The sequence below is a fragment of the Hyperoodon ampullatus genome, assembly GCF_949752795.1.
Source record: "Hyperoodon ampullatus genome assembly, chromosome: 2".
Classification (NCBI taxonomy): domain Eukaryota; kingdom Metazoa; phylum Chordata; class Mammalia; order Artiodactyla; family Ziphiidae; genus Hyperoodon; species Hyperoodon ampullatus.
In genome coordinates, this window is record NC_136915.1 from 180,286,762 (window position 1) to 180,404,075 (window position 117,314).

The window sequence follows — 117,314 nt, forward strand, 5'->3', positions numbered from 1 at the left end:
CTTGGCACCCCCCCTTTTAGTTCTTTTAAAGAGTTTCATTTCTCTGGTGACATTTCCCATCTAATTATTGATTTTGGGTATTTTCCTTTAGATACTTAAACATAATTATCATAGTTATTTTACAGTTTTGGGTGCTAGTTCCAGAACTGTGCCATATCTGGGCTTGTTTGTATTAAACGTTATTTCTCCTGGTTATGATTCATGTTTTCCTGTTCTTCATATGTAAGTAGTATTTTTTTATTGTAAGAGGAACACTGTAGATACTCCAATGGGTTTTTCTGTCTTCTAAGAGTGTTAAGTTTTGTTCTAGCAGACAGTTAACTGGTGGTTCAGCTTAATCCTGTTGAATCCTAGTTTTACTCTGTATGAGACAAGATGAAGAGCAGCCTTGACTCTCGGACTTCCCTAAGGTGTAGTCATATTATCTCACCTAAATAACCAGAATATGTAGTGAGGTCTCTCCACCCTGGCTAATTAGAATTCAGATGTCTCCCCAGCACTGTGAAATCCCCAGAATCTTCAGTCAGCTTCATGGAGTCTCTCCATCCATGTGTGCAGCTTAGTGTTTGGCCAAAGATTCAGGAGGACTCCTTTGCTGATATCTGAGTCTCCTACTCTGTGCCCCTTCCCTCTCCCTAGTACCTGACCCACAGATTGCAGCTGTCTTATTGTCCGTGAGTCCCAATTTCTGTTTCTCCTCGCTCTGGCTTCATTTCCATGTGCCACCTTTATAGAGAGCCTTCAGGTAGAAAACAAAGGTGAATGTGATGGTTACTTTATGTGTTTCCGTTCTCTTAAGAAGCTTAGCCCTGCAGTGTTCAATGTTTAATAACTGAAAAGTTACTTCATATATCTTGCCCAGTTTTACAGTTGTTTGCTGTAGGAGGGTGAGTCTATACCAGCTACTTCATTAAAGCTGGAACTAAAAGTCAGATTGACTGAATTAATTAATTAATATTTTTTAAAATTTTATTTTATTGGCCGCACTGCACGGCTTGTGGGATTTTAGTCCCACGACCAGGGTTAAGCACTGGACCATCACTTTAAAAGGGACAATTTTTATGGTGTTACTGATTCTGCCCACCCTCACCCCCTGTATTTAGTGATCAGTATAGTAAAAAGTGGGGAGTTTTAACTGAGAGTGTGTAATATACGTAAAAACTTAACAGCATAACTGCTGGTAAGATTGATTTCTCACTATAAAGTAAGGCATGAGTCAAAGAAGATGTTTTTGCTCTGGATTAATTCAGTGCAGATTTGGATTTCTATTTTGACAGGCTCCCCGGAGTCTTCACATACTAGCTTTAGAAAACTGATTCCCAACTTAGGAATGGAGAGAAGATTCTGCCAGAATAGATACATATAGAGGAACCTCAATTCACCTGGTTGGTAACAAAAAGGTAGAAACTGAAAGTATTTGAATCCTGGTCATGGTCCAATTTGGTCAGGACCAGAGAAGTCATTTTACGTACTCAGTACTTCCCTTTCTTCTCTGGTGAAAATCAAGAGGCAGACAGGGTGTTTATGGCAGTGATGGCTATCTTCTTTTTATACTGAGGGGGTAAAAGTATATAGTTTGAGCATGAGAGAACAAAACACAAGAACAAACTTCTTGATTCTAAAGAAGAGATTCTCATAGGATCAAGGCGGGGAAGAAGCAGTAACATTTGGTTTGAAAATTTTGAACAATTTATCACCATTGTTCGAAATATTAGATGCATACGATAGATGATAGATAGATAGATAGATAGACGATAGAAGTATTGCTTTATTTTTCTCTTTAGGGTGTGTGTGTGTGTGTGTGTGTGTGTGTGTGTGTGTGAAAAGAGAGAAAAATAAAACAGATATGGAAAAATGTTAATCGGCAAATTTAAGTGAAGGATATATATGGGTATTTCTTTTAGTAATCTGTAATTTTTCTGTATATTAGAAATTTTTCAATTAAAAATGTCATCATGATTAATAAAGGTGAAGCTCTGTATTTTTAAAATATTATATGTGTCTATCCAGGGAGTTTGTAGAAGCTTCATTTAACAATCCCCTGCATTCCTCTCCCCAAGATTCTATCTTTCTACACACTTAGAAAACCTAAGAATCTCTGCTGTTGGGACATGCCCAAACCCTCCCCTCTCCCCACTCCTCCCAGACATCAAGCCAGTCCAACTAAGAGCCACCGCTCTGGGGGTTGGGACACCAAAGCAGGTTATGTACCATCATTCTCCTGGAGAGATTTACATGCTTTGAAGTTTTAGATGTAATCTTCCTCAGAGACAGATGGTTGAACCGGATAAGCCTCCCAAGGTCCTTTGGATTGCAAACGTGTCTGACTGCTGAGGGGTAAGGGTTTAGAGTCTCTGGAGGAAGTATCACAACTGTTTATTTTCCCCTGTGGTCTGACTACTCAGATTTTTGAAGCTGGCACACAGTTTTGCTTTGCTCTGTTTGCTTTTCCGTCTCCTGAAGGAGCTAAGATCCAGTGTCTGCTGGGCAAAGTTGCCAGTGGCAACATATTCCCAGAAGCTCCCACCTCCAGATGATGTCAGACCTCACATGACCCAACCACCATACGTGGGGATGCGTGACATCATTCCAGGATATGATTCCTTCTAATGCAGAGCTTGCTGTCACTGTGCTACTGTTGCTGCTGCCACTGCTAGAAACAGCAAGCCATAACCTCAGGCAGAGTCAGCTTTGCACAGGTCAGCAGTCAAGGCTAAGTAGACAAGAGACTCACCTGAAGGTCACATTGCCCCCACCAAAAGGCAGGGACTTTGGGGGCAGGCCACGCAACACATTAAACATGCATAAAGCATTCCCCGACCGCAGATCAGAAATGAAAGAAAGGTGCTTTTTTCCTGCCAAGATGTGGTAGCACGTGGTTTATGCTTTGTAATTAAGTCAGGCATTTTGGTCTGTCAGGCTGGGGTTACGTGAGTAAATGTTGGGGTGAATCATCACTGTTCCTTGGTGGAAAGAGATTGAGTATAAAACTCACATATGAACAGTAACGGGACAAGAAACCTTTAGAGGGGCATTAAAAGAAGACAAGGCGTACTTTAAAGACACTTGTAATTCATAATCACCTCAAAATAATTATAGATGCAAAACCTGGGGGTGGAGGGAGAAGATGAACAGTCAATACCCGTCTCTAGGATAGTTATAAATAAAGCACTAGAAATAATAGCAACTGTTTATTGACCTCTGACCACGTGCCAGGTGCTGTGTCAAGCAAGCTCGTGGCCTTGTTAACAGCATGACCAGGTAAGTAGGAGACAGGCTGGGTGGGGCCTGGGACCTGGGACCCTTTGCTGCAGTGCTTGCACCTGGAAAAATATCTCCTGGAGCAACAGAATAGAGAAACTGTAAGGGACTAAAAATAACTGCTTGCATGTGCAGTTGGAGCAAATTATAAACAACAAGAGACAAAAAGGCCAAACCCAAACTGCCACTTCTGAGATGCCAGGAGCAAAAGCAGGGGACCGCACAGGATCTCTGCACACAGCACCACCAAGGGGGTGGGCAGACCACCTCAGCCACGCCTCGGGCCCAACTCACTGATGTGCCCTCACCCTCACTCCATTTAAGGCACCAGCTCTACCCACTTCAGGGAGCGAGCAAGTGCACCTGTTGCTTGTTCTCGCTCCCTCGGGCTGTGGCGTGGGTCCCAATAAAGCCTTTCCTGAATTCCTCGTCTGGCCTGTTTTCAATTTCTATTGATTAAAGAGTCCAAGAACCCAGGTCAATAACAAGCAGGCCACCCTTTGCCTTAGAGTATAGTCTTAACCTTGTGCCCCAAGGGGTTCCCATCATGGTCCAATCGACCATTGCTCCCACCTCCCACCTCAGTGACACTGAGCTCCAGTGCATCAGCCTCTTGCCATCTGGAGCAATTCAGACACATCTGCTTTTGGATCACCTTGAGGGATTCCCGGAGACAAGCTCAGGCCCAGGAAGGATGGCCTCAGTCATGTGGATCTAAGCAGCCCTGCAGACATTCAGCCACCTTGTCAGGCCTGAGGAGAGTGGGGAACCATTAGTCCCACTCCAATTCATCAGGAGCTTCAATCAAAATGACTTCATCTCTATTTATCTCTTCTGAGCACTAAGCCTTTGGTTTCCTTGCTGTCTACACAGCCTCAGGTAACACCCACCTCATGTAGAGCCTTGTCTTGGATCTATCCCTGTCTCTTATCTATAAGCTCTTCCCCAAAACTTCCTCCTTTCCCTTCCCTAGCCTTCTCCCATTTGTACTATAACTCTGTTTTTAGTTTGTTTGTTTGAATTTCAACAGCTTTTTGAAAAATTGAAGTATAGTTGATTTACAATATTGTGTTAGTTTCAGGTGTACAGCAAAGTGGTTCAGTAATATTTTTTTCTGATTATATTCCATTATAAGTTATTATAAGATATTGAATATATTTTGCTATGCTATACAGTGAATCCCTGTTGTTTATCTATTTTATGTATAGTAGTTTGTATCTATTAATGCTATACTCCGAATTTGTCCCTCCCTCCCTCCCTCCGTCTCCCCTTAGGTAACCTTAAATTTGTTTTCTATGTCTGTGAGTCTGTTTCTGTTTTGTATATAGATTCGTCTTATTTTTCAGATTCCACATATAAGTGACACCATATAGTATTTGTCTTTCTCTGTCTGACTTACTTCACTAAGTATAATATTCTCTAGGTCCATCCGTATTGCTACAAATGGCAATATTTCATTCCTTTTTATGGTTGAGTAGATATATATATATATATATATATATATATATATGAACACTGGGGTGCGTGTATCGTTTCAAATTAGAGTTTTCATTTTTTCTGGATATAGACACAGGAGTGGGATTGCTGGATCATGTGATAGCTACTTTTTGTTTTTTAAAGAACCTCCATACTGTTTTCCACAGTGGCTGCACCAAGTTACATTCCCACCAACAGTGTAGGAAGGTTCCCTTTTCTCCACATCCTCTCCAGTGCTTATTATTCGTAGACATTTTGATGATAGTCATTCTGACTGGTGTGAGGTTGTACCTAATTATGGTTTTGATTTGCATTTCTCTAAAAATTAATGATGTTGAGCATCTTTTTACGTGTCTGTTGGTCATCTGTATGTCTTTTTTGGAACAATGCCTATTTAGGTCTTTGCCCATTTTTTTTTATTGGGTTGTTCGTCTGATGTTGAGCTATATGCGTTGTTCATATATTTTGAATATTAAGCCCTTTTCGGTTGCATAGTTTGCAAATATTTTCTCCCAGTGTGTAGGTTGTCTTTCTTTTTTGTTGGTTTCCTTTGTCTTATATTTAGGTCTGTAAACCATCTTGAGCCTATTTTTGTATATGGTTTGAGGGAGTGTTCTAATTTCATTGCTTTACATGTAGCTGTCCAGCTTTCCCAACACCACTTGCTGAAGAAACTGTCTTTTCTCCATTGTATATTCTTGCCTCCTTTGTCATAGAATAATTGACTGTAGGTGTGTGAGTTTACTTCTGGAATCCCTACTCTGTTCCACTGAAGTATATGTCTGCTTTTGTGCCAATACCATGTTGTTTTGATTACTGTAGCTTTGTAGTATAGTCTGAAGTCTGGAGTCTTTGTCTCCTGCTTCGTTCTTTTTCCTCAGGATTGCTTTGGCAATTCTGAGCCTTTTGTGGTCCCATATAAATATTTAGATTATTTGTTCTAGTTCTGTGAAAAATGTCATGGATATTTTGATAGGGATTGCATTAAATTTGTAGATTGCTTTGGATAGTATGGTCATTTTAACAATATTAATTCTTCCAATCTGAGACCATGGGCTATCTTCCCATTCCTTTGAATAATCTTCAATTTCCTTTATCAATGTTTTATTGTCTTCAGTGTACAGGTCTTTCACCTCCCTGGTTAAGCTTATTCCTAGGTATTTTATTTTATTTTTTGACATGATTTTAAACAGGATTTTTTTTTTACTTTCTCTTTCTGATATTTTATTATTAGTGTAAAGAAATGCAACAGATTTCTGAATATAAATCTTGTACCCTGCTACCTTGTTGAATTCATTTATTAGTTCTAATAGTTTTTGTGTGGAGACTTTAGCATTCTCTATATAGAGTATCATGTCAACTGCAAATAGTGACAGTTTTACCTCTTCCCTTTCAGTTAACTCTCTTTTTAAAAACTAGATCTGGAGTGCAGGAAGCATTTGCTTCCCCACTTACTCACCAGTTGTGTTCACCCTCCTTGCTCTCCCAGTGAGCTGAGACCCCCTTGATCACTGCCTGCTGCTTCAGCCTCAGTCTCCTAGCAACATCCAGCTCTTCACAGTTTGGGAAGTAGAGGTGTCAAAGGGACCCTGGGTGGCAGAGATGAGAGCACGAGGAAAGCTCTTTGCTCTCAGGTCCTGAAGTAAAGAATTGCTGCTTCACAATCATTAATATTACAGAAGAAGGGATTTGCTTTCCCTGGCATATTTAGGACTCAGCCTTAGGGTAGGAAATCATGTGCCAAAGAGGGCAGGGCTGTACTTTGGTGCCAGAAGCAGAGAGTTCTGTTTGAAAGATCCTTAATGATTCCTTATCTAGCTTGCCCTAAGGACTGATGAAGAGACAGTTAAGTTAAATGTTTATCTTTTTGGTACAAGAGCAGTTAGACTGACTTGCCATTCACAAAGGATGTGCTTCAGTTGTTCTTTGAGAATAATGTCATTTTAGAGTCCAATGATATCTTAGGATCATGTCACCCAAGTATCCTATCTTTTGTAACCTGGTAAACTGAGGGCCCAGGAAGTTAAATGACTCTTGGAGTCTCCCAATAAGGAAAGGTGAAGTTGGAACTAGAACGCGACCACTCAAGGCTCAATCTTATCCTCCTTCTATTACGCCATGCTCCTTCCAGAGTCATTGTAGACATGCACTGACCCATGCTGGTATACATCATGGTCAAGGTCATGGGTTGCAAAACAATTGGCTGTTTTTAGGGGTAAGGCCTATGTTGTAGATAGAGCAGAAGTAACTGAAAAACATGACCTGTGCTCTTGGCTTCACTAGCAGCATGTTCTTCTTGGTTGAGCTAACCAGGACAGACAACAGTGAGGAAATAGCAAAAACAACAGCTAATCACTACTCACCCATGAGTCTGGTATTTGAAAGATGTACTCTTGGCTTGACCCTTTGTTTATGGTCAGAAGAAAGGTGATATCACCCTATAGAACTGTCTCTGTACTCATCAAAATTCTTTTTTGTGACAAAAATCTAACTCAGGGCTTCCCTGGTGGCTCAGTGGTTAAGATTCCACCTGCCAATTCAGGGGACATGGGCTCGAGCTCTGGTCTGGGAAGATCCCACATACAACGGAGCAACTAAGCCCATGCACCAAAACTACTAAGCCTGCGCTCTAGAACCCTCGAGCCACAAGTACTGAGCCCACATGCTACAACTACTGGAGCCCACATACCTAGAGCCCATGCTCCGCAACAAGAGAAGCCACCGCAATGAGAAGCCTGCGCACGGCAACGAAGAGCAGCCCCTGCTCACCGCAACTAGAGAAAGCCACACACAGCAACAAAGACCCAATGCAGCCAAAAATTAAAAAATAAAATAAATAAATGAAAAAAAATCTAACTCAAACTATCTTTAAACAACAAGGATGTCCCTAGTGATGCAGTGGTTAAGAATCAGCCTGCTAATGCAGGGGACATGGGTTTGATCCCTGGTCCTGGAAGATCCCACATGCCGCAAAGCAAATAAGCCTGTGCACCACAACTACTGAGCCTGTGCTCTAGAGCCCGTGAGCCACAACTACTGAGCCCACGTGCCACAAATACTGAAGCCCACGTGCCTAGAGCCCGTGCTCCACAACAAGAGAAGCCACCACAATGAGAAGCATGCGTTCCACAGCGAAGAGTAACCCCTGCTCTCTGCAACTAGAGAAAGCCCGCACGCAGAAATGAAGACCCAATGCAGCCAAAAATAAATAAATAAAATAATAATAATAATAATTAAATTTTAAATATTTTTAATTTTTTTAATTAAAAAAAACAAAAAAGGAATTGATCTTAGCTCACGTAGCTAAGTATAACAACTAGGGAAACTCAAAGAACACAAGAACCTGAGGAGCCAGGGCTGAGGACAGGAACTGGGATTCAATTCTCCATCTGGCTTTATCTCTGGGCCTGTGATTAGCTCTCATATATCCTCCAGTAGCAAGTCTTCTCCATTTAGTTCAAAAGAGGACCACAGTCATCTAACTTCATATCCTTTTGGTACCATAACCCCTGAGACAAGACAGTTGTTCCTCCAATTTCAAACTCAGAAATTCCAGGCAAGGACTTTGATAGGCCCAGCTGGATATCATATCTTCCCCTGAACCATCACTGTGTCCGGAGGAACAGGAAGTTATGATTAGCCAGAACTGTGCTACTGGCCCACACCTCTGAGGGTAGAGGAGGGGAGAGGCAGGATATTTACAAGAATAAGGGATCGGGACTTCCCTGGTGGTGCAGTGGTTGAGAGTCCGCCTGCCAATGCAGGGGACACGGGTTCGTGCCCCGGTCCGGGAGGATCCCACATGCCGCAGAGCGGCTGGGCCCGTGAGCCATGGCCGCTGAGCCTGCGTGTCCGGAGCCTGTGCTCCACAACGGGAGAGGCCACAACAGTGAGAGGCCTGCGTACCGCAAAAAAAAAAAAAAAAAAAAAAAGGGATAAAGGAAAGCTTGTTTGTATAACAGAAAAACCATAGCTACTGTAAGTGTTGGCATTCAGCACAACTGCCATTACCTCATGCTACTCCTCCCTCCAACCCACACGTATAGATATGGACTATTAATCAATAAACTTGGATGATGACATTGGTGGTCCAAGGATTTCTTAGCAAGTTAAGCAGCCTTGCCTAAATCGATCCATATCAGTGGACCTTGCAAGAATCCTCCAAGGACTGGAGGGCAGGAGAGAGTGTATAGAAATGAAGAGTGCTAGGAGAGGAAGCAAGAGGTGTGGGGTTTGTTACTAACCAGCCCCGTGACCTTAGGCAAATCCTTTCATCTCTCCATTTGTTTATGAAATGGGAGAAGTTGGCCCATGAGATCACTAAGCTCCATCTAAACCTAATGTCCTACAGGTACAATGCAGGTGCAGCAACAGAACGTGTGTGTCACTGCCCCCTCTAGTGGTTAATTTAAAGTAGGAAAAGCGTGCAAGAGTATTTCAAATTTGAAATGAAGAGAGGAACAACTTTCTCTACAGAGCCTGACAAGAGCATTTCCACTGAACAAAGTTAAAAGGCAAAGTTCTGGGGGCAGAAGGACACCATTGCTTTGTCAATGGAAGCCCTGGAGAAGTGCCAAGAGAGACCTTGCTCCTGCACAGGAATGCAGCAGCCACCCTTGACACCATGATTCACCAAGTCACCATGTGTCTAACCTAGGTAGTGAAAATTAGAAACTGAGCATAGAGTCAGAAACCTTGTAGAAGAGTGTGAACAGCTCTGCAGACAGTAGAGGATGAGAGGGAGAGAGAGGTGAGTCTCACAAAAGCTGTTGATCAAAACTCATTTATTCCAAAATGTTTATTGAGCATCTACTATGTCCTAGGCACTGATTGTGATTTATAGCACTGAGGATAATGGAATTCACAGTTCCAGCCCTCTCTGGAGTTTATATTCTAATATTGGACCTAAACATTACATAACTATAAGGATAGTAAGTGCCAGAACGTGAAAATGTAGGGTGACCTCTGAGCTCATAACAGGTGGCCCAGCCCCTGACTTTGGTATCAGAGAAGGTCTCCCTGAGGAAGTGACCTTTAAACTCAGTTTTGAGAGTGCTAGCAGTGTGATATTGTTCAAACATATGTTATATATATATGGTAGGTCTCTGTCCCCGGTTCCTGACACAGAGTTCCTGAAACCTTTGTAATTTCCTGGGTGATAGGAGTGTCTTTTGTCCTAATGAGATGACTCTAGGTGGGCTCCCGAATGAGGGCTTGTCACCAGAAAGACCAAGCCATGATTAGAAACTTGGAATTTTTACCCTACTTGCCCCCATTCTCTTGAGAAGGGAAAAGAGCTGAAGATGGAATTAATGACCAACCACGCCTGTGTGTTGAAGCTCCATAGAATCCCAATAATATGGGCTTTGGAGAATTTCCAGGTGGCTAAACACTTCCACACCAGGAGGGTGATGCACCCCAACTCCATGGGGTCAGAGCTCCTGAGCTATGGACCCTCCAGACCTTGCCATATGTATCTCTTCATCTGGCTGTTCATCTGTTTCCTTTATCATATCTTTTAAGAAACTGGTAAACGGAAGTAAGTGTTTCCCTGATTCCTATGAGATGCTCTAGCAAATAAATTGAACCCAAGGAGGGGATTGTTGGAAACTCTGATCTATAGCCGGTTGGTCAGAAGCACAGGTGGTAACCTGGACTTGTAACTGACAACTGAAGTGTGTGCAGGGGAGATGAGGGGAAGGGGGGACAGTGATGTGTGACTGAGCTCTTAACCTGTGGGATCTGACACTATCTCCGGGAAGATAGTGTCAGAATTGAGTTAAATTGTAGGACTCCCAGCTGGTGTCACAGGATTGCTTGATATGGGGAAATAACACACATGGTGAGCAGAAGTGAGGTGTGCGGTGTGAAGACTAAAGGGACTCACAGGGAAGAAAGAGGTAAGAAGAAAGAACTGGGTTTTTCCCTCACAGGAGGAGGAAAACTGAGGTTTTCCCTTTTCAAGCTGGTACCAGGTCAGTTGTAGAGGGATAGGGAGTAAACAGCAAACAGCATGCAAATTTTTTTGTGAGAAAAATTGAACAAAGTTCAATAGTAGTACTTGAACTCAACCTTATGATTCTCCAGCTTTAGAGCAAGCTCTCACTCTAGCGAGACTACACCATCTTACGCATTTGTATAAGGCTTGGCAAGAGGAACAAGAATTAAGAAATGTGCAGAAAAGGATCAGTTTTACATAAAAAAATAAATGTCAGGTGATCATGAAAGTCTGTTTGAGACATTTTTAAAAAGTTCCTGTATTAAGAAAACACAATAAGTTAAAAATCTATTTTTTTATATTGAAAAGAAGATGCCAGGGTCGAAGGACGTGCACTCACTCCCTCTTGCAAGAGCACTGGAATCACTGCTAACTGCTGAACAATCATTGACAGGAAGACACTGGAACTCACCAAAAAATATAACCCACATCCAAAGACAAAGGAGAAGCTACAATGAGATGGTAGGAGGGGCGCAATTACAATAAAATTCAATCCCATAACTGCTGGGTGGGTGACTCACAGAATGGAGAACACTTATACCACAGAAGTCCACCCACTGGAGTGAAGGTTCTGAGCCCCACGCCAGGCTTCCCAACCTGGGGGTCCGGCAATGGAAGGAGGAATTCCTAGAGAATCAGACTTTGAAGGCTAGCGGGATCTGATTGCAGGACTTCAACAGGACTGGGGGAAACAGAGACTCCACTCTTGGCGGGCACACACAAAGGACTGTGCGCATCGGGACCCAGGGGAAGGAGCACTGACCCCATAGGAGACTGAACCAGACCTACCTGCTAGTGTTGGAGGGTCTCCTGCAGAGGTGGGGGTGGCTGTGGCTCAGCATGAGGACAAGGACACTGGCAGCAGAAGTTCTGGGACATACACCTTGGTGTGAGCCCTTCCAGAGTCCACCATTAGCCCCACCAAAGAGCCAGGTAGGCTCCAGGGTTCAATGGCCTCAGGCCAAACAACCAACAGGGAGGGAACCCAGCCCCACCCATCAGCAGAAAAGTGGATTAAAGTTTTACTGAGCTCTGACCACCAGAGCAACAGCCAGCTCTACCCACCACCAGTCCCTCCCATCAGGAAACTTGCACAAGCCTCTTAGATAGCCTCATCCACCAGAGGGCAGACAGCAGAAGCAAGAAGAACTACAGTCCTGTGGAACAAAAACCACTTTCACAGAAAGATAGACAAGATGAAAAGGCACAGGGCTACATAGCAGATGAAGGAACAAGATAAAAACCCAGAAAAACAACTAAATGAAGTGGAGATAGGCAACCTTCCAGAAAAAGAATTCAGAATAATAATAGTGAAGATGATCCAAGACCTCGTAAAAAGAATGGAGGCAAAGATCGAAAAGATGCAAAAAATGTTTAAAAAAGACCTAGAAGAATTAAAGAACAAACACCTAGAAAAATTAAAGAACAAACAGAGAAGAACAATACAACAACTGAAATGAAAAATATACTAGAAGGAATCAATAGCAGAATAACTGAGGCAGAAGAACGGATAAGTGACCTGGAAGACAGAATGGTCGAATTCACTGCTGCAGAGCAGCATAAAGAAAAAAGAATGAAAAGAGATGAAGACAGCCTAAGAGGCCTCTGGGACAACATGAAGCACAACAACATTCACATTATAGGGGTCCCAGAGGGAGAAGAGAGAGAGAAAGGACCCGAGAATATATTTGAAGAGATTATAGTTGAAAACTTCCCTAACATGGGAAACGAATTAGCCACCCGAGTCCAGGAAGAGCAGAGACTCCCTGGCAGGATAAACCCAAAGAGAAAGAGGTCGAGACACATAGTAATCAAATTGACAAAAATTAAAGACAATGAAAAATTATTGAAAGCAACAAGGGAAAAAAGACAAATAACATAAAAGGGAACTCCCATAAGGTTAACAGCTGATTTCTCAGCAGAAACTCTACAAGCCAGAAGGGAGTGGCATGATATATTTAAGGTGATGAAAGGGAAGAACCTACAACCAAGATTACTCTACCCAGCAAGGATCTCATTCAGATTTGATGGAGAAATCAAAAGCTTTACAGACAAGCAAAAGCTAAGAGAATTCTGCACCACCAAACCAGCTTTACAACAAATGCTAAAGGAACTTCTCTAAGTGGGAAACACAAGAGAAGAAAAGAACCTACAAAAACAGACCCATAACAATTAAGAAAATGGTAATAGGAACATACATATCAATAATTACCTTAAATGTGAATGGATTAAATGCTCCAACCAAAGGACACAGCCTCGTTGAATGGATACAAAAACAAGACCCATATATATACTGTCTACAAGAGACCCACTTCAGACCTAGGGAAGCATACAGACTGAAAGTGAGGGGATGGAAAAAGATATTCCATGCAAATGGAAATAAAAAGAAAGCTGGAGTAGCAATACTCATATCAGATAAAATAGACTTTAAAATAAAGAATGTTACAAGAGACAAGGAAGGGCAATACATAATGATGAAGGGATCAATCCAAGAAGAACATATAACAAATATAAATATATATGCACACAACATAGGAGCACCTCAATATATAAGGCAACTGCTAACAGCTATAAAAGAGGAAATTGACAGTAACACAATAATAGCAGGGGACTTTAACACCTCGCACCAATGGACAGATCATCCAGACAGAAAATTAATAAGGAAATACAAGCTTTAAATGACACAATAGACCAGATAGATTTAATTGATATTTATAGGACATTCCATCCAGAAACATCAGGTTACACTTTCTACTCAAGTGCACATGGAACATTCTCCAGAATAGATCACATCTTGGGTCACAAATCAAGCCTCAGTAAATTTAAGAAAATTGAAATCGTATCAAGCATCTTTCCTGACCACGATGCTATGAGATTAGAATTCAATTACAGGGAAAAAAAACACAAAAAACACAAACATATGGAGGCTAAACAGTACATTACTAACTAACAAAGAGATCACTAAAGAAATCAAAGAGGAAATCAAAAAATACCTAGAGACAAATTACAATGAAAACATGATGATCCAAAATCTATGGGATGCAGGAGAAACAGCTCTAAGATGGAAGTTTATACCAATACAAGCCTACCTCGAGAAACAAGAAAAATCTCAAATAAACAATCTAACCTTACACCTAAAGGAAACAGGGAAAGAAGAACAAACAAAACCCAGAGTTAGTAGAAGGAAAGAAATCATAAAGATCAGAGCAGAAATAAATGAAATAGAAACAAAAAAACCATAGCAAAGATCAATAAAACTAAAAGCTGATTCTTTGAGAAGATAAACAAAATTGATAAACCATTAGCCAGACTCATCAAGAAAAAGAGGGAGAGGACTCAAGTCAATAAAATTAGAAATGAAAAAGGAGAAGTTACAACAGACACCGCAGAAATACAAAGCATCCTAAGAGACTACTACAAGCAACTCTATGACAATAAAATGGACAACCTGGAAGAAATGGACAAATTCTTAGAGGGGTACAAGCTTCCAAGACTGAACCAGGAAGATATAGAAAATATGAACAGATGAATCACAGGTAATGAAATTGAAACTGTGATTAAAAATCTTCCAACAAATAAAACTTCAGGAGCACATGGATTCACAGGTGAATTCTATCAAACATTTAGAGAAGAGCTAACACCTATCCTTCTCAAACTCTTCCAAAAAATTTCAGAGGAAGGAACACTCCCAAACTCATTCTATGAGGCCACCATCACCCTGATACCAAAACCAGACAAAGATGTCACAAAGAAAAAACTACAGGCCAATATCACTGATGAACATAGATGCAAAAATCCTCAGCAAAATACTAGCAAACAGAATCCAATAGCACATTAAAAGGATCATATACCATGATCAAGTGAGGTTTACCCCAGGAATGTCAGGATTCTTCAATATACGCAAATCAATCAATGTGATACACCATATTAACATACTGAAGGAGAAAAACCATGTGATCATCTCAGTAGGTGCAGCAAAAGCTTTTGACAAAATTCAACACCCATTTATGATAAAAGCCCTGCAGAAAGTAGTCATAGAGGGAACTTACCTCAACATAATAAAGGCTATATATGACAAACCATTTGCAAACAGCAGAAGATGCCCTGGTAACCATAATTTTGTCATGTTTTTGGTTCCTACTTACTACCTAAGAATAGTTCACACAAGTCATTATCTGCCCTGCTATCCTATAAAAATATAGGCAGCTTTAACACGGATCAAAAATTTAACTCAGGGCTTCCCTGGTGGCACAGTGGTTGGGAGTCCGCCTGCCGATGCAGGGGACACGGGTTCGTGCCCCGGTCCGGGAAGATCCCACATGCCGCAGAGCGGCTGGGCCCGTGAGCCATGGCCGCTGAGCCTGCGCGTCTGGAGCCTGTGCTCCGCAATGGGAGAGGCCACAACAGTGAGAGGCCCGCATACTGCAAAATAAATAAATAAATAAAAATAAGAATAAATAAATTTAAAAAAAGAGCTATTAGACAACATAGTGGTGGTTGCTGGGGGTGGGGGGTGGAGGGGATGGGGAAAAAGGATGAAGGGAGTCAAAGGATAAAACTTCCTAGTCGTAAAATAAATAAATCACAGTGGATGTAATGTACAGCATGAGGACTATAGTTAATAACAGTGTAATAACACTGTATCTTAATATTTGTAAGTTTCTAAGAGAGTAGATCTTAAAAGTTCTCATCACAAGAAAAAAAATGTAACTATGTATTGTGGTGGAGTTTAACTGGACTTACTGAGATGACCATTTCACAATATATACATATTGAATCATTATGTTGTACACCGGAAACTAATATAATGTTATATGTCAATTATGTCTCAAAAAAAGTAATCAATAGCACACACACACAAAAGAAGATGGAGACTTAAAAGCACTATAGCACTTCGATTTTTTAGCTGAGTATGTTACTATCTTCCTTTCTTATGCTATTATAAAGTACATTTTGGCCCACTATAAATATTGGAAGATATTGAAAATATATATTTTCTTGTGTTCAAAAAAGCAATAAATGTTGCTTTTGTTAAGTGAAGTTAGTTTTTTCATGATTGGTAAATGTCAGCAAAACAAACTCTTCTTTTTCTTTCTAAAATGTTTCTCCTTAAGCCAGAGTTAAAGACAAAGATTGCCATAGCTAGCCTCTGTGGCTGTTAGAAAAAGAATCTACTACTGAAGAGAGGTTACAAATTTTCTGCCAAGGAAACAGAGTTTGGCTCATCTGTAAGTCGGATAATCACTTGTGACTTCCTCCTTACTAAATGCAATCATCTCTTCTCAGCCTTCATTGCCCTTAAATTCTTTATTGAATTCAACCCCTGTTCATGAAATTTTCTTTTCCTTCCCTTGGCCTCTGTGACATGGTGCTACTATGTGTGGTTTATTTCTTTGACTGCTTCTTTCCAATCTCCTTTTCTAGAGCTTCTTCCTCCATGCACCCCTAAAAATGTAATCCTCCCATCTTGTTTCCAGGACCCAGTCCTTCTCTTACCCCATGTAGAGTCCAGTGACACTTTCCTCCCCACCCTTCAATATAACTCCTGTGGATGGCCTCTCTAATCCCACATTTCTAACTTCTGTTTATAAAAATCATGTTTGTTTGTTTGTTTTAACCTAGATCTTCCATAGACACTTCGAGTTCAACAACTCCAATACTGAATTCAGCCTACTCCTATCTGCACCCAAATCCATTCCCCCTTTTGCCTTCTCCCTCTTGGTTGCTGACATGCCACTGCCATCTCTCCAGTTCTTTAGACAGAACACTTCAACATCATCTTGAGTCTCATCTTCCCTCCCCACCATCCATATCTAATCATATACCAAAAATCCATTGGTTCCGGCTCCAGAATCATTTTCATTGCCATTACTTTTCATGTAGAATAATGTTATGTTATCTTGAGATGTCTCTCTGCTGTCAGTCATGCCATGTACTGCTACCCATCATGTCCTACCTCTTCTTAAAAAACTCTTCAATTGGCTTCACCTTGCACAGAGAATAAAGTTCAGATTCTAGTATTTGGACTTTGAAGTTCTCTCTAATCTGGAACCAATCTGTGTATCGCCTTTCATACCTCTTTCCCCACTACTCCCTTTCCACAGGACAAGCCTAGGAATCAAAATGAATCTCCCCCTTATTTCTCCCACAGAACTTTATAGCACTGAAAGTCACCCATGGTACTCATCCCACTCTGCTTTTTAGAGCTATTTGTGCTCGTCTGTTTCCCTGGTTAGGTAGTGAGTCTCTGGAGGACTCATTCTTATCACCTCACTGTGCTCACAACAGTATCTTTAGTGTAGTAAGATAGATGTTATCCTCCGTGGATGTTTGCTGAAGGAAAACGAGTTGTGTACAGCCTTTGCTTCCACTCACAGAATTCAGAGTTCAATTCAAGGATGACCCTCAGCACAGCTATGACATAAGGCTTCAGTGCTTCAAGATATTCCCTTTTTCCGCTCTCCTTTATTTCACTTACAGATGCTCAGTGCCCTCTTGTTCACTCCTGCCCACCCAGGCCCCTCACTAGGGTGTCTACATAGACCTGTCCTTTTGAGCAACTCCAATGCCGAGAACCTTTCCTTCCCATTTTCTTACCAACACCTACACGTCCCTGAGATGGGCTTCAGACTCCATTCTTCTCATTTCGTAGCTCAAGGGACTAAGGCCCAGCAAGGTGATATGAATTGCCCAAGTTCATGTGACCTATTAGGAGGCCTAGCTGAGATAGAATCAGGTCTCTTGACTCCAAGTCCATTGCTCTGTTTTTCACACTTTGCTGCCCACCCTGTCTCTCAACACCTTCAGCCTCTGGCTGCTGTTAAGGACTGGCAAGGCCAAGCCTCTAATGCTCAGTGAGTATCTCTCTTTTAAAGACAGTTATCCATGCTCTAACTCACAATAACAGATATTGGAGAGAGTTCACATTAGTCCCCTCTTGCGATTGTTTGGTCACAGTCTCTTCCTAGCTTCTGAAGTCAAACCTTAGACAGGCACTGTCTAGGCTGGGATATGGAAAGCCTGCACATTTTCTGCAATGTGCTTTCTTATGGCTGTGTGGTTAGTGATATTCACTGTGTAACACAATCCTCCCACGCTCCACAGAAACCATGGCAGCAGAACTCCAGAGGCATCCCCCTGCAGCTTTAGAACTTCCCCGGGTGGAAGAGTTCAGTTCATGAATATGAGGTAATTTCTGTGAAGTGTATTTAAAGTCCTTAAAAACATTCATGAATGAGTCTTTTCAGTACTACTTGGAAGGAAGTCAGGGACTTCACCATTGAAACCGAGCAGTAATGAAATTCAATGTCCGCCACACAAGAGATATGAATGCCTCAGGGCAGAATAAAGACCAGCTGAATCAGCCAAGGGCAGTTACTTCCACAAAATGCATTTACCTGAATAGGAACTTGAAGGGTTTTCAAGGAATGACACTGCGTCGTTTCCAAATGTATCATGTGTTCTTTAGTCATCATGTATTCTTTAGTCATCATGTAAAACTAAGAATCTAAATTTAAATTTTATTCTAGTTTGGTCTTGGTGCCATATTTTACAGTTTAATCATCAGGGCTGGATGATCTGAGGAAGCATTGCATTTTTTTCAGATGGAAAAAGGAAGCAGTGAAAGCTTGCCTTTTCTACAGGCTTTGATTTTAGAATTATAGCTCTCTGATGCTGAAGGAACTTTGTAGCACATCTAAACCAACCATATATTTTAGAGGTAAAGAACTGGTCGCTGTTCATCTGATAACATAGAAATTATCCTATTTTATGAAAATCATTCTACTTTAGAAACAGGAATTAATGAAGTAGGAATCTGGGCACTAAATCACAGTTGTTATTTTATTAGGACTGAGTGGGCACACAGATCTGAAAGAAATGAATGCTCTGGACTTCATCTATTTGCCTTCAATTTATTTCCATCTCATTTTTCTGTTGTACAAAGTAGACAAGCACTTTAGGTTTCTTTTGGAAACTTTGTGTCTACATTTCTTTATGCTAACATTAAAATAATTCCTTTGGGCAACAAAAATTAATCCATTGATCTAAGAAAGAAATGGAAAATTTTATTTGAGCCACATTTCAGGATTATAACGCGGGAAGAGCATCTCAGAAAGCTCTGAGAACTGTTCCGCCAGTTAGAAGTTCAGGCACAGTTATATAAGTGTTTTTTGAGAGAGGACTGCACATCAAATGACATATTATTGACAGTTTACATAATTCAGATCTAAGTGCCGTGTGACCCCTTACAAGATCAAGAAGGAATGTTATCTTTTTTGGTTTTTACTTTTTAGAAAAATCATTTAAATGGACTTAAAGAGTCTTCTCAGAGACACACAGATAAATTTCTTCGTTAAAAAAATGAGATAAGACACACTTTTCAGGATGGCATTGTGACTACCTAATTGGACAATGTGTGGAAAAATACTCTAAAAAATATATAGTGCTTTGTAAAAGAAGCGGGTTGTTCTTTTTACTTTATGTACACATTCCATTCCTCCAGCAAATATTTATTGAGCTATGTGCCACGTCTTGTGCTATACACAGGATATAAAGGGCACGAAATGACATCCCAACCTTCAGGAGCTTATAATGAAGTCTGTTCCTGATCCTGGCAACCCTCCACCTCCACCCCAGCAAAACAAAGCAAACAAAAAACAACTAGGTGAGGTTCCCTGTTATGTTGTCACAGCACTTTGAACTTACTTCTTTCGTTCCTGGCATTATCACAATTTGAGTTAAATAGGTGAGTAAATAATTGCTTACTACCCGTGTCAGCCACTAGAATTTTAAGCTCCATGGAACAAGTATTTCATTTCTTTTGTTCTCTGCTTTATACTCAACGCCTTGCGTGGCTGACATAGAAAAGAGGAGCAACGTATTTGTTGAATGGATGGGTGAATGAATGAATGAAAGGGAAAATGCATGTCGGAAACATGAGTACAATACAGTATAACACGTTCTATATTAGGCGTGAACAGGAATGAAAAGAGGATTTACAGGGGGAGCATTTAAAGCTAGGCTTGAGGGGGCTGATTTCCAGAAGGGAAATTAATCTTTTCAGATTCAGATACTTGCATGATACTGTCCCCCACTGGCCTGCCAGTAGCTTAACAGGGATTATTCTCTGAAATATCAAGATCATGCCAATAGTAGGACATCAAGAAGCTTGGTTAAATGACTCAAAGGCCGGCGCGGACAACGTCCAATTAGATCATCTCTGGCTAACAGCCAGAATGAATAAAAGGGATCAATCCCGGGTGCAAGCGCAGAACTGTGACTAAAGCCTGCTCCCAGCCTCCGCTTCGACGTTAGACACCCCGCTGGCCGCCGCTGGTCACGTGACCCGGGCCGCGGCAGCCTGGGCACCTGGGCCGTCCCGCGCATGCGCAGTGCCCCGGGCGGCGGACCGGAGGGTGCTGACGGCTTCCGGTTTTGTTTCCCCGTCCGTGCGTGGCGAAAGCTCTTCAGGCTCCGCGGTGGCGGCTGTAGCAGCGGCGGGGTGGCGGGGGGCAGGGCGTGGTGAGGTAAGGTGAATGCCCGAACAGGGTTCCCCGGAGCCATGGCCTGCTCCATTGTCCAGTTCTGCACCTTCCAGGACCTCCAGGCCGCCCGGGACTTCCTCTTCCCTCGTCTGCGGGAGGAGAACCCCAGCTGCACCGTGAGGAGGGACCCCAGTAAGTGCCCCCGCCTCGCCGCTCCCTTCCCCGCCTCCGCCCGCGGGACCTGCTCGGCGGCGTCGGGCCTCCCACCCGCTCCGCCCCTTCTACTCCGCGGCTCCTAGTTGCCCCCGCGCCTCCCCTCTTCTCTCTGCGCGAATCCCTTGCCCTCCTCGTCCTGAAGCCGCCTCCGCCCGCCCTGGCTGCGTCGTTGCTGTCTTCCTCTCGCTTAAGCCACTCCGCCCTCTGGCCAAACACCGCGTCTTGCTTCATCTGGTCTCTGCCTATCCCACTTCCCCACCCCCAACTGCTACTTGTCTCTCCTCCATCTCCCCTCCCTCCAGCCCGGGGTCCCCTGTTACACTCTGCCCGCCCCGCGATCGCATCCTCCTCCCCATTCCTTGCCAGCTGTCAGCGCTCTAGCTTCGTTTTTCCTCAACCCCTACGCTCCTCTATGCCTGGCAGTGTGGCCTTCTGCTACCTCCCCTCCCGAAAGAGTTTATCGTCGCCCACACTCTCCCTTCTTCCATCCCCTTTCCTCCCATTCAGATTTAGAGAATAAGTGATTGACAAGTGAGAGACTCCTAAGGTGGCGAGTAGGCGGCTCTCAACTAAGGAAAATAACCTGTCAGGGAGTGAGAATCCGCATCAGGAACTGAAGTTACAGTAACATGGCCGTGAAAAGTTAATTGGCTTTATTGAGATGAGAAACCGTCCGCCTGTTATTATCATCAAACAGTGTGACTTGCCCACGTAGTATAAAATCCCAAGTCTGGTTTATTGGCTACTGCATAGTTCCTCAGAATTTCCTACATTTCTCCTGTTGAAACGGTGTGTTTTTTGTGTCTGATTTCTTCGTATTTCCACGCGACTACAAAGCCATATGTCCAAAGCACATTTGGCTTTGTAGTGTAGTGCTTTTACTTTGTGCTATACTGGAATGGTGAGGAAAGGCCCACTAACTAAGCTCCTCCCGTTTTTTAAAATTTAGAAGATATCAAATCAAACCTACTTATGAATATTTACTCTGTGCCAGTCAGTAGTGCTGCAAATCAAATAAGGTTGGTGGTCTCTGCCATCTAAGAGCTTATAATTTGCTGGGACAAATAAATTAACCCCTTGTTAATTTATATATATCTCAATACAGCATGATTATATATATATGGCACTAGGGGATACTTCCTTGAATTGGAGGTACTTAGGCCTACCTTTGAAGTAGTAGTTAGATGAATAAGAGAGAGGTAATAGCATATGCAGAGGAAGGGAGGCCTGAAATGGCATGATATTTAGAGAGCTAAGAAAGGCTGAATGGCTGAAGAGGAGAATATGAGGGAAGGGGTTGGGGGGGTGAGCTGTAAAGGTAATAAGGAGCTTGATCCCAAGCCTTCTGAAAGGAGTGGGATGCACCTGAAAGACATGAAGCAGAGGAATGACGTGGTCAGATTGTACTTAATGTAATCAGCAAAGTTTTTGAATACCTGTTTTGTGCTTTGACAGCAGTGTGGAGGAGAGACAGGAAGCCGGGAAATTGGTTGGGAGGCTATTCCAATAATCCATACAAAAGTGATGCGAGCTTGAACTAAAGTAGCTTCAGCTGGACTTGAGAGCAGGCGCTAGATTAGAAAGATATAAAGGAGGTAGCGTCTACAGGACCTAATGAAGATCTCGTGCTAGGGGTTGTAGCTGGTGAGGGAGAGGGAGTGGAGGATGCCTTTGGCTTTTGGCTCGGGCAAGGGTTTCTAATGAAGGGGAATGAAGGAAATAGGTTTTGGACCTTTTTCATCTTAAATGTTTGCAGTTTGTCCAATTTTAAATGTATGCAGTGAGTCCAGTAGAACAGGTCTAAAACTTAATAAGTATCCCTGGGCCAGAGGCATTAATTTGGGAGTTACCAGCAAAACGTGTCAGTCAGTCTCAAGGGTTATGAGTGTAGTGAAACGAATGCAGGACTGAAGATATAACCGTAGAGGAGCACTGAAGTTTAAGAGTCAAATAGAGATTAATGGGAAGAAGACTGAGAAAGAGTAACAGAAAGAGAAGAAACCCAGGTGAGAGTAATGCCCCAGAATTGAGAGAGGATTTGATGAAGGGAAGAGTGGTCAGCAGTTGCAAATGCAGCAGAGGTCAGCTAGGATAAGAATGGAAAAGGGCTCATTGGCTTTGGGAAGGTGGACATGACTGGGACCTTAGGACAGCTTCAGTGGAAGGGTTGGGGACAGAAAGCATATTTACCAGGTATTGAGGCGTTAAAAAGTGAAGTTGCCTATTTCAAGGAGCCAGGTGGTGAAGGATGGTCAACACAGGACTGTAGACAGGGGATGTAGAGCATGGACACATTTTCTCTATCCCATTCCCACTCCCCTGGTCCAGGCCACCATCTTCTCTCACCTGGGCAATGGCAGTAGTCTTTGAACAGATCTTCCTGCTTCTACTCTTGGTTTCTTTTCTTTCTTTCTTTTTTTCTATATATAATAGTTTGCATCTACTAATCCCTAACTCCCAGTCCTTTCCTTCCCCACTGCCCCGCATGGCAACCACAAGTCTGTTCTCTATATCTGTAAGTCTGTTTTTGTTTTGTGGATATGTTCATTTGTGTCATATTTTAGATTCCACATATAAGTGATATCATGTGGTATTTGTCCTTCTCTTTCTGACTTACTTCACTTAGTATGATAATTTCTAGGCCCATCCATGTTGCTGCAAATGGCATTATTTCATTCTTTTTAATGGCTGAGTAATATTCCATTGTATATATAAATACATAGCACATCTTCTTTATCCATTCATCTGTCAGTGGACATTTAGATTGTTTCCATGTCTTGGCTGTTGTAGGTAGTGCTGCTGTGAGCATAGGGGTGCGTGTATCTTTTCAAATTATAGTTTTGTCTGGGTAAATGCCCAGGAGTGGGATTGCTGGATCATATGGCAACTCTATGTTTAGTTTCTTGAGGAACCTCCATACTGTTTTCCATAGTGGCTGCACCAATTTAACATTCCCACCAACAGTGTAGGAGGGTTTCTTTTTCTCCACACCCTCTCCAGCATTTATTATTTGTAGACATTTTAATGGTTTCTTATAGTTAGTTCCCAGAAGCAGTCAGAGTGAACTTTTAAAGACATAACATAATCATAACACATAATCGTAACAGTCCTCTCTCTGTAACCCTCTATGTCTTTCAATTGCACTTTAATATAAAATCCAAAGTTCTCAAATGGCTTACAAGGCCCTTGAGGCCCTGCTTCCTGCCACTTCTTGCACCTCATACTCTTCTCCCCTCATTTCTTACGCTTCATACACACTTTTTGGTTGTTAAACCAGTCAAGCCCATTCGTGTCTGAGGCCTTTGCCCGTGCCCTTGTCCCTGCGTTGGATATTCTGTGCAGATCCTTGCGTGCTCGGTGCATCTTGTTCAAGTCTCAACATCTCAGGGAGGTCTTTTCTGACCGTCTAATCTAAAACAGTCACCCCTACTCCCTTGTTCTCATTTGTTACTCGAAATCATTTCATCTTGTTTATTTTTCGTCACCAAGTCTATACTGTCCAGTATGGTAGTCTCTAGCCAGAACTAGCTGTTGAAATGTGGCAAGCGCTACTGAGGAACTGAATTTTTAATTTTAGTTAATTTTAATTAATTTAAATTTAAATAGTCAGATATGTCTAGTGGCTACCACATTGTATGGTACATTTATAAATTCTAAAATTTAGGTACCAACAGATTGAATACTTGTCCAAGGTCACACAATGAAGGTAGCCTTAGGCTATGAACTTGATCCAGGCATTTGGGAATATAATCATACCCCAAACATCTAGATTAATTTATAATATACCTATGGGTTTGCAAATATGATTTAATTTATTACCCTTTTAAATAAAATTCTTAGGCATATGTGTGTTGGTATTATTGTGGCTACCAGCGATTCAAGTAGAAAACAAATGGAGAAAGAACCTCTTAACCGGTGAGCCCCTTTGCCAAATCTGTATTTTACAGTTAGAATGGTGCTTTAATTCAGAAATGAAAATCAGAAAAATAGCTTGTCCTATTGTAGATGGTTTACTTGGAATTCTTGAAATAACTGGGACTACAGATTTCAGTAATCACTCAAGGCCATCTTTTACAAAACATCAGGCTTTGTAAAGAGCTCATCATTAAGAAAACCTGAACCTAAACTTCTGTGAGGGTGAAAATTTAGAGTAAAAATGAAGTTATGGTGGTGTTTGGCTTTGCTTTTCTTCACTTTATTTATTAGTGTTGTAAATGATTATTGGGAAGTAGAAATCATGAGATCATTTTATTTAGCTTATATAGTTTTAATTTCTTATACTAGCTCATCTCTAGAGGATATATAAGGCAACTGATAATTTTGAAGACTTATCTATTAGTTTAATAATTTTTTAATTTTAATATGGATAGCTGCCATTGACATAGTGATACCTAGTACCTGGGCACCCAGATCTCAATACTGCTCTTCTATATTTGAATTGTCAGAGAATAACAGTATGACTTTACGTTACTTTGTATCATCAATTATAAAATGAGACTGTCTTCTATTGCTTTAAAAGAGGTCTTGAACCCTACTATTTCCCAGTGTTTACATTAGTGATAAATATTTATAGTTGGTTCTACTCAATCTAGTGCTATCTATTTAGACATAAAATTTGGTCTCATACTTTGAAATTTTGGAGATGGGCAATAGTATGTGTCCCCACCTGGCCTACAGTGACATAATTTCCAGGGAGATTGGATTTCTCTACCAGAGCCATCTGATATTTATAATTGAATTAGGTGAAAGAAAGGAGAGAAGGAAGGAAGGAAAGAAAGAAAGACATGTACAGAGAGGGAGAATCAAAATATTTGGAGGTAATTTAAGTATAATCTGGATCTATTAATTTACCTAATAGTAAAATAATTTTCTGTTGCCATACTAATAAGGTAGAGCAGCTTTCCCTCTTGCCTCTTTTATCAGAAAGATAGAAGAAGGTAAAGCATACAGAGAATTACCTTGGAGTCATCAATTAAAGTCACGTTTTTGTCCAATCACCGAGAAAAGTATGCTTTTTAGGATAACCTAAAATCATGGAATCACTTTGGAATATTATAAATGGTGTAAAGTACCCACTTTTTTTATATTGAGTGAAAATGCTTTCTTTTGTTTGTGACCATAGTGGGGAGAGAAAAGTAATCTGAAAGTAGAATATTTATAGGAATTTCAGAAAATTTATAGAGGTATTGGATTTCATTAGCTATTTAAAATTGGAAGAGGATCTTAGATATAAATTTTTGTCGATGACAAAACTGACACATGAACAGTCTAATTCCTTTATTCAGCTAATATTTATTGAGCACCTACTGTGTACAAAGTAGTCTTAAAGGTAAATAAAATAGGTCCCTCTCCTCAAGGAACGTTCAGCCAGTAAATGAGTGTTAGAGGTGTTATGCTATAATTTGACACATGATAGTCAGAGAATGAAGGAGTGTTGGTTCACACTGTTTAGGGGACTTAGGAAAGTCTTCACAGAGGAACTGATATTTTCACCATGTCTTAGTAGTTTAATAGAGGTCCATCAGGTGGAGAGAAAATGGTCAGGCAAGGGATGTGAAACAGCACGGGGTTCAGAAAGATGCAGATAGTAAATTCTGGTGGAAGAGTGAGATATGGTGGGATAAAGCTGGAGAGATTGGCAGAGGAGTTTAGATTTTATGCAGTAGCAAGGAAGTAAGTCTACCTTGGGGATTACAGGGAAATTTGCTAAAGTTTACTTGGGAACAGATAGTTTTAAGTAGGTCAGCTTCCAGATGCACCTATATAAGTGCCTACTTTCCCACCCTACCTTCTCCTGTTTACTAAACAAAGGCTCACCTCTCACACATTTCAAATATTATTATAGTAAGTTGCTTCCAAGGCATTTAAAAAAACCTCCCCTTTAAGGCACCGTAAACTCCCCCATCCATCAACAAGAGACTTCCAAATAATTTTTGCTATTTATGTTTAATAATTATTTGTCAACATTTGTGATAATGTATGTGGTTTTTCTCAGTTATCTGCTTCTAATAATAATTGCAATAAGTCAAGTAAAAAAACTTTTAATACTTAGAGCCTTTGATCCCAAGAAAACTGCTTTTTCTCAGTTCTTATCTGTTTTTGCAGAGAAATTTTTAGACTGATGATACATATCTGTATTATATTAGAATAGCATTCTGTGGAGGAAGTGAATGGAAATAAGAATTCAGGGAGAAAAAAGGACTTATAAAATTAGTCTTAGAGAAGATAATCATATTTTTTAAATGGGTGTTTGTGGGTAGTATTTCCCAGTAGTATTTAGAATCCACTGAATAAATTTAAAAGGATGATATAAATCTATATTGAAACATCCATGTTTAATATATCAGAAATTACATTTTTTGTGCAAGGGATACATATTATTGAAAAACTCTTTTGGGGTGTATATAATCAAAAAGTTTGAAAACATTCTATAGGACATTCTGTCCTTACCAGTCTTTTTTTTCATCATAGCATGCATAAAAAGTGAGACCTAAGCCCTGAATAGTGAAAACAATTTTGAAGAAGGAGGAAAAAGTTGGAGTACTTCTACTTCCTAATTTCAAAACCTATTGCAAAGCTACAGTAATCAAAAGTGTGTGGTACTGGCATAAAGACAGACAACTAGGATAATGGAATAGAGAGCTCAGAAATAAGTCCTTGTGTATATGATCAGATGATTTTTGACAAGGTGTCAAGACCACTCAACGGGGAAAGGACAGTCTCTTCAACAAATCGTGTTGGGAAAACTGCATATCCAAATACAAAAGAATGAATTTGGACCATTATCTTACACCACATTAAAAAATTAACAAAAAATGGACTAAAGACCTAAATATAAGACCTAAAACTATAAAACTGTTAGAAGAAAACATAGGGAGAAAACTTCATGACATTGGACTTGGCAGTGAGTTTTTGGATATAACACCAAAAGCACAGGCAACAAAAGCAAAAATAGACAAATGAGACTATATCAAACTTTAAGACTTTTGTGAATCAAAGGCTGCAGTCAACAAAGTGAAAAGACAGCCTACAGAATGGGAGAAAATATTTGCAAATCATATATCTGATAAAGGATTAGTATCCACAGTATATCAATACAAAGAACTCCTACAGCCCAACAACAATAAATAACTCAAGTAAAAACTGAGCAAAAGACTGGAATAGACATTTTTCCAAAGATGTTATAGAAATGGCCAGTAAGCATATGAAAAGATACTCAATATCACTAATCATGAGAATCGCCAGCTTGGCTACTATTAAACAAAAACAAAACAAAACAAACAAACAAAAACAACAGAAAATAACAAGTGTTGGCAAGGATATGGAGAAATTGGAACTCTGTACACTGTTGGTAGGATTGTAAAATGGTACAACTGCTATGGAAAGCAGTATGGAGTTTCCTCCAAAAATAAAAAAATAGAATTACTATATGAGCCATCCCATTTATGGGTATATATCCAAAAGAATTGAAAATAGTGTCTAGAAGAGATATTTGCACACCCATGATCATAGAGGGACGTTCATAAAAGACAAAGAGTCGAAGCAACCCAAATGCCCATCGATGGATGAATGGAATGGGGTATTTACATGCAATGGAAAATTATTCAGCCATTAAAAAGAAGGAAATCATATCACATGCTACAACATGAATGACCTTGAGGACGTTATGATATGTGAAATATTCGCCTGTCAAAAAACATAAATGCATGGTTCCGTTTATATGAGTTATCTAAAGTAATTAAATTCACGGAAACAGGAAGTAGAATGGTGGTTACTAGGAACTAGGGAGAGGGTGAAAAGGGGTGTTGTTTAATGGGTTTTACAGTCTCAGATTTGCAAGATGGAAAAGTTCTAGAGGTCTGTATTATAACAGTGTGAATATACTTAACATTACTGAACTGTACACTTAAAAATGGTTACGATGATAATTTTTATGTTATGTGTTTTTAACATAATAAAAATATATAAATTAGTATGGTAGTAAAGAAATGGGTCATAAAATGTAAAATAAAGCTGTTCATGGTGGGAGGTGAGCTGCTAGAGGTTCCAGTAGTCCCAGGCCCTACTTGGCTGTCCTTAGAGCTGAGAGGATCAATATCTTGGCTCACCTGTAACCCATTTGCAGTTTACTGGGAATCCCTGCTGTAGGCAGAGCAGGGCCTTCATACGTAAAGACAGGACTAAGGCAGTAGCAGTGGTGATGGAGTTTGAAACTTGCTAGCTATAGCAGCGGCAACCTATGCAAAGAATTTGAGCCGAGAAACAGGATAGCCAGGTTAATATTTTAAACACATTCCTTTGTCAGCAAAGAAGAGAATGAATGGGAATGGTGGGTGAAAGTGGAAATAGAATGACCAGTTGGGTGGCCTTTGCAGTATCTCCCAAAAGGGGAGATAATCTTTTCCTTAGCTTGGTATTCTTCAGATGTTACTTAATGATCTACACAGTGACAATCCTGGAACTATAAGATAGCAAGTATTTTTGAGTGACTACTATGCTAATATCATTTGGGACTCTTGAGACCCTAAATGAACTTTCCTCATGAGAGGGAATCCTTGAAACTCTACGGTGTCTGCCATGCCATATTCCTCCTTTGAAAAGAAAACCAGAAACAGTCCCTTGAACACAGATCACTTTTCTTTGTATCATGTGAGCATAAGTCTCACATATAAATTCCTCAGAAGAGAGAATCTCAGGTCAGGAGAGAGAGAATTACCCATGATCACATTGCCTCTTTTTATTTTTTTTAAGTATATAAAATCAGATGTATAAGCTACCTTCTGGCTACTCACATCCCACATTCCAAATGTTAAAACTTTAGTATTATGCTGTCCAGAATAGTAGCCACTAGCCACATGTGGCTATTTAAATTTAAGTGTAAATTAATAGAAATTAAATAAAAATTCAGTTCCTCAGTCATACTAGTTACATTTCAGTGGCCACATATACCTACCTAGTGGCTAACTAATTGGACAGCACAGATAAAGAACACCTCCATCATTACAGGAGGTTCTATTGTAAAGTGCTACCTTAGTGAGAGTCTTCCAGACTTTCTGCTGAGACAATAAACACACACATACTGCTTGGGTATTTTATTTATCTTTTAAATTTTATATCATGGACTCATTCTTGTAAAATGTATATTCTGGAACTTTTTTGGTTTACTTAATGTCAACATCTTTTCAAGCTGTATATATAACTCTATAGCATTTTTTCCTAATGTCTGTACAGTATTCCAATGAAGACTCTGCCAGGTTTTAGTTAACCATTCCCCTATCAATGAACATTTAGATTATTTCCAGTATTTTTGCTATAAGAAAATGCTCCAGTAAGCATCCTTATATATGCTTTTACCCATGATGCTAATATTTCTCTATGTAAATTTCTGGGATTGGAATTGCTGAATAATAGAAATTCACATTTTAATTGTTGATCATAGTTGCCCAGTTACTCTCAAAATTGGTCAGGTTCATTCCTATCCATGGTAAACAGAAGTGCCCATTTATACACTTACATGTCATCTTTCTGTGTTATCAGTTTTTTTTATTTTTGCTCTTCTGATAAATGAAATGTGGTTCTTGTGTGATACTAAGATAATTATCAGACTTTATCTATATTTTTTTTAAAGCAGCAAGTAATAGCAAAATTAAGCTGGTATTGCAAGAATTTAGGTTAAATATAAGGAAAGTTTTCTCACAGGGACAATAATTGAATATTAGACTGTTCTAATAGAAGAAGGAAGGAAGGAAGATACTGAATTGGTTTTAGAATATGCAGAAATTAGCTTTGGTGAGCAGTGGTTGTGTACCTCCATCCTCATTTACATTCCCTCACATTTTCTGCTGCTTTGGAGATAATAAATCAATAACACATAATTATGAAGTGGTAGGAAAGAATTATATAAGTTCTATCTAATATACATAATATATTATTGCCTTTAGTGACTTCCTTTGAAAAATAAAATGAGTAGAAAGAATAGGGCATATTAAATTTCTTCAAGTCTACAGATTTGTTTTGTTTTGTTTTGTTGTTGCTTTTGTCAAGATAGGTCTAAAGATTTCTTAGGTTTTTGAGCAAAGGAAGCATGTTTAGTTTTTAAACTTCAGAGCAGGAGGATACACTCTATTTCTGCTTAAAAATATTTTCAGTTCTGTCCTTTGTGAATTATCAGAACATTCTTCTTCTGTGATACAGGAGGCCACTTATTTGACAACAGAAGTCATTAGAATTCCAGAACTGGAAGGGACCTTATAGACCTAGTCCGATTTAATCATGGTGTTTTGAAAGGAACTCCTACTTACTGAAAATGGGATGGCCTTGTCATTTTAGATTGCTGCATATTTTTATGTGCTGAAAGGAATATGCTAATTTGAAATTTATATTCCCATATCCATTTCCTTAGAAATAGAAAAAGATTAATAATTCTGAGGCATAGGAAATTAAGCAGCTTCTCTGTTCTTTAGTCTTTTTTTTTGGCTTTATATTGCTATGTGATGCTTTCTGTGCCTTGGCCAAGAAGAGCCAACTAAAATTTGTTGCACCCCCTGAATTATTTACAAGTCATAGGTTCTAGAGGTTCAGGCTCTTTATAGAAACAAGTACTTTATCTCTGTTTTTTTCTTGTATTAGAAGAACAGAAATGAATTTGCTTCAGCACTAATAAGATCTTTTCTTAGACCATGGAGATTAAGTTTTCCTTTTCCTAACGTCTAAGGATTTCAGTTTCTCATTTACTTTTTGATCTTGACATACTCATATTGGAAAAAGCAAATACTGTCAAATTAATTGCCCACTTCTAGAATTCAGTTTCCTTTCTAGCTTCAAGTTCTTGTTAAATGAAAAAGAAATACTCAGTTTATGAGGACAGACTGTTCAGAAGCAAATCAGAATAATGTATATTTTAAATTAAATAGACCTATGGAAAGCAGAAGTTGAATTTCTCATTTAAGCTTTTGTTGGTAGAATAATTCATTTGTTGGAAATGTCCCTAAAAAAGACATCTGTAATTTTTTGATGTTTGAATTACAGTGTTTTCTCTATGGTTTGAAGGTTTCAATGACTATAATTTATCAAGTGAGAAACGGCACAGTTTTTTAATACTAGTATAATCTACTCTTCTCAGGGAAAAAATTCTTTCCAGAGGGAGTTGTAGTTACATTTTACTAATATATTTTAAAGTCATTGGTTTTATTCATTCAGGCAAAACATTTAACTTGATAAGGGTAAGAACAAGAGTTTATGTTTATGTTTCCAATTATTCTAGACAGTTCAAAATAGTCCTCTTCAGTGATAGGTATAAAAAAAAGTTAAGGATTGAAAACTCAAGTTACTAATCAATGAAGAAGTAGTTGCTTTTTGTTACTGTTACTTGTAACTTCATCTTGCTTGTTTTTATTTCTCTCTATATCATGTAAGTTGGTTGGAGATCAGCTTAGGAATTTTATTTATATAGAGAGCAAGTATGATTCAAGGTGTGGTATGAAATAAGAGTGAAAGGTAGTTTCAGCAGATGAGGTCGACTAACAAAATAATCTAAACTGGCAAACTTCTTGAAAGACTTAAATTGAATCCTCAGTGCAATCCTTGATTATCTGTGAATTTTAAGGAAAAATGGTTAAGAATATGAAAATAATAGAGTTTAAAGGAAACTCACCCCTCAAGAATGGTTTGCTCCCCCCTCCCCCCAAAAAAAGTTACAGATTCAAAACTAAGCAGAAATGTCTCTTGGACTTGGAAATGCCATTTTTTTTCAGTAAGTTGTACAGGAAATGAGGTGGGAAAGCCCAGTTAAAACATGAACCTTTGAAATATTTTGCTTATAGCTGATGCTGTCCTGATGTAATATAGTCGTAAAATGACTGCTTTAGGAGCAAACATCTGGCACATGAGTCATAGCACTAAAGTAACAAGATTAGGGAAGCATTCTCATGATCTATTTTTAGATGTCTCCAATAGGCAATATTTGCTGTTTTTAGCTGTTTTTAGTATAACCTGTTTTATTCACTATTGGCAAAAAGAATATTTGCATAATAGAATACAGACAGAATTAAAAATAATGTAGGTGTTCTTTTCTCTCTCTCTCTCTTTTTTTTGCCTTTAAAATGGTATGGTAATTTATTTGGGGACTCAGTGTTCTTTGTAATTATTTTTTTCTAGCCTACCAAAAAATTAGGTTGAAAGTCATACTTAATTGAATGAATGTGTTGGTTTTCCTTTATTGATGCAGGATCTTTTTTAAGTAATGATACAGTGTTGTTTTGAAATGTTGAGATATACATTGTGTATGTGTGTGTGTATATGAAATATAAAGATCCATTAATCCATATCAGGCCAACTATTTTGAACTGTATTTCTAGAGGATCTTTTTTTACATAGTCAAATTCTGCCACTTAGACTTGAATTAGAACAAAAACGCTCTATTTTTCCTATTCTTAATCAAAACTAAAGCTAAGAATTGTTTTTTAATTTTTTTCTTACTAACTAAAATTGAGTGGAATAGAGAATTATCAAATTCTCAAATTCTCAAATGCTGTATTTGGAGAGTAATCATTTTAACAGCAATTAAGGGTGTATATGTGCCAAGCACTGTTCTTGTAACTGTATCAATAGATACAGTTATTAACTCCATTTTGCTAAAGAGGAAGCTGAGAGGGAAGAGATTAAATCGCCCAAGGACATATGACTCTTCACGGGTAAAGCTGGGTATCAAACCATGCAACCTGATATCAGAGACCTAATAGTTGTTCTAGACTTGTGCTGTCTCAGACGGTAGCCAAGAGCCACATGTGCAGTGGAGTACTCGAAACATGTCTGGTCCAAATTGAGATGTGCTCTAAGTGTAAAATACATGTCAGATCTTGAAGTCTTAGGATCAAAGAAAAACAATGTAAAATATCTTATGAATAACTTAATATTGATTACATATTGAAATAATATTTTGGCTATATCATATTAAATAAAATGTATTATTAAAATTAATTTCACCTGTTTCTGCTTTTAAACTATGGCTACTAGTCAGTTTAAAATGGCATGTGTGGCTTGCATTATATATTTATTGTACTGCCGCTAAAGACTGCCCACACCAGTGAGTGAAGAGTCTAACTGAAGTGAAAGAATAGAAACAAGGGTGAGGGCAGGCAAAGGAAAAAAGGAGATTTCGGATCAGATTATTAGATTGGCGTTGAAATTTATCCTTGAAGCTAAAGTTCCTCAGAGCGTGATCCGTGGATGATCTGCCTCACGTTTTCAGGATGGGGTCAACCCTGAAACTTCAGTCATCCCTAATTCATTATTTTAGTCTCTTCCTTGCAGAGATTTTAAGGCTACCTAGAGAGGGGAATCTGCAGAAGAGACTGTAACTCTGGTTTTACAAACACAATGAACAGGGATGCCATTTTCTTAATATTCTGATCAATGTTGCTGAATTGGACTTCAGCAAAATAAAGGATACAGGCAGTTGATGACCTTGTCATTTAAAGAATTGCTTTCTGGAGATTGGATGGTTGCTACTTATTTATTTAATATATGGAGGGGAAAAAACGCTTAAAATTACCCCATAACTTATAGCCTAGCCTTTGACTGAAGTGATTGCCACTTGGCTCATTAGGTGAACTGGGTAAATGCGAATGCCTATGTGATTTGGCGATTGGTGGGGTCTTTGGAATGTTTACATTGGACCCTGACCACCCTAAAAAAGTTATGTCCTGGTGTCCATACGCTATAGTACATTTTGTTAAACTGACTTACCTCTTAAGTCATACCAGAGCTTGGCACTTTCAAATTACCCTGGCCGATAGGAGATTTTGATCTGTTTATTCTAAGTGACAATCATAATTGGATAACAAAAAGTAAATTAGTTTTATTTCTTCATGAGTACATAGAAATTTATAGATCTTAAGGTTTTACAGTCAGTGTTCCGTATTGACATTAAACAGTGCATAGTTCTCAAATGGTAGACACGTTGCTGTGATCATCCACAACCTTGATCAATGATCAGTTAAAATACACTGATGATGATGTGGATCGAAGAATACCATCCCTCATAGAACTGAATAAAATTCAGGACTGCCTGAATAAAATTCTGTACATGAACGGCAACTTTATCAGACATTCAGCAGCTATTTTTTCAGTCTAAACTTTTTTTTTTTTTAAAGAATGTGCTTGATCTGCTTGCATATTTTGAGGGCATAAGAAATAACCTTGGTAAAGTGCTGAGATTTTGACACTTTTTAACAGTCGACAATAATAGCTGTCAAATAGCAGCCTGCAAAACAGTATCAAATGATTTTCAACATAAGTCAGGAGGCTGCAAAATTTATAGCACTGGCGCTGAGTAGAAATAGCCACAAGGGTAGTACCAAATGTGCAGATATTTCCGTTTTTGTTTTTTTTAATGTTTCCCATTTTTCAGTTGACTAGAATTTGGAATGCATTTTCTTACAGGATTATAAATAGAATTCTAGACCAGCCTTCAGAAATATCTTTAGCCTATCTGAGTCAGTTCTGTTTCACCTTCCTTTAACCTGTTTGTACTGTGACCTCTTTGGGAAATGTATTTCTGTGATAGTGGGAGATGCCTGATTATATTTTCTTTGTCTTGTTAATAGAAATTCCCCAGTCAGAGGCATTGAGATATGGGTACACTGTCATGAACCCAAGTATTTTGTAAAAAGAAGGTATTTCTCAAAGTCTTTCTCTTCCCCATTGGATTGTTTTGAATTGCGCTGTAAGGAGATAACTGGGTCTCTGCAGGGGCTGGAAATTCAAATTCCTGCTGTCTTCTGTTGATCCTATGAGTCGTTTGTGAATTGAGTCAGGTACATTTTATACCCATATGGAAGAGAAATAACACATTTTTTCATAGTTTTCTTTTGTACAGCATTCAACAAGGTTATGTGCACAAACTAAGCTCCTTGAAGGCTTAATTGCTTTTGTATCTCCAGCACTTAACTAGCACAGGGCCCAACACAGAAGAGATGCTGTGCTGTGTTTGTTGAATGAATGAATGAGTGAATGAATGAATAAATAAATGAGTAGCTGACCTTTATGAAGTACTTTAAATTCTGCATGGTCGCCCAAAGATTTGTGGTAATTTGATAAATATTTTTATAGCAATTTTAACATTGAATTGTGGACCTTAGAGTGATAAGCTTTACTAGGTCTTTGCTTCTCTTACAAGGGAGCATTTTCTAGACGCGTATAAATGGGATGGCCTAGTTGCCATCAGCCCACAATAAGACAGTTGTTTTTGGTGCAATGGAAAAATTAGCAGAATAAAGAGATTGCCTAACGGAATTAGATTGCCGAAGAGCAAACTGTAACTTCCCAAGTTACAAAAAAAAATGTACAGGTCTGAATATCAAGGGAATACTTCCCTTTTAAAATAATAAATATCTTGCTTTTGACCTTATTTGCAAGCCCCACTGTTTCCTAATCTTATCCTTCTTTATAAGCCGTAGGAGTAAGTATAGCAGAATACTTGCTAGCTTGGGCTTTGGAATTCAGGCAGACCTGAGTTCAAACCCCATTCCGCCACTTAATCCTCTGTCATCTTGGTAGAGTTACGTAAACGAGGTCATCTGTATTTCTCATTGTAAAAAGGGGGTGATAAAAGATCCTTGTCATGCTTATGTGAATTAATGTCTATAAAGCATTGAAGCATATAGAAATGCTGAATAATGTTAGTTGTTATGTGCTAACCCCTATCTGAAAATGGCATTTTTTGCCTCTGCCTTTGAAAAGTTCCTAGCCATTTTTTAAAGACTTAATTGAAGATGACTCCTCACTATATTTTTTCATCTCTCTCACTACCTCATCTGAGTTCCCATAGTATTCGATTACAGCACTCACCATGGTTGTTACATGTTTGTTTCTCTCCTACACTAGATCACAAATTCTTTAAAGAAAAGGAGTTCATATGTTTGTATTTTTCTGTGTTTCTCCTACAGGGTTTGGCACATGCTATTTAACAGAACATTTGTTAAGTTGTTTAATTGATGTGTATATGGAAATCTTCTGTAAGTTGTAAAGTGTTAATCAAATGATTAATACTATTTTAGGACTTAATATATGCCTAGCAGTGTGCTTGGCACATTAGAAAGTAGTTATTTGGTGTTTAAGTGCCAAAGATGGGAATATTACCACAAAGCTAATTGAGCAACGATTCCAAGTACCAGACTGTAACATTTTTTATCATCTAATATGTAATTGACTTTAGCAACTTTTGAAACCTCGTAGGTAAGTGGAAGTTCTATTTGCTTCCTTCCTACTGTCAGCATCCTAGATAACAGGTTCAGTCCCATCTTTTAAGTTGATTCTTCCCCCAGAATTTTGAAGCTGATTGGTTTAAATACAGTATTTTATTTATATTTCGTAGTATTTTGATAGCTAAATCCTGATGACTAGCGTTGAGAACTTATTATGTGTCAGGCTCTGAGGACTTCAGTGTGCTGTCTGGTTTAAACGCTCACAGCAACCCCACTAGGTACTGTCGTTTTCCATGATGTTATGGTAAGAGAACTAAAACTTATAGATACAGGGTAACTTGCTCCAGGTCACAGAGCTGGTAAGTGCTGGATCCAGGATGTGAACCTAGGTAATCTGATTCTGGGGCCTAAACTTATAATTAGGCAACTGCCTGCTCTTTTCACATTTTGGGGGAACTTTTTTTTAATTTAATTTGAGGTAATACATATAAAGTATACTGTTTGTTTCAGAGTAGTTCCTTTAAAAATTATAGTTTTATTCCTTCTCTTCCGGTATGATGTGAGATAAATTTAAAGATAATTATATAAAAATGAGTAACACGAGCATTGTAAGGGATCATACTATCCAAATCAATTTTGGGATTTTTAATTCCCTGTTTCAGTGTTGGTTGAACATCTTATTTTAATCCAAGAGAGTTTCTCACATATAGGAAATCACAGAGTATCAGGAAAAGGTGGTGAATAGTAGACCTATCTGGTTTCAAAATTCAGTTTTCTTTATCTTTGATACCTTGTCTTATTAAAACACTTTTAAAGATATCTGTGTGGAATTTTAGGTATGTTTTTGGTCATTGTGTATATTTAACTTGTCTGATGTCTTAAGTAACAAATATTTGTCATTTTAAGATTCTTTTAAAGTCATGTTTGCAGTTTGATTTAAATGTAAATAAACTTGATGTCCAGTATCTTAAGGTCCAAATAACCTGCACACTTTTACATAGATTTGGAAATTCAGGTCAAATGTTTCCCGGTTATTATTACATAGAGCAAAATCCTGATCCAGTATAGTTTACCATTGTTTTCTTCCTTAATATGAACATTATATTTATATAATATTTATTATATATCGGGGTTGATTCTATTATGTTTAGAGGAAATGTTTTTAAAATATTTTAAGCTCTATATTTCATGTAAGCACTTTTCATCTTTTTCAAAATAGGTAAATCAAACTGGGAAGATGATGGTTGGGGAGCATGGGAAGAAACAGAACCCCAAGAACCTGTAAGTCTTTGTAAACATGTGCGTGCTTTTTGATAGCAGCATTTTCCTTTTGTAATGATGGTGACATATTTCAGTGTTAGGTTAACATTTTAAAATCTTTGTCAAGAACATTTTTGTGCTTACTTAATAGTACTTAAGTAGATGCCTGTTCTTAAGGATTTGATGACTTTATAGCTAAGTGGGCTAAATGGAGAATAGTTGTTTGAGGATTCTTTCCCCTTCATTAGTTATTCTTTTAGACTCTTGCACTTATTTATTCAACATAGATTTGTTAAGTGCCCACCATATTCTAGTTGCTGGGAGTATAGCAATGAGCAAGGTAGACAAAGTCCCTGTATATGGTAGTGTATTTTCACCTATAAGTAATAGAAAATCTAACCTAAACTGGCTTAAATAACAAGGACATTCATTAGCTCGCATAAAAGGAAGTCAGAGATGGTATGTACTCCCAGTTAGGTTGATCAGGCAATTCAACTATGTCACCAAGGACTCAGGTTCTTTCCTTCTGTCTACTCTGCATATACCATGTTGACTTCATCCTAAAGCTCGTTCCTCTCACAGGTGTGGTGGGGCAACATGTTTCTTCATTCCTGACCAGCGGGAGAAAAAGGCCGGGGCTTTTCATGACTCTTTTCTCTTTTATCTCCTTGGCTCAAATTGGGCCAAAAACTCATTTCTGAACTAGCCACTAGCAAGATATATGAGATTTTCATCAGTCAATCACATCATTTCCTGGAGCTGGAGGATAAATAAAAGGGTCAGCTTCTCCTGAGGCCCACGGCTGCACAGGGGAGGAGTTGACACCTGAACAAAGTCAGGGTTTTTTATTAAGAAAGAAGAATGAACCTATATACTGGATGGGTCTTAGCATCCCTGTGCCCAGCAGCTTACACTCTAATGGGGAGAGATTTTAAAAAAAAATGTTTTTTAAGATAGATAAAAAGTATCAAATGGTGGTAATAGTTACACAGAGAATTCAAATGGTGATGTGATAGGAAGTGATCATGTGACTACTGTAGATTGAGTGGTCTGGAAAGGCTTTTTGGAGGATGTGACATTTAGGCTGAGGTTTGAAAGATGACAGGCAGTCAGTGAGGTGCAGGCCTGGTGAAGAGCATCTCAGGCCAGGGCAACAGCTCATGGAAACGCCCTATAGCAGGATGGGCTTGGAGTTTGAAGGGATGTAGAGAAGGCCAGTGTGGCTTGGCAGGATGGAGATGGCTACAAGATGGGGTGAGAGAAGCAAGAAGGCCTGATGGAAGGCTTTGCAAATTCGGAGTTTATTCTAAATGCAATAGGAAACCACACTGATGTGATTTCTCATTGTTAAAGTTCATCTTGGCTGCTATTTGGAATAGATTGAAGCAGGGGGCAAAAGTGGAAGCAGGGGAGACCAATTGATTACGAGGCTGTTAGAGTAGTTTAGTTGAGAAATGATGGTGGCTTGCATTAAGGTGGTATTAGTGAAAATGAGAAATTGGTAGATTCAGGATAAATTTGAGAGATAATGGTAAGACTTTCCTATAAACTGGTTGTGAGGGATGAGGGGGAAAAGAAGAAGCTAGAACTGACTTCTTTGATCTGGGGTATGGTGTGGAGTAGATTAAACATAATAAGATGTTGATACTCCCTAAAGCTGAGTAATAGGTACCATTCTTTTTGTCAATCTTTGAAAATATCCATAATAAAAAGTCTTTTAACACACCTCCCAGATACTTGGCTTGAGCTGCTGGATGGATGGTGTGTCGTTTATTGAGTTGGAGAAGACAGATCTGGAGGAGAAATGAAAAAGCGTCGTGTCATGAGCAGCAGAGCATGCCAAGTTCATGTAGAGTTATAGCAAAGCTCCAAGGGGAGGTGAAGAACAGGAGACCATTTCAGAAAACCTCAAGGAGGGCTGGGATATATTGAATAGGATGTAATGCAGCTCAGGGAACTTGGTTGTCCCATCACCTCAGCAAACAAACACCTTGTCTCTTTCTGCTCTAGTCCCGTGTCACTATGGAGACTCGGTTATACTCCGTGTCTGCTTTTACTAAGACTGACTGGCTTCTGCTTACTCATGATTTAGACTTGCACATCTTTTACTTCTGTCTTTTGTTTGTGGTTGTCTTAGATTCTTTCTTGTGTTTGTATCACCCTCAGAGCTCATGTGAGGATTTTACGGAATCTGTTCACCACCTTCCAGTGTTGGATACTTGGGAGCCGGGGACTTAGATTTATACCAGGTCACTGCATGGGACATTGGCCAGCCTGGTAGTGCTGCCCTCTGGTCAGGCATCCATCAGCAGTCAGTTAGCTGTGGCAAGAATGGGGAGGTGCCGAGGGTGTTGGATGGGAGGGATAAGTATTGAAAAGGTTGGATCCTCTACGGGATTCCACGTGAGTAAACCTTTCAGGAGGGCATGTGCTTTGAGAATTTCTCAGAAAGGGATAGTATAAGTGGCAGCAACCTTGCAGTTACTGTTAGTATTTGGTTTCTGGAATCATATAGCTAAGTGGCTATTGTGAGTAAGAGAACGAACTCCCAAGTAAGTTGGAGGTTTTCTGGAATAAACCTCACAGACGTTACATATGCATTCGTCATCTCAGAGGAGCTTCCGCTGGGACAGTTATTATTGAATATATAAAATAGTGCTGGTGTCGAGTTATGGTACTTATTTACAAGCCCAGAGGCCCTCATGTTAAACAGTCCATTGGTACATAGTTGGTTCTATCTGGAATGGATTTTTACTTGCGAATGACGCAGTTAGGGATTTGTGTGTGAGGCTAGTTTTCCTTACAAATATCTGCTACATCTCCCCTGAAAATATTAAGGGGGTGAGTTTACTGATAGCATGTCACAGAGCTGTGCCTTCCCTAAGCTCCCAGCCCTCATGGCATATAACCCAACACAGGAGAAAATGATTGCTGCTACAAGCTGGGGTTGGAGAATCAGGCAGGCCTGGTGTAAAGCTTTGTGAATTTGAAGTTTATTCTGCATGTGATCAGAAACTGCACTATCTGATTTCTGGTTTTTAAAGCTCACCTTGGCTGCTTTCTGGAATAGGTTGCCTCTCATACTCATAAAGTTCATGGGTTGGTTTATTTTACAGTATTTCCTTTTGATGTTCCACTATTTCAGTTGATTCTGGGTGACATGGACAATGATAGCCTAGTTAGAATGTGTAAGTGTTATCAGGCCTCCTTTAAATCTGACCTGTAAAGTATGTTGTCTTCTCTTTATTGGCAGGGAGACCCTAAATCTAGGGATGACATATCTTAACTGTTTCAGTTAAGAGCTGAAGTATGCTTCTATTCATTCTGAAAACACATGAAATTACTTACATGTGGAATATTTTTTCATTCGGATAAAATTTGAATACTTACAAGTGGCCCTCAGGGACGAGGGAGGCTTGTTATTCTCTTTGTCTTGATAGATTTGCTCACACTGTGGATTTGGCAAATGCAGCAGTGAAACAGTATTGTTAGGCCTGGCTGACCACAATTTTGGGTGTAGCAATCACTCCTAACTGTTTGAACCCTTTACCCTGTCGCAGTCTTTTGTATGTGGTGAGGGTATTTGGAAGACAACAAAAGTGGGCCAGGACAGTGGGGTTCAGAGGTTATCCAGATGTTCAAGTCACCCTGCAGTGTTTAAGAGAGCTTCTTTGAATTTGGATCCTGTCCTCAAAACAAGACAACATCATTGCCAAGGGAGCCTCTTTGGTGGGTGAGAACATACATGGCACTGTGACCAGGGAAAAGGGTATGACCTCTGCCTTACACTACAGCATCATCCAGAACTTTCCATGTATAGGATCATTATGAAGTTTTGTTGAGAAACACGTTTTATACCAGGACTATTAGAAATTTTACTAAGCTGAGGCAAAAGATTTCTGTTATTTCTGCTACCAGCTATGGTGATGAACAAGTCCACAGGCACAGGCAGCTCCAGAGACATGGCAAGAATCAGAGTTCACTTTTGGCAGATGTGTGAAACGCAGAAGTGCACGCTCTAGTCACGGTTAATAGGTGTAGCCACCTCGTCAGCATGGAGAGGGAACTTGGACCCTCTCTTGTCATGGACAGACAGCAAACTCAAAACCTGCCTTCCCTCAGAGTCCACCTGGCAGGCCTTGTCCACACTGAAGATGAGAGAGACCAGGACTGGAAAAAGTGGACTGTCATAAAGTCAGTTTATGGTTGTGTCAGGGTGCTGTCACCGTCAAAACAATGATAGGCTTCTCTATCAATTGCCACTGGGTGGTGGTTACTGTGACCAGCAGAAGAAAGTAGGCTTTCATTCTTTGTTAGTCTGGCATTAGAGACATGTTGTGTTCTGGTCCGTTTAGGCGGGCTGCAGTGGTGTGTCGGTGAACCACAGAGAAGGGTACCTAAGAGGAAAGTGCAGGAGCCACTGCCACCGAATGCCAACCTGAAGGCCAACTTGCTGCTACTGAGTCCAGCAAACAACTATAGAAACTTTAGGTGCTTTTTATCTCCAGAGGTCTGTCAGCTCTTTGAGAGTCGTTTCTTATTTTTATGGCAGTAGAGAGTAAAGGGCTTTTGTAATCATAGAGATTTAGTACCAGGGGTCTGGATAAGGCTTTTCTAAGGAAGGAGAAAGCCTCTTTAATTTCGATTCTGGGGTGTCAGCTATAATGAGGGCTTAGGGAAGAAAGCATATTCTAGTATCTGTTATCAGCAGTAGCCAGCCACGTCCAAGAAAGCAAGCGTCTGTGACACTGGTAGGCTTTGGAACTTTAAGGATGGCTTCTCTTAAAGAGGAGGACAAATGTCCTTCTCCTGTAGATATTTCATACCTGTGTTAGTCTGCTTGGCTGCCATAACAGAATACCACAGACTGGGTGGCTCAAACAACAGAAATTTATTTTCTCACCATCCTGGAAGCTGGAAGCCCAAGATCAAGGTGCCATCAGGGTAGGTTTCTGGTGAGACTCCTCTTCCTGGCTTGCAGATGGCTGCATTCTTGCCGTGTCCTCACCTGGCCTTTCCCCTGTGCATGAAGACAGAGAGCCGGTTCTGGTGTCCCTTCCTCTTCTTAGAAGGATACCAGTCTGTCAGAGGGCTGTGCCCTTATGACCTCTTTTAACCCTAATTAACCTCCTTAAAGGCCCCATCTTCAGGTACAGTCACACTGGGGGGTTAGGGTTTCAACATGTGAATTTTGGGTGCAGGATACAATTCAGTCCATAACAATGCCCCAAATAATGGATCCATGTCAGGCGTAACTTTTATGTGTACAAGTGCAGTGAGTAAGGTTAAGGAATTCCTCCTTGCCCGTGAGTAAATACACGAAAGGATTGAAAGGCAAACAGAATAGGCTTTCAAGACGGAAGAAAAGGCAAAACAAAGATCTTCCTCTGTGCTATATTTTAAGCTGACATCATGACAAATGGGACCTGGCTGGGGGAAATGGGAAAAGAAGGTAGTTGTACTACAACATCTACCTATTAATGATCCTATAACAAATAGTAAATAGTATTTTTTTACAGTGTTGTAAGGGCTTTTAGTTGGGGTTATAATTTTTTTACTTTGGGAAAGAAGTGGTATTTTGCTCAGCCTCATGCTATAATGGGAATCTAGGCGGTTCGGGAAGAAGCTTGATAGGATTTAATTTAATTTTAACCAGCAAGGCAGATTTAATGAGCTTTCCTTCATTGATGTATTAAGACCAAAGGGTTGGAAGTATAGAATCAGGGATTTGCTTGACAGCGATTTCTGGAACAGGAAGCACAGAAGGTCCTGGGTTAAGGTCCTCAGTTAAGGTAGGCAGCATGGAAATTTTCCACTTAAGAGACACCTTAGGAATGTGTTCCATCTGTTTTACAGAAGGTGATATAATGCAGTTTACCGAGGCACTAACGATTTAGCAGATTAACAGGGAATGAAAAAAGCATGCTGGTGAGATAGAGGCCTCAGAAAAATGTTTGTTTACAGGCTGAGAAATAGGAGACAACATGACCTGATTAGAGACTCTTAGAGCATTAATAATCTGGGGTAATGCTGGGAAATATTTTGCCTTAATTTAGTGTCCTTAGACTGGGGTGCCATCTACCACGCAAGAGACATAAGCAGTGGATTGGCCAGAGGCAGAGGAGAGCACCCACATTACGCTAAGGATACGCCCGAGGCCCTCCTCCCGTGAGGGGATGGTGGCCGCAGAGGGTCTCTTTCCTCAGGTGGGCTCTCATCAGGACTTTGGACCTTGGGCTATTAGAAACACTCATTTTGCCAGTGACTTTCCTCTCCGCATTAACACAAGCTGGGTTTAGCCTAGTGCTTCTCAACTGGGGGTGATTTTGCCCCTTAGGGGGCATTTGACAATGTCTGGAGACATTTTTGTTTGTCGCAACTTGGGGGAAGGTACATCTAAGTGGGTAGAGGCCAGGGAGGGATGCTGTGAAGCGTCTTACAATGCACAGGACAACCCTTCAGACAAAGGAGTGTCCACCCCAAATGTTAGTCGTGCTGGAGTTCAGAAATCTTGGTCTCGCCCATGGCTTTCAGTACAACTCTCCCAGCTTTTCTTGCTGCCTTTACCCCTTTTTGTTCTCTAAAATTTCGTGGCCTCTTTTGGGGGCCTCAAAACTTTTGATCTTGTAAATCAGCCCTACCTCAATTAAAAACAATAAATAAAGTTATTTAAGAAATGAAAAAAAATAGAAGAGGGGGGAAAAAACCCTTTGATCTTTATGGCCATGAGTTTGGTTTTAGTAGATACCGGTGGAGTGATTTGCTAGTGTGGAAAGTGCAGTTAAAGGATTGTTTGCCAGCCAACAAAGGTGAGTGTAAGCTGTTCCCCGGTCTTTGGCCACAGACCAACCAGTATCCGGGCTCAGTCTCGGTGGCACTATTTATGCCTAAATATTTAAGAGTGACCTATTTTCAGTCTCACTATGTAGTCAGCCACCACTTTTCCTTGCCCTTGTTGATAGTTGTTAATTTTAGTTCAAGTCTGGACTCCTCAGGCATTCCTGCAGGGTAGCTCTGTCAGTTGGTTTTGGCTTGGTGATGGGCCTCTGGTCTTCTGCCAGGGAGGGAGGGACAGTGGCTGACTGTGTGGGGTGGGGGAAGGGATCTGGGGACCTGCTTTCAACCAAGCCTCCTGACTTCAGCCACATCTTTGCCCTCACTCCCAGGGGGAGCTGGCCCCAACTCCGAAGCCTATTGGCAATCTTGCAGTGCAGCTGGGGTTGCTTCTCAGCTTTCCTAGCCACCACTTTAGTGGGAGTTAGTTTTCCAGGGACTGTAAAATCAGTTACCACCTGTCCATCTGCTTTCTAGCTCTCAAGTTTTAGTGGCTTTTCTCCTCTCCTTCTTTTTGTCTGTACTTGAAACAAACTCTTCTACTGTTGTTTCTAGTGGGGTTGAGAGTGCTGGGGAAAGTGAGAGTAAAATTGATCTGTTTAATTCTCTCTTTACCTGAAAGTCCATGTAGGCTTCATTTTTACATATTGTTCTACCTCTTGTCTTTTCCATTTAATGTCATATGGAGGTTTTTCTGTGTCTGCATATATAAATCATCTAGTTCTTGTAAAGGAATACTAACTATTTCATTGTATAGATATGCTATGATTTATTTAGCCACACCCCTGTTGAGGGACATTTTGTTTTTGTTTGTTCTTTGTCTTTTCTGTTTTCTATCACAGGAGATGCTGTAATCATCTTTATATCTACTGTGCATCTTTGGTTACACATGTGTGTAGTGTCGTGAATGAAAGTCAGACTGCCTGAATTTCTATCCTAACTCTGCCACTCAGTGACTGCTAAACCTTGGGCAAGTTACCTAACTTCTCTCAGTCCAGTTACGTCATGCCTAAAGTGGGACTAACAGGATTATTAGTTATAGGATTAAAATCATAGGATTATTAAGAGGATGAAATGAGACGCACTTAGAATAGTACCTGGAACATACATAGTATGTGCTCAATAAATGTTAGCCATTCTTATTTTTCCTTTAGAATAAATAACTAAAAGTGGAATGGCTAAGGTTAAAAAGTGTACATATTTCAAATTTTAATAAAAATTGTTGAAGGGTGCTGCCCAAAGCCTGCCCCAGTGTGTATTCCAGACACAGTATGTGAGAGTGCCTCCTACTCTCTGTGTCACAGAAATGAAAACATCTCTGAGGTAATTGCTTTTTACCATTGTGCTCTATTTATTTTGTAAGAAATGAAATATTTCTCTATACCTATAGTTTTATCAATATTGGGAAACTCAGAACTATGAGAGATGGATGTGTTTTCTTACAGAGGCCTGCTTTTCTCAGGTACTTTTTGAAATTGTTTGCCCCTAGTAGATTATCAAACTTTAATCTTTGCAAAATCAGAATGGTGTGAAATGCCATTTCAGTGTTTTAATTTGTACTTTAAAATTTATGAGTGAGGTTTGTCATCTTTTCAAGCTTTTCACTCAAATATTTTTTAGGAATGTGTACTGTTGTCGTGTGTGTGCGTGCGTGCATGTGTGTGTGTGTGTGTGTGTGTGTGTGTGTATGTGGATACTAATAGCAATTTAAGGTCCATAGCATTTAATTTAACTATTAGCTCTATTTTGATTTATATTGGGTGCTAATTGATTCTTGTTTATTAGTCTTATTTGTCCAACTAGACAGTAAAGTTTTTGAGCAGGAATTGTTTGGTACTTTCTTATATCCCATGGTGCCTAGGGAGCACATAGCTTTAGTATTTAATGTTAAACAGTTGTTTCAGAAATAAAGAAGTATGCTTTTTAGTTTTGGTGTTTTATTGTAATTATTTGTGAAATGAATTTTTTTATGAGTAATGAATTTGTTTGGTAAAAATGACACGTTTATTACCGAAAATTCAGGTATTATAGAAAAATAAAAAGAGTAAGATAATCAACTTTCTAACACCTAAGGATAATCATCATTATTAACTTTAAGAGGTTATAAATGTAGGCATATTTGGTTGAGTGGTTGGATGAATGGGCCACACAGAAAACTCTCTAAAAATGGAGTCACATTATATATACAATTAAAAAATAAATAATAGCAGAATTAATCCTACTTGAATTGACAGTTGAAATAAAACTATAAGAGTTACTGAATTATCATTAACTTCCTCTAAGGTTAGGAAGAAAAATAATTTTAAAAATTGAGATTGAAGTCGGAGATTTTGTGACTAATAGTGTTTGTAATTTTTTTTTCTTTGGGTTATCTGTAATCAAATTTGTAACCAGATTTAGAGCTCTTGCCTTGCCTCATTTTAATTTTGACAAGACCTTAAGATCTTTCATTTGAGAATTTTAGTCCCTGATCTGGAAAATGGCCGGGACCAATACTTTTCATGCCATGTTAGAGAAAGCTCTAGGACTCTGCAAAGGTGCTAGGTAGCTTCCTCATTTCTGCTTTTATCTGTATCATATATTAAGATATTGTATAAAATTTGGTCAGGAATAAAAAGTCTTGCTACCTAAAAAAATGTTTGAGAAGCATTGGGTATTATATATGCTAATAGTATACTAGAAAAAAGGAAAACTTACATGGCGTTATTTACTTTTTTGTGTTTCAAAATTGCTGAAGCACTTATGTCTCTTTGTTTAGAAAGTGTAACTGACTAGTTTATTTCTTTGATTTAGGTAGTAAACTACTGAGAATTACAGTGAATATGCTGACAGACCCTTATTTATACTGGATTTTGCTGGCACCACTGTTACGTGTACATGCCTGTGAAAGTTAGCACGATGACAGTGACAGTAAAAATTGCAAACAACAGACTTATTAACTAAAATTGAAAGCTTTGAAAAATTACTGTGGGCTACTTCAGTGGTTCTCTAGTCATCACAGTAGCTGATACACCAGAAAACATTTGCCACTATGTTTACCGAGTGATAATTTACCAGCCCCTATGGTGGCCAGCTATAATTGAAAGGCTGGTTAAATTACTGCAGTTTTACCATCTGCTGCATTGTGAAAGGCTAATCGTTTGACAAATTTGTGGGCTTAAAATCAAAAGAAGTAAATTTTTAGAATACATATTTGTTACAGCCCCAGTGTTCAGAAAAGATTCCTTTTCATAACCCACATCAGTGGTTTCTGTTATTTGTGCAGATTGAGAAAAAATTTTACTAGTCTCAAGGCAAAGAAAAATCCTTGAAGTTTAGGCCACACTAAAATAAAATTATACATTCTCTCTTCCCACCCCGAAACAGGGACTGTGTTTTATGGCTAATGGATGTATTTAATGTTACCTTTAGTAACTGGGTACATGCTGGCTTTTGTGAAAAGCCATGGTAGTCCCTGGTGATGCTGTTTTTTTTTTTTTTTTTTTTAATATCATGCCCCGCTGGTGAAATTAACTACCTTGTCAGAGGATGGCATTATTTTAGGATCATTATCTTCAAGGGAGTTTTGTTCATGGCTGTGGGCCCCATTATTGTGTGGGAGGTTTTCAGAAAAATCTGATTGGTAGGCAGATGCCCTTATGGTAGAAACCAGTGATGAGCTGGCATCTTATTGGCCAACGAATGTGTGCTGAGGCTTCCTGGCACATTCTTACTAGACCTTTACAGCCCTCTTTCCTCCGTTTACTTTTTTAGTCATTGAGGGGCACTTGTCTTTTAGTCTAGAAGCAGAGTAGAGCTTAGCGTCACCCCCTTCATTCTGAATGCACAGCAGCAGAGCAGAGTTAAAGGTGCTGTGGCAGTTTTCCTTATAGGGCCCAGCTTCCCAGGGCAGTGCAATGTGGAAGCAGCACAGAGGTTGCCCAGGCAACTGAACCCCAGTTCCAGTGTCCACATACCTGTGTCCAAATCCCTGCTCCGTCTGTGTGATGTGGAGAAGTTACCTTGATCAGTCTCTGTTTCTCCATCTCAAAATGAGGGTAGTAATGGAACCTTCTTTATAGAGTGACAGGGAGAATTAAGTAAGACTTATGTGTAAAGCATTTACCGCAGCGTCTGGCACTTAGTAAGCGTTTGGCAGATGTTGCTATGTACGTCATCCAAGTCACTGCTGTCATTTCTGTCTCATTCCTGTTGAGTTAGGTGGCCAAACGCAAGCACACATCTGGGGCAAACACTCCTGGACGGGCCCACTGTCCTCTGCCTAGGATGATGCCAAAGGATTTCCTTATGGTGAGAGGAGATTTCAAGTGACTGCGGCCTGATTTCTACCAAATTGCTTGGTTACAGAGTAGCAGACATTATAGAACAACAGACATTATAGAACTTTCCCATCCTTTTATTCTTTGTTTGCCTTTGTATGTAGCATGTTGATTGTTGATGTACATCACCCAGATGTACCAAGGGATTTTTTTTTCTTTTTTGAGGACTTATTGAAAGAAATTTGATTCATGTAAGACCTCTTCTCCCACCTCCACTGCCAGTTGTCAATTTGTAAATTTGCTTTATGCTTTTCTGATAACATTTATACTGCTTGGGGCAAAATAGCTAAACCCATGGAGAAATAACAAAAATCTACCACTGTGTATAATTTTAAGGATATCACTTGTTTTTAGTTGTGTCGTTAGCGGCTTTTTATCTTATTGAACCTGATACACTGAATGTTGTGCCTTTGGAATTACATGTGACTGGGAGCTGGTGGTCGTCCCACGCCCACCCCACTGTGGCTGTGGATCAGAAGAGCTGTCGAGCTCGTATTCAGAGCACGCACCCTTGCATTTCGTGACAAAAGCTAGCATCGTTCCCAAGCGGCAAGACTAAAGCTTTAGCTCTAGAATTTTATGACACGTCAAATCCTAATGATGATATGATATAATAATATAGCATAACATAATATACTACAAGCACGCCCCATTTCATTGCACTTTGCAGATAGAGCTTTTTTTTTTGCAAATTGAAGGTTCGTGGTAACCTTGCCTCAAACAACTTATCGGTGCCATTTTCCAACGCTTGCCCACTTCATGTCTCTTTGTCACATTTTGGCAATTCTTGAACTATTTCAAACCCTCCACCAGCAAAAAGATTATGACTTGCTGAAGGCTGAGATGATGGTTGGCATTTTTTATCAATAAAGTATCTTAAAATTACAGTATGTACATTTTTAAAGATGTAATGCTATTATTACACACTTCATAGACCGCAGGATAGTGTAAACATAACTTTTATATGCGCTGGGAAATCAAAAAATTCATGTGACTCACTTTGTTGTGATATTTGCTTCATTGTGGAGGTCTGGAGCCAAACCCACAATATCTCTGAGGTATGCCTGTATAATAGAATCATGTGAGCGTTTCCTAACCTGTTTTTGGTGTATGGAACTCCTGCTTGTACGCGTCCAGCTTTGCCACGACAGACTAGGGGGATCTGCTTTTAGTCCCACAGTGACAAGGAAAGATGGAGAGTTAGAGAGGACATGGAAAAGGAAATGCAGTGAAGGATGACAGAAGATACTGGTTTTCACCCCCTTTGCCCCCCACCATCAAGAGATGAAACCGGAATGCTGGTCCATGTGACGATGCTTTTTCTGGTTTCATGCTACTAAAAATGTACATTTATGAGATGGCTCAGCAGGGTTAGGGATGTAGCTAGTCATTGTGGAGTAGTGTCTCTGAATTTGCTTCTATGTAAGTGATACCGGTTTCTTGTGCTTTTATCTTGGTTAGTACTTATGTGGCAAAATTCATGTTTGCTCTGGGATCACTTGTAGTCCATTTGCTGGGTTGGTGGCAGACAGAGCATGATCATAATTTGACATTGAGTTCTAGGCCCAACTAGGGGAGTCGTACTCCGTCCCTTTTTATATATAACTTGTACCTGCCATGGATATGTCAGCCAGAATCTTGAAATGTTAAATCGTAATATTACTTGAGGAAAAACATAACTAAAGATGCTATTACTTAAGGATACGTTACTTAGGATACTAACTTTGAATCAATTGCTCATTGTCGTACAGTTTCATGTGCAAGAATAAATATTAGGTTATTCAAGTATCCTTGTGACTACAAGTAAGGAGAAATTGGAACGCTCTTATTTGCTCATTTTTGCCATTAGGGCTGTGCTGCATGTGGAGTTGAGTCATAGAAAGCGTAGAAGGCTTCTAGTCTAGCACGGGAGAAATGTAATCCCAGCATAAACAGAGAATAGTAAGAGTTTTCATTGCAATAAGTTCGAAAGACGGTAGAAGTCAGAGGAGGATGGGATTGTGATAGGAGCTGGGACTTGAGATGGACAGACAGAAAAGAGAGGGCAGAGTATTTCTAAAGGAATGCTTAAAGGAATGCCTCAAGAATATGCTGGCTCCCATGTTCAAGTATGGTTCTTCATGGCTCTAAGTCGGTTCACAGAACCACAGAAAGATTAGCCTGGTATATAGTGATAAGTAATAGGGAAGTTCTTTTTGAGAAAGACTTTTCATTGACTGAGACTAGAGTCAAATCCCAAGGCGAGCCAGGCTTCTCAAAGAGCTGTCGCAGGTACCCACCACGATGAGCAGGGCCCTCCTTTGGGCTCTGACACTGATTGTGTGGCCCGGAGCACATCTCTTAACTGCCCTAAGACTCTGCTATCTTTATTATGAAAAGAGGTTTGGGCCAGTTAGTCTTTAAATGCCTTCCATCTTTGAATTTCTTAAACTCTTTGTCTTTTGAGCAAACATAAAAATACAGATCTCATCCTTATTAGTGGCATTATTTTGAAAACAGCATAGAAGCACAGAAATAGTGTTCTTTGTTGAAAAGTAACTTTTACAGACTTTTTACATTTACTGTTTGGACATAATTTTGGAAGTGTGATAAAAGGAAGAACCCATTTGTATAGATGTTCAGTTATTTTTTTAAGTTATTTTTTGTGGAACTTGCCAAAATGAGAGCTGCATTATCCCTTTTCTGGAGCATTGTTTGGATTTCTTTTTTATTGCAGTGAGATGGAAATTTTAGGATAAGAGACCAATCAAAGAGTTTTAGACGCTCCTAATTTCTTATCAAACACGATACCTGAATTATATCCCTGTATGCCTTGCCCTGCTTCTAGTCTTCTTACTGAAGGGGGAGACTCCAATCATTTGAAAAATCCTGAGCCTCAGAGTTGGTATAATTGGGTCTCAGTTACTGAGGAGGGAACCGTAGGGTCGTGATGCCCTCAGCTTACAGCCGAGGCACCGTGAGGACTCCTGGGTGAGTGCTGGCTAAACAGACTGTATGCTCTGACAGAAATTGTGGGTCCAGGAGAAATGAATTACAACTGACTTTTACCTCATAACTTTCATCTTTAGGGAATCATTTTCTCCCTAGTTTATATGTAGAAAAATACACATTCAGAAGAGCAAACTGAAAAAACAAATCACAACAAAACAGCAAACTGGATAGCAAAATTCCTAAAAAATGGAGCTTTACTAAAACAAAACTGGGATTTTGCCAGTATTACTCTTCTCGTTATCTTTTGGGAGTGGGTGCAGCCTCTTTAGCATACCTTGCAGAAGAAAGAAGTTCCAAATCTATTCGATTCCTCAGTGTTCCATTGAGAAGGAAAAATAATCACATGACTATCCCAGAGGCTTCAGACCTACTTGGAGATTTTCCTGAAGATGTCCTATAACCCATATTTTATTTATATTTTAAACATTTCTTTGATAGTATCACAGCAAGAAATAATTTATCTTTCTTAGAAATACTACCATAGTATTTCTGATTAGGATGATTTTCTGTTTTTAAAATCTTTTAAATTTCATTATGCTAGTAATACATGCTTACTGCAAGTTTAAAAAACATAAATATGTATATATATATATATATATATTTTTTTTTTATGAAAGCAGGCTGCATCTCCTCCCCCCTCTTACCTGCCCCCATCTTGATTAATTCAATCCAAAAGCTATCGGGTAGGGTTGCATGAGGTAGGAGTCTGCATGACATAAAATCTAGAAGCCGTAAGAGAATAGTAGGTTGATAATTTAGCTACATAAAAAACTTCTGCGTGAAGAAAAATAAGCTACGACATGAACTGGGAAAAACTATTTACAACTCTTATGTTCAAAGGACCATTTTCCTTGTATGTAAAGAGTATATACAAATCAACTAGAAAAAGAACAGCAATCCAGCAGGAGATCTGCAAAGGAAAGAACACAGTGTTCATAGAAAAGGCTCTTAAGCATATGAAAAAATGCCTATTCTCACTCATAAGAGAAACGCAAGAGACTGAGATATTACTTTTTACCTGTTAGTTGGACGAAGATCAGTCAGAGTTGAAGCATCATTTGAAGAGCCCCTGAGGAAGCAAGCACTTTCAAAACTTGCTGGGTCAGATTATAAATTAACACAACTTCTGTGGAGCACACTTTGGGGATATCTAGCAAATTTACTAATACACATTCCCTTTGACCCAACAGTTTCACTTCTAGAAACTTACCTTGCTGACACACTCCCACATAAACTGACAGATGTATAACGTTATTCATTGTAGCATAGTTTGTAGTAGCAAAAGAGTGTAAACAACACAAATGTCCATCAGTAGGGCGCTGGTTGACTAAATTATGGTGTGTCTATACAATGGAATGCTATGCAGCCATTTAAAAAATTAAGAAACTTCATGTAGAATGAAGTCTGAGGTACATGCTAAGAGAAGAAAGTAAAATATAGAAGTATGCATATAGTATGCTACCATTTGTATCAGAAAAAGGGGAAAAGGGGTAGTTAAATGTATTTGCCCATGTGAGTGGTGTCTCTGGAAATAACGTACGAGAACCGGTCGCACCGCTGTCTCCGGAGTGAACAAAGGGAGGGCCAGAATACAGGAATATCAGAGAGACTTTGCAAAGAAGGCCTTTTTAGATCTGTGGATTTTTAACCATGGGAATTTACCTACTTAGTGAATGCATTTTCAATTAAAAAAAGAGAACACCTTTCAGGTTACATAAAAAGATGTGTCCAAATTATCATACTTTACAGGTCGTAATCATCAGATAATGTTTTCTTTGCTGTCTAGCTGCAGATACCCTAGCCATCTGTCTCGAATAGGGTTATTTACTAAATTTCCTAGTACCGAATTATTCCTAGAATAATCCCTATGGGAGGTTCTTTTAATGTCTTGCTATCTGTTTTATTTTAAAAATTTTCAATTAATATTCAGAACTGAGATCTGCTTGTAGTGGATATTTTGTTTATTGGTCATCTTTGACATGTTTTGATAAGGAATATTACTGAGACTATAAAAGAATTGGGAAGGTTTCTTTTTCCTTTTTTCTTCTCCCTTGCTTCTCAAGGTGGACATGCTGAGTTGAACTATTCTCGATATTTTTCCATGGAAGTAATTGTAGTTTTATTCTCAGGAAGAAGAAGGAAATACGTGCAAAACACAAAAAACTTCCTGGCTTCATGACTGTGTTTTATCCTTATCTCCAACCAATGATCTTATGGTTATAGCTCGGGAGCAAAAAGCTGTATTTCTAGTGCGTAAGTACTCTGTTATTTTCATTTATTTTAATGCATAGAATAGAAAATGGATTAGGTAGAAAGAAAACGTTTTACTTCTCTCGTATGCATTATATGGTGGCATTCCATAGTTTGATATGTTACATAACACTTTTTATTCTCTTTCTTTTTATTTCTCTCTCTCTTTTCCCCTTTCTTTTTCCTTTCTTTTCTGTTTCTTTCCTCTCTTTTTCTTTCTTGGCTGCAGATACTGTAGCTGTCTCTCTATGGCATTTCAGAGGCAATACTGGGCATTGCCCAATTCTTGCAAGGGGCAGTCAGAGCTAAAAAGGGCACTGACTGCTTCTCAGTAATAGTGTGAGTTAAGTGACTTTCAACTCTGATTTGAAAACTCACAGTGCTGTAGTTTCCTGTTTGGGGCATAATTTTTCAGCTTATAATTTTTGTTGAAGATTAAATTTAAAGTTTGGGTATATATAGAATGTGGAAAACCTCACTGATCAAAATAAGATCTTATATTAAATGGATATGGAATGGTCTTATAAAGCAGATTTGCCCTCCAGTAGCATGAATCTAATAGAAAAATTTTCTCTGCCAACTAAAGATAAAAAGTAGTTTTATAAATAAGAAAGGTGGGGTGGTACATAAGAATTAATAACTTTATTATATGGATTGAATTGGAGGAAAGAGACTAAAGAGAGAGTTTTATAAAAATCTTATAAAAATTTTAAACATTATCTTATATTTACCTAGGAAAAGACCCAAATCAATTAATATAAAACTATTCAATTCTGTACTCATCATTCTAAAGAGAAAGAGTGAAATTTATAAATTCTGTTTTAGTGTACTATAGTTAAAGAAGTTATTTTGTGTGATAACTTATTTTTTTCTCAGCAAAATGGAAACATAGTGATAAAGGGAAGGAAGAAATGCAGTTTGCTGTTGGTTGGAGTGGTTCTTTAAGTGTCGAAGAAGGGTAGGTACCAGTTCATTTTTTTTGTCTCTTTGTGTGTTAAATGTATATGTGAAATTGTTTGACTTGTATGTGAATCTATTAAGAAGCTTCATTGTTTGGAATGTTTAGTAAATGTATATTATTTGCAGCTTTAGAAGTTGTAGAGCATGATTTGGACAGTAAATTTTAATTTTATTACCCATGTGATTACTTTAAAAAAAAAAAAAAAGACCTCCTGTTTGGAGAGAATTTAAAGGAGAATTCAGAGAGAATCCCATAACATCCTGTCTACATTTTGTCTTTTCCTCAGCTCTTCATTAATTTTATTCAGCTAAAAAGTCAAGGGCAGCCCTTGTCTTCTCTGCTTTGCCAGCATTGGGCTTGTACTTAGAGGGGACAGTGCTACATTAATTCTTAAAACTCATAAATACTTCAGAAATGCAAGCTGGTAAATTCAAGTTTCCTACTGATCCAGTAAGAGTTTTTTTTTTGTTTTTTTGTTTTTAATTTACTTTTATTTATTTATTTTTGGGTGCGTTGGGTCTTCGTTGCTGCGTGTGGGCTTTCTCTAGTTGTGGAGAGCGGGGGCTACTCATTGTGATGGCTTCTCGTTGTGGAGCATGGGCTCTGGGTGTGTGGGCTTCAGTAGTTGTGGCACGTGGGCTTAGTAGTTGTGGCTCGCGGGCTCTAGAACATAGGCTGTTTAGTTGTGGCACACGGGCTTAGTTGCTCCACGGCATGTGGGATCTTCCCGGACCAGGGCTTGAACCTGTGTCCCCTGCATTGGCAGGCGGATTCTTAACCACTGTGCCACCAGGGAAGTCCCAGTAAGCGTTTTAAAACCAGATCTCTAGCGTGGTTCCATGATGGAGTTGCTAGCCTGGAACCTGCAGCCAAAACCTGTTTTCAGTTAAATTTTTATGACTGAAAGTTACCTGGTCGGAATGAATAAGATTCTTCAGACTTTGAATTCAGATAAAGACAACCAAGTAGAAATCCATAGTACATGCCTGACACTCTGTAGATACTCAATGAAATGTTTTCTACTTTTATCAAAATAAATAATATTTCTCCTTAAGTCATTTAGTCTAAGCATTTTGAAGACATTTAATTTCTGTCCGAAATGCAGAGCAAACGTAATGGTTCAATTACTTTAGAGACAACAAACAAACAAAAAGGTGAATTTTGTTTGGTGATTATCTGTTTTGATGTATGTGGAAGAGGGTTTATATTTTGTTGAATAAGCTGGTGATGGTCCTGAGGTTTTACAGGTTAAATAAAAGTCAGTAGGAGTTATTTTAATTTTGAGGCTTGTCTCTGAGTGCGAGACAAATTTTTCAAGTCTATGTGACAGGAAAAAAAAAATCTTTTAGGGACCATCCAGCCTAGCAGGTGCGTAGAAATAGGTCATCAGGAGCAATTTCTGCAAAATATAAAAGAAGCCGCCAGCCAATTGAAATACAGTAAGTCTCTAGATTAACGTACTCAGCGGAAATGCAGCTTGCCTGTAATGTGATTGCCAGCTCCTCCCACCCTCTGCCCTTAGCTGATGCGGAGGGGAGGGGAACAGTAGGAAATGACTGCTTGGTGATCATTTGATGTTTTCTCAGTTTTGTGTATAATCAGTCATGTACAGTAAAGGTGTGCTTTCTTTACTTCTGTGCTTTTCACGACAATACAGAGTGAAAAACACTGTTTTTTATTAACTACAAGTGAATGTGACATTACCTTTTATGTGAATGGACTTTATGACCCTACTTATGGGGGAGTTTTACTGTTTTTTTTTTTTTATAGATTTCCAGTTGTTCCAGCACCATTTATTTTTTTTTATTCTTTTTTTATAATGTTTATTTATATTTACTTGTTGACAGTTTGCTTTATTTATGGCTGTGTTGGGTCTTCGTTTCTGTGCGAGGGCTTTCTCTAGTTGTGGCAAGTGGAGGCCACTCTTCATCGCGGTGCGCAGGCCTTTCACTATCGCGGCCTCTCTTGTTACAGAGGAGCACAGGCTCCAGACGCGCAGGCTCAGTAATTGTGGCTCACGGGCCCAGTTGCTCTGCGGCATGTAGGATCTTCCCAGACCAGGGCTCGAACCCATGTCCCCTTCATTGGCAGGCAGACTCTCAACCACTGCGCCACCAGGGAAGCCCAGTTTTACTGTTTTTTTATGTAGGCATTGGATACAAGTGATCCACAGAGCTCGTCTTCTGCTAATTGCCCTTTAACACCCCATTATAGAGCTTTCAAAGTAATTGATCACTTCATTAGGTAAGCATATGCTTTTGTTTTTGTTTTTAGGGAATGTGTAACCAGTGCTCTCTGTATCCCACTAGCAAGCCAGAAGAGGTAAGGATGAATGAGTCATTTGTTTTCTTTGCTTTGATTTATGAGCAATTAAGATCGTCACTTTTGTTTGTAACAGGAGTTCCACTGGACGACCAGACTGGACCTGCATTGTGGTGGGCTTTACTTCGGGTTACGTACGCTTCTACACAGAGGTGAGTTGAGTGCTGTGCGGTTCCAAGATACCAGCTCACTGGAGCACCTGGTAACCCACACCCATCACACTTGCGACTCATGACCACCTGCCCCTTGGGACTGTGTATTTGATACTTTATGGGGTGGAGGCTGGAACAGGGGGAGCAGTGGTGGTAGAAAGTTCCGGTAGGAGCTATAGAGAAGAGAAACCATATTCTGCAAACAGACTACCAGGCAACCACAGAAGGCCCGTTGGGGGAATGATGCTCTCTGGCCGTACCTGTTCCGGTATATTGGTAAGAAAACCAGCAGGACTTATCTCTGTGCTTCCTCCTAGAGTGGCGTGCTCTTGCTGTCACAGCTCCTGAATGAGGACCCAGTGCTACAGCTCAAGTGCAGGACCTATGAAATCCCACGACATCCCGGCGTGACGGAGCAGGTAGCATAAGAGATTGTGTCCAGAGTAGTGGCTTTACTTTGAAGTCGTTTCTTCCCTCTTTCATTGGGTGGAAACTTTAAGCATCTTCATGTGGCACAGTTAGCTGCGCTGTCATATTCTAAATAGAAATATAAGCTACTCATAGCTGAGTAAAGAATACCAGTCTTGCTTTCACTTACTTAATGAAATATTGTATGCTTTGCTCTAGAATGAAATAAAACACTTAAGTCAGAAGACAAAAAGTTTTCTCATTTTTAGAACTTAATAGTGACTTGAGGTACAAAATGGTATTTTGTAACTTTATATCTTTTTAATTTGAACTTAGGTACCAAAATTATATAGAGAGTAAAAGAAAAAAGTTCTAGCTGTATTAGTAATAGTGCTACCACATTGCACTAACCTATTTCTCAGAAACGGGGTTATTAAGTTTTTATTTATTGTGGAAAATATTTTATATTCATTGAAGATTTTGATAGAGAAAACAATACTGTTGAGTGTCTAAGGCTCTCCACAGTTTTCACTTCTTCCTGGTGCTGTGTGAGATTTTCATTGTCTCACAGTCAAAAAGTCATTGTAGAGCCACATAAACTGACACGCTCTTGCTCAGCACACCTTGTTTGGTACCTTGTCAAAACTATATAATATGCCTTCTTTCTTTCTTCTGTACTGCTTCCAGAAGATTTGAAGTAAACAAATCTTCACATTTGACTATGTGGACTTAAATTGTGCGATAGATGGACTGGAGCTCTAGAAGAAACTTAACTAGTAAGAGAGACTAGACTAATACCTATTAATACCTATGAATGAGTTAACCAGTAATATTAAACAATACCTTATTATTTGCTAGTTTTTATGAACAGAATAACTTCTGTGCATGTTTAGAGAAGAGGGAGCTCAATTAGGACTGGGACAAAAAAGGAAAATTTCATGGAGGGGGTGAAGTTTGAATTAAGCCTTGAAAATGGGTATCGAACTTAATTGGTGAGAAAAGAAGGGAAAGTATTTAGGTAGTCAGGAGAAAAATGAAGGAAGATTCAAACATAGGACTGTGTATGAGACAACAAAGAAACCTACGTTAGAAACTAATGAGAAATCGTTGAATAGGCTGAGTGGCCAAATTTTTCATACATTTGAAAGCCAAGTGAAAATCGGAATTGATTCAGGAGATTTAGAAGCTACTAAAGATTTATGAGAAGGAAGTGATGTAATCAAAGGGATCTTGAAGGACTCTTTCTTCAGGGTGAATTGGACTTGTGCGAGCCTGGAATCAGGGAGGCTAGTTATCTGGTTTTTTAAGTTATCTGTAATAGATGTACAGTGCTGGGAGCCAGGACTGCAATGGCTGTGGAAAGAGAAAGGACTAGTCCAAAAATCATTTTGGAGGAACATTTGACAGGACTGGTTATCGTATTGAGATGTCGAATTTTAAAAAGAAAAATGAGTTGGCTCCGAGATCTCCATCCTGAGGTGTGCCATTGACTAAGCTGGAAGAGGGGACTGCTTTGGCAGTAAACAAAGGTTATTAAATTTGGTTTTGGACGTGTTGAGTTTGAGGTGATGGTAGGAAATAAAATGAAAATACCATCATGCCTGCAGTGATACAGAACTACCATATAGACACAAAGACTAGATTGAAGACGATGGTTGAATAGATAATGAATGAATTCGTCTGCATAAAGGTTATAGGAAAATAAAACTGAAGCCTGAATACTTAAGTCTTATAATATTCATAGTAAGGAGACAGGAGAACATGGAACTATTGAAGGAAACAAGGAAGAAGCTTTTGGAAAACTAAGAAGATAATCTGCTTATTGAGCTATGTCTTGAGAGCCATTTCCCATTTTTTTTTTTTTTTACAAATTCTCTGGAAGATGAAGGTTCTTTAAACACTTTAAACTTGGTTATGTTTATAATAATCTTTTTTTAGAGCTGGCGGGAAAATATAACTCACATTTAAATATTTGTTTGCTCTTTGCTTTTGTGAGTCAAGAAAATCCTTTAGTTGAAAAATAACTCTTATTAAACATGCGGAGAGAAGCCTTTGTCGTTACCCTGTATTCTACACAGCATCTCTGGATCTGATACATCAGTTTATATATCAAAAATATCTATTTGCTGCTTCTTCAGTATACTCCTAGATCTATTAAAGATCACAGGGGCAGATTTCCTGTAATTCAGTTCTGGGGGCAGTGAGTGTAGTAGGTGTGATGGCTGATCATTGCAGGAGAAGATTGCAGATGTTTTTCTGGAGTGTCAAAGAAACTTCTTCCGTGGTTTCTGCATAAAGATCTCTGTCATTTAGCATAATTTCTGCAGCTGTTGGACCACTGGTGTTTGTATGAGTGTCTTCTTCAGGAAGGCGGTCTCGTTTTGGAGATAACTGACGAGCTGGTGATTAGTTCCTCCGAGTCAGGGGCTCTCTCCCCGCTGCCATGCTCAGTGGACTTTGTAAGCGTAGCCTTGTGAACTTGTTATGTGAGCCCACACCCCAGCTCCCTCCTCCCCTGCTTCCCACCCCTTGTGGCCCACAAATGTCTTTTAAAAATGGAAACACCCTGGCTTCCCTGGTGAAGCAGTGGTTGAGAGTCCGCCTGCCGATGCAGTCGACACGGGTTCGTGCCCCGGTCCGGGACGATCCCACATGCTGCGGAGCGGCTGGGCCCGTGAGCCATGGCCGCTGAGCCTGCGCATCCGGAGCCTGTGCTCCGCAACGGGAGAGGCCACAGCGGTGAGAGGCCCGTGTACCGCAAAAAAAAAAAAAAAAAAAAGGAAACACCCCAACAGTCCAGTAGAAAAAGGGGCAAGGCAATTCTCAAAAGAAGAAATATAATTGGTCTAAAGCATATGATAAAATTTTGAACCTTATTAACAATCTGAGGACTATAAGCAACTACATTTGGATAATTTTTCACCTTTCAGATTGGCAAAGATGAAGATTAACAAAAGTTGGTGACAATATGGAAAAACAGACACTGTCATGTATTGTTGATAGAAGTAAAAATTGATAGGTACTTTGTTGAGACAGTTTAATAACACAAATGAAAATCTTGAACACCCTATGACCCAACAGACCCCCTTGAAGGAATTTACACCAAAGTGATGTGCAAAGATATATACAGAAGAATGTTTATTGCAGTGATGTTTATAATAATGAAAATATTTAATTCATTCACAAATATTTATTTACTGCCTATTATGTGCCCAGTTCTAACCACTGAGAATCCATTGGTGAACCAGACATGCAAAGTTTCTGCTTTCGTGGGACCTGCAGTTTGGGGATGGTAGAGGGAAACCAGCGATGAATAACTAAGGATTCCAAGATGATTCCAGCCTCTGATAGGTGCCGTGAGGGAAATAATCATGTTGATGAGAGTATACTGAGACAAGGGAATGGAGATGATGTTTGAGACAGAGGCTCAGGAGTAGCCTCTCAGAGCAACTACATTTGAGCCGAGACCTGAACGATCAGAAGAATTAGGCAGGCAAAGACCTGGGAGGTGAAGGTCCAGGCACACGGAAAGTACTGAGGTGATAATGGCCTTCGTGTTCAAGGAGCCAGGGGAGAGAGGTGAGATGAGGTTAGAGACAGGGGCCGCGTCTTGTAGCATGGTTAGAGTTCAGGTTTATTCTAAGTGCAGAAGGGAGCCATTGGAGAGATTTAATCAGGAGAGTGGTTCAGTCTGCTGAGTCTCAGGAAGATCATGCTGTCTGTGGAGCATGGGTGGTGGAGAGCAAAGGCAGAGAAGCAGGAGGCCAAACTAAATGTCCATCAGTAAGAACTGGTTAGCTGAATTCTGGTTCATACAATGAAATACAGCATCTCCACAACAAGAAATGATTCGCTTGCTTATTGAAATGGAAGAATATAATTGATGTATTTTTGAGTAATGAAAAACGTATTATAGAATAGTTTTAGAATACCAAAAATATGTTATATGGTATAGTCTCATACAAAAGTGTGTGAGATTATATGTGACACTATATACTGATATATGTCTGGGATTTCAGGTGAGTTTCCTTTTTCTCTTCTTTTTACTTTTATGTGTTGTTTTTATCCATACAGTGACTATATTTCATTTTTATGAAACTTGTACATTTTTTTGGTTACTCCCACCATCTCTCCTGAAAACATTATTCACCATGTACAAAGGCTCATATTTGAGAAGAATGTTAAGTCCTTGGCCAAAAGGCATTCTGAAATTGTCTATTTTTACTATTTCTCCGCCTGATATTGTTTTGTGTGTTAGGTGTTTGACAGTTGTTTAGTTATAGTATTTTTTAATTTTACATTAATAATGACATTCAGCTATAATAGAAAAATAGATATGCTTATTTGGCAATAATGAAAATTTATTATTTTCTTCTTTCTTACTCCTTTAATAGAATGAAGAGTTGAGTATCTTATATCCAGCTGCCATCGTGACTATTGACGGATTCAGCCTTTTTCAGTCTCTTCGTGCTTGTCGAAATCAGGTGGCAAAAGGTAATTTGGGGCAAGAAATAGCTAACCTCTGGTGATGTTTGTCTCATTTAACTTAATCTACTTAGGGAATTAAATACGTCTTCTAAATTAAAAAGGCCTTCTGAACTAGATTTAAAGGAAAAATAAAAACGGTTACTGTAGAAATGGGAGTGCGTTGTTGGGTAGATTGCTTAGTAAGATAGAGGCGAGGACTAGAACATCAACTCTCTTTACATGTTGCCAGTTGAACTGCAGGCTTTATTTACTGATTCAGCAATATGTCTTGGCCAGTTAAGAGAGAGATTCAACATTGGGGTGGAGAATTTAGTTGCATCTAGCTGAGAAACCAGATTTCTCACTAGATGGGCAGCTATTTGGGCCAGCACACTAAAATCTTGTGATTCTACGTTGTTTCCATTCTCACTGAGGATAAAGATAGCATAAAGTTTGCAGGGGGCATTTCCCTCACAGTAGGCAGGACCCACTAGGAAGTCAACATCAGCTGCTTTTCGCTAACTTGAAACACTTCTGAACAGAGAAAAGTTAGAGACCTAAATATAGTCTACATAGGCAGCTACATCATTTCCAGACTTTGGCATGAAAAGTACACAAATAACCAAGAATTCTTAATCTTTACTACCCATAGTTTACACTCTGATGCTATTATGTCTTTAGAAGAGGATATTGGTTTTCATCAAATTCAAGATGCCATTGATTATAAGGTGCACTATGATTTTCTGTTTCATGAAGAAGTAAAAATGCTGCCAGTGAGAGAGAGTCACACCATCGATTTTAAGATTCCAGTTTTAGAGATGTTAAAATCATGGGAACAAAAAGCCTTAAAAGCAATGAAAATACCAGTGTTGGTGCTGACTTTCCCCATTTTCTTCTGGGCTTGGATAAAGGAGCCTAATGGTCCTAAAAAGAGCAAACAAAGTTTAACTCTTAAATGATTTAGACAGCTCCCTGAAAGAAGAGTTTAATTAAGATGTGTTATCTAATTCATAAAGATTGTTCATAAATCCAGAACTAAACTATAAGACACAAAAGAAACAATTTCTTCTAAGGAGAGTATGCAGCATCTTTTTTTTTTCTTTGCGGTACACGGGCCTCTCACTGTTGTGGCCTCTCCCATTGTGGAGCACTGGCTCCGGACGCACAGGCTCAGCGGCTATGGGTCACGGGCCTAGCCACTCCGCGGCATGTGGGATCTTCCCAGACCGGGGCACGAACCCGTGCCGCATCGGCAGGTGGACTCTCAACCACTGCGCCACCAGGGAAGCCCAAGAATGCAGCATCTTACATTGCAATAGAAAAATTTTCACTGTCTTTTTAGCAGATTGTAACATTCTTGGTTATATTTCTCTTTAATAGTGCATGCTTTTCTGTAAAGTCAAAATCTGTTTGAATTTTTATACCTATTTTCATAATCTTTTAAATTATTTAAATTTAGCCCACCATAAGTTTCAATATCTTTGTTATCTTGGAGACATAATAGTTACCATAAATGTATGTGCCCAGAGAGAGTGGCCATTTTCTGTAGATAAAAATTCTGTCCATAAAATAAGCTAGAAATAGACAATTGTGTTTTAATTGGTATCGTCAGCCATTTCACTTTTACTATTTTTGAATTTCCGTTTATTTTGTTATGTATGAGTCCATAAAGCCATTTCATCTCCTAGGAAGTAAGTAAGTAAGCCACTTTGTGCCCTCTTATTTATTTTAAGTTGCTCTAAAAATAATTCTGATTACTTAGCAGCAGACTGTTGTGACTTTTATTTCACAATATAGGAAAACTCTCTTCTTGGCCTTACTCTCAAATCTGAAGTGCTAGGAGGATTACATTTTTCCTTTATCAGAGTACTTCTACTTCCAGAATAAACAACCAGAATCCAGCCATTTTCTAATATGTAGCATGAGAATGTACTGATGACTGGGGGCCTTAGGCATGAACCTATGGCAAGAGCTGGAACTGTTGCTTTTCTTTTCATTATTCACTCCCTAGGTGGAAATGCTGAGGTCAGTGATCAGCATTGCATTCATTTTTCTGACAGTGCTATCACTGTTTGCATATCTTTCTGTCAAGCCTGGCCTCAGTGACTTGCATTCAAGACCCTTCTATTCTGTGTCCTTTGCTGGGCATATCGTCAGGTTTCGCTAAGGCACTGGTTGCTGTTCCCAGGATTTTATCCACTGTCTTACTCAAGGGGGAGAAATTAGTTACTTGGCTTCTACTGCAGTTTGAATTCACCTTGATTTTTAGTGGTAGTCTAGAATTTTTAATAGTCTTCTCCAATTCCTTGAGTGTTCCAAAATCTCTTATGACAGCCAACTTAGTCTTTTAATGTTTGCATTTTATGTGCGTTGCATTGGTGTGAATAAACCTCACTGTGTGCGTAGTTTACATTACTTTGCCTCATTATTTTTAGTTGAAATTTTAGAATAATCAAGTTATTCTTGATGATTTTTTGGCAAAACTTCATTTTCTCCATTATATTTAAATTTGGATTGTCTACTTTTTATCTTTGACAGCTGCAGCGTCAGGCAATGAGAACATACAGCCACCACCGTTAGCTTATAAGAAGTGGGGTCTACAGGATATCGACACAGTTATCGATCATGCTAGTATTGGTAAGCATGACTAGTTCCAATTCTTTTGGAATTTACTTCTTATCCTTTTTTTTTTAAACAATACTTCTTATACTTTTTGATTGAAGTATCTAATTTATCGGAAATGTAGATTTATTCTCATGTGAAAAGAATATGCATTGTCTTTAGTGAGACATTTGGAAGGTAGTTCAGACTTAGAGATTATCAGAGGTTAATGTCTTTATGAAACGGTAGCAGTTTTAGCAATTATGCCCTCAGCAGCAGTACTGTCCAGTTTTAAGTCACTCACTATTTGACTTAATTTTATACAGATGAGTTTAATTCATATAATTACCAGATAGATCAGTCTTCTACAAATGTAACTTGTAGACCAGCAAAATATAGAGAAAAGCAGATTTTTTCTTGCAGCCAGTATTTGAAGGCATACTGTCTTAGGTTATCGGGAATGCAGAGGTGGAAAGGCGTGGGTCTCTGCTGTCAGGAAGCATGAGGCTAGTTGGGAGAAACATGTGAAAACAATACGGTGCCACAGCATGATGGGTGTCATAGTAGACAAGGGGACCGGCTGTAGTGGGAGCAGAGGAGAAGCCCCCAGCACCAAGGGAATCAGGGAACAGGAGGTTGACTTCAATCTGAGACGGAAAAAATGAGTAGGACTTGACCAAGAGAACAAGCGTGGGTGAGGCGCTCTAGCCAACAGGTACTAGTGCCTTGTGTGCAGGAAAGACAATGAAGACTGGCCCAGGCGAGGCCAGTCTCTAACTAGGAGTCAGATTCTGAAGGGCTAGTATACTATGGGAGGAACTTATATCTTTCTCCTCGCCACGTTGAGAGTCACTGAAGAATTCTGAACAAGAGAATGGTATTATCACTTAGGCTGTTGGAAAAATCACTTTGGTGGAAGTTTAGAGGTTGCAATGTAGGGGTCCAGACTAGAAACTAGGTGCAGTAAAGGAAGCTATAATAATCTTGGTAAGAAGTAATGGGCATCTAAATTAAGAGTAGAAATGGGTGTGGAGAAGAAGGAAATGCTATTTTAAAATATATACCTGTTTTTTTCTGTTTAATAGTATAGTATATGCTTGTTAAAATTTTCAAATAGTACATAAAAATATAAAGAAAAAAGGACTGTAAATCCTACAGTCTAGAGATACTCACCATTGGCTTTGTGGTAAACATCCTCACAGACGTGTGTAAGTGCAAGTGTAATATGTGTATGGTTATGCAGAGATATGTCTTCATTAAAAGGGTTCTATCACGACAACTACATTGTAGCCCTTTTCCAATCGACATATTACAAAGAGGCTTTCACAAAAGTTTTGCTAAATATACATTTTCTCAGAGTCCTAGTAGAAGACAGATGGCATCCTTGAAATAGGATAATTGAAAGAGGTTTTATTTGCAGAGAAACTACTTATACAGATGTGGTATAGGAGAACCACAAAGGATAGTACAGCGTCTTGCGGGCTGATTAGCAGTGCAGCTGTTAACCACTCCTAGGCCTAAATTCTGCTCATTGGAGATAATGAGTAGAATCAGCGCCTTAAGAGCAGGATGGCTTTTGGCCAGTGGTCACAAGGAAATAGATATCCTGTCTTCGTTCTCCTTTCTGTCTTTGATGTCCTGGTGAGACTTCCCATTGTCTGAACCCAACTTGAAGTCTGGGCTAATAATATGCACACACTGGCTCCTTGGGGCCAGCAGGGAGAGAAGGAAGGAGTGTGAATCCAGAGGGGGGGAACAGAAGATACCTGACACGCATATCTTTGTGTATTGTTGCATTTCTGGTACAGAATACAGGTAGACCTTTTTTTGTTTTGCTTTGCTTTATTGCGTGTCACAGATACTGCTTTTTTACAAACCCTGTATTAAGCAGGTCTGTTGGTGCCATTTTTCCAAAAGGATTTGCTCACTTCGTGTCTCTGTGTCATATTTTGGTAATTCTTGAAATATTTCAACCCCTCTACCAGCAAAATATCATGAGTTGCTGAAGGCTCAGATGATGGTTAGCAATTTTTAGCAATAAAGTATTTTTAAATTAAGGTAAGTATGTTGTTTTTTTAGACATCATACTATTGCACACTTAACAGACTACAGTATAGTATAACCATAATTTTTACTTGCACTGGGAAACCAGAATATTCATTGACTCACTTTGCTGTGATATTTCCTTTATTTCAGTGGTCTGGAATTGAACCTGCAATATTTCCGAGGTCTGCCTATAATCTGTAATAAGCACCTTGTTGGTAGACATTCGTTTGTCTTTACTTTTTGCTACCATAAAAATGTGTGAAATTCCAAAGTGTTGAGTTCAGTTCAGGGCGACTTCCCTGTTCTGTTAATTAAACTTTGGAACATTGAGACAGGCTAGGAGAAATGATTGGATAGAAACTATTATTCTATTCATTTATCTCCCAGCCTACAAAATGAAAAAAGAAAAGGTGCCATGAGCTTTATTCTGTGTACATCTTTATGTAGAGGTCTGACTAATTCATTCAACAAAGAAATGAATGAATACCTGTTACATCCCCTGGCACTAATATTGGTGCTAGAAATACAAGGCTGACAGTACCCCTGCCCTGATGAAGCGTACGTCCTGGGGAGACAAAAAATAAACAATTAAACCAAATGAATAAATAGGGTAATGACGAAATGTTAGTAAGCATCATGACAAAAATAAGCAGAGGGTTATGACAGAAGTAAAGGAAGAGGGGACTCTGGGTAGACTGGTGAGCAGAGGCCTCTCCTGAGACATGCAGGATGGGAAGAAGCCGAGATAGAGGCCCGGGGTGGGGGGAGATGGAAGACTGGAGGCTTAAAGAAACAGAAGGGAGGTTGATGTGACTTGATTGAACAGTGAGGGGGAAATGGGACCAGGTAAGGTTGGAGATGTAGACTGGGGTCAGCTCACATAGGTGTGAGGAGTACGGGTTTTATTCTAAATGCAGCGGACGTCATTGATGGAGTCTAAGTAGGGGATATTTAAAAATATCCCTCTGACTGCTCTTTAGAGAGAGGCTTACAGAATACAGAGAAGACCAGCAAGGAGTTTGTTGCAATAAGAGAGAATGAGGACTTTGTCTAGGGAGGAAGCAGTGGTGCTAGAGAGAAGTAGACAGGTTGGAGATGTATTTGCACTTGCTAAGGGATGGGTATTAGAAACGAGAAAAGGAAAATAGTCAAAGACTTCTTAGCTTTTAAGTTTAAGCAGCTGATTGGATGATCAGGCTATGGCTGAAATGTGCATAGAAGGCAGAGATTTGAGTGGACAGGTGGAGAGTTGTGTTTTTTACAGGTTAACTTCTGACACAATCAGACATTGAAATGGCGATGCCAAGTAGACAGTTGGATATACGAGTCATAAGGTCAGGAGAGGGGTCCCGATTATCCATATAAATTTGGGAGGGAATGGTTAACTGTGGAATGCGTCATAGAATTCAAGAAAGGAGAAGGTCCATTGGATTTGACAACATAGAGCTACCTCTTCATTGACTCTGATCTGAGAAGTTTTAAGTGGAATGGCGAGGATGAAAGCCAGATTGGGGTACGTTTAAGAATAAATATTTCCACCCCCTACTTTCAAAACTCAGAAACATAAGAACAGGAAATCAACTCACAGCATCTCCATTTTGACTCCAGTCCTGACCTCTTCACTAAACTTCTTCCTCATTTTCCAACTACTGAACATTTCCCCCGGGTATCCAAACTTAACAGATCCCAAACAGAATTCTTGATTTCCTCTCCTCACACTTGGTCCTCCTTCGTTCTTCTCTCTCGTCTTCGTCTGCTTTCACCCACACCAAAAGCTTTTGAGGCGTCCTTGACTGTTCTCCTTTTCTCACACTCCTCATCCAGTCCACCTTCGTCTCTCCTACCCCCACAGTAGATCCTGAATCTGACCGAGTCTCTTCTCCATTGTTGGCAGCACAGTAGTCCATGCCACCATTGTCTCCTGCCTGAACTATTGAGGAGAAAAAAATCTTAACTGGTCTTTCTGCTTCCTTTCTCTGATCTCTGAAATCTGTTCACCACTTAGCAGCTAACGTGATCCTTTTGGAATATAAGTCATATTTTTGTCACTTCTCTGCTCACAACCTTATAGTGGCTTCCCATCTTAATCCTGATAAAACCCAACGGCCTTACGGTGGCATCCAAGGCCTGACATTGTCTGGTTTATGGTACCTTTTGACTTCATCTCCTGTAGAACTCTCCCCTCCTCACTGCCCTGTTCCACCATGCTGATCTCCTTACTGATCCTCAAATACACCAAGCATCCTCCCACTTTGGAGTCTTTGTAATTGTTGCCCTTTCTGCTTGGAAGGTTTTACCCAGCTAGTCACGTGGCTCTCTCTCTCACTTCGTTCAGGTGTCTGTTCAAATATCATTTTGTCAAAGAGGCCTTCTTTAGCCAGTATAATAGACCTAGAAAATTATCCAGTGAGTTTGACTTTATGGAAATTTATATTAAGAAGAACTGTAAGGTGTTTGAAAGTGTGGAAAGGCCTCAGTTGTTCAGGGAAAACCCTAAATGACAAGGTAGTAATAAATCCAGAAAAGAAAAATTCACATCTAAGGCAGTGTCATTACAGTAGGCAACTTGTCTCAGCAGTGAGTTCTTTATAATGAGAACAGAGTGTGAATTTAATTTAAAAATTGAGATATGGTTATATTGGAAGAATATGGGAGGAAAAAGAGGGGCTGTATATGTGCTATGTCTTCATTTACCTTAAATCAATGAAAAATAATGCTAAAATTGGTGAAGCAAAAGACAACAGTCCTCTAGAGCCCACCAATTTGCCACAATATAGAGAGCAGGAGAGAATGTTAAATAATACCACAGGGATGCAGTCAGCAAAATCTAGACTGTAGGAAATTAGTGTCCAACAGCCTGGTTTCTTCTGTGAACAGATTTCAAGAGATTTGGGCATGGGAGGGTAGAGGGGCAGAGAAAGACAGTAGGATTTGGGGCTGGTGTTGTACGCCCATTTGTTTGTGGCCCTTACGCTAAAACTCAGGTGTATCGTTCTTCTCTGACAATGATCAGCTCTTTTGGTGCAGACAGCAGAGAATGCAGAAAGTTTAGGTCAACCAAGGGTGAGATTGAGCCGGGTGAGTACGTGGAGGAAGAGGGGGACAGGGGAGTCGTGCAAGAGAGTGATTGTGATGGAACACAAATCAGAACCAGGTAAGAAGCGAAGTGATCACATGAGTTGCTGGATAAATAGTGTGAAAACGGTAGGAGTAATGTACCGAAACTGTTAATGACATGTAGAATTATTACAGGGGATTACTAGAGTAGTTAAGATGGAAAGCTAAGAGGTGGTGGTCAAAAGGTGGTATGCTTAAAATCAAAGTTTCAAAAAATATATAGTTGATAGTGACAGGATGCAAGGGATGGCATTGAAAGTGGATGACCTTACTGAGTGAAGTAAGTCAAAGACAAATATCATATGATATCGCTTATATGTAGAATCTAAAAAAATGGTACAAATGAACTTATTTACAAAAAAAAAAGAGTCACAGGTGTGAAAAACAAACGTATGGTTACCGGAGCGTGGCGGGGAGGATGGGGAGGGATAAATGAGGAGATTGGGACTGACATAAAATCGATAACTAATCAGGACCTACTGTATAGCACAGGGAACTCTATTCCATACTCTGTAATGACCTCGATGGGGAAAGAATCTGAAAAAGAGTGGATATATGTATATGTATAACTGATTCACCTTGCTGTACAGCAGAAACTGACACAACATTATAAATCAACTGTAGTCTAATAAAAAATTTTTAAAATTACATTTGACATTATTAATAAAGATTGTCAATTGTACTTATTATGTTTCAAAATGATATTGCGTCATACCTGGCTGATAACTTGAAAGTTCTGTAGTTATAAGAAATGACAAAGTGTTATTGAATTTCCTATATAATGAAAAAAAAAGTGGATGACTTAAATTGTGGGAAGGAAGAGATCATTCATGGCAAGGATGGAAAGAACTGGTCACCCATCTCTTATGAATGGGTGAGAATAAATCCACTTAAAATTTTGGATCCATTTTGCTGGATAGCTTGTAGCCGTTTATACTCACACCTATAGTGTGTGGGAATATGAAGAGAGAGTATTGAAACTTAAATTTCAGTTTCTATGTGACACCATTCAGCCTTTGATGTGCTGGTAGAATAAAGCAGAACTTACGCCAATTTTAATCATGTAGTAAAGACATTTTGTATATTGAATCATGAATTCATTCATAAATATGAGACAGGCATTATAATCTTTCAGAACAGTTCAGCTTTTGTAAGGATTATTTGATGACTTTAATCCCTAAATCCAGTAAGCTGTTTGCTTATGAACTCCCTAAAAGCATTTCCTTTACCAGGCTTCTTCTTCAGGAGCAATGCATTTTTTGGACCATTTGCATTCAAAGTCGAGGCAGTACACATATGACAATTAGAATAACTCATGTTCCATTCTGCAGTGTGTTTGTGTTCGGAACCTCTCAACTGGGTATCTTCACGTACCATGAGCACCCGAGTTGGAAGACGCTGCCCAAGGCCACATGTGTTGGAATCTAGCAAGATCTTTACTTTCTAGATCGCTAAGCTCACTGTCCCCCTCCTTGTCTCCCTGCCACCTGGTGCGTTTAAATGGCGCTGGCTTCTCTGCTGCCCCACACAGCATGTGGGCGTCAACATTCAGTCTGTCTACTTCTGTTCTTAGAGCCTTGAGGAAATGAACACTACCTCTGCATTCTAAAAGCCTGGGGATGTCTGGACTGCAGGGTATCAGTAGATGTTTGAAAGGGTTTATTTTCACTGCGTTGGGAAGGATATGGGAGCACAGATGCTCTCCTACCTTTTTGGTTGGGGTGTACGTCGGCAGCACTCTACAGTATACAACGTCACAGTACTTGATACAATTTTTTAAAAAATGTAGATCCCCTTTGAGCCTGCACTTCTGTTTATGAGGATTTGCCATACAAATGGACTTATATATAGATATGCACAGATCTATCAAGGATATATGTTGCAGCATTATTTGTAGTGGCAAAAAGTGGGAAACAACATAAGTGTCCATCAGAAGGTCAGATCAGTTATGGCGTGGCCACACAGTGGAATACTCTGAGTGATTTCCAAGAATGAGGCATGTCTCCTTGATATTTTATTAAATTAAAAAAAAAAGGCACACATCAGTTTATTTGGTGTGCTGACATTTATGTGCATACAACATTTCTGGAAAGCAGCCTAAGAAACTGTTTCAGTTGTTACCTCGAAGAAGTGAACTAATACCTGGAGATGTTGGTGGACTCTCTATATATATCTTGCACCATTTGAATTTGTATCTGTTTAAAAAATTAATATTTAAATTTTGTAGTATTTTATAGCTTAGAGTAATTATAGGTGGCAACTTTAATATCTTACGAATGTCTTATGGCATTGATCTTGTAGCTTTTGAAAATGATTTTTGTCTGTTAAATGAAACTCAGCAGTTAGCATCTTAGAATGGAGTTGAAATAAAAATCTAATAACCTAAAATGACAATGTCATTTCAGTTCATTAAAATCATGTGTTGTTATTGCTGTTTTATCATTAGGTATTATGACTCTGTCCCCTTTTGATCAAATGAAGACTGCCTCCAATATAGGTGGATATAATGCAGCAATTAAAAACAGCCCACCCGCCATGTCTCAGTATATCACTGTAGGGTCCAATCCATTTACGGGCTTCTTCTATGCTTTAGAGGTAAGTGTTTCATCAGTGATCTTGACTTTTCAACATATCTACAAATTGGGATGGTAACATAGCCTTAGAAAGATTAAGCAGTTTACATTTCTAAGTTTCAATGTAAGCTAAAATTAGTCTCAACTCACTTTCTTCTAAATTCTTTAGATTAACTGAGAAGGTACTAGAGTCAGTGTAATACAAGCGTCCTTCTTTGTTTCTGATGCCCCGAATTCTTAGTTGAGTTGTCTTTAAATATTGGTGCAGTAATCAGAGGCTTAGTGTTGTTAGTGATGTCAGCCCACCAGGGATTTGAGTAAATGAGGAATTGTAAAGACAGAGCAAGCCGCCAACTATAGTTGATAAAATGGTGAAAATTGCTTCCTAAAATTGGGAAAAATTAGGTGTTAGATTTGGTATCTCCTGTTGTTCGCTTAAACAGCACCCTTCTCAAAATGGTTCAAACCATCTTTTTGCTTTAATAAAAATATATTTAAAAAAAAAAAGGGGGAGGGATAAATTAGGAGTTTGGGATAAATATATACACACTCCTATATATAAAATAGATAAATAACAAGGTCCTACTGTAGAGCACAGGGAACTATATTCAATATCTTGTAATAACGTATAATGGAAAAGAATCTGCAAAAGAAAAAAATATATATATGTACACATAGCTGAATCACTTTGCTATACACCTGAAACTAACACAACATTGTAAATCAACTGTACTTAAAAAATTTTTTGTATAATATAAAACATTTCTAAATAAAAACTGGTTAAAAAATGGAAAGAAAAAAAAAAAAGAGGGAAAAGGGCCGGTTGTATATGGATAAGAAATCAGTAGCCCTGGTAGAAAAATGCCATTTTAATGTCCTAGTTTAAATTTTTTTCATTAATTACAGTTTAAAGAGGAAAATCCTAAAGATAACTAAACTACTAGTGATTTTACTTTTTTTTTTCTTTTTTTAATTGGCTGTGCCACATGGCTTGCAATATCTTAGTTCCCCAAACAGGGATCAAACCCGAGCCCCCTGCAGTGGAAGCACGGAGTTCTAACCACTGGACCACCAGGGGATTCCCTTACTTTTAAACTGTAGAGTTAAAACTTTTGATTATATTGCTACCTCCTACCTTTTTAAGGTACATCTTGTTTAGAAAATATATTTTGTTTATCTGTCAGCTGTTGTTTTCTCTTTCAAATGTTCTGTTTTTCAGGGAAGCACGCAACCATTATTATCTCATGTTGCACTAGCAGTGGCAAGTAAACTCACTTCTGCTTTATTTAATGCTGCCAGGTAATTACATCACAATTTAAATGATCTAATTTGCATCTCACTAGGTTTTAACTTATATTTTGATAGTCTGCAGTTTAAAACTCTGGAAGCCCTGGTTTTAGTCTGAATTTTCTTTCTTTTCAGTGGTTGGCTTGGTTGGAAAAGCAAGCATGAAGAAGAAGCTGTCCAGAAGCAAAAACCCAAGGTTGAACCAGCTACCCCATTAGCTGTAAGGCAAGTCTGTCATGCTCTTCTCACATTTTAGTATTTTTAGGAATGCGCTCTTGAATTAATGGTCTTTCTGTGTGCTTAGCTGATTTGTTGATTTCCTGAGTCTTTGGAGCTTCTAAAAGTCATTAATGTGGGACTAATTTTTTTATATATATATATAAATTTATTTATTTTATTTATTTATTTTTGGCTGCATTGGGTCTTTGTTGCTGCACGCGGGCTTTCTCTAGTTGCGGTGAGCCGGGGCTGCTCTTTGTCCTGGTGCTCCGGCTTCTCATTGCGGTGGCTTCTCTTGTTGCGGAGCATGGGCTCTGGGTGCACGGGCTTCCATAGTGGTGGCACGTGGGCTCAGTAGTTGTGGCTCACGGGCTCTAGAGCACAGGCTCAGTAGTTGTGGTGCACAGGCCTAGTTGCTCTGCGGCATGTGGGATCTTCCTGGACCGGGGCTTGAACCCGTGTCCCCTGCATTGGCAGGCAGATTCTTAACCATGGCGCCACCTAGGAAGCCCAATGTGGGACTAATTTTTTCCACCAGAATGTAAAGTCCACGAGGACAGTGTTTTTTGCCTGTTTTATCACAGCTGTCTCCCTGTCATGTCGTGGGGGCTCAATGTGTATGTGTTGAGTGTGCTCTTCTACAAACACCTGTACACTTAGCTTAAGTTGCAGGAAAATTGGTTTTTTGATAGCTGTTGGATTTCTTTCTGTAAAAAGTTTAGTTTGTCATTAAGCTGTAGAAACTCAAAAAGGACTTAGTGATTTCTTTAAAAAATAAATAAATAAAAATGGGGGGTCCCATGTATCCAAGCACTCTTCAACATGCTGGCTTGTGCTTCCTTGCTTCAGCAGTGCTGTAGGATATTTAGTGGATTTGTCAGGTTTTGTGGGGAGTGAGTATGATTTTTGCCTGATTCTGTTTTTAAATCATTTTTTATTACCCAATAGAAAGGGAAATAGAAACCTCCCCCCTTTTTTTAGATGTTCTTCAACTAAAGAGATATAACTAATTATCTGCTATTAAAATTGATTAAAGATTATCTTCCAGGGTTTTTTCCATCTTAAAGTATGTTATAACACATCACATTTTCTAAGATCACCCAAGAATCAAGAAATAAGCCAAATGGCCCTTATGCATCCAAATAGATGTAACAAAGTTTGAGTACTTTGTCTCAGGGGCTTTTTCAAAATGAGCTCTTCTGGTCCTTTCTCAGTACCTCTTTACTTTTATTTTACTCACAGTTCTAATAAGATTGATAATAGACCAAGAGCAGTTTACAGATAACTATTTAGAAGAAGGAACATTCTTGTACTTGCATTGGTCTCAGCAAGATATGATATCTAGAAAAAAAAAAAAGAGAACAGATCAGAAATCAGAACTACACAGATGCCTGTGTAGGAACAGAGTATTCTAAAATTTAGTTGGTTGTGAGGGTATTGTTTCCTATGATGTATCATTTAATCAAGGAAATCTAGTTGTACTTGAGACTCTCTGAAAATAGGTTGTGGATATCTATATAGAAAATCTCTGAAATGAAACCTAGGTGTTTTTATTTTGTAATAGAAGAAATTTCCTTATGCACTTTGTATTGCAAAATGTGGTGTGATCAGTTAATAAATTAGGTATTAATCCATAGAAAGTTCATATTTCTTTATATAAAAACAGATTCAGCCTATTTTGTTAATGCATTTCATTATTCTTTTATGTATTTCTAGATTGCACTTTGATTTGAGCTTTCTGTTTTCTTGCAAATATCAGATTTGGACTTCCAGATTCCAGACGCCATGGTGAAAGTATATGTCTGTCTCCATGTAACACGCTGGCAGCAGTAACAGATGATTTTGGCAGAATTATTTTGTTGGACGTAGCTAGAGGAATTGCAATACGCATGTGGAAAGGTACTTTCTTACAAAAATCCAGAAAAAACAGTTAATTTGCTTTCTAGCCCAGCAGTTGGACAGTGTTATCCTTTTTCAGCTTCTGGTTGATAAAGTGTTTAATTCTTTACGTTTATGCTTTTTGTTTGTTTGTTTAAACCATAAACTCAGATCAGCAACACTTGACCCAGTAGTCTAACTGATATATCCTTTAAGTCTGACCAACTCATAGGCACTTTTAACCTCTTCCTTACATACCTCTTTTCAATTCTCACCATCATTGTCAATTCCTGAATTCAGTTTCTTGCCCCCTCGAATGCCAAGTCTTTCAGATTTAAGATGGCAAAACCTAGCAGAATTCATTTTTTTCCCATTTGACTTCCATATCTACGTGCTTGGGTCAGTTCACTTAAGTGTCTCAGTAACTTTGTCAGTTAGAAGTTGCATTTAGTGGCAAACAGTAGAGCCAAGGGTTGATATGATGTCGCTGTGATGTCCTCAGCTCAGTTTCCTTCCATGTAGCTTCCCCATGCAAGGTTATCTCATGGTTCATATGGCTGCTGAAGCTGTAGCCTTCTTATCTGCATCCCAGGAAGGAAGAAGGGGAAAGGAAGACTGCCAATTTAGTCCACTTTGAAGATACTTTCTGAAGTCTTGTCAAGCTTTTTCTACAATACATTAGCCAGGACTTAGTCACACGGCCAAACTTAACTACAAGGGAGACTTGAACATATCTAGGCACATTGTCAACCTGAGTAAAATAAAATCTCCTTGACCAAGGAAGAGGGAAGAATGCATTGTTTGAAGTGATCTGGAATAGCAACATGTCAGCTCAGACTGCTGGTTAGAAGTCACAATTTGGGTGCAATCTGGTCTGTTTTTAGCATTGTGAGGAATAATGGATTTGAGGGCCAGACTGAGGCCACTATTAACCTTCTTGCCAGAGAATTCCTGCAGTGTTTACCTGCCACATGTTTAAGTGTCTTTAGAAATAGGTTTTAATGCTGCAGATACATCATTTCTCCCTGAAATGGTGTTTGTCTTCTGAACCAACATCAAGGGTATGTTCTCAGCAAGACTTTTCCAGAATATATACCAGCCGGTCCAGATCCACTATGGCGATCTTATCGCTGCCACTGTTGCCTGTCCTTCTGCAGCTGGTGCAGTCTGTCGTTTTCCTCCCTGTCTTGGAAAGAGAGGGATCAGTTGCCTGTCAGAGGGGCCACCCTCAAGTGGAAGACGTGTCAGCTGCATCTTTCTTCTCACAGGCCGGAGCTGTTTCCCATCGCTCTGCAGCCCATGTTTTCCCTCTGTCTGCACATCACCAAGGGACTTGAATAGCAGGGAACCAATTTGATCTTTTTCTTATATTTTAATTGTATTTTTAAGTCTGAACCTGATAACCTCCCCAGAATTTTTTGAAAAGAGGGAGGAAAGGGGATGAGATGAGGGAAGGGTGCTCACGAAGCCGGGATAACTGTTTTTTTCTTAAAGAAAAAAAGTGATCAGAAGCAAATATAGCAAAATCTGAAGTTTTAATAAGACTTGGTGATTTAGTATTTATCATAATTATTATCTTCTTTTCTGTTTAATGTATTTCTTAATAAAAGATAATGTACTTTTTTTTTTTTTTTTTTTTTTGCGGTACGCGGGCCTCTCACTGTTGTGGCCTCTCCCGTTGCGGAGCACAGGCTCCGGATGCGCAGGCTCAGCGGCCATGGCTCACGGGCCCAGCCGCTCCGCGGCATATGGTATCCTCCCAGACCGGGACACGAACCCGTATCCCCTGCATCGGCAGGCGGACTCTCAACCACTGCGCCACCAGGGAGGCCCAAAGATAATGTACTTTTTTAACATCTTTATTGGAGTATAATTGCTTCACAATAGTGTGTTAGTTTCTGCTTTATAACAAAGTGAATCAGTTATACATATACATATGTCCCCATATCTCTTTCCTCTTGCGTCTCCCTCCATCCCACCCGATAATGCACTTTTACAGCTTTTCTTAAGGCTCCCCGCCCCGCCACCAGAAACATCCCAGAGTGCTTCAGGAGGCTACTGCTAAACCTAGATGACATAACTAAGTAGCTTTCCTTTCCTCTGTCTCCAAGGGTATCGAGATGCACAGACTGGTTGGATCCAAATTGTAGAGGACCTCCACGAAAGAGTGCCAGAAAAGGTGGACTTTTCCCCCTTTGGAAGTCCTCAGGGTCCAAGTCGAGTAGCTCAGTTCCTTGTGATCTATGCACCGCGGAGGGGCGTTTTAGAAGTGTGGAGCACACAGCAGGGCCCTAGAGTAGGCGCTTTCAACGTGGGAAAGCACTGCAGGTAAGCTGCAAACGCCGGGCCTTTTCCTGGTTACAGAAAGGAATGCTTTTGTTAAAATAAAGCTTTTATTAAAGCTACTTATTAGATTACAAGTTGTTTGAGAATTGAAATGTCCTTTTATGTTTTTTTCCTGCGAGTGCCTGGTATATAATTAAGGATTAAGTATTTAATAGCAAAGGAATCTGATTGAAGAGGCTGTGATATGCTACTGAATTAAAGTCAGCTTTGGTGCTGCTATTTGTCCCCAGCCCTTACTTACACTGTGGAGGCTCGAAAGGAAAGATTCTTTCCAGTTCCCCTGGTGATGATGTTGAGTGAGGTGAATGCTTTGTTTACCACTGCAACTTAGGCCTGATTGTGTTCATTTAATTTTCTAGCACATTTTAACAAGGTATAAGAACCCTGCTAGTTGGGTTCTGCTTTACTTATGTTTTTGGTATCAGTATTTATTTGCCTTACTGATGCTTCTGAATTGATAATAATGTAGGGGTCCCAAGCTGTAATAATAGCACCTTTTAACATTTTTCCTTTCTCTAAGATTTTTACCATATTGGTATGTGATTTCCTCAGGCTTCTGTATCCTGGCTATAAAATAATGGGCTTAAATAACATTACCAGTCAGAATTGGCAGCCGCAGACTTACCAGATCTGTCTGGTTGATCCAGTGTCTGGAAGTGTGAAAACAGTAAATGTCCCTTTCCATTTAGCATTGAGGTAAGTTGTATCACGTGCCAGCTTACTTATGTCCCTCTGCTAACTTTTCCTGGTCCTTTATTTGCTGTTTGTTTTACTTTGTTTCATAGCTATCATTTTGTTCTCTTTTCTGATTAGACTGATAACCTTTAAAGTTAAATAGGAAGAATAGAAAGGAAAAAGAAATCTGGAGCGTGTCAGAATTAGAAGGAAAACAGTTCCACATTCTGTAAGAATTTGTTGTATTTATTGTTTTAGTGATAAGAAGAGTGAACGAGCCAAGGACATGCACTTAGTGAAGAAACTGGGAGCCTTACTGAAAGCAAAATCTCCCAATCTTGGTAGGTGTCCTTCAATAAAAATGAAGCAAACTGTTATGTCATTTTTTAAAATTAATAGAATATTCTAAATGGAACAATCAGAACACTTCAGTGCCTTTATGAGCTACTTCAACTCGTTTTTGGAATGAGGTGAGGTACAAGTAATCATGTGTTGTTTTTACTGGAATTACTCTGGAGGATGAAATGTGCCATCGAGGGAGTATTAGAATCGGTAACAATAAAACAGTACTTTCCGAGAGAACGCAGAAATCCTTTAGACTGACTGATATCGCAAATACATGATTTTTTCTTTCAGAATAAAGTTTAACTGTCATAAAAGTGAAAATTTTACTTTGGTTAATTTTCTTTCTAGATTTGATTGAAACAGAAATAAAGGAATTAATTCTCGATATTAAGTACCCTGCAACCAAAAAACAAGTAAGTGTATATAATAAACGGACTTTCTTGCTGAGTAGCTAGTACATATCCTTCTTAACAAAATCTTTTTTTTCCTATTTCCCTCCAAACATGACAAGCTAAAATCTTCCTTTGGTTTTCATGCATGTTCACCCTTTTTTATATTCCCATGTGGAAGCTTCTATTGTTTCTTTTCTTCTTTCTTCTTTTTTAAATTAAGTAATATTACCATACACGGAAACACATGTGTTTTATACATATAAACAAACCCATACATAACGTATATTCAAATTAAATAATAATAAGACAACGATGTGTATGACCACCCACCTTAGGAAACAGAATGTTACCAGGAAGTCTGAAGAGCCGTGCACGCCCCTCCTCCATCCCGTCCCCTTCTCCCATCCCTAAGGGAACCAGTCTTCAGAATTCTGTGTTCCTTTCGCTTTTGCTTTTCTTTACAGATACAGCATTTCTGTATGGCTCCTTTAAAACATATTGATGCATTTTCTGCTTTTTTAAACTTTGTATGAATGGAGTCACGCTCTGTCTTCTTCTGTGACTTACTTCATTCCTTCAGCATTGTGTTTCTGGGACTCATCCCCGTTGCTGCCTGCAGCTGCAGTTGACTCATGTACTGTGCTATAGGAATTCCACTCCGTGACCGCCATTTATTTGTTCACTCTCCTGTCAGTGGACATTTAGCTTGTTTCTAGTTTTTTGCTATTAACGGCAATGATAGTGGGATTATCCTTGTACATTTTTCCTGGTGCACATGTGTAAGAGTGGAATTGCTAGGTATGAGCTTTGGCTGTACTAGTTGATGATAAATTGCTTCTCAAAATACTCGTACTAATTGGCATTCGCATTTCTACTGTGGAAGAGGCCTTGTTGCTCCACAGCCTCAGCCTCTCATGATATAGTCAGACTGGTTACCTTTTCCAGGCTCCTGCTTATAATACGGTAATTCATTATATTACTCCCATTCCTCCTATCCAGGTCCCTCATAATGCTGCTCAGGTTCTAACTATAAATTCTTACCTGACACATCAATCCTCATGGATGCCTCTGAACTCTACTTTTAATCAGAACCAGAGAGCTAATGACTATAATCGTCCCTCAGTATCCTCAGGGGCATTGATTTCAGGACCCCCTGTGATACCTAAATCTCAGGATGCTTAAGTCCCTTATATAAAATGGTGTAATATTTGCATATAACTTATGCACATCCTCTTGTATACTTTAAATCCTCTCTAGATTACTTGTAATACCTAACACAATGTAAGTGCTATGTAAACAGTTGTAAATACAATGTAAGTGCAATGGAAGTAGTTGCAAGTGTGTGGCAAATTCAAGTTTTGCTTTTTGGAACTTTGTGGAATTTTTTCTTTCCAAATATTTTCAATCCATGGTTGGTTGAATCTGCAGATGCAGGACCCATGGATACAGAGGACCGACTCTACTTGTTTTCTAATTATTTCATGTATATTAGTCAAGCTCCCCAACTTTTTCCTCTTTACCTCTTTTAAGCTCCTTCAAACAGGGACCTTACCAAATACGTCATTTTCATAATGCACAGCATCTAAAGTAGTGGGATGAGTTAGTGAATACTAATTTCTTTCTATCCCTTTTATTCTACTGTGACAGTCTTTTTTCTTTTTTAACATCTTTATTGGAGTATAATTGCTTTACAGTGGTGTGTTAGTTTCTGCTTTATAACAAAGTGAATCAGTTATACATATACATATGTTCCCATATCTCTTCCCTCTTGCGTCTCCCTCCCTCCCACCCTCCCTATCCCACCCCTCTAGGTGGTCACAAAGCACCGAGCTGATCTCCCCCGGCTATGCGGCTGCTTCCCACTTGCTATCTGTTTTACATTTGGTAGTGTATATATGTCCATGCCACTCTCTCACTTCAGCAGTCATGTTTTAAAAACGCTGTTTATCGTTTTATTGTACAACAGGCAAGTCTCTGACTTTTAATTGAGTTTTCCATTCCACTGACAGCACTCATGGGCTCTCATCTTCCTCTGGGCAGCCTCCGTTATTAAAGGGACTCTTGTGAGAAGGTGGGCATGTGGAGAGGCAGTTTAGGGCATCGGTCCTGGAAAGGAGGCTCATAACCCACACAGTTCTTGTCATTTTGATACCATCTTTCTTATCTTACATCGTGGAACAACAAAATTGGGAAACTTCAGCATATTGCAAACTGTCTTCTTGATTTTCTTTTGTTTTACTCTACTACTGAATTTTGTATGAAGCTATGAATTTTATTAAAAATACTAGACAACCTAACAGTGAAAGTTGTGTATTATTTTACAACAGTTAAGGGAGAAAAGAAACCAGTTTAGACTTTGGAAGACTGAATAATAGGACAGTGAGCCAGCTGCTAGCTTGTGTAATAGTAGACAGAACAGAGGCAGATTACATTTTCCAGGGTATTTTGCCTCTTTGGGTCACTTTCTTTATATCCTCCACCCAGTTGCCTCATCATAGGTCGGACCAACCTCTTGAGCCGCCCTCTAGGCCCACTTCTCCACAGACACACAGAGTTGTTGTGTTACAATCTGATGTTTGTCTCATGCCACATTCTTAGCCTACCTTTTAGACTATTTAATCTCATCAGTCAAAATCCAATTTAATGTGCTGATATGAACAGCTAAGTAGGAACTTCAGGTGCTGTGTCTGACCCATTTGTGATTCTGATTGTTGCTTCTTTAGGCATGACGAGGGATTTTGGAACTGATGATGACCACTCTTAAATATCTACTAGTGGGTAGGAAGAGGGTAGGTGGGGAGTGTGTATACATACATCTATCTAGCATGGCCTGTGGATTCAGCCAACCATGCTCAGGTGCAGTAATATAGCAGGAATTAAGTTATTGTCTGCTTTTATTATTGACATGACAATGACAGTGTCTGCTTTTCATTTATACCTATAGAGTATAGACTTATTCAGACTCTTATTGGTGAATACCTTTATCTCTGTTTCTGTTTTGTCTTGGCCATTCTGTTGAACATCAGTTGCCTTCTAAGTTGTTTCATTCTCAGCCTGGACTTTCTGTCACTGTACCATGTTTGGCATGACATGAAATTGATTACATAGTACTTATGATGCAACTTTAACTCTCAGGTAAGTATAATAAAACATCTTAAAAATGGAGCTTCCCTTTGAAACTTGGGGTAGTGAAAGTATAGGCATAAATGTAAAATTTAAAAAACAAAATCATTGCCTTCTAATTATGAGAATTGTTCCATATCTTTCTTCTAGGCATTGGAAAGCATTTTGGCAAGCATACGTTTACCATTTTCCTGCCTTAGAAACATCACTCAGACTTTAATGGACACTTTAAAAAATCAAGGTAATAGGATTTGTACTGACTGAAGTTTATGGTCTCAATCTCAAATTTTATAACTCTGATGATAGAAAATATTAACTGCTTATGATGCCATCATGTTACTGTATTTTTTAATTAATTAATTAATTTTTAAATTTTCGGCCAGGCCGAACGGCTTGTGGGATCTTAGTTCCCTGATCAGGGATCGAACCTGAGCCCTCAGCAGTGAAAAATGCAGAGTCCTAACCACTGGACTGCCAGGGAGTTCCCCATCATGTTACTTTAATGTAGAAATAATATATAAGAAAGAAGGAAACATTTCATACCTTTAGTATTGGGGACTTTTTAATTCCCTGTTGCTGTTTTAATTCCCTGTATGCTGTTGATCTTCCTCTGAGCTTTCTCTGAATATGTTGCCTCTGTTTCTTACTGTAAATATTTTTCATTTGACTCCATCTACTGGGAGGAAAGATATAAGTATAGAATGATAGGAAGTGATTATTGTGGTAATAGCTGTAGAACGTTGTGAAAGCCATTGGCAGGAGGGGACGAGATGTCTGGTGGTAAGCAAAAAGCAGCCAGGTTCTCTTGCTGCCATTATGTCTTATTTAACTTTAAGTAATGTTGTTTTGACTATGATAATGATTAAAAAAAAATTCTAGGCTTTGATTTATGTTTTGTTAATGTATGGAATCCACATTTTTTCATCCATGTCCCTCATGAACGGAGCTAGGGCTTCCAAAATCACAGACTATGATTACATGACCAGTTCTGTGTTTTCTGGTTGTTTTTTACTGTTCAGAATTTGTCTGGAAAAGAATTACATCTGTAAATGTGAGTTTGTAACTCCACATTCTGTCCAGCCAAGCTAGAAAAATTTAATTTATTCTGAATTCCTAACATCATTTAAAAATGTAGTGTGTGATGGAGTGACTTCATCTAGTCATGACTTTTTGCTTGTTGTGTAAATATGAAATCAGCTGTGTATTTAATTATATTTAAGCCAACTTAGAGTAGCTTAATAGATAAATCGTAATATGCTGTTTCAGGACTTTAAGTGTCCTAATTTTGAGAATTTTTTTTTTCCAACACATATGTAAAGCTGACTCTTGGTAAACAGTAAACTCCTGTAATGCATACAGCTTGTTAGAAATGCCTCTTTCAAAAAGTATTGGGCTTCCCTGGTGGTGCAGTGGTTGAGAGTCCGCCTGCCGATGCAGGGGACACGGGTTTGTGCCCCGGTCCGGGAAGATCCCACGTGCCACAGAGCGGCTGGGCCCATGAGCCATGGCCGCTGAGCCTGTGCGTCCGGAGCTGTGCTTCACAGCCGGAGAGGCCACAGCAGTGAGAGGCCCACGTACCGCAAAAAAAAAAAAAAAAAAAAAAGTAAAGTGCACTGATAAAGTCCCCCTATCCCCTAAGGCCTTAAAAAATATCATAATTTATTAAATTAAAAATTATCTTGCACTAGCTGGGAGTAAACCAGACACCATTGTCAGAGTTCTGTAACATCACTAGTTTCAAGTTCTACCCATAAATGAGACTCCTAAAAATGTCAAGTATTTAGTATGCTAAGTTTTATTATGGCTATAAGAACTTGGACAGTCTTCCATGTTACTATATCCCATATCAGAGTTCTTGGGAATTTTCAGTGTCTGCCTTTTTAGAGAATAAGTATTCATTTGTATTAGAAATAAATATTTAAATTGTCATATGTATTATACAGAGAGTATTTTTCCAGCACTAACCTTGAAAAAAAACCTGATTGATGGAGGATATTAAGTGGAATTCTACTTTTTGCCAGGCTTTCTTGAGGATACATCTGTCACAATCCACATTTTCTGGTTGAATTATAATATCTTTGACCATGATAATAAGAAGAGCCAGGCAACTTTCTATTTGTCTTTCCTCAGGGTGTGAGCATAATAGACGACATATGATTGACGGGGTGAGGGAGAACATTTTCAAACCTGTTTCCAAATCATTTATTTAAATTTGAGTACTAGACTAAAATATTTCTTCTTTCTTTCTTTTTTTTTAATGTCCCCTTCTATTAGAACACCTTATTTCATTTAAAAATTTAGACATTTTGCCATGACGGGAAAAATTATTTTTGCCTTCTTAATCCATTATAGCTTAAGCATCCCAATATTTAATAAAATAGAACATCAAGGAATTATATAATATTAAGAGATTTAATGAAAGGCCTTTTTTAATCAGTCTGTTAAATATATCTCTTTATTTTTTCCTTCTACCTTATAGAGCTTGAGTGTGTTGATGAAGGATTGCTACAGTTTTGTGCCAATAAATTGAAATTACTCCATCTTTATGAGTCTGTCAGTCAATTAAATTCCATTGATTTTCATTCAGACACGCCATTCTCTGATAATGTGAGTAATCCCATTATTCATTATAAAAAATAATCTCTGATTATTTTTTATTTTTTTAATTGGTAGTAAAGAAGTAGAATATTAAGTTTTTTTTTTTTAGGTGTTAAAAAAAAAGTATTTTCTTTACAAGACCTTCTGCTGGCTTTCCATGCCTTGCTGCTAAATTTATATTATTTAGGCTAGAATATTGAACTTATTGTTAATCCATTTTTAATACCTAGAAGCATTCGGTTTTCCTTATTTTTTAAGGTTACTTCTTACAATACAACTTCTTCTGGACAGGGTTTGCCAATTAAAATATATGCAGTTTACTGAAGTAGCAAAATTTTAATTTCTTTTAAAGAAAAAAAAAAGATTCTGCCAAACAGAAGAGACCAGCTTTTCTGTGTTGTTGTTAGCAAGCTCATACTGCTCTGTTGTTTACTATGTAATGAAATACATTTAAAAAAATATTTTATCGTACATCAGAGTGTTTAAAGTAATTGTAGAAAATGTTCTGTGTTTTTATTCTATAAAACGTAAAAACTGATAGCACCTTGTAATCTTTATTACAGTGCAGTGTTGCTCATTTCTGAGAAGAGTATACAAAATTCTTACTTTCCATCTAGAGAAATCGAATTTCTCCCGATAGAGAAAAGAGAGAAATATTGTCCTCTCTTCCCTCGACTACTATGTGACCTTGGCCAGGTTGCCTGGCATCAGGGCCTCATGTCTTTTATTTGTTTAAAGGAAAATTATTAAGGTGATTTTTAGTGATTTTTCAAGTCACTGGTAATGCTTTTAAAAAACTCATCTGGTATATCTGAAAGTTAATTGAGTTTTAAAGTGGATGCCTTTTATTGTAAATGCACATACATGAATAAAAATTTTTAAACAGAAAAATGAGAGAAGGTTTTCCCTTTGTATTGGAAATAACCTACAAGTCCTAACATCTTTTTTTATCTTTGGGGTTCTAGATGGATTTTATAAAGCATTTTAACAATCTTCACAATAATATTCTGTGAGTGCCATTATAAATGACAAAGCCATTCTTCAGGAGCTTTTGTTTTGCTATCTACTTCACCAATAGAGAAAAATCATTTCAAGCAACAGAAAAGTTCAAGTTGATTAAGTTATGTCTATAGGATTGCCTGGACATTTCATAGATTCTTCAATGCCTAAATTTTTTTTTTATAAAATCAAAACTATCTCTCTTGAACCCTGCAAAAGAAACTTAAAATATATGGCATTAATAATCCCTTGTAGAATTCATTTCCACTTGATAGCCCCAATATAGTGTGCAAAAGAATTATAAACTTTTAAAAATCAGTTGACAGATTGTTCTTTTTTATTATTTTTTTATCTTTAAAATGCTTTTAAAGAATTAAAACCGTATTTTGCTGTAGACTTATTTGGATCCTTAAAAAAACATGCAGTCAACTGGCTGAATGGCTAATTTTGTACATACAAAACTAAAATTCAAATCTAAACTAATTCATTTTTGCTGTCTGTAGGACATAGTTCATATAAGTTTGGTATAGCATCGAACCACCTATGTGTATTCCGTAGCATTTTGCAGTTTACTACTTGTTCTTAAAACAACATGCATAAGTAAATAACAAAACTGCTCTTGTTTAAGAATGCAACTTTAATCATGTAGCTTGAGGGGAAGAAAGTTTTGCTTGCTATGGTGAATGTGTGCATTTGTGTCTGTGTGTGTATGTGTATGTGTACACTTGTCCCTAATTTAGAAGAATAATGGTATATCAGGAGATGTTTCTGCACATAAGGTATGTAAAAACAGTTTGAAAGGCTGGCAGGTTATATCTCTGCAGCCCCAAGAGCCACATAGAGGATTTATATGTAGATACAGTGAAGATTGTTTTCCACTGCTTTTATTTTATAATGTTTATGCTGCTTAATAAACAAGCATTAAATTTCAAGTAGTTCTTTAGTTTCCTCGGAATCACAAGCGTTAGCAGTTGACACCCTTTTAATATTTTTTTATTCAGCAGACAAAGGTTCATTGCAGGGCCAAGCCAGGAGAACAGGTGGCTCATGCTCAAAAACCCCAAACTCCCTGATGGTTTGGGGGGAAAGGCTTAAATTTTTTTTCTGATTAAGCAATAATACATGTTTATTAAAATTTAGACATTTTAGAAGAGTATAATCTCAAGAAACTTTCTAAAAGTGGTACTTTCGGTAATATGTAGTATTTCAAGATTAGTTTATTTATATAACCTCCTACTCATGAACTGAGAGTAAAGTTTTAAGCAGAGCATATCATAGCTATCACATTAATTCAAAAGTCATCATCTTTTGCTTATAGTCTCGCATTTCACTTCAGATGATAGCGTTGACACTTATGGAAGAGTCAGAGAAAGAGACATGGTCTATTCAGAACTTTTTTTTTTTCCACTATATTTAAGGACTTGGCTGTGTTACTAAGACTTGATGAAAAAGAACTTCTTAAGCTCCAGGCGTTGTTAGAGAAGTATAAACAAGAGAACAGCAGGACTGCCGTCCGATTTTCTGATGATAAGGATGGTGTGTTGCCTGTCAAAACATTTCTGGAATATTTAGAATATGAGAAAGATGTGATCAATGTAAAGAAGATAAGTGAAGAGGACCGTGTGGCTTTAGGTAGGTTGAATGAGAAATTGCTCTTTGAATCCTCCCTATTCTAGATGAAAGCCTGGGAGGAGCTTATACCATCTCAGAGATTGAGTTTGTTTTGAAATTAATTAACCAAAGAATTTAATGTGTGTTTTACAGTCCACAGAAGATCCTCTGGACAGGTAGGCACTGTGTCATAAAAGTTGTACTGAATTAGTAAGTACGCTTAGGAGACAGTGTCAGACATGTGATGATTTGCCTTCTGCTTTAATCACTTAAGCCAGTTAAACCATTGATTTCCCTTCTCTCGTGTTGTTTTGCTCCTCTGGGGATCTAGGTTGCAGTTCAGGAGGGTTGTGAGTCCAGATGGTAAGTGGTCATTGATTGACGTGTCTTGTTTTTGTTTTACCAGGCAGTTTCTTTTTTTGGAGGTGTTTATGTGGAGAAAGCTCCACTGAGGATATGTGTCACGCTCTGGAGTCAGCTGGACTTAGCCCCCAGCTGTTGTTGGTAAGGCTTCTTGTTTCTGGCTGCTCTTCGTCCTTGCTACTGTCACCCAGACGTGTCAGTCTCTGGTTTTTTTTTTTTTTTTTACCACTGTCTAAAGCATATCATAGAACATACATGAAAACTTTCTAAAAATGATCAAGGAGGGCTTCCCCGGTGGCACAGTGGCTGAGAGTCTGCCTGCCGATGCAGGGGACACGGGTTGGTGCCCCGGTCCGGGAAGATCCCACATGCCGCGGAGCAGCTGGGCCCGTGAGCCATGGCCGCTGAGCCTGCGCGTCCGCAACGGGAGAGGCCACAACAGTGAGAGGCCCGCGTACCGCAAAAAAAAAAGAAAGAAAAAAAAATGATCAAGGAAATTTATAATCACCGTATTTAATTGAATAATATTACCATACTTTTCTCATTCTCTGTAAATTATAACCAGCATATTCCATGGTTGGCCTAGAATAAATTTAGAATCTGTCATGTATGCACTCATTTACAATGGACTGTGATCTTCAGTAAAAATGTTTGTATTAGAACTAAAAAGATCTTATCTGGAGAACAAAATGAAGTTCCCTTAAAGCATTATAGAATTATCAAACATTCCCAGACTTTGAATATATATTAGGAATTAATGTCTGTGCTATAACAAATGCAAATTAAAGAATCATCCAATGGAAAAACTACGACACTAAATTTTCACCCTTTCTGAAAAGGGCGGGGAAGTTACCCCAGCATCACCGTCCTGCCCTCTACCACCTCTCACATGTACACATACACATACTCTGTCACAGCCCCACACACATCTTAAATTTTGGCCAGGATTTGGGCATTCCACCTCTATGAACTTGTTGACTGTGTTAACGTATTGTTTTAATTGAACATGTAAGCCCTTTAAAGATGGATTCTGTTCTACCTCACTCTGCAGTGTATATGTCAGGAAGGAAAGCAGTTAAAGATACACATGGTTGCGCGTGGATGTCCATAAGCTGCTTTATTCATACTAGCCACACATAGAAAACTACTCAGTGCCCTTCGGTGGCACATCCTTACCATGGAACACTCCTCAGCAACAAAAAGGAATAAACTCTTGCTACAAGCAGTAGCTTGAATAAACAAGGAAAATATGCAGATAGAAAAAAGCCAATCTTAAAAAGATACATACTACCTGATTTTATTTTCATAACCTTTATAAAATAACACAGTTGTAGAGAGAGAGGACAGATGAGTGGTTGCCAAGGGTTAGGGATGAGTGTAGGGGAGGGGACGGGTGTGGCTGTAAAGAGTTAATAGGAGGGAGTCTTGTGCCGATGGTAGAGTCGAGTGTCTTGATCGTGGTGATGGTCATGTATGCCGTGCTACACGTGATAAAACTGCATGATGCAAAATGAGTGCCTGTATTACCGGTGAAACGTGCGTCAGCTTTATGGATTTTACAAATGACAGTGTCTCGGCTTTGTGTAGGATGTTAACATTAGGGGAGACTGTGGGAAGGGCGCACGGGACCTCCGTGTGCATTCCTTTGTGCCACCAGTGAATCTATAATCGCTTCAAAATAAAAAGTTAAAAAGAAAGGAGACAAGTATTACCTGTCACTCAAAATTGTGATGCTTAAATAGACGAACACAGAATACTACTTTTTTCCATTGTGTTTAATCAAGTTCATTTAAATTTGTTATCTACTTTAAATCAGGGTTAGAGAAAAACCTGGAAAAAACAAACCTCACACCTTTACCTCAAGCTGTATATAAAATTTAAGTCAAAATGGAACATAAATATGAGGTAAAACTCACAAAACTTACAGAAGAAAACACCAGAGAAAGCTTGGTTTAGGCAAAGGTTTCCTAGGGTACAAAAAGCATGAACTGTAAAAGAAAAATATTGATGAACTGTGCTTCATGAAAATTCAGAACTTCTGTTTTTTAAAAGACTGTTAAGAAACTGAAATGGCGAGACTCTTTTTCAAAACAGATCTGATAAATGAATTGTGTCCACACTGTACAAAAAATCTGTACAACTCAGTAGTAAGACAACAGTACCGTTTAAAAATGAGCAAGGAATTTGAACAGACACGTGACCAAAACACATACATACAAATGGCAAATAATCAATCACCTGGAAGATGTTGAACACCATTAGCCATTAGGGAAATGCAGAAATAAAACCAGTATGGCCTCTGTCCCAGGAGGCCTAAAGAAGTGGTGGAAATGGGATGTAGATCCCCAACAAGCTGCCTGTTCCACCCCTCACGCTCCATCATGTAACACGCAAGCACTTCCCTCTCAGCCAGAGAGACTGGATTGCTCACGTGTACATGTGTGCTCTCTAGAAAAGTACAAGATTTTGTTTATGGTAAATATTTTTTTAGACTGAGAAAGATTTAAACTCTGATTGCAGTCTCTGCTCCTGAGTGTGTGGCTTTCTAAGGAAAAAGATATTTTGGACAAACCGCAGTCTGTCTGCTGTCTCCACGCGACGCTGTGCATCCTGAGCAAGATGAGAGGTGAGCGTGGTGGGCGCCGAGGATCAGCTGTCGGGGAGTGTGGGCCCCACTCCCGGAAACAACATTCAGTGTTGAAATTCTGCAGAAACGGGAGGGAGGCTACTTTCTCTTAACAGAAGGAGGCCAGGGGGTACAAAACATTTCACTAGAGAGACTCTTCTGGGTAGTCGTAGAAAGCTCTTAACGCATTCAAAGTGTGCTTTATGAAAATTCTGTTTTGCATTATCATAAGAAATGATGTGAACAGTGTGTTTTCTCAACTCAATGAGGTGAATCAAATGGTCTTCTGTGGAGGTAATAGTTCTCTTATTGTTTTGGCATGATGAGAACAAGAGTCTGTTATATTAAACATTCAAGAGTAGTTTTCAGCAATGATGAAAATATTCCAAACGGAGCTTTACAGTTGATTGAGAAGCAAGATGCCTAACAGCATAAATAAATGACTATAAGTGTTCTGAATAAAATAAATTGTAGATTTATTTTCCAATTCATTGAGAAATATATAGATGCATCAGTGGGGAATTTAGTGTTAACATTATGTTTAATGTCAAAGTTTGGACCAATAAAAAAAAAATCTCCCAGCTAAGAGTTTCTTCTTTTTAACTTTCCCCTTTTGCCTGTAGTGGCCATCGAAGAGACCTGGGATTCCCAGTCAGTGTCCCCTTGGTGGCAGCAGATGCGCACGGCCTGTATTCAGTCTGAGCACAACGGGGCTGCTCTGCTTTCTGCGCACGTCGGGCACGCTGTCGCCGCCCAGATATCCAACAACTTGACTGAGAGGAAAGTGAGTGAGCGGAGGGCTGCTCTGTAGGTGGGGGGCACCTCTCCAGCTGGCGCCCGGTCCGCTCTCCCCTTCTGGGCTGCATCGTCTTCAGTGTTGTGCAACATCTAGGATTTGATGTGTGGGTCCAGCACGATCTTTTCTGTCTCTCTGGGGGGTGAAGGGTGCTGTCCTTAATTTGTTTATTCCGATGACATGCATACTTGAACTTAGTCTCCACATGGCGTAAGGGGAAAAGCCCTGGATTCGGAGGGCAGAGATCTGGTCTCCGCCATCAGCTGGTGATCTGTGGTGAGTGCCTTTAAAAGACGGGTCCTGGTTCAGTTTTCTCGTCCAAAAGGATCAGGGTTAGACGGCATCATTTCTCAGATTTCTTTCGGCTCTGAAGTCCTACAATTGTATTTATACCCCCCTTTTATAAACAAAGGTGGTTTTGCCATAGAGTGTTGAATGACTCAAATGGAAGTTTCCTGTTGCCCTTCTGCTTTGTGGCTTTTCCCCATGTCTTGAAAACTGAAATTTATTTCAGAAAAGAAAAAGACTTAATTAACATCCCTTATATCTCATGGTAAATCAGAAAATTTTTTCTAGGGGGATGTTGCATTAAATTAGATGAGATACTTAAGTAGGTCTGTAGAGATTCACTCAACATTGTCAGTCTCGAGGAGCCGGAGGAAGAGGGCGGAAGAGTAAGACGCGGAGATCACCTTCCTCCCCACAGATACATCAGAAATTCATCTACACGTGGAACAACTCCAACAGAACACCTACTGAACGCTGACAGAAGACCTCAGACCCCCCAAAAGGCAAGAAACTCCCCACATACCTGGCCGGGTGGATGAAAGGCTCTTGGTGCTGCAGCCAGGAGTTAGTGCTGTGCCTCTGAAGTGGGAGAGCCAACTTCAGGACACGGGTCCACAAGAGACCTCCCAGCTCCACATAATATCAAGCAGCGAAAATCTCCCAGGGATCTCCATCTCAACACCAGCACCCAGCTTCAGTCAACGACCAGCAAGCTACAGTGCTGGTCACCCTATGCCAAGCAACTAGCAAGGCAGGAACACAACCCCACCCATTAGCAGAGAGGATACCTAAAAACATAATAAGGCCACAGGCACCCCAAAACACACCACCAGACGTGGACCTGTCCACCAGAAAGACAAGATCGAGCTTCAACCACCAGAACACAGGCATTAGTCCCCCCCACCAGGAAGCCTACACAACCTACTGAAACAACCTTAGCCACGGGGGACAGACACCAAAAACAACGGGAACTACGAATCTGCAGCCTGCAAAAAGGAGACCCCAAACACAGTAACATAAGCAAAATGAGAAAGCAGAAAAACACACAGCAGGTGAAGGAGCAAGATAAAAACCTACCAGACCTAACAAATGAAGAGGTAATAGGCAGTCTACCTGAAAAAGAATTCAGAATAATGATAGTAAAGCTGATCCAAGATTCTATTTCCCAGATCCAAAATCTTGGAAATAGAATAGACAATATGCAAGAAACAGTTAACAAGGACCTAGAAGAACTAAAGATGAATCAAGCATCGATTAAAAACACAATAAATGAAATGAAAAATACTCTAGATGGGATCAATAGCAGAATAACTGAGGCAGAAGAACGGATAAGTGAGGTGGAAGATAAAATAGTGGAAATAACTGATGCAGAGAAAAATAAAGAAAAAAGAATGAAAAGAACAGAGGACAGTCTCAGAGACCTCTGGGACAACATTAAACGCACCAACATTCGAATTATAGGGGTTCCAGAAGAAGAAGAGAAAAAGAAAGGGACTGAGAAAATATTTGAAGAGATTATAGTTGAAAACTTCCCTAATATGGGAAAGGAAATAGTTAATCAAGTCCAGGAGGCACAGAGAGTCCCATACAGAATAAATCCAAGAAGAAATACGCCAAGACACATATTAATCAAACTGTCAAAAATTAAACACAAAGAAATCATATTAAAAGCAGCAAGGGAAAAACAACAAATAACACACAAGGGAATCCCCATCAGGTTAACAGCTGATCTCTCAGCAGAAACTCTACAAGCCAGAAGGGAGTGGCAGGACATAATTAAAGTGATGAAGGACAGAAACCTGCAACCAAGATTACTCTACCCAGCAAGGATCTCATTCAGATTTGATGGAGAAATTAAAACGTTTACAGACAAGCAAAAGCTGAGAGAGTTCAGCACCACCAAACCAGCTTTACAACAAATGCTAAAGGAACTTCTCTAGGCAAGAAACACAACAGAAGGACTATACCTACAATAACGAACCCAAAGCCATTAAGGAAATGGGAATAGGAACATACATATCAATAATTACCTTAAATGTAAATGGACTAAATGCTCCCACCAAAAGACACAGAGTGGCTGAATGGATACAAAAACAAGACCCATATATATGCTGTCTACAAGAGACCCACTTCAGACCTAGAGACACATACAGATTGAAAGTAAGGGGATGGAAAAAGATATTCCATGCAAATGGAAATCAAAAGAAAGCTGGAGTAGCAATTCTTATATCAGACAAAATAGACTTTAAAATAAAGACTATTAGAAGAGACAAAGAAGGACACTACATAACGATAAAAGGATCGATCCAAGAAGAAGATATAACAATTGTAAATATTTATGCACCCAACATAGGAGCACCTCAATACATAAGGCAAATACTAACAGCCATAAAAGGGGAAATCGACAGTAACACAATCATAGTAGGGGACTTTAACACCCCACTTTCACCAATGGACAGATCATCCAAAATGAAAATAAATAAGGAAACACAAGCTTTAAATGATACATTAAACAAGATGGACTTAATTGATATTTATAGGACATTCCACCCAAAAACAACAGAATACACATTTTTCTCAAGTGCTCATGGAACATTCTCCAGGATAGATCATATCTTGGGTCACAAATCAAGCCTTGGTAAATTTAAGAAAATTGAAATTGTATCAAGTATCTTTTCCGACCACAATGCTATGAGACTAGACATCAATTACAGGAAAAGATCTGTAAAAAATACAAACACATGGAGGCTAAACAATACACTACTCAATAATGAAGTGATCACTGAAGAAATCAAAGAGGAAATTAAGAAATACTTAGAAACAAATGACAATGGAGACACGACGACCCAAAACCTATGGGACGCAGCAAAAGCAGTTCTAAGGGGGAAGTTTATAGCAATACAATCCCACCTTAAGAAACAGGAAACATTTCGAGTAAACAACCTGACCCTGCACCTAAAGCAATTAGAGAAAGAAGAACAAAAAACCCCCAAAGTTAGCAGAAGGAAAGAAATCATAAAGATCAGATCAGAAATAAATGAAAAAGAAATGAAGGAAACGATAGCAAAGATCAACCAAACTAAAAGCTGGTTCTTTGAGAAGATAAACAAAATTGACAAACCATTAGCCAGACTCATCAAGAAAAGAAGGGAGAAGACTCAAATCAGTAGAATTAGAAATGAAAAAGGAGAAGTAACAACTGACACTGCAGAAATACAAAAGATCATGAGAGATTACTATAAGCAACTCTATGCCAATAAAATGGACAACCTGGAAGAAATGGACAAATTCTTAGAAATGCACAACCTACCAAGACTGACTCAGGAAGAAATAGAAAATATGAATAGACCAATCACAAGCACTGAAATTGAAACTGTGATTAAAAATCTTCCATCAAACAAAAGCCCAGGACCAGATGGCTTCACAGGCGAATTCTATCAAACATTTAGAGAAGAGCTAACACCCATCCTTCTCAAACTCTTCCAAACAATATCAGAGGAAGGAACACTCCCAAACTCATTCTACGAGGCCACCATCACCTTGATACCAAAACCAGGCAAGGATGTCACAAAGAAAGAAAACTACAGGCCAATATCACTGATGAACATAGATGCAAAAATCCTCAACAAAATACTAGCAAACAGAATCCAACAGCACATTAAAAGGATCATACACCATGATCAAGTGGGGTTTATTCCAGGAATGCAAGGATTCTTCAATATACGCAAATCAATCAATGTGATACACCATATTAACAAGTTGAAGGAGAAAAACCATATGATCATCTCAATAGATGCAGAGAAAGCTTTCGACAAAATTCAACACCCATTTATGATAAAAACCCTGCAGAAAGTAGGCATAGAGGGAACTTTCCTCAACATAATAAAGGCCATATATGACAAACCCACAGCCAACATTGTCCTCAATGGTGAAAAACTGAAACCATTTCCACTAAGATCAGGAACAAGACAAGGCTGCCCACTCTCACCACTCTTATTCAACCTAGTTTTGGAAGTTTTAGCCACAGCAATCAGAGAAGAAAAGGAAATAAAAGGAATCCAAATTGGAAAAGAAGAAGTAAAGCTGTCACTGTTTGCAGATGACATGATACTATACATAGAGAATCCTAAAGATGCTACCGAAAAACTACTAGAGCTAATCAATGAATTTGGTAAAGTAGCAGGATACAAAATTAATGCACAGAAATCTCTGGCATTCCTGTACACTAATGATGAAAAATCTGAAAATGAAATCAAGAAAACACTCCCATTTACCATTGCAACAAAAAGAATAAAATATCTAGGAATAAACCTACCTAAGGAGACAAAAGACCTGTATGCAGAAAATTATAAGACACTGATGAAAGAAATTAAAGATGATTTAAATAGATGGAGAGATATACCATGCTCCTGGATTGGAAGAATCAATATTGTGAAAATGACTCTACTACCCAAAACAATCTACAGATTCAATGCAATCCCTATCAAACTACCACTGGCATTTTTCACAGAAGTAGAACAAAAAATTTCAAAATTTGTTTGGAAAAACAAAAGACCCCGAATAGCCAAAGCAATCTTGAGAACGAAAAACGGAGCTGGAGGAATCAGGCTGCCTGACTTCAGACTATACTACAAAGCTACAGTAATTAAGACAGTGTGGTACTGGCATAAAAACAGAAAGATAGATCAGTGGATCAGGATAGAAAGCCCAGAGATAAACCCACGCACATATGGCCAACTTATCTTTGATAAAGGAGGCAGGAATGTACAGTGGAGAAAGGACAGCCTCTTCAATAAGTGGTGCTGGGAAAACTGGACAGGGACATGTAAAAGTATGAGATTAGATCATTCCCTAACACCATACACAAAAATAAGCTCAAAATGGATTAAAGACCTAAATGTAAGGCCAGAAACTATCAAACTCTTAGAGGAAAACATAGGCAGAACACTCTATGACATAAATCACAGCAAGATCCTTTTGGACCCACCTCCTAGAGAAATGGAACTAAAAACAAAGATAAACAAATGGGACCTAATGAAACTTCAAAGCTTTTGCACAGCAAAGGAAACCATAAACAAGACCATAAGACAACCCTCAGAATGGGAGAAAATATTTGCAAATGAAGCAACTGACAAAGGATTAATCTCCAAAATTTATAAACAGCTCATGCAGCTCAATAGCAAAAAAACAAACAACCCAATCCAAAAATGGGCAGAAGACTTAAATAGGCATTTCTCCAAAGAAGATATACAGACTGCCAACAAACACATGAAAGAATGCTCAACATCATTAATCAGTAGAGAAATGCAAATCAAAACTACAATGAGATATCATCTCACACCAGTCAGAATGGCCATCATCAAGAAATCTAGAAACAATAAATGCTGGAGAGGGTGTGGAGAAAAGGGAACACTCTTGCACTGCTGGTGGGAATGTGAATTGGTACAGCCACTATGGAGAACAGTATGGAGGTTCCTTAAAAAACTAAAAATAGAACTACCATATGACCCAGCAATACCACTACTAGGCATATACCCTGAGAAAACCATAATTCAAAAAGAGACATGTACCAAAATGTTCATTGCAGCTCTATTCACAATAGCCCGGAGCTGGAAACAACCTAAGTGTCCATCATCGGATGAATGGATAAAGAAGATGTGGCACATATATACAATGGAATATTACTCAGCCATAAAAAGAAACGAAACTGAGCTATTTGTAATGAGGTGGATAGACCTAGAGTCTGTCATACAGAGTGAAGTAAGTCAGAAAGAGAAAGACAAATACCGTATGCTAACGCATATATATGGAATTTAAAAAAAAAAAAAATGTCATGAAGAACCTAGGGGTAAAACGGGAATAAAGACACAGACCTACTTGAGAATGGACTTGAGGATATGGGGAAGGGGAAGGGTAAGCTGTGACAAAGGGAAAGAGAGGCATGGACATATATACACTACCAAACGTAAGGTAGATAGCTAGTGGGAAGCAGCCGCATAGCACAGGGAGATCAGCTCGGTGCTTTGTGACCGCCTGGAGGGGTGGGATGGGGAGGGTGGGAGGGAGGGAGATGCATGAGGGAGGGGATGTGGGAACAGATGTATATGTAAGACTGATTCACTTTGTTATAAAGCAGAAACTAATAAAAAAAAAAAATTAAAAAAAAAAATAAAAAAAAAAAATAAAAAAAAAAAAAAACATTGTCAGTCTCAGTAGTTTGTGGGCTAACTTTAATATGACTGGCTTAAGATGTTTATACTAATGGAGAGAGAGAAATTTAAGACACATTTTTTATGTTGTCTAGTACATTCTGAGGAGCTGTCAGTATCCTGGTACTGACGGAAAAAGCTGTGGCTCTTGCAGGGATGGCCCTGAAACCTTTGCAGTGCATGTTACCTGAATCGGGGGCCTCACTGCTGTTCTCTTCGTAAATGCCCCGACTCTATCATCGTTGCCCCTAAATCTCCAGGCTACTCCTGACCCTCATGTTCCATCCAGCCAAGTAGTAATATTTGTGAAACAGCATCTGTGTATTGCTTTGTGATGTATCCTGACTACGCATCAGCTTTCAAGTTAAAAGCTCATTCAAGTTAATGTAGATCCGGAATCTTGGCCAGAGTATCACCTGTGCATTTTCTTTTAGTTTTCCCAAACAGTTTCGGGTACTGATTCGGAGGCCCTCACTGATTCCTGGGAGGCCCTTTCCCTTGACACTGAGTACTGGAAACTTCTGCTGAAACAGCTGGAGGACTGTCTCCTACTTCAGACTCTGCTTCATAGCAAAGTGAATGCCTCAACCTCCAAAGCGTCATCGCTGCAGGCTGAGCCGCTCCCGAAGCTTTCTGTTAAAAAGCTGTTAGAAGGAGGAAAAGGTAACCTGAAGCTTATTTGAGCATCTGTATCCATGTACATTTTTTTTTTTATGGTATGGGCTATTTTGGGGGTTGCTTTTTATAGAAATGAGTGAAAGAATAAGGAAAGAGAAATACACTCAGATTTTAAAAATAACCCACCACATACTTCTTCTCTGTTAATCTCCTCCAAGTCTGATCCTGTCAATTCCTTGCTCAGGAACCACCAGCTACTTCCCCTCGCCTTAGAAAATAAGCCGCGGTTCTCAAAGAGTGGTCGCAGTCCTCTTTTTCTCCAGCTTCACATCTGTGTGAGGCCAGATCTTCCTCCTACACCTCAACCACAACATCAGATCACAGTGCATAGAATGTCCAAGCTGACTTGGGCAGTCCAGATCCAAGCTAGACATCAAAGAAATTTGCAAAAGTGTAGTACCACTCTTCTCACTAAATATCTTGCTTTGCTTTGGCAAATACAATTATTTTCATAAAATACTAGCATGTAATGGGTTTATTCTTTTTATTTTAAAATGAATTAATAAAATTTTTAAAACATTTTCTCAGTTTTAATTTCTGATACCGTAATTATCAATAAATATAACCCATAAGCTAAAGTCCTTTGGGCTTGTCAAAAATGTTTACTGGTTTAAGGGACTAAGACTGGGACGAGGAAGTTCAGAAATTGCTGGAACCAAGTGTAAACTCTGCTCCCCACGGACCTTCACCTCGGAATGCAGCTCATTTCCACCTCTTGCTTGCTTGTTGCTAGATTTGAATTCAGATGAAACATCTGTGATTCCCCATCTCTGGGTCTGAGAGCCCGAGCTGCTCCCACTCTTACTCACCTGCCAAGGCCCGCCTCGAATGCCACCTCCCTCCACGAAACCTCTCATGATCCACTGACTGCGGGTTCTCTCTTCTTCCTCCTAACTTGCACAGAACTTCGTACCGCTTTTCCGATGCACCACTCTCTACCGTCCCGGAGTCGCTGGCTTCCTTTGCTTCTATCTTGCAGGATCACGAGCATCTTGAACTTTGAATTTCTCGTGGCGCACACCCTCTCCTTACCAGCCGCTCTGTCAAGCTTTTGATACTGGAGTGACTATATGTCTGGGTTTAGAAATACTGGTATTTATAGTTTTTATTTAGGTAACTCGTTTTTTCATTCTTTATAAGGCTTGTGAACATTTTTAATTGTAAACTCACTACACTCCATGCTGCCACCTGGTGAAAATGTAGGAATGCCATTTTAATATTAACCCGAGCAATAGGATCAGGGCCTTGATCCTGGAACGGGAATTATCAAATGATTTAGAAGCCAAACAGAAGAAATTAGATCGCCTGGCATACTGCTCTCATTTATTGATATTTCCACTGATAATTATGATTTCACATTCTTTTTGTCACAAGGTTTATAGTTGAATCAAAATAGGAAGAAAGACTGAGAGGAAAATTTTGGTTTATTACAGAAGATTCTATTTGTTTTAGGTAATGGGACTCTTCATCTTGAATGTTTTTTATAATTTATAACTTCCTGAACTATATTGATGACGGAAATATGGTATCGCATCATGTTGTTAATTAACTGTGGCTAAATTTTGCCCCCAAATATTCCATATAGGCAAGTTAGTTGACTATTAACAGTAGTGTTTTGCCCTAAGAAACCTAGACACAAGTATCATGCTAATCAGTCTGTTTTCACTTGCATTTAAATGAAAGCATTTTAAACGTATTCATGTCTCCATCTGTGTCCGATAAAGTGCATTTTGAATTTGTGGACACTGAAGGTATGTGGTGTACAGACTTATATATGCATCTGCATTAATATTTAGCTAATCTTTTACAAGAGTATAAAGGTGCCCTAGAGATCCAATATCCCACTTGCCCTCATACAGTGAGTGGTAGGTGGGGACACCTGTAAATCTCATAGCTTTGGGGTCACTTTCAGGCTTAAAACAACGTGGCACTTAGATCTTCATAGAGACATTCAGATCCTGTGCTGTACGGGCTCCTTTTGGCAAATGCTGCCAATTTTCATTTCCTTTCATGTCTCCAAACTATAGGTGGCATTGCAGACAGTGTAGCTAAGTGGATATTTAAACAGGATGTCAGCCCTGAAGTATTAAGACTGGCTAATAAAGAAAGAGATGCAGAAAACTCAGATGAACCCAAAGAAGGTATTCACAGAGGTTTACCTGAGGTGTCAGAGGTGGAGATGGACTTGGGAGCCATCCCAGGTAAGACGTAAACACGGGGAAACGTGAAATCTGGCCTAGAGAAGGCGGGCGGAGCTTTCCTTCAGGCAGGAGCAATGCATCACTCTCCTCTGACTTTCAGACCTGCTGCACTTGGCCTACAAGCAGTTTCCTTGTAGCCTCGAGCTGGACGTGCTGCACGCACATTGCTGCTGGGAGTACGTTGTTCAGTGGAATAAAGATCCGGAGGTATGACTCCCGTCACCACTTCAGTGCTGGTTCTGTTTTGTGCTCATGCTATACGTACGTGGGACTGTTTCCTTCAGTCCCTTATAAACACTGGCTTTTTCCCCTTTGGAATGTCTCCATACCAGGAGCTGTGCCTGGCCTTTTTCATACATCCTCTCTCAAAATCCTCACCGTAAACCTATGAAGTGTGGGTGTCGTCATTATCCCCACTCTAGAGAAGAGAAAACTGGCTCGGAGAAGTCAGGTTCCTTGCCTGAGTCGGGCCAGGATTCAAGCCTAAGTTTCTCTAACGCCAGTGTGTCTTGCCCTACTCCTGGTTAAGTTGTGATGAGTGTGTTTTTTATTTCCTTTGGAACGTCTGTGTGAGATAGTATCTACCTATAGACAGTTCTTCGTATTGTAAGTCATCATGGTAAAAACCAGAGTGAAGATTCTGATGCCAGCCTAACTCTCCACGTGGGCATCACTCTCTGCCCCTTCCAGCAGCCGCCCTCGCTCCCAGGCATTCTCAGTCTGGAAGCAGTGCAGGGAGAGGCCCAAGGCCTGGAGGCTGGAGGCCTGGACCTGATGACTCCAGACAGGTGTCTGGGTTTGGCCCAGTCACTGAACCTCTGAACCTGGTTTTTCTCCTCACAGTCTTTTTTAATGATGGTGCCAGTCCTTCAAGATTGACACCAGGATAAGATAAGATGTGAAAACACATGACATGTATTTCTCTTTCCTGCACAGTCGTTCGCATAGGCTTCCTTAGTCAGTACTCTGGTAAATTAACCTTCTCAAATCAAAATTCTTTCCTTTATTGTCCTTATATCAGGTTGTACTTTTGAAGAAAAATCTCATTGATGAACTAATTCACACTAATACATTGATAACAATAGTTTTCCTTCCTCTAAGAAAAATGTTGTCTTGAACATGTAATCACTTTCATATTAAAGGAAGGCATTTTAAAAGTAAGTGCTTGAAACAAAGTAATCATCTTTGATCAATTAAACTTTGACCAAAAGATGATTTTAGGGTAGGAGACCTCTTGATACGCCTCCCATCGCCGTCTTCAGTTGACTGCCCTGCGGCCTGAATGCCCTGCGGCCTGAATGGTGGACGTATTCAGGCTCCTCCTAAACAGGATATTTTTCCCGCATGAGAAAAGAACATTAGGACCAGAACAGAGACACAGGAATTTCTAAAATATGAATGAATTAATTCCAGATTCAGGTCTAGCGTTTAAAATTAGTGGTCAGTTTAAAATGTTTGTTTAGTGGTCATTTTTCTTGTTTGTTCTTTTCCTGTTAAATATTTATCTCCTTGTCCCATTCAACAGCCGCTATCGCAATTCCACCATTTTACACACACAGCATTATTAGGCTCGAAACAGTCAAAATTACTTGTGGGGAACTTCTGATACATATTAGCAAAGGTGATGTGTTTAATATTGTACAGGCCACACATTTTTTTTTAAATTTATTTATAGTTGTGTTAGGTCTTCGTTGCTGTGCATGGGCTTCTCATTGTCGTGGCTTCTCTTGTTGCGGAGCACGGGCTCCAGGTGCACGGGCTTCAGTAGTTGTGGCACGAGGGCTCAGCAGTTGTGGCTCTCGGGCTCTAGAACGCAGGCTCAGTAGTTGTGGCGCACGGGCCTAGTTGCTCCGCGGCATGTGGGATCTTCCCGGACCAGGGCCCGAACCCGTGTCCCCTGCATTGGCAGGCAGACTCCCAACCACTGGGCCACCAGGGAAGTCCCCCAGGCCACAAAGTTATTTAGCAAACATTCAGATAATTTCATCAGTTTTACATACCATATTTGCTTTTTCATATGTAAACTACCTTGATTAAAAATAGTTGAATTTCCAACATTCCCTCTGCTATTTCCTATTTCCCTTCACTGCTTTAATGTTTTCTCTTTGGCACTTATTACTAACATCCTATGTAATTCACTTATCATATTTATTATCTAGCGCCCTCACTAGAGCATAACGTCAGGGAGGGCAAGGATTTGGGTCTGTTCTGTTCATGACAGTATCTCTGGTGCCTCCAGCAGATGGGTGCATAGTAGTTGCTCAATAAACATTTGTTGAAGAATGAATGATATTTGCAAAGAAAGTAAACCTATTGTTTTCATATCTGTGTGAAATTCAAGTATTTATTGGAGAGAATACTGCTATGATGTACAAACCACAGTAAATTTTGAATCCAGATGTCCTAGGAATCAATCATTATATAGATGATGTAAATTTAAGAGTGACCATTAACATTATCTTATGCAAAATTACTTCTTCCCTAATAATTCTGTGTTCTTAGTATAACATTCTTGGGTAACTTTATGTGGAAATTTATGTAAGAAGTCTCCGTTTGTATTTGAAACACCTATTAAATAATATCTTTTTTCTCTCTTTTTGCTCCCTCTATGTAAGGAAGCACTTTTTTTTGTTAGGTCAATAGAACACTTGGAGCACATTCTTAATGCACATGTTCAGAATGGTAAGTAAACAGGTGTTAAAAACGTAACTGTTTCATTCCAAAGAGCCAAGTCTCTTAAATCCACATCCTGTTAAAATTTTCCTTGACAGTCCTGCCACCTAACACATTACTGTGTATTGCTGTATGCAAAGTACTGGCTGTTTTAACTGCTTGAAAAAAGGCTGTCCCCAAAGGGGGAGGGGGCTGGCACTAATTATCACCTTCTCTCCCCACCAATCAGTTTCCCACACTGATGACTATTCCTAGGTGTAAGTAAGGAGAATATTATGCATGAATTATTGATTCCCTCTGTAGTTCGCAGGTAGATAAGGAAAGAAGAATGGGCTGCTCAGGACTGTAATCCCTGATGAAAAAGTTAGATAGCCAAAGCCTAATAATACTGTACCCTACAAACTCCTTTGTGCTTCTCCTTCTTCTTCTTTTTTTTTTGTATTTATCAATAACCTAAGTTTATTTCATTTGTTTACAAAGTGAATCATCTGTGTCAGTATCTGCATCCATTAAAAAATGTTTTTATTGAAATATAGTTGATTTACAATGTTGTATTAGTTTCTGGTATACAGCAAAGTGATTCAGTTATACACATATATGTTCTTTTTCATATTCTTTTCCATTATGGTTTATTATAGGATATTGAATATAGTTCCCTGTGCTATACAGTAGGACCATGTTGTTTATCTATTTTATATATAGTATAGTTTGTATCTGCTAATCCCAAATTCCTAATTTATCCCTTCCACCTTGTGCTTCTTTTGATAAACATGAGTATTCTCCATTGGCTGCTGTACCACAGGGACTGCTGATGTCTCCTTGAAAAAAATGTTACAAATTATTGTAGAAAAATTGTCAGCAGATTGCTGGTTCCATTTAATAGATAGATGAGATTCCCTATGAATTAATTGAGGAGCTCAGTACTAGGCTAGTCAGATACTAAGATAGGAAGTTAATAAAATACTAAGTGGTGAGACTAGGTTTGGGTCCAGGTAAGGGGAGGTATCACCTTTATCTCTCTGTGATACATTCTAGAGAAGCTACTTATTTCCTCTCCTGTAACACCTTGTTGCAGGTGGTATGAGGTCAAATTACAGAAATTCTAAAATGTCTCATTTTACATGATAAGAACTTAAAATTTATTTTATATATTCATATCTTAGCTCTTAGTTTCTTCCAAAGGGGGAAAAAACGATTTAAAGTGGCTCATTTGGAAAATATTGTCTCTAGAATATTCTATCCTTACTGAAAAAATAAAGTTACCTACTGACTTCAGGCTAGTGTTTCTTCAAGTTAGAACTTTACCCAATTTGTCAGGGGAGGGATAAATTAGGAGTTCGGGATTAACATATACACACTACTACATATAAAATAGATAACCAGCAAGGACCTACTACTATATAGCACAGGGAACTATACTCAATATTTTGTAATAACCTATAAGGAAAAAGAATCTGAAAAGGAATATATACATCTGAATCACTTTGCTGTACACCTGAAACTAACACAACATTGTAAATCAACTATACTTCAATTTAAAAAAAAAAAAAACTTTACCCAATTTGTGCATTGAGTAAGCTTCCTGGCTTCCTCTGCAGGACCTCACTCCTAGATACAGAACCAGCTGTGTGGGTAATAATACAGCATATGAAATGTCATGTTTACACTGCCTGTCAGCTGTAACAGAAATTTAATATCAGTGCCACAGTTTATTGTATATGGACATGTAAAGCCCAGATTTTTTGTTTGGTTGGGTTTTTTAAAAATAGGTTTTTTGTATCTTGTTTTGCTTTCTAATACTTTTTTTGTATATCGCTTTATGTAGTGGTCACATATTAGAAAACTCCATTGGGGTTGTTCCCAGTGTTGGGCTGTTATGCATAAAGCTGTCCTTGACTCTCTTCTACACATTTTTGTGACTGTTTCTGCAGTGGAATTGCTGGGTCACACGGTAGACATACTTAGCTTAGGTAGATACTGCCAAGTAGTTTTCCAAGTGGTTTTACCAATTTATTATCCCACCAGCAGCGTATGAGCATTCTCATTGTTTCCACAGCCTCGTCAACACTTGGTGTTGTCATATAAAAAAATTTTAGCCTTTCTGTTGGTTGTGTAAAGCTATCTCTGTGTAGTTTTAATCTCTGTTTCTCTCATGACTAATGACATAGTCTTTTCTTACGCTTATTGGCCATTTGGATATCCTCTCACATGGCCCAGTTCTGATTTTTATTAAAGATAAAGGTTTTTATTAATTTTATTACATAAGATATAAGAAATAATATCTAAATAAATAGCCCAGATGGTTTTATAAGCTTAAGGAAGACAGCAATTTGTTATATATGATGAAAGAGAAAATATAGAAGCATTCTGGTCACTGTTTTACTTTACTTGTTGTCCAGGCATCGCACTGATGATGTGGAACACGTTTTTAGTTAAAAGGTTTTCTGCTGCTACGTACTTGATGGATAAGGTAAGGTAATTGTAAATTTCCTGTACCGACTTCTTGTTTATTTGGCTCCCTTAATAATTGACTGATATAAGAGATTATTTACATTAGGCCTCATTAGACTGTTTTTTATTTGACATTACATTTTATTTGTGCTCAGCTGTGCTGGCATTTTGATGATGACTTGAAGAACCCAAATCCTTGAAAGAGAGTAATGTCCTGTAAAAGCCTCTTAACCCAAGTGATTAGGACAGTGGTCGATTCAAGGAAGGATTTGCACTTTATTTTAAATTAAAACATATAAATGCACAATTCCTCGCCAATCTTTGGATGTAGGGCCAAGATATTTTCTCTGAATAGGGTCGATTGCAATTTTACTTAGGTTTTCCTACACTAACCTCACCCATAAAGCACTGCCTGTGATTTCTAGATCCTGTTTCTTTAAAGCTATGATGCAATCTGAGTGCAAAATCTTTAGATTTTTATAATTTATCCCCTAGTTTTGTAGTTGTTTCCTCTGTATCTAATCCAGTAGACCTAGGAGTTAGCTACTCTCCTCCATAAATCTTTTTAAAGGGGTCAACACAGTATTCACATAAAGAACTCCCTTTTTTCCTCGTTCATATTTCATCAGTTACTTAATTACAGTATGTACAACCAGCATAGGTAGATTTGGGAACAAACCTAACAGCTAAGCCTATAACTCAACCGGTGGGAGAAGCTGCTGGTGTACTGGAGCGGAGCCTTTGGGCCTCAAGCAGTGTGGCCAGGGCCCCTGTCAGTGTGCTTTACAGGCCAGTTGAGAATGTCAGTTACTCTGGCAGCAGTTAAGTGGATGTCAGGAGAACTACCACTCTAATGACAACATGTTCTTTGAAATGTACAATGACAGACATTCCTAAACCAAAAACAGCACTCCAGCTCAGACCCCCTATAGGCCGTGGCTCCTCTAGAAAGTGCTTTGACATCATTGGTAACCTTTTTTTGTAGTTAAATCTAAGTTGGTTTCTGTGCGCTCATCTTTCTTGCCCACTTACCTGCTTCTTTCTTGAAACGCACTCCTTTTGGCCTTTATGATATTGTCCTGTTTCACCTCTGACCACCGTCTTGAGAGGCTAATAATACAAAGCCTTTTCTGTGTTTGTGTTACTGTGTACAGATGTTCAGCATTCTATACCCACTGTCCCATCTGACCCTCAAAACTCGGGGTTTAAGCAGTCCTGAACCAGGAAGCAGAGAGTTTAGGATCATTCATTCAACAGATATTTATTATAAGTATCTCTTACCTGCCAAGGACTGTGCTAGGTTCTGTGGTTGCAGAGATAAAAGTCACAGCCCCTGCCCTCAAAGAACCCACAATCAGAAAGATGGTAAACAGACAACAGGGTGCTCTTGGAACTCGGAAGAGGAAGTAAATGACAAGGGAAGGCTTCTGGGCTGAATTTTGGAAAATGAGTATATATGAATCAGTAGAAAGTGGGTGAGGAGAAAATGTTTCCAGCAAAAAGTCCTGGAGATGGGAGACAGCATGTTGGATTCAGAGAGCTGCAAGTAGGAAAGTACAGGCTATAGCAAGGAGCAGGAAGCCAACCGTGGAGAACTTCCTGGGTGGGCTCTGGATCTGGGGTTTTCTAACTTGTGTAAACTACTTAGCATAGCACCTGGCACAGCTGGTGAGGGCGCAGTAAATGGTAGCTGTCATTTTGTCTTGAAGACATTGGGGCGGTTTTAAGCAGAGGAATGATATGTTCCGATTTGCATCTTTAAAAAACGATTCTGGCAAGAGTGGAAAGTATGTTGAAATAGGGGTTGAAGGCCATTGCAGTGATTGCAGTGAGAGGTAATGAGGCGAAGAGTCGTTTGTCCTTTTCATTTTCACTGTCTCCTGTGAATTGTCTTATCAAGTAATGTTCCTGCAGGGCAGAACCTTTATCTCCCACTTATTACCCTGTGTAAAGTATACAGTTGAATCTTACTAATTACTTACTGAATAAGGACACCAGCTGATTTTCTGAGCCAGGAATATAACTTCTGTCTGCTTTAGATTTGTTCTTCCTTCTTTCTGACCATTTAAAGGTTTGTATTGTGTCTCTTCATCAACTAGCAGAATTCTTAGCTGCTCCTTATTCCTAGCCTTGAGTTTGGTTCTAGGTTTTAAGGTAGTGCAGTGATTTGATTATGCAAAGTGGGAACCAGATTTTTGGAGTTTTTCTTATTTAATAGTTCAAAAATAAGTATTTTTGAAAAGGATTATTTGTGAGCCCAGTGTATTTTTCATAATATATTTTTAAGTTCCACCACAAAATTAGTTGCGTTGTGTTATAAATGAGTAGAACCAATGTTTAATTGATGAAATTAGTACTGCCTTTATTTATAGCTGCATTTACATTTTTTAAATTTGGTTACTTTTTACTTCCTGTACCATGGTAATGCCTTTTGATTTAAATTATTAATTAAATACAGCATCTTATGTCCTCTTGTCTCAGGTTGGAAAAGCACCAAAGGATAGGTTATGCCGAAGGGTAAGTGAATCTCCCTTAACTAGATGTATAGTTGTTAATTTTGCACTTTATGTAGTACCTTATTAACTGTGGGGATGAACTCTGCCTTTAACCATTTTGATGACGCATCGGGAGATAAGAAAAATGGAAAGAGAATAGTATATTAATAAGGAAACTGGTCATGAACTATGGCCAATTTTAATTTACCTTTCCAGATTATCAGATAGTATGTTGAAACTAAGTTTGCCAAGATGCCTTCAACTTTGGACTGTGTACAGGAGGATAACATGCGGCCACTGCTGCCTATTTTTTGCTGTCCTTCAAATTAGAAATTTATAATGGAAGTGGATTCATATGAGTAGTGAGTTTGATCTACCTTTATCTAATAGCTATTGTACAAATAGTCTTAAATAATGTTCCAGTCCATGGATACTGGGGCTTATATTTGAGGTCAGTGATTCACAGTGCTAGCGTTTGCTCAAAACTTTGAAATATTCTTATTACAAATATCTTAATAAATACTTGGACACAGGAATACCAGCCATTATAGGCCCTTAGTCCTGAAAATTTTCCATTGTTGAAGAATTCGTCTGTATGCTCTGGAGAGTGGCTGTATGACTACCGTTCATATATGTGTGTACATACACACACACACACTGTATTCCTTAAGGATGAATTACTTAGGGGGATGTACGGGATTTGTTGGCTCTTGGTTTAAAAAGACTGCATGTGAGCACAGTGGCCCCTTGGACAGGCCCCTTCAGGAAGGATCTGTTGCCCACAGCATCAGTCTGGTGTTTAGTTCACTGGCTTGGGGATCCTAGCTTTGTTCAGAGGGTTCAATTCAGTCCCTCAAAGATGCTCTGGAACCACACCAAGCTGTTTTCTTGGAACTTTTAAGATTCACACACGAGGAATCTTACCGCACACCTTGATGGTTTGGCTCGCAAATGCCTCAGTGAGCCAGATGTGAGCGGGAGTGCCACCCCGCTATCTGCGGTTAACTGACGACACTGCATCTTTCCAATACAGAAGGACATTTTTTAAAAGTTGAGGGTAAAACCATCTTTTTTAAAGCCTAATTTTAAAATTAATCTAAAGAAAGGAATTAAAGTCAAGTGCCTTGACTTTAAATTCTTACCTGTCTATTCAGTGTAGAAAGTCAGTTGAATAGGTGCATTGTGTTCTGTTTATTTTTCTGATTAAAAACTAGCAGTTTTGCTGCTGGAGCTAATTATATCCCTTCTTAAAAACAGGATGTGGGGATGAGCGACACAGCAATGACATCTTTCCTTGGCTGTTGCTGGGATCTTCTTCAGACTTTAATGGAAGTAAAAGAGCTGTATTTTCATTCTGAACTGTCTCTAAAGTGTCAAATATTTTGAAAGTCATTGGACTTCAGAACTGTAAAAAGATTATTTTTCATTGATTCACTTCTAAGTTTTGACTTAAACCTAAAAAATAGTGATGTTTCTTATTAGAATTAGATTTTATGTTTTTTTTTTTTTTATTATAACTTGAGGGGTGGGGAGAAATACGGGTTTGTACTTTGCTGCTGGTAGTAAGCTCATTAAGATGTTTGCAAACTGTTACTTCTCCAATTCTGAACACAGTTCTCCCTTCTCAAAACACCCAGGCAGACGTCAGCCGGGATGAAATGCAAGTGCCCGTCTTGGACACAGAGGATGCGTGGCTGGCCGTGGAGGGACCGGTCTCCATAGTGGAGCTGGCGCTGGAGCAGAAGCACATCCACTACCCGCTGGTGGAGCACCATTCCGTCCTGTGCTCCCTCCTGTACGCTGTCATGAGGTTCTCCCTGAAGACCGTGAAGCCACTCTCCCTCTTTGATAGTAAGGTAATCCTCGGAGGACTTGAGAGCCTCTCGGAGCTGAGGGTCTAGCAGGACTGTCTTATCGAAGAGAAGTCGTTCAGCCCTTTGTGTGTCTCGTATAGGATTATTCGTCACGGGGGTCTCTGTGCCCTATTCCTCGTCAGGCTCCCTGTTCTGATCTGCCTTAAATATTGGTGTCCCAGGGTTCTGCCGTCTCAGCCATCTGCCCTTCTCACTCTGCACATTCTTCTTGGATACACTCCTTTTCTCCCTCTTGTGTGTCTCTAGGCCTGACTGTCCCCAGAGTTTGGGGCATGTATTTCTACTGAAAGCCTCTCTTGGCATGTGCTGTGGACTGCAGATACCTCCTTCCTAAAATCTCCCTCTACCCTCACCCGCACCTACCCTTACCTACACTTGCTGTTCCCCCCCGAGTTCGCTGATACCTGGCATGACCTGACAAAACGGCAGTCCAGGATGGTGGGGTCATTTGTCCAAGGTGACCTGTTTGGAAGGGGTGGGCCTGGGACTAGAGCCTGGGTCTTCCAGCTCTTTGCTCTGTATTACATGTCCTTCCTGGGGACTTCTGAAATCCTGTTTTCTGATATTCCTTTTTGGCTCTTCGGAAACAGATCTGTTCTCTGAAACAAATGTTTTTAAACAGTTCAACAAGTATTTTTAAGAGGATGCAGAGTATATACTATGTATTAGTTATCCATTATTGCACAACAAATGATCCCCAAACTTAGTGGCTGAAAACAGCAAATGAGTAGCATGTTTGTGAGCCTCGTTTAGGTGGCTCTGGCCCCAGGTCTCTCGCGGGTCTGCAGCTGGGGTGTCAGCCAGGGCTGCAGTCTCACCTCAGGGCTCCACCGGTGGGGGGGATTGGGGATCCACTTCCAGGCTTACACGACTACTAGCAGGATTCAGTTCCTTGCCACACGCGTGACTCCGTAGGGCAGCTCACAGCACAGCAGCCCTCCGAGCAAGGGAGAGTGATTATGAGCTCCTAGGGCAGAAGGCACAGCCCTTCTGTTACCTGATCCTGCAAGTGACGCGCCTCATCTCTGCCTGATTCTGTTCACTAGCAGTGAGTCACCAGCACCCCCTCAGGGGAATGGGATTACACAAGGCATGGGTACCAGGAGGAGGGGACCGACGTGGCCCACCCTAAAGGCTGCCTACCACATGCTAGAGAATAGTTATAAAAATAACATGAATAGAATTCAGTGTTATTGTTCAAAGGCAAAAAAAATCAAAGAGGTATTCTTGATTAAATTCGTTTTTAAATCTTTTTTTTCACCTTAATAACAGTTCATACTCATCAGTTTTCTTGGTCTCTTCTTTCTCTTTAGGGGAAAAACGCATTTTTCAAAGACCTAACTTCAATCCAGTTATTACCTAGTGGGGAAATGGATGCAAATTTTATTTCTGTACGACAGCAGGTAACTACAGTTATTGGGATGACCACCTCTAAGGTATTCTTGAGAGTTAACTTCCCTTTAAATTATGTCTTTGGGCTTCCCTGGTGGCGCAAGTGGTTGAGAGTCCGCCTGCCGATGCAGGGGACACGGGTTCGTGCCCCAGTCTGGGAGGATCCCACATCCCGCGGAGCGGCTGGGCCCGTGAGCCATGGCCGCTGAGCCTGCGCATCCGGAGCCTGTGCTCCGCAACGGGAGAGGCCACAACAGTGAGAAGCCCGCGTACTGCAAAAAAAAAAAAAAAAAAAAAAAAAAATTATGTCTTTTTTAGATAACTATTTTAATGGAAAAGCCACAGTAACTGACAGGAAAGTCAGCGCTTACTTGGATTTGCATGTTTTTCAATGAAACATACTAATAAGATGTTGCTATCCTTCTTTCCCCATCTTCCAGTTCTTATTGAAAGTCGTCAGTGCAGCCGTCCAGGCCCGACATGCAGCCACGAAGGACAAGGACTCCTCAGAAGAGGCACTGACCACTCTTTTTGGGAAAGACCAGGATTGGCCAGTGCTGGCCCTGGATCTGGCCCATCACCTTCAAGTTAGTGAAGATGTCGTGAGGCGGCATTACGTGGGGGAACTGTACAGCTATGGAGCTGACCACCTAGGAGAAGAGGTAATCAGCACCCGGCCAGTGTCGTTTGGGCTCAAGTTTTAAAATTGAGAGCTGGAGTAAAGAATCAGTAAAGTCGCCAGTAAAGCTTTTTGCTTTTCCTTCTTTTGTTAGAACTTCTAGGCACAACTTCTAGGTGGAGAGAATTAAAATAAAAAACTAATCAGATTCCTGTTTCTGGTCCATGTTTAGTGAAACTCCTGCCGTATGCCGGGCTGTTTTATGCAGAGACAGAGCCATAAACAAAACAGACAGGGTGCCTTCCTCAGAATCCACAGTCCACTTGTAGGAGCAGAGAAGCATGCTCAATTCTGCACTGAGTGGTAAATGCTGTGAAGAAAATTAACAACCATGTGAATAAACAGAAGTATAATAGGGTGGTCAGAGGTGACATGAGAGCTGAGCCCCCAAGGATAAGAAGCAGCCCAGCCACTCAGAAAACCGGGGGAGCATTGCTAGAGGCAGAAAGAACACCAAGTACAAAGGCCCTGAGGTGGGGACGAGCTGGCCTGCCGAGGTCTGAGGTCGGGGACCAGGTCACAGGAGGTCTCATAGCCCGCAGTTGTCTGAAGTGTATTCAGAAGCCATCAGGGGGTTTAAGCAGTCACGACATGATTTAATATAATCCCTTCTTTTGCCTAAAGCTTGAAAATGACTCCTGTAGTCATGCCGAACTGAAAAATTAGGAGATAAGAGAAGGAAAGTCAGGTGATGAGAAGAAATTTGGGTTTTAAATGCTGTTTGAATCGGGCTTTATTTTGGTTGTACAAATGGCCATACCTCAAAAATGAAGTAGCCTCTCCTAGGCACCGAACTAGGCCCGGTGGTGCCTTTCCTAAAGTAAGTACAGCTGTTAGCTTTTGCATCTGTTTGTTCACGTTCATCTCCACAGGCCATCCTCCAGGTTCAGGACAAAGAGGTCCTGGCCTCCCAGCTGCTGGTGCTGATAGGGCAGCGGCTGGCGCACGCGGTGCTGCGCACGCAGACGAGAGAGGGGCTGGAGCTACTCGCCAGGCTGCCCCCGATGCTGTGCACCTGGCTGAAGGCCATGGTAAGTGCCGGCAGTGAGAGGCGTCGGCAGGGCACTGGATGTTTTCTTATATGCATTTTCAGTAGAGGAAAAACTTAAGTTTAATCTACTTAGTTCTGAAGAAAAGCATTTTTATTGGGAAATTACTCTCTGGCTGACACTTAAGTTCAAGTAAGATGATTCAGTTGTATGTAATTGACGGGTTATTTTTGTGTCCCATTTGCAGAACCCCCAGGATCTTCAAAACACAGAAGTGCCAATTGCAACAACAGCTAAACTAGTAAATAAAGTAATTGAGCTTTTACCAGAAAACCACGGGCAGTACAGTTTAGCCTTACACCTCACTGAAGCTGTGGAAGCCATAGCTATTCCTCCTTTATGACACTTATCTGCTGTAAACAGACTAAAATTGTGTGACTATAATATGAATTAGTGCATGGTTATTTTACACAGTAAGATCTGGAATTTTATGGAGGGGATATGGTTTTTTTCCTTTTGTAAAATAAATAAAAATACATTATTACTTTTAAAAAGTGCAGTCTTGGCTAAATTCCCCTCCTTTGGTTAATACTGATGATAAAATGTGAACAAGTATCAATTATACTATTAATTCCTCTTGCAGATGTTTTACTGTTTATTTTTAATTCAAGCACTTACGTAGCTTTATTGTTAAACTTTGCTATTTAAAATTGGTTATAATTTACAGATTATGTTCTTATTAAAACATTCTATATTTCGTACTCAAAACCTTATTGTAATTAAATTTAAACGTGTTCATGTATAGTCCCCATCAGTTAAATGAGAGAAATACACCACTTCCTTTTTAATAAATGTTGGGAAAATGCTTTTGTTATCATGCTTAGTCCCGTACTGGGGCACTGCCCCCTGGAGCTCTGGATGCTGACAGGTTCCTTTCCCAGAGGTTATGCTGTTGCCATCAGAGGAGGAGGACCCTGCCTATGGAGGAATAACGGGTTCAAGATCCTATATTCATCAGAATGGACACTAAATAGAACCCTAACCTGCTGTACTTGCCAAAACAGAATTGAAGATGCAAGCAACACAGCAAAACGAATTAAAATGCAAGTTAAGATTTGCTTTTTGCCAAGATTCAAAGCTGTATCCACATCAGGTAATTGTAAAAATGTATTATCTTGTAAAACTTACGTTTAAAAAAAAAGGGGCAAAGATGCTAAAAATCTAAGGTCCAACTTTATTTTTCCTACGAGTGTTTTGAGATGTCTGCTTCTGGGATTTGGTAATGTTACCTGTTCTTAGGAACAATACAGAAAACGCTTAGTGATGATACTACAGCTTTAGCGAACCTACCTCACAATGGCTTGAGAGGATAAATACAACTAATTTTGTACCCTATAGTGCCTAGAGCAGTCCCAAGTGCTGAATAATCATTTGTTGATTAAAACCAAATTAACCAAAACTGTAAAAAGTGCTTTGAGCTGTACAAATAACACCAAGTATTTATTATGGTAAATCTTTGGAATGTAGCCATACAGTGCGAGTACTGACATGTCCTGGATCACAGCTGTTATTCATAGCAACTCGTGATACAGAAGTTTGTTCTTCACTTCCTTAGGAAGAAGCCAACTCTCGCAATTGTACAAATTTGAGGCGTTATATCAGGAACATAAAGGAAAAGTCTGATGTTTGAGGATATCCCAATGTAAATTCTTTTTAACTAAGAGATCACATCCAAATAAGAACTGTCTAAAACTTACTTAATAATTACTGTTTCATTTGTCGATAAAATCTTGAAAGATTAATTTTTCAGATGTCTTGAGGACGTGGGGTGGGGGCCTTGTATGTCTGACTGAAGCACACGCTGCAACAGAAACACTGAAAATGACCTCGGGCTGGTCTAGCCTCTCAGCCTCTGCTGGGATCTCTGCTGCCCCATCCAGACACATTTATATGATTTCTCGTAAACGTGTCTAGCTCTATATAGTCACTTGTGTGTATTCTGAAAGATTAGTTCTTTCTGTGACTTTTCTAAATACTCTGAAAGTAGTTATGAACCTTGGAGGCTGGTCAAAGAAACTTGGAATTACAGGCATTTTTAAAGATTAATAAATCAGTCACTTTGATTCCATTATCACTTTTGGGGGAGAGGGTATCTAATAAGCATTTTAGATAATAAAACTGGCTGAACTTATTCTAGTAGGACATGTAATCAAATTTGGGGATTGTTGAGAATATTAATCAGCTGAAATATGGCTCCTAGAACCCTAACAAATCATTGAGTCTCTAGTTAGATTTGTAATCCTAAACTTTGCCATTCAAAGAATTTTAAAATTGAATTCTCAGCTGTATGGTTAAAAAAAGCAGTTAAATATTTTACTACTTCATTAAGGGCTTTTAAAATAAATCTGATAGAGGAAAGGAAAATAAATACCTGTGTATGCATTGTGTAACCATGAAGAGCCACAAATAACTATACAGAATGGATGGTTTCTGAAACAGGTATGTTGCATATAGTGCAGTTATTGGTGGGAAACCGATAACCAGCGAGTAGTGTTTTCTTAGATCTACTCCCACCGCCACCCCCCAATATACCTTTCCTCATGAACGTTAAATAGGCATTTTGTACCTTGTTAAATTCTGTTGTATAATGCAAAGGAAAACAAAAGCATTCAAATAATCATAAATTCTACATTACAGGTTGTATTTAGATGTAGAACTAGAAGAGACAGGATAAATGCAAATGAAGAGGAATATAGCACACCAAGCTTCTAAATGGTTCATGCTTTTGCAAAAAGAAAAATGAGGTATGGAGAAAAGTGTTTCACCTTTGTTATAAAAATTAAACTAAGGTCAAAGTAAACACTGTTCAATTTAAATTGCTTTCTTTAAAAAAGAAATTGATTACAGTTTAAAATCACAGAAAACTCAGATTTAATAACACTAAGCATACATGGAATAATACGTTCACTTAGCAGTTGCTGTGGTTCATTTCACTTATAAGAGACAAATATTTTTAAAGTACTCAATAGCAACAGTGAAAGCCCTCTCTCACCCCGACAGGAATGGATTTGCTGTATTTCTGCTAAACAGAATTAACCATCCTTGGAAAGATTTTAATCCAGTACTGAACTGTTTATAAAATGCCCTATTATCTACTGTAATGTATTGTAAGTAGTCAAATTCTG

At 39.3% G+C, this 117,314-nt stretch overlaps 1 protein-coding gene across 1 annotated transcript; it reads left to right on the top strand.

Moving 5' to 3' along the window:
* Window positions 1-20,297: 20,297 nt before the first annotated feature.
* RAB3GAP2 (RAB3 GTPase activating non-catalytic protein subunit 2) lies at window positions 20,298-114,996 on the top strand (the record flags this gene model as incomplete). Its single annotated transcript, XM_079698564.1, has 35 exons — window positions 20,298-20,412; window positions 37,861-37,922; window positions 54,175-54,298; window positions 55,172-55,253; window positions 57,531-57,578; window positions 57,655-57,730; window positions 58,048-58,149; window positions 62,533-62,632; window positions 65,144-65,242; window positions 72,816-72,964; window positions 74,162-74,241; window positions 74,365-74,454; window positions 76,208-76,347; window positions 78,438-78,654; window positions 79,225-79,368; window positions 79,606-79,688; window positions 80,041-80,105; window positions 83,358-83,448; window positions 85,687-85,814; window positions 88,223-88,436; window positions 88,822-88,919; window positions 91,299-91,404; window positions 92,028-92,188; window positions 99,132-99,360; window positions 101,403-101,576; window positions 101,677-101,783; window positions 104,192-104,258; window positions 106,649-106,719; window positions 109,182-109,217; window positions 110,453-110,527; window positions 110,833-111,051; window positions 112,383-112,472; window positions 112,902-113,123; window positions 114,013-114,171; window positions 114,377-114,996. 35 exons carry the CDS (start codon window positions 20,298-20,300, stop codon window positions 114,530-114,532), a joined length of 4,179 nt encoding a protein of 1,392 aa, XP_079554690.1. The 3' UTR covers window positions 114,533-114,996.
* Window positions 114,997-117,314: the final 2,318 nt, after the last annotated feature.